This window comes from Oncorhynchus mykiss, chromosome 6 (assembly GCF_013265735.2).
Source record: "Oncorhynchus mykiss isolate Arlee chromosome 6, USDA_OmykA_1.1, whole genome shotgun sequence".
NCBI classification, from domain to species: Eukaryota; Metazoa; Chordata; class Actinopteri; order Salmoniformes; family Salmonidae; genus Oncorhynchus; species Oncorhynchus mykiss.
The window spans coordinates 17887333-17996445 of NC_048570.1; the positions used below are offsets into that span (position 1 = coordinate 17887333).

The 109113-nt window shown below is 44.1% G+C and overlaps 1 protein-coding gene across 2 annotated transcripts; it reads left to right on the top strand.

The window, feature by feature from the left end:
• The first annotated feature begins 27417 nt into the window (after positions 1–27417).
• On the top strand, positions 27418–93657 carry LOC110525363 (protein FAM222A-like). 2 transcript variants are annotated; one of them, XM_036979495.1, is made up of 3 exons: positions 27418–28378; positions 62027–62181; positions 90218–93657. In XM_036979495.1, the coding sequence occupies exons 2-3, from the start codon at positions 62076–62078 to the stop codon at positions 91699–91701; spliced, it is 1590 nt and encodes a 529-aa protein (XP_036835390.1). In that variant the 5' UTR covers positions 27418–28378; positions 62027–62075; the 3' UTR covers positions 91702–93657. The 2 variants fall into 2 exon arrangements, with proteins under 2 accessions (XP_036835390.1, XP_036835391.1); XM_036979496.1 differs by lacking the exon at positions 27418–28378 and adding an exon at positions 72503–72601 and having other exon boundaries at positions 62046–62181.
• The last annotated feature ends 15456 nt before the right edge of the window (positions 93658–109113 follow it).

Sequence of the window (109113 nt, forward strand, 5' to 3'; positions counted from 1 at the left end):
AGGACATTGACATTGTGCATGTATCACAATTCCAGTGGGTCAGAAGTTAACATAAACTAAGTTGACTGTGCCTTTAAACAGCTTGGACAATTCCAGAAATTGATGTAATGGCTTTAGAAGCTTCTGATAGGCTAATTGACATCATTTGAGTCAATTGGAGGTGTACCTGTGGATGTATTTCAAGGCCTACCTTCAAACTCAATGCCTCAAAAGAAATCAGCCAAGACCTCAGAATTTGTTTTTAGACCTCCACAAGTCTGGTTCAGCTTGTACCACGTTCATCTGTAAAAACAATAGTATGCAAGTATAAACACCATGGGACCACGCAGCCGTCATACCGCTCAGGACGGAGACGCATTCTGTCTCCTAGAGATGAACGTACTTTACTGGGAAAAGTGCATATCAATCTCAGAACAACAGCAAAGGACCTTGTGAAGATGCTGGAGGAAGCAGGTACAAAAGTATCTATATCCACAGTAAAACAAGTCCTATATCGACATAACCTGAAAGGCCACTCAGCAAGGAAGAAGCCACTGCTCCAAAACCGCCATAAAATGCCAGACTAGGGTTTGCAACTGCACATAGGGACAAAGAATGTACTTTTTGGAGAAATGTCCTCTGGTCTGATGAAACAAAAATAGAACTGTTTGGCCATAATGACCATTGTTCTGTTTGGAGGAAAGGGGAGGCTTGCAAGCCGAAGAACACCATCCCAACCGTGAATCACGGGGGTGGCAGCATCATGTTGTGGGGGTGCTTTGCTGCAGGAAAAACTGGTGCACTTCACAAAACAGATGGCATCATGAGGGAGGAAAATTGTGTGGATACATTGAAGTAACATCTCAAGACATCAGTCAGGAAGTTAAAGCTTGGTCGCAAATGGGTCTTACAAATGGACAATGACCCCAAGCATGCTTCCAAAGTTGTGGAAAAATTGCTTAAGGACAACAAAGTCAAGGTATTGGAGTGGCCATCATAAAGCCCTGACCTCAATCCTATAGAAAATTTGTGGGCAGAACTGAAAAAGCGTGTGCAGCAAGGAGGTATAACGGTCATCGGTGGAAGAAGGTGAGGACCAATGCGCAGCGTGGTAAGTGTTCATATTTTTTTAAATCAAGTAATTGAACAAAACAAATACAATGACAAACGCTGAACAGACAATAATCACCCACACCACACAGGTGGGAAAAGGCTACCTAAGTATGATTCTCAATCAGAGACAACTAACGACACCTGCCTCTGATTGAGAACCATACCAGGCCAAACACAAAAACACCACATAGAAAAAGGAACATAGACACCCACCCAACTGACGCCCTGACCATACTAAATCAAAGACATAACAAAAGAACTAAGGTCAGAACGTGACAGGAGGCCTACAAAACTGACTCCGTTACACCAGCTCTGTCAGGAGGAATGGGTCAAAATTCACTCAACTTATTGTGGGAAGCTTGTGGAAGGCTACCTGAAACGTTTGACCCAAGTTAAACAATTTAAAGGCAATGCTACCAAATACTAATTGAGAGTATGTAAACTTCTGACCCACTGGGAATGTGATGAAAGACATTATAGCTGAAATGAATCAATCTCTCTACTATTATTCTGACATTTCACATTATTAAAATAAAGTGGTGATCCTAACTGTCCTTAGACAGTGTCACGCCCTGGCCTTAGTTATCTTTGTTTTCTTTATTATTTTGGTTAGGTCAGGGTGTGACATGGGGGATTTATGTGTTTGGCTGGTCTAGGAGTTTTGTATGTTTATGGGGTGTTTCCTAGTCTAGGTGTTTATGTCTATGGTTGCCTAGATTGGTTCTCAATTAGAGGCAGGTGTTTATCGTTGTCTCTGATTGGGAACCATATTTAGGCAGCCATGTTCTTTGGGTATTTTGTGGGTGATTGCCAGTTCACTTTGTTGTTTTGTAAATACCATGGACACTTACCACGCCGCATATTGGTCCGATCCTTGTTTCACCTCTTAAGAGGAGGAACTCTGCCGTGACAGACAGGGAATTTTTACTAGGATTAAATGTCAGGAATTGAGAAACTGAGTTTAAATGTATTTGGCTAAGGTGTATGTAAACTTCCAACTTCAACTGTGTATATAGCCTAAGTTATTGTGTTACTTGTTCCTTTTTAATTTAGCAAATGTTTCTTACTTAACTCTGCATCGTTGCGAAGGGTTTTGGAGGTTAGCATTACACGGTAAAATCTACACGTGTTGTTTTCAGTGCATGTGACAAATCAAATGTTATTTTAGTTGATCCCAGATAACCCATATGGGTATATTCAAATGAGAGCAGGTCCAGGCATACTCTTGCAAATCAGTTACCATCCACGTAGTGCATTGTTACACAAATGAGAAACGTCCATTTAGGGGCAGAGGAGAGGTGCGGACTGTGGACCCACTCAGCACTGGGCTTCCTTTGATGTGTTGACTGCCCCCACGCCTACACAGGAAGACCGGATCCACTGGACCATGAGACTCTCACCTCCATCCTGAGGGGGAAAAAAAGATGGAGAGAAAAAAAGTGATTGTCTCCAGTTGAGAGAGTTGTTTTCTTTAAAAATATATATATATATCCTCAAACCTCTCTCTTCAGTTACCTTTCTTCCCAGTGCCTATAAGCCCTTCTGATCCTTTCCAATAATAATGGCATTGCCAGCCAGTCTCTCTCAAAATGGTTTCAGGACATGCCTAATCCCGTTTAATTACTTAGACACACAGGGCTCAGGATACACTGCTCGGGCGGTGCCCCCCTCTGTAAGCATGGCCCCTGTTTTCAGCCCCCATCCACCTCGCTTCATGAATTATGGATCCCTGGCTGCGAGGCATAGGCGCCATCATTCCGTCTGCTCTGTCATAAGGCTCTGTATAAATATGGTGCCTGTCTGGGGTTCGGGGTGCCCTATTGTGCGTGGTTATAAAAGCTTGTCACTCTCTCGCTCTTCTCTCTTACTCCCTCTGCAGTGGCTCCAAGCGTGGAGGCCACAAATAATCGCATAGGCCTTCTAGCTCCCTGTCCCAGTGTAGCAGCACTCGGCTCGTGCTGGCCAGCATCAAAGCTGACAGCCATCCTAACTAAATGAGAGGGGTAGAAATGAAAGGAAGATGGAAGCTGAAAGCAGGGGAAATAAGCTAAATCAGCCCAGCTTACTGGTGATTCATCAGCACAAATGTTGTTGCTTTTTTCTCTCAGTACGACAACAAAAAATAATAAAAAGTGGCCAGATGACAAAGTTTCCCTTGGTTTCTGTCTGGTAGCAGATTATGTAATGTTAATGTAACGTTGAGGTGACTTCAAACAATCTTTCCCCAGGATGACAGACAGACAGGGATTTATTGGCCATTTCCGGAAAATACCAGACAGTGGCTTTTTGACTGCTTTAATATAGATTCCTGGCATGCATGCCATGGCTCTCTCATGCTATCTCTATGGCCTTTGTTACTACTGTTGATTCCCTCTGGCAGCCAGAAAAGCAGCAGGTCCAGAGGAAAGGAGTGGGCTGGATAAATCATGCTGTCTTCTCTTTATGAGCTCAGCTGAGTGGATCAGACCTCTCCTTTCCAGCTGCTATCAGATGGTCTCACTGCAGACAGGAACCTTTTAGTAGCTTTACGGTGTGTGGATCCAATACCACATGTGCTCCGTCCAGTGAAGTAGGAGAGGATGGTCCTTGTTTAGAACGTTTTTTGTTTTTATTTTTTATTTTTCTCCCCAATTTCGTGAAATCCAATTGGAAGTTACAGACTTGTCCCAGGGTGGCGCAGTGGTCCAAGGTACTGCATCGTAGTTCTAGCTGTGCTAATAGAGATTCTGGGTTCGAGTCCAGGCTCTATCTGGCCGGGAGACCCATGGGGCTGCGCACAGTTTGTCTCTGTGAATGGTTTGTCCAAATCAACTGTAAATTTCGGTGTTCCTCAAGGTTCCGTTTTAGGACCACTATTGTTTTCACTGTATATTTTACCTCTTGGGGATGTCATTCGAAAACATAATGTTAACTTTCACTGCTATGCGGATGACACACAGCTGTACATTTCAATGAAACATGGTGAAGCCCCAAAATTGCCCTCGCTAGAAGCATGTGTTTCAGACATAAGGAAGTGGATGGCTGCAAACTTTCTACTTTTAAACTCAGACAAAACAAAGATGCTTGTTCTAGGTCCCAAGAAACAAAGAGATCTTCTGTTGAATATGACAATTAATCTTAATGGTTGTACAGTCGTCTTTAATAAAACTGTGAAAGACCTCGGCGTTACTCTGGACCCTGATCTCTCTTTTGAAGAACATATCAAGACTATTTCAAGGACAGCTTTTTTCCATCTACGTAACATTGCAAAAATCAGAAACTTTCTGTCCAAAGATGATGCAGAAAAATTAATCCATGCTTTTGTCACTTCTAGGTTAGACTACTGCAATGCTCTACTTTCCGGCTACCCGGATAAAGCACTAAATAAACTTCAGTTAGTGCTAAATACGTCTGCTAGAATCCTGACTAAAACCAAAAAATGTGATCATATTACTCCAGTGCTAGCCTCCCTACACTGGCTTCCTGTCAAGGCAAGGGCTGATTTCAAGGTTTTACTGCTAACCTACAAAGCATTACATGGGCTTGCTCCTACCTATCTCTCTGATTTGGTCCTGCCGTACATACCTACACGTACGCTACGGTCACAAGACGCAGGCCTCCTAATTGTCCCTAGAATTTCTAAGCAAACAGCTGGAGGCAGGGCTTTCTCCTATAGAGCTCCATTTTTATGGAACGGTCTGCCTACCCATGTCAGAGACGCAAACTCGGTCTCAACCTTTAAGTCTTTACTGAAGACTCATCTCTTCAGTGGGTCATATAATTGAGTGTAGTCTGGCCCAGGAGTGGGAAGGTGAACGGAAAGGCTCTGGAGCAACGAACCGCCCTTGCTGTCTCTGCCTGGCCGGTTCCCCTCTTTCCACTGGGATTCTCTGCCTCTAACCCTATTACAGGGGCTGAGTCACTGGCTTTACTGGGGCTCTTTCATACCGTCCCTAGGAGGGATGCGTCACTTGAGTGGGTTGAGTCACCGATGTGATCTTCCTGTCTGGGTTGGCGCCCCCCCTTGGGTTGTGCCGTGGCGGAGATCTTTGTGGGCTATACTCGGCCTTGTCTCAGGATGGTAAGTTGGTGGTTGAAGATATCCCTCTAGTGGTGTGGGGGCTGTGCTTTGGCAAAGTGGGTGGGGTTATATCCTTCCTGTTTGGCCCTGTCCGGGGGTGTCCTCGGATGGGGCCACAGTGTCTCCTGACCCCTCCTGTCTCAGCTTCCAGTATTTATGCTGCAGTAGTTTATGTGTTGGGGGGCTAGGGTCAGTTTGTTATATCTGGAGTACTTCTCCAGTCCTATTCGGTGTCCTGTGTGAATTTAAGTGTGCACTCTCTAATTCTCTCTTTCTCTCTTTCTTTCTCTCTCTCGGAGGACCTGAGCCCTAGGACCATGCCTTAGGACTACCTGACATGATGACTCCTTGCTGTCCCCAGTCCACCTGGCCGTGCTGCTGCTCCAGATTCAACTGTTCTGCCTTATTATTATTATTGGACCATGCTGGTCATTTATGAACATTTGAACATCTTGGCCATGTTCTGTTATAATCTCCACCCGGCGCAGCCAGAAGAGGACTGGCCACCCCACATAGCCTGGTTCCTCTCTAGGTTTCTTCCTAGGTTTTGGCCTTTCTAGGGAGTTTTTCCTAGCCACCGTGCTTCTACACCTGCATTGCTTGCTGTTTGGGGTTTTAGGCTGGGTTTCTGTACAGCACTTTGAGATATCAGCTGATGTACGAAGGGCTATATAAATACATTTGATTTGATTTGAATAGTGTCGTCCGGGTTAGGTGAGGGTTTGGCCGGCAGGGATACCCTTGTCCCATCGCGCACTAGCGACTCCTATGCCGGGCCAGGTGCACTGCACGCTGACACGATTGCTTGGTGTACAGTGTTTCCTTCGACACATTGGTGTGGCTGGCTTCCAGGTTAAGTGGGCATTGTGCTTGGTTGGGTTGTGTTTCGGAGGACGCATGGCTCTCGACCTTCGCCTCTCCCAAGTTCTGTACGGGAGTTGCAGAAATGAGACAAGACTGTAACTACCAATTGGTTACAATGAAAAAGGGGTAAAAAAAATGTTTTAATAAAAAATACTTCTCCCATCACTGCAACTCCCGTACGGACTCAGGAGAGGCGAAGGTTGAAACACGTCCCTGCCAAGCCACATTGCTTCTTGACACACTGCTGGCTTAACCCGGAAGGGAAACACCGAACAACTGGCGATCGAAGTCAGCGTGCATGCGCCCGGCCCGCCACAGGAGTCGCTATAGCGCGATGGCACAAGGACATTCCAGCCGGCCAAACCCTCCCCTAACTCGGACAACGCTGTGCCAATTGTGCTTCGCCTCATGGGTCTCCCGGGCGAGGCCGGCTGTAAAACAGCCTGGGATCAAACCCTTGTCTGTAGTGACGCATCTAGCACTGCGATGCAGAGTCTTAGACCGCTGCACCACTCGGGAGACCACCTTGTTGATTTGAAGAGAAATTAAAAGAACAAAACATATGAAAAAAATCTTCCTACTCACATGTTTCTTAAGGGTTATGCTGCATCTGTATTGTAATTGGCAACATGCTCTAAAGCAATGGTAGTCACTAATATTTCTGAGGAAGCCACTTTTGTGAAACAACCCCAACCTCAAAGTCAAATTGACTCATACATAATATCAAATGGATTCACACCTTATATTTAAGATACTATTAACATGGACCATCAAGCTGTTTAATCATCTATTGTAGGAAACTTCAGGGGTATCAGCAACACATTTCTAACAGTTTAAAATAGTCTTCTGAATCTGGCCTTACTGCCATTAATTTAGTTAAAGATATAGCACAAAGATATTTCAAATCAGGTAATGGCAAATTTCAATCTGAAGGAAGTCCATGCTTTGGAGTGATTGAAATTCATCAGAAATGTATTCGAAAGTTCAGGAAAACATCAGGGATGGTAATGTTCATCAAGCAATCTTCATTTCCCCAGTCATCATGTTCAGATTCATCACTCTCTTCTAACGAGTCCGACAAAGCCTGTATGCGTCGTAGATGGAAACCGACACGTGTTCCTGAGAGGAATGGAACGGAGTCGATAATAGCTCCAACCATTCTAAAGCTGGATCCAAATTCATTGGATAATTTTTTTCAAGGTGCTCTAGAAACCGCTGTTGCCGCTACCTTAGTCCCAGGTGCTTATATCTAAAGGTTACTCATGTAACCACGGTTCTATGAACTAGGAGGCGTTTGCAGAACACATTCAATCAGATTATTGCCGCGAGCTGCCAATTAAGGTGCCGAAAGATGCATGCCTCTCACAAGGCGCACAATGACTATGGCTGTTCTAAAGTAACCCAAGAAAGGGAATTTAATATCGTAATTTGCTCCAACGTCAGACATGAATGCCAATTATTTGTCTGTGTCTCATGTCAATATTTTTAATGTTCCCACGCCCCCCAAAAATAAAAATAAAATATGTTGACTGTTTTCTGCTCTTAGCTCGTCTGCTGCTTTCTGTCAGAGCCCTGAGTGCATTCCCTGGAGCCCGATACAGATGGGGGCTCTGGGCTTGTCTCGTTGCCCTCAGCAGCAGACAGCCATCTCATCTTTATCACTCCAGATTTTGAACTAATCTGTTTCTCCCCCCTCGGCCTCTCTTCATAAATTGTCATAAATCATCTCTGAACTCTGACCACGTTCGCACAGATGTTTTCATAAAGAAACAAGGAAAAGCTACAGACAAAGAACTGTCCAATATCCAGACTAAATTGCAGTTGCGAAACTAAAATGTGTTTGATGTTTTCTTTTTCTTTACCATTTTAATCAGTTATTGTACCACCAACTGTATTTTGCTAGTACTAGTACCCCTGGTTGGGAACCACTGATTTAGTAGACGCTCTTATCAAGAATGACTTACAGTAGTGAGCAGGGGTTGGAATCACTTCAGGGAACAGAACCGAAAACGGGTTGGAACTGGTACTGGGAACAGAACCGAAAACCGGAAAATAACGTTTTTCAAGAAATTGAACATGGAATGAAAGTGATCCATACTGTTCCAGAACAGAACCGTTATTTTTAAAGCATGGGAACCGGTTAATAGCATTCTTTTGTGCTCCAGGCATTTTTTTTGTGCCACAACAAAACGCAACAAAGTACCTATGCAAAGCCATCTGTCACTCAGAAATGTATTCCTGTGTCTGCCTGCAAGTGCAAAATCTTTACCTGTGTGTGTTAAGGCTACCTGGCCCTCCCCCCTCCGAAGCATAGGCCTAGTTATCATGTTACTTGTTGGATTTATTAACTACAAAAAGGTAAGACATGTTTTTAATTCTGGTGACGCTCTGCACACACCAGCTTCTTAGCTATCTCGCTCAAGCTTTTTAGCTAGCTACCTCCAAGGACATTCAAAGTTCCTCCATAGAAGCTGCTCATCCTAGGTATAATTCAGATAATGCATGTCATAACAAGATGCCCAGCGCTTCAAGTCTCCTCCTCAACCATCTCTCGCTCTTTCCCCACCTGCAAAATTTCAGTCGCATCTTGCGCCATAGGCTACACTTGTCTGTCCATCCTGCATGTAAACAACTAGCTTGCCTACTCTGTCTGCACTGATTGATGAAGTCATTTAATGAGCTAAATGTAAAAAAAACTGTTGATTTCACAGGTTAGAAAAGGAACAGAATGGAATGATATAAACCATTACTTTTTGGGGGTTCGAACCAATTCTGAACTTGATTTTGCTGGTCGGAACAGTGGAACGAAACAAAAAAAATAATGGTTCTGAAACTTTTGGGAAGTAATTTTGTTCCAACCCCTGGTAGTGAGTGCATACACTTTAATACTTGTTTTTCTTTTCGTACTTGTCCCCAGTGGGAATCGAACCCACAACCCTGGCATTGCAAGCGCCATGCTCTACACACTGAAGAATACTGGACTGTGTGACTCGTTTTATCTCCCCCATTCCCATATCTGTCTGTAGGTTAGTCACTTTAGTAGTTGTTTTTACTTAGCATTTAATACTCTCTTCAACCAAGTTTTAGTAAGAGCACAGTAAGTCCGAGCCAGGAACAAGGACTTCTTGTCTAAGTCATTGGTTCTCAGAATACCTCGCCTCTCCTTTTAGCTCAGATCCTTCAGCGCTACACTCTTACAGGTTTTACACTTCTCAACATCTAAGCTGGGACTGTGAATAAGTACAGTGAGAATGAAGTGGAAATATATGGAATAAATGGTTGATAATTCAGTGACAAGAACATAAATCAGTAGACTTCAAAGCCTCTCTATGATCTCAGGTCGCAGGGCCTTAATTCATGTTAGTCACAGGACATGCTTAAGCACAATAATCAATTATTCCACCATATCTATTTATATCAAGCTGTAATCCTAACACAGACCATGTTCATTAAAACTAGTCTGATTGCAATGAAGGAGCTTTGAGTAATGGCTGCTTTCATGCCACCCACAGCAAGAGCCCTCTGTCACAGTTGGAGTTCAGCTTGTGGCTTGGTATCCATTGTCGGCCATTATTCTGAGCTAATTGCATTATTTGTTGGTTTGTTTTACTTTTACAACAATAAAACAAATCACGTTTATCTCCGAAACTGATGATTATTATGTAGCAAAACCCAGGTCTAATGGATATAGCCTGCAATAGTAGCTGAAACAATGTCCTCTTTTTTTCAAGTGCTCTTCATTTTAACAAGTATCATCTAAAATGATTTTGTCATGGTAACGTCAAACTCATTACGTTTAATCCACTAATTGCTAACTGGAGACATGGCGTTGGAGACATGGCCAACCCTTCGATTGGATGCAGAGCAGGCCTACTCCTCCCTTCATCGGACAAAGGCCAGAAATACAACACAGAGCACTTAAAAATCAACCTCCAAAACACACACATAAACATACACTCACGCACAAACCCATACCCTTTCTCTTAACAAGGTCCATTGCGCTTCCCCAAAGCATCCAGTACTTTATTAACCAGGGGTGGTTGCCATGGCAGTTAATCACTGCAATCCCCGTCAGCAGTTTTTAGTCAAATGGGCCCTGATGTTTGTTTGTTAATGGAGCAGTAAACAACATCTATTACTTCCTCAGCAGCTCCCTCCCTCCACTCTGCTCTGCCAGCACCTGGACCATTCAACCAGCACATCACGTGACATCAAAAGAAACAAATCTGCTCCATTTAATAATACCAGAAATGCTGTTCCCTTTAAAAATACAAGTCTGTTTTTTCTATCTGTAATAATCTGCCGGATTGTGCTGTTAGAGTGTAGGTTGGAGTGCCATACAAAAGTAGTGCTATTGGCACGTCAAAATGTATGGGGATGGCCAGTTTGGAGCAGCTAGCTGCGGTTAGCACCGACACAACTACACAATCATGGACACTTTATTGTGTGTTCAGACCAAATGCACAGCGACTACTGTGAAAACTCATGTCGGGTGTGAACGAGTACTATGGAGGAGGCGTGTGTGTGTGTATATGTGTGTGTGTCTGTAACTGTGAGTGTGTGTGTCTGTCTGTCTGTCTGTCTGTAACTGTGTGAGTGTGTGTGTGTGTGTGTGTGTGTCTGGGCCCAGAACAAACCAAACCCCTTTGAAGAGTGCACAGCTCAAAGGGCTGGAGAGGCAATCCGAGAACTTCACAGGCACAGGGGAAATTGCCTTGAACCTTGAGGTGTATGAAAGTGCAATTTGTGTCCCATCTGTTCTGCTTCGCTTCCATTAGGCAGGAGGGTGCTCTAAGTCCAGGGAGGACAAAATGCCCATGGTAGGGTCCTCTGGGTACACAAAAGCACTCTTACATTTCATTAGCCAAATATGGTATCGTCTCTCCCCCCCTCCCTATATTATTTGGAGCTTTATATGTTATTATTTCAATTCTGTTTGTAGTTTTCAAGATAAGAGCACAGTGCATTTTTAGGTTGGGGAAATGTTTCAAGAGGTAGGCTCTGTTCCTTTGTGTGTGTGTGTGTCTGAAAGAGGAATTAATGGGGTTGTGGTAAAAAAATAAATATATATTTCCTTACTCAATTGACCACCTACTATATGGGGAGAGGTGAAGAGAGAGAAAAAAGAGAGACAGAGACAGGCACAAGGCCTCTTTTGTGAAGAATCCCTCCGCAACACCAGAAAATCCTGTCTCTCTCTCTCTCACAGGACAGTGCAAAGTGACTGAATTGGCTTCCTTAACTTTGTGCCCTTTCTTCAGATAGATTTGCATGACAGAAGCCAGGAGGGTGTGTTGCCCGGGCAACGGATTGCCTCCATTTGCAGTTGGTTACTAGAGGAGGCTGAGGAGCTGAAGCCCATGGTATGCAGAAGGAGACAGGCCCCGAAAGGCCACATGTTTGTTAGAGCTCAGAGAATAGAAGACAAGCAGGCACAGGTAGGACTCAACCAGTGCCCGAGCACCTGCCCTTTTGCCTTCCTATGAAAAGTGCCCTTGCAGCTCATGGATTGTACAGTTTTTATGATTTACTTTTACATTTTATTTTGAGTCACTTTTCAATGTTTTAATTTGAAATGTAACAAAGTGCATATCAAACTAACTAATTTCATAATCCTCAGAAAATGTCCCCTCCCGCACTTCAGCCCCAAGCATGCACTCGCCTGACTTCTGCATGCAGTGGCCACTGGCTATGGACACCGTGTGGAGAGTTTCAATACTGGTAGGCTACATTTGAGTTGGATCTGTCATATGGGGGGCAGAGAAGGGGGCAATTCCACTGCTTGTTTGTAAGAGGCAGATGTCAGCAGCACCAGAACAAACTAAAATCAAGTAAAAACGTGACAGCTAGCTAGCAGATTCACATCCTCATTCCATTCGCTATGATCAGCTGATAGCTACTATTTTCCCAATGTCAATCATAGTCATCTCTAGACTAGTTACTAGGAGTCACTGGCACTTACTTGGTTACAATGTGTGATGAGTGATTGTGAAGGCATATAAATGTTGACATTTTGGCTACAAAGACAGTTGGCATGGTATGAATTTAGAGTTATGAAAGTCAATTTTATTTTAGGGCGGAGTGGCATTTTGGGGGCTTGAGCACCTGCCTCCTCCAAATCTCTGTGCATGGCCCTGAGGACAAGTGTATGACACTGACAAGAGGACTTTGGACCTTTGGTGACATTTCAAATTAAATTGGGTCCACATCTCTATGGGAACTGCATTTCATGATATACAGTATTTATGTATTTTGGTACAATGTTCCACTAAGAGATAACCAGACCAACAGGCCCACTCAGGTTTAGTACATTAGTGAGTATCTTCTGTCACTATAGATACATTCAATTTAAAATGGAGAAAATGGATATCAAAATGGAGAATCATGTTGCCCCTTGGATGCTCTCATACATAATCCAATCCAATTCCGTTGACTTCAGTGAGCCGCAACCAAAGATTTCCATGCAATGTGATATATTCACCTTCATGCGGTAAATCAACATGTCTGAGCGAATCTAAAAATATATCCTTGAGTCAAACCCATATGTATCTCTCTTTCACCATTATGGCATCGCAACAGAAACACAACTTACCTCTTTCTATGTTCTGTGAGGTGAGACACGCTTTTCCGAAGAACCCAATTAAGAGGAGGTAGGGATCACACGCACTACCTCTGCACCGGGGGAATTAGCGAATCATAATAGCGGCTTTCAGGGAAATGCTCATTTCAACAAATTGATTTCCAGGTGTGAAACCCCGAGCTGCCCCAGGAGGCTGCAACACCTAAATCCCTCTTCACACACATATACCTGCTGCTAATTCAGAGGAAGAGAGAAAATGGATGTGAAATAGAAATAGGGATGCATGCATGGTAAGGAGGGGGAGGCAGAGTGGTAGAGTGTGTGTGTTTGTGTGTGTGTGTGTGTGTGTGTGTGTGTGTGTGTGTGTGTGTGTGTGTGTGTGTGTGTGTGTGTGTGTGGACGATTTAGCACCAAGGTCTACATGGAAGAGAGTGCATACCGGCCCTCTCCTACCAGCTGTGAAACAAATGGCTTCTAAATTGAATAATGCAGTCTGCGGGAGAAAGAAGTGGGATTTGCACACAAAGACTGACTGACAGATGGAGAGAGAGAGGGGAGGCAGCCAACCTCAGAGTTGTGGGGAAGGGAGGGTTGAGGGACAGTCAAATGGCAAGATAGATTAATAGATTGGCAGGGTCTCGCAGAAGACAGGATAATAATTCACCAGGGAAAGAAAGGAGAGATTTTGGGGTCAGAGTTGAGCAGGAGGAGGTGGAATGATACTGAAGATGGAGGTATAGGTAACTGCCAAAATAAAGGAAACACTTGAGTAAATGAGGGATACAAAGTGTATTGAAAGCAAGTGCTTCCCCACAGGTGTAGTTCCTAAGTTAATTAAGCAATTAACATCTCATCATGCTTAGGGTCATGAATAAAATGCCCAGTTGCCCATTATTTTGGCTACCCTGGCTAGACGAGATCTCAGTGACTTTAAAAGAGGAGTCTCAAAGAAGGATAGGGGGTTTAAAGAGTGTGTGTGTGTGTGTGTGTGTGTGTGTGTGTGTGTGTGTGTGTGTGTGTGTGTGTGTGTGTCAGTCACTAGATCTCAACCCAATTGAACACTAATGAGAGATTCTTGAGTGGTGCCTGAGACAGCGTTTTCCACCAAAACACCAAATTATAGAATTTCTCGTGGAAAATGGTGTGCATCCCTCCAAAAGACTTAGACACTTGTAGAATCTATGCCAAGGTGCATTGAAGCTGTTTCGGCGGCTCATGGTGGCCCAACACCCTATTAAGACACTTTATGTTGGCGTTTCCTTTATTTTGGCAGTTACCTGTATGTTTAATTCAGGTAACACTAGTCAAGATCCAGTGCTGAGAAAAATAGATAAAAGAATTGCAGAAAATGTCAATGGGCTAAAAAGATAGAAAAGAAGAGCAGGAAAGGAGAGGGGAAGAGAGGGGAAATTAAGGTACATATGGAGAGCATATGGATACTACACAGAGAAAATAGAGGAGAAAGAAAAGCGAGGGAAAATAACTCTCCTTCTTCTCAGAGACAGATGTCAGTGAAGTTCTAAACTCCAGGGTTGTGTTCATTATGCACCAAATGGAAGAAAAACAGACTGAAAGAGGGAAGGACTATCTGGACTTCCATTTTACATTTTTAAATGTTTTTAGACATTTATACAATGTGTCCTAATGAACATGACCCAGCACACCACACAACAGAGATGAACAGCGTTTTCTAGATGATGTCTCCAAGATAGAGACAGTGGGATATGATGGAATGAAAATTAGCACCTGGCTCTCCATCATTCAAAAAGCTTCTTTGAGTATTTCTTTTTTTAGGGCAACATCAGCTGAATAGCACAAAATAACTCTGGGAGTCAATTATATCCTGTGAAATGGGAAATTGACTATTTAATTGTACAGAGCCCCATCCTGTAACCATTTCTAATTTACTGCTGCTTGTTTCAACTGGGTTCCCCCTTGTGTGGTGATAGCATGTTTCTTTTCTGCTCCGGCTCGTTTGCACTCCACCCCAGGACCCTGATTCTAGCCCCGTTTCTCTGCCCTCATTCGTACTTTAAGTGCTTCGTTTCCCAAAGTCCCACAGTGCTTGTTGGGCCCCTGCCAGTGCTGTTTATTGGGCACCGAATGGAAGAAAGAGGACTGAAACATGGAGGGACAACCTGAGTCCGATAAGAAATGCACATTTTCCTATTGCAAAATATATATATTTTTAAATTCCGTTGTGCACGCTAATGAACACAACCTTGATGTATCTTTGGAAAGTATTTATAGTGGCACAGTCATCTTAGATAATATTCTAAATGTTGTTTAGTTTGTGAGCTTTCCATCAATTTAGCACGGAGCCTCCGCTTGGATAACAAAGGAGCCAGCAGTGTCATTTTAGTCAAATTCTTCCAGCTTCATTCAGCATCATGGAAAAATGTTGAAGAATTGATATAACAATGTCACCAGGGCCTGCAACAATGTCTCCATCATCATCATCATCAATGTTCCGTAATGAAAATGTTTCACACCCAGTGATGATGCTTTAGGAGCACATTTCTCGCAAGCAATGTGATCCAACCTAAACGATAATACATTACTCTGCAGATATTTAGAAGTGTGGTCAGGGAGCCTAACCTTCATAGTTAGTCATTCCATTCTAAACTAGGACAATTTGTGAGGAAGGAGACTGAGGAGAAAGTATTAATTGAACCAAGAGTCAAATGAGACAGTTCAGTGTGTTGATTGGCTTTCCTGGAGAAAGTGTTGGAGTGTTCTAGAGAGAGAGAGAGAGAGAGAGAGAGGTTGTCCCTAATGTGATTAGCTGTCTGCTTGAAATGAAACATGTGCCAATCATGAAACCAGGGACAAAGTAACGCATTGTCCTCCGCATCCCCTGCAGATCTTTCTCTGTTTATGACAGCTTTTGTTCCGCCTATCATCTATAGCCCCGTTTTTTATTTTTTAGAAAAACAGAAGAGAGAGAGTGTAGAAACAAGAGAGTGGTGGGGGTGAGAGGGGGGGTGTAGAAATTAGAGAGTGGTGGGGGTGACAGGAGGAGTGTAGAAAAGAGAGAGTGGTGGAGGTGAGAGGGGGAGTGTAGAAAAGAGAGAGTGGTGGGGGTGAGAGGGGGAGTGTAGAAAAGAGAGAGTGGTGGGGTGAGAGGGGGAGTGTAGAAAAGAGAGAGTGGTGGGGGTGAGAGGGGGAGTGGGTAAAAGGTGGGAGCACTCAAATCCCAATGGCTCCAGGGGGCTGTCAGAACTGATAGAGCACTATCACTTGCCAACGGAGGTGCAACACTGAGGACAGAGCTGAGCGAAGGATGATGGAGCCTGACTGACGGAGATAGAGGAGGGTGGAGGGGCTGAGGGAGGGTGGGAGTCTAAACCTTTTTAACGGTTAATGAACAAATCGAAGCAATACCAAAGACGGTGACAGTTACGTATATCTACAAAAACTCTACAAATCATTGATGAAGTTTTATAAGATAACAATAACACTACTGAATAAAACACCTAGTTAATACAGATACTAACTACTAACAATAATGATAACTGGTAATTAATACTCAATATTCTATTATGCTTATTATATTTATATTACATTTACATTGGGCTTCTATGTTTTATCATATCCCACCATTACTGTGTTATTTTGGGAAGACAGCAAGAGTAACAACAGTAATAGGTGCCCTGTTTTGCCAGGTTTCTGTATGAAGAGGGCCCTCTCACCTGTCACATCCACCCGTGGCATGTAGGTATCAGGGAACAATGGCCTTGTCTTAGAAGAGAGGTTTGAGAGGCTTTCATAATGAACAAACAAGAGGGTTTGGGTATGTTTGTTGGTGACACTGCCAAAAACAGCTGTTGCTTTGGTGATAAAAAAACATTTTGAGGGTTGTTTATTTGGACCCTGAGACCGTTCAGATTCTTACGCGCAAACCACCCAAGACAAGTCCACTCCATCCCTAATTATAAACATTTTAGATGTTGACATAGCTTTCTGAATTGTTTGTTAAAACTACTTTCCCTAATGCCTGTACAGTGTTAGCACATTATGTCTCTAGGTTATGTGTTCAACAATACAGACTATAGAGAAAAGGTTGCATTTAAGGACCTACAGTTGAAGTCGTAAGTTTACATACACCTTAGCCAAATACATTTAAACTCAGTTTCACAATTCCTGACATTTAATCCTAGTAAAAATTCCCTGTCTTAGGTCAGTTACGATCACCACTTTATTTTCAGAATGTGAAACGTTAGAATAATAGTAGAGAGAATTATTTATTTCAGCTTTAATTTCTTTCATCACATTCCCAGTTGGTCAGAAGTTAATATACACTCAATTAGTATTTGGTAGCATTGACCATTAAATTGTTTAACTTGGGTCAAAGGTTTTGGGTAGCCTTCCACAAGCTTCCCACAATAAGTTGGGTGAATTTTGGCCCATTCCTCCTGACAGAGCTGGTGTAACTGAGTAAGGTTTGTAGGCCTCCTTGCTCTCACACGCTTTTTCAATTTTCTACAGGATTGAGGTCAGGGCTTTGTGATGACCTCTCCAATACCTTGACTTTGTTGTTCTTAAGACATTTTGCCACAACTTAGGGTCATTGTCCATTTGGAAGACCCATTTGCGACCAAGCTTTAACTTCCTGACTGATGTCTTGAGATGTTGCTTCAATATATCCACGTAATTTTCCTCCCTCATGATGCCATCTATTTTCTGAAGTGCACCAGTCCCTCCTGCAGCAAAGCACCCCCACAACATGATGCTGCCACCCCCATGCTTCACGGTTGGGATGGTGTTCTTCGGCTTGCAAGCCTCCCCCTTTTTCCTACAAACATAACAATGATCATTATGGCCAAACAGTTCTATTTTTGTGTCATCAGACCAGAGGACATTTCTCCAAAAAGTATGATCTTTGTCCCCATGCGCAGTTGCAAAACGTAGTCTGGCTTTTTTATGGTGGTTTTTGAGCAGTGGCTTCTTCCTTGTTGAGCCTCCTTTCAGGTTATGTCGATTAAGGACTCGTTTTACTGTGGATATAGATACGTTTGTACCTGTTTCCTCCAACATCTTCACAAGGTCCTTTGCTGTTGTTCTGGGATTGATTTGCACTTTTCGCACCAAATTACGTTTATCTCTAGGAGACAGAACGCGTCTCCTTCCTGAGCGGCATGATGGCTGCGTGGTCCCATGGTGTTTATACTTGTGTTCTATTGTTTGTACAGATGAACGTGTTACCTTCAGGTTTTTGGAAATTGCTCCCAAGGATGATCCAGACTTGTGGAGGTCTACAAATGTTTTTCTGAGGTCTTGGCTGATTTCTTTTGATTTTCCCATGATGTCAAGCAAAGAGACACTGAGTTTGAAGGTAGGCCTTGAAATACATCCACAGGTACACCTCCAATTGACTCAAATTAAGTCAATTAGCCTATCAGAAGCTTCTAAAGCCATGACATAATCTTCTGGAATTTTCCAAGCTGTTTAATTAAAGGCACAATCAAGTTAGTGTATATAAACTTCTGATGCACTGGAATTGTGATACAGTGATTTATAAGTGAAATAATCTGTCTGTCAACAATTGTTGGAAACATTTCTTGTGTCATGCACAAAGTAGATGTCCTAACCAACTTGCCAAAACTATAGCTTGTTAACAAGAAATGTGTGGAGTGGTTGAAAAACAAGTTTTAATGACTCCAACCTAAGTGTATGTAAACTTCCGACTTCAACCATGTATATAACCATGTAGGTTACAATGGATGTATCCTTTGCTTTGTATTATTTTTTCTCTCTCTCTGTGTGTTTTTTATTTATTTTTATTTAACTTGGCAAGTCAGTTAAGAACAAATTCTTATTTTCAATGACAGCCTAGGAACAGTGGGTTAATTGCCTTGTTCAGGGGCAGAAGAACAGATTTGTACCTTGTCAGCTTGGGGATTCAATCTTGCAACCTTTCGGTTACTGGCCCAACACTCTAACCACAAGGCTGCCTGCCGCTAGCTAGGTAGGTAGCCTAACCACTAGAATACCTGCTGTTTAAAGCAGTAAACCGTTTTTAGCGCTATAGTACTGTGCATGAAGGAGGTTGACGTTTATTGGGATGAGTCTTGTCCTGGAGGCAGATCTGAGCAACTTCTTCTAGATGGACAAGTTGCACCTTAAAGACTGCAGACTGCTGCCCTATGTTTACATTGCCATTAAACACTGGTCACTTGAATAATGTTTACATACTGTTTTACCCACTTCATCCTCCATTCCAGTCAAGGCTCATCCTATATACAGTGGGGCAAAAAAGTATTTAGTCAGCCACCAATTGTGCAAGTTCTCCCACTCATGACAGACAAAATTAGGAAAAAATTCCAGAAAATCACATTGTAGGATTTTTAATGAATTTATTTGCAAATTATGGTGTAAAATAAGTATTTGGTCACCTACAAACAAGCAAGATTTCTGGCTCTCACAGACCTGTAACTTCTTCTTTAAGAGGCTCCTCTGTCCTCCACTCGTTACCTGTATTAATGGCACCTGTTTGAACTTGTTATCAGTATAAAAGACACCTGTCCACAACCTCAAACAGTCACACTCCAAACTCCACTATGGCCAAGACCAAAGAGCTGTCAAAGAACACCAGAAACAAAATTGTAGACCTGCACCAGGCTGGGAAGACTGAATCTGCAATAGGTAAGCAGCTTGGTTTGAAGAAATCAACTGTGGGAGCAATTATTAAGAAATGGAAGACATACAAGACCACTGATAATCTCCCTCGATCTGGGGCTCCACGCAAGATCTCACCCCGTGGGGTCAAAATGATCACAAGAACGGTGAGCAAAAATCCCAGAACCACACGGGGGGACCTAGTGAATGAGAGCTGGGACCAAAGTAACAAAGCCTACCATCAGTAACACACTACGCCGCCAGGGACTCAAATCCTGCAGTGCCAGACGTGTCCCCCTGCTTAAGCCAGTACATGTCCAGGCCCGTCTGAAGTTTGCTAGAGAGCATTTGGATGATCCAGAAGAAGATTGGGAGAATGTCATATGGTCAGATGAAACCAAAATATAACTTTTTGGTAAAAACTCAACTCGTCGTGTTTGGAGGACAAAGAATGCTGAGTTGCATCCAAAGAACACCATACCTACTGTGAAGCATGGGGGTGGAAACATCATGCTTTGGGGCTGTTTTTCTGCAAAGGGACCAGGACGACTGATCCGTGTAAAGGAAAGAATGAATGGGGCCATGTATCGTGAAAAAACCTCCTTCCATCAGCAAGGGCATTGAAGATGAAATGTGGCTGGGTCTTTCAGCATGACAATGATCCCAAACACACCGCCCGGGCAACGAAGGAGTGGCTTCGTAAGAAGCATTTCAAGGTCCTGGAGTTGTTTAGCCAGTCTCCAGATCTCAACCCCATAGAAAATCTTTGGAGGGAGTTGAAAGTCCGTGTTGCCCAGCAACAGCCCCAAAACATCATTGCTCTAGAGGAGATCTGCATGGAGGAATGGGCCAAAATACCAGCAACAGTGTGTGAAGACTTACAGAAAACGTTTGACCTCTGTCATTGCCAACAAAGGGTATATAACAAAGTATTGAGATAAACTTTTGTTATTGACCAAATACTTATTTTCCACCATAATTTGCAAATAAATTCATTAAAAATCCTACAATGTGATTTTCTGGAATGTTTTTCTTCTAATTTTGTCTGTCATAGTTGAAGTGTACCTATGATGAAAATTACAGGCCTCTCTCATCTTTTTAAGTGGGAGAACTTGCACAATTGGTGGCTGACTAAATACTTTTTTGCCCCACTGTAACTACTGCTGTACAAACTTTTTATATTCATATTTTGTCCATACTGTCTATACACACCATTATATACATATATATTTATATTCCATACTGTGACATTGCTCGTTCTAATTATTATTAATTTAAATGTTTTGGGGATTTGTGTGTATGGTTTTATATTGTTAGGTATTACGGCACTGTTGGAGCTAGAGACATAAGCATCTCGCTGCACCTGCGATAACATGCAAAATATGTGTACACGACCAATCAAATTTGATTTGTATGCAAAGTCAAAATTGGCTATATTGTAAAAATGTATAAACCAAAAGTGTGCTTTTTGCCCTTAATTTAGGGTTAGGGTTAGCAGTATTATTAAGGTTAAGGTCAGATTGTATGACTTTGTGGCTGTGCCAGCTAGTGACCACACTGCAGAGTTGCCTCCAGAATAAGATTCAAAACGAGAAATGCTAACCTGCATATACGACATCCATATGGCTATGCCTTGACAGCGATGAAAGCACAGCTCCTGTTTTATGAGTGTAGAAAGGTTGTATGACATTGTACACCTCAGGCGAGAGGAGTCACACTGTGTGCTACTGATCACAAGTCAAGTCACAGGAAAATCACTTTGGATACCAGACAAAAACATGTCAACAGTGTGCCATTAGTACATCTCAAGCATTTACACAATGCATGCATATATGTATTCATTTATATTCAAGGGAGTTGAAAGACAAATGGATGTAATATCCTGGGACAATTCAACCCACTAGGTCAGTCAAAACCTTAATGAACAATTAAGCAAGACATTTCAAGTTGAATATCACACTGGAATTTAATTATTTTTGAGAAATATGTTACTATTGTGAGCACTGATGATAAAAATAGGCATTTGCATTACTGAAATTACATATTTGGATGTGATCTAATTCTAATGTAAGCCAAATCTATTCAATGTAAATACATGTACACTAACACCGTACCCGACCTGCAATCAAACATCCTGGATACAGCATCACTCATATCATGGCGTGTACTTCCCATCAGTACTTAAGTGTGGTGATCTTGGTTTACAGGGATTCGGTAGTTGATTTTCCCTGATCACCCCTTAGCAATGTCACACATGCATGATCTGGAAACCTAAAAGCATCACTGTTTCCAGAAACTGTTTCCAGTCTTTACAGCTCACAAGTCATCAATAGCGTACCTCATCCAGACAGATCCATCCACACTCTCTTTTTCAATCTGGTACTTTTTGCCATTGCCCCACCCCTGTCTACCTTCCTTACCCTGTCACCCCCACCTCTGTGTCCCCTAACCACTTGACACCTTTTCAGATTCATCCCCTTCAGTTGGCAGACAGCGTGTTTCACCCGGGGGCCACGATGCAGTGATCCCGGCCCAAATCAATGGCAGATAAATCAATGCTATCTCTTTCTTCCATGCCTCTGCCGCAATCGATTTTTTTTGCTGTTACCTTGCTGTTTGTGGAGACTTGAACTTTGTTCAATTAAACCCCAGTTCACTTTGCCCGGGAAGCTAATTGTAACAGGACAAGTTTTGCATTTGAGTAACAGACAGAAATTCTAGCTAGATCTTAGACTAAGAGTATTTATGAGGTTCCCATGAAAAAAAGGAACTGCACAACTTTTAACTGGCCTGGGACGTGATGTCTTTAGGATGTAAGACTTACTCCCACTAATGTTATTGCAAAGTTGATATACAATTTCTGGATCAAAGATAAAGGTTATCTCTTGCAAAAAAAGATCTCTCTTGCAAAATACATTGTATCTCAATGAGACTAATCTGGATCAAACGTTTTCAAATACAATGGGAAACCACAGCCACCTCTCTAGATTTACAGTACCCAATATACTGTAGGCCGGATGGCCACTCAAAAACTAAAAGAGAAAAATTGCTGTAGCAGTACCCAGGCCATTTTTGTTTAATCTCATTTGGGGAGAAAACAACAATTGATAGCCTGGGTTACCAGTGCATTGCATGGGGGAAGTTTTGCGTTGCGTGTGGCACTGCTTTGTTGTGCAATACTTCCAGGTCTCTTGGCAGGAAAATGTTCAATGTGATCTGCTGGGCCTATCATCATGCATTTAGGTCACAGATTCAGGTATCATTAGGAATGATTTCCAGCCGATGCACAAGCTCAGACATAAAATATATATATATATATATATATTTAATATAGCCGCAAAGAAAATGATTCACTGTGATATTGCCCTTGTCTCCTGCATAAATAATTAATTATTGTTATGTTCCCTCATGGTGACTTGGGGGATTGGAACGGCTGAGTGTTTTCACAATGTATTTGTGTCCAATCTTCTCTGTATTGGGTGTATTCTAATCAAAGCAGATAGTAAACATGTTTTGAATATTTGTTGAGATTCAACAGCTCAGTCATCTGCTTATCAACTAATCAAATGACTTGTGTGCGTGCATGCCTCACTCGGGCACAACAGCAGTACCCAGGCCAGTATTTTCAATTAATAAGATATTGCGTTGATTGACTGTAGCGGCGGCTGCTGATTGGCTAAATACCCGGGCGTGAGGTGGTTGAAGTTGTCAACAAAGCAGCATGACAGTAATATGATGCCAAGTTTTACTACCGGTAGTTTCTTTAAGATATATAAAGCGATCTGTGCATTTAAACAACAGCATAAATCCTATTTTACTTTTGCATGTCAAAAACCGAATGACCAGTGCTGCACATGCTGTCACTGTTTTGAACAGATTAGATTATAATATTTAGAACGAGCAGCCAACTCGCGTCACGAACAAACAAGTACACCAGGGAGAACGCAACAAGAATACAGGTGCAATAAGTGAAAACACATTATCTGACTGGGGATAGCTAGCTAACATAACGTCAGAAAGCATGATGTGCTAGCCAGTCAACTTTCATTCTGAAATAACTAACTAAGTTAGTCAGATATTAGTTTAGAAGAACTTGAAATTGGCATGGAGCTAACTAGCTAGCGAGCTACCAGCTAGTTATAGCTTGCTAGCTACTGATCAAAGGTAACTAAACTACACACTACATGGCCAAAAGTATGTGGACACCTTGTTGTCGGACATCTCATTCCAACATCATGGGCATTAACATGGAGTTGGTCTCCCCCTTTGCTGCTATAACAGCCTCCACTCTTCTGGGAAGGCTATCCTCTAGATGTTGGAACATTGCTGCAGGGACTTGCTTCCATTCAGCCACAACAGCATTAATGAGGCCAGGCACTGATATTGGGTGATTGGGCCTGGTTTACAGTCTGCGTTCCAATTCATCCCAAAGGTGTTTGATGGGGTTGAGGTCAGAGCTCTGTGCAGGCCAGTCTGTATGGACTTCACTTTGTGCAGGGGGGCATTGACATGCTGAAACAGGAAAGGGCATTCCCCAAACTATTGCCACAAAGTTAGAAGCACAGAATCATCTAGAATGTCATTGTATGCTTTAGCTTTAAGATTTCCCTTCACTGGAACTAAGGGGCCTAGCCCGAACCATGAAAAACAGCCAATGACCATTATTTCTCCTCCACTCAACTTTACAGTTGGCACTATGCATTGGGGCAGGTGGTGTTCTCCTGGCATTCGACAAACCGAGATTCGTCTGTCGGACTGCCGTATGGTGAAGCGTGATTCATCACTCCAGAGAACTCATGTCCACTGCTCCAGAGTCCAATGGCGACGAGCTTTACACCACTCCAGCCGACGCTTGGCAATGCATATGGTGATCTGAGGCTTGTGTGCGGCTGCTCGGCCATTGAAACCCATTTCATGAAGCTCCCAATGAACAGTTATTTTGCTGATGTTGCTTCCAAAAGCAGTTTGGAACTCGGTAGTGAGTGTTGCAACCGATGACAGAAGATTTTTACGCTCTATGTGCTTCAGCTCTAGCAGGGCAAAAATTGGACTTGTTTGAAAGGTGGCATCCTATGACGGTGCCACGTAGAAAGTCACTGAGCTACTCAGTAAGGTCATTCTACTGCCAAATTGTGTCTATGGAGATTGCATGGTTGTGTGCTCGATTTTGTGCACCTGAAATAGCTGGCTGAAATATGGCTGAAATAGACGGAATTTGAAGGGGTGTCCACATACCTTCATATATATATATATAGTGTAGCTGGTTAATTTGACCAACAAAAATCTACCAAACTATGTCTCAATGTTTCTCAAAATTACTGTAGCTGCCTAATACATGTTATCATGCTTTGTGATACACCCAGTTGTATGCTGTTTAAGTCCACACAACATGTCGCCCTGTGACCTACAGTAGATCCTGATGTACAACATGGGGGGAACAATAAAATTGGCCATGCTTTTTTTTCCTACCAGATCTGCGATGAGAAGGTTCTAGCTAGTGTATCCCGCTGTCCTTCGACTCTTATTGGATGTAGTACAGTTTATCAGGTCCCAGCCTCCCATGACAGTTAGGATTATTTATTTACAAGTCAATTAACATTTGCTTTAGCATCATCTGTACCTGATAGAGCAGATCTAGTCCCACGTGCGAGAGATTCATCACTGGGAGAAAGACTAGAGCAGACCCAGAAGTTGTGACTGAATGGACACACATTTGAGGGCCCCAGGATGGTCCATTTACTTTGTGCAGTTATAATTTATGCTATGAAATCCTACTATTTCATTGGGGAAGTTCCTCCTCATAGCAAATATCTGGCAAAACATTCCAAGCAATGTCTGCACCACCTATGTGCCCATGGAGGCGGAGCTGCTGCTTCTGCTGCTGCTGGCAGTCACTGAGGGGCAAAGTAGTAAGTAACTGAACAGTTTGTTTTGAACAATATATTTTTGAAACAGGAAAATGTACACATTTACCACACTTTTATGAGCATTTATAACATAATTATATAATATATGTTATTTTATTTTTATAAATACATTTTGGGGGGGACCAATCACAAGTGGGGCGCCGCCCCTAGCGCCCGAATGAGCAGGCTGCTGCTGATTGACTTGCTGGATTCAATGGACACAGTTAGTTGGGACAGGATTTTCTCTCACAACCCATCCAGGTACTTCGATAAAGGAAGCAGCATGACAACTGGAGGCTGACTAGAAGGGAGGAACTATCAGAGTGGTTAACTATGGATTCTCAGAGAGTAGGCTATTGTCCAGTCTCAGACGACATAAAATACCACATACCATATGTATCCTCCAGAAACCTGTTACTCTTTAGCCTACTGTGCTTTAAGAGGCTAGCATCAAAGTGAAAGTCATACAGAGTATTTTCAAAGGGAAGAGCTAGGACAGCTAGCAACATAACATGGAGTTGCCAGGAGCAGAAGGATTGGTGAGCGATCAGATAGGGCAGAATTGATGACCTGGCTCAGGATGGATTTCTGGGAGAGCGGGCTGCCAGAGCGAGGTAATACTTTCAGACTCTTATCGGCACTGGCATAAGCTGAGTGCTGCATCACCCACTTCCCAGCGTCAGCTTATTATGAGAGGCCATGATGTGATTGCCTTGTACTACTTTTGTGTGTTCCAGCAGGGTCTGTCTGTGTGTGTTCTGGGCTGGACAGAGTGGACTGGTGCTTGTGGAGATGGCCTCATGTCACTCATTACAAACTCCATGGAGCTCCCAGCAATCAATGTAGAATGCATTTTTTTGCAAGCAGAAAACCAATTACGGATAGTCTAGAAGCTGTTAGGGTCAGGAATAAAAGTTCAAAAAGACAGAGTTAGTTATTTAATGTCCATCTTTGTTGTGGATGATACATGTAATAAGATGTCTTAATTAAAGTATTGTTGAGGTGGGAAAAGTTAACAGTGTTCTTAATTGTGGGCTGGGTTGCTCTGTTCCATGTTGTCAGGCTTTACCTATATGGTGCTGACAGCAACAGGCTCTAGCATTTGTTTGACAAATTGTGAACACCATGAGACAGTGGTGGAAAAAGTACCCAATTGTCATACTTTTGTAAAGTGAAAGTGAAAGTCACCCAGTAAAATACTACTTGAGTAAAAGTCTAAAAGCATTTGCCATTAAATATACTTAAGTATCAAAAGTAAATGTAACTGCTAAAATATACTTCAGGATCAAAAGTAAAAGTAGAAATCATTTCAAATTCCTTATATTAAACAAACCATTATATTGTTTATTTTATTCTATGGATAGCTGGTGGCAGATTCCAACACTCATTTAGAAATGGAGCATGTGTGTTTAGTGAGTCCGCCAGATCAGAGGCAGTAGGGATGACCATGGATGTTCTCTTGATAAGTGCATGAATTGGACCATTTTCATGTCCTGCTAAACGTTCTAAATGTAATGAGTACCTTTGGGTGTCAGGGAAAATGTATGGAGCAAAAAGTACGTTATTTTCTTTAGGAATGTAGTGAAATAAAAGTAAAAGTTGTCAAAAATATAAATTGTAAAGTACAGATATTTAAAAAAATACTTAAAATGTAGGTAGTAGTTAAAACAATTTTACTTAAGTACTTTACACCACTGACTGTGCACTGTAATGCAGCTTGCTAAGGCTTTTATTATAAGGCCTATAATAAAGGCTCATGAGTGGCGCAGTGGTCTAAGGCACTGCATCTCAGTGCAAGAGGCGTCACTACAGTCCCTGGTTTGATTCAAGGCTGGATTTGGAGTCCTATAGGGCGGCGCACAATTGGCCCAGCGTCGTCCGGGTAGGCAGTCATTGTAAACTGGCTTGCTTAGTTAAATAAAGGTTACATTTAAAACATTGGCATATAAAGAAACATAAATCAATGTATTCCGTTTATTTTAGGGTCTATAATATATTATAGGGTCTATAATAAACTGATTGACATGTCTTACTTATAGTACAATGTTCAGTTGAGTCGGCTAGACTGAATCTCTCTGCTTTCTAGGCAACTACTTATTTCACTGACTAGGATAAACCTTTCCGCGATTAAACAATGTGGTTTCAAACTTGACGCTGACAACGTCACCGTGGTAACAATCCTCAATTATCAATGATTGGCTAACCCGTGGGAACGTTTCAATTCCCTCAGTACAATGATTGGTTGGTGGGCGGTTTAAGGAGCGGTTAGAGTCTGCATCGTTCCGGGTTATTGTCAGTTTCGGCAGTTTTGCACAAGGAGAGGATCGCATCCTGAATAGCAGTGAGCTGCCTTAAACATCCAAATATTTATTCGGACATTATCAATATTGCTTGGTATTTAGATCAAAGAGAAGGTCAACGCAAAGGAATGTTTGGAACTGGTTTTGTCACCTCAATTGGAAATTAGTCTATAATCGGGAGGACAGACGTTTTGCGAGAGGCTGTAGACAGACATCGCCGGAGAAAGTGTATGCCAAAGGATTTAATAGCATCTCTTATTTCTCACAACTGCATTTGTTTCAAAGTATTGGAATCTGCACGGTTACTCTGTGCTACAGACAACGTTGAAACATTTTGTTTAGTGGACAAATTCAGATTGATTAGACTAAATAGGTGAACCACTTTGACCTATATGCGTAATTGCTTTGGGGAACAATTCGCATCCATCAATTCTTTTGGATTGAGAATTTCGTTTTGTTACAAATCTTTTTGGAAATATTCACGGGGAAACGAGGAGAAGAAATGACACGATAGCGGATCATTTTACAGGCTAGTTTCGGGGGGCGAAAGGTTGAGTATGAAATGCGTTAGGTGAGAGCACAGTTTAACGGGAGAGACTGACACGCAACACTCCTGAATTTGTCAACCTGTTATTTCCCAGGCTTTGAATTCACGGTCATTCAGCCCAGGAAACGAAACGCATCAGTTACAATAATATTGTTCATTGACGGAAAGAGCAATTCATTTAACCATTGGGTTTTTCAGTTTGGAATCTGATTCACTGTCTGAAAATGTGCATGATACTGAAAGGGGGAGAATAAACTGTATTGCTGTTGATCAACAACGGGTGGTTTTTGGATTTTGGAGAGCGGAATGAAACCTATCTGATTTATCTCTGGACCGCAACGTTCTGAAGCAGACTACTCATCGCCAGCTAACCTGCATGGAATTCTAATCTGCACTACGAAACAATTTATGGTAACTAGCCTATTTTATCTTCAGGTATCAAAACTATAGTCATACATTTATCGCATGCGTAATTTGGGAATTGTGTTGCTGCTAATGGCAGCGGGGTCATTCGGCGAAATGTCTTCATATCCGAATTGATGGATGGAGTGTAAGAAAGCTGGCACATTGCATTAAATTGAAGGATAGTATTGTAGGAAAATAGAATGAGGATGTAAAATGCTGAGTCTACAGTACAGAGATGTTGAAATGACTGGGGTAGGACAGGCTATAAAACCTGTTTTTCATGCGTAGCCTAGGCTAACCTACAATAAAGGACATGTTGTAAAATCGATGTCAGTTACTTAGTGGATTTAGGATCTGCTTTGACGTGTTGTATTTGTTCTTTTCAGGGATAGGGAGCAATTGAGTATATTGTCGGAAGTATTCTACACAAGGAATTATTTTGTGTATGCCCCCATGTGTCATATTATTTTTAATGAGCGGTGGGTGAAGAGTTTCAGCGGCAATTAATTATTTTCACCCCCAAGTATAACTGGTTTAGTTTCTTTAAATAGTTGATGACATTCACTGATGTTGATTAAGGACGCGCTTAGATGTGATCTTCCTCAAATGAACGAGCATCACCAGTGCGTAATTCCTCAGAACTTTTCAGTTGGAGCTCGGTGTCATAGCCTATGTTCTATATAGCCATTAAGTACAGGCTATACCCAAGTACATGCGACACACACAATATCAGGCTACTGTAAACAGCAGGTGCTGACCTGGAAAAAAGTACATATTTTTAATCTGTGTAGGATGTAACATGGGGGACCATCAGGCTACACATGCACCTCTTCAGCGACCAGAAGACACACACACACACAAACACACTGATAAGCAAAGGGGTTTCATTTTTTCCTGTGAAATTCCTGGAGTTTGTGGCTAGTTAACAGGCCTAGATAATCCATGTATTCATAGACCACTATAGGCCAGGCCTCTGCTAAAAGTATCTCTGCATTGTTTCAGTGGCTGGATAGTGGAGTACAGTACAGTGGACTTTACCCTGGTCCCTTACTTGCTCATTGATAATCTTACATGGGACCCCTCTACCTCCAGGGCCAGTAGCCTGGCAGTTTTTATTCAAAACAGAAATAAATCCATACAGGAAATCATTAAAGCAAGGTTTTTGTTGTTAAAACTAAAAGCGGTGCCATCCAAACTCAACTTTATGTTGGGTGAATGCAATAATACTAGCCTATGTTTCATACTCCGTCTTTGATTTAAATGCCTCCCAAAACCATCTAAAAAGCAAAACACATTTTATACCGTTGCCTGAACTTTCAACAAGTATCCTTCTTAATGTGCAAAGAGTTGGTTGAAGGACAGATTTAATTTTGGCTAAGATATTAAAGCGGAAGTAATATACTAAGCAAGCCCAGGCACTATATCAATTTTCACTGAAATACTATTTCAATTTGATTGATTGATAGCATTGGGGTGAATGCTCTGTACTCTTTGCTTATTAAAACTGCAGTCTTGAGTGAATAAGTAAGGTTTGCTCATGAATATCTTCATAATAGCTTCACTTTAATTTCCTGTTCTATGTATTAATATTATTTTAATCCCAAAATGGTTTGATTGTCTTAATGCAGACCCAGAGACAACAATACCGAACTGCGGTGTGTGCAATGCCACTGCAAACATACCTTGGATGATATACACTACTCTTCAATAGTTTTGGGTCACTTAGAAATGTCTTTTTTTTCTGAAAGAAAGGCAACTTTTTTTGTCCATTAAAATAACATCCAATTGAACAGAAATACAGTGTAGACATTATTAATGTTGTAAATTACTATTGTAGCTGGAAACGGTGTATTTTTTTATATTTTTTTATGGAATAACACCAGTCTCAATGTCAACAGTGTAGAGGCGACTCTGGGATGATGGCCTTCTAGGCAGAGTGGCAAAGAAAAAGCCATAACTCAGACTGGGCAATAAAAAGAAAAGATTAAGATGGGCAAAAGAACACAGACACTGGACAGAGGAACTCTGCCTAGAAGTCCAGCATCCTGGAGTCGCCTCTTCACTGTTGACATTGAGACTGGTGTTTTGTGGGTACTATTTAATGAAGCTGCCAGTTGAGGACTTGTGAGGCGTCTGTTTCTCAAAATAGGCATTCTAATGTACTTGTCCTCTTCCTCAGTTGTGCACCGGGGCCTCCCACTCCTCTTTCTATTCCGGTTAGAGCCAGTTTTCTCTGTTCTGTGAAGGGAGTAGTACAAAGCCTTGTATGAGTTTACAGTTTTTGTAAATTTCTCACATGGAATAGCGTTCATTTCTCAGAACAAGAATAGACTGACGAGTTTCAGAAGAAAGTATTTTTTTTCTGGCCATTTTGAGCCTGTAATTGAACCTACAAATACGGATGCTCCAGATACTCAACTAGTCTAAAGAAGGACAGTTTTTTAAAATTGATTCTTTAATCAGATCAACAGAGTTGCAAAATGTGTTTCTAATGATCAATTATCCTTTTAAAATGATAAACTTCGATTAGCTAACACAACGTGCCATAGGAACGAACACAGGTTGCTGATAATGGGCCTCTGGATGCCTATGTAGATATTCCATTAAAAAAATCTGCCTTTTCCAGCTACAATTGTTAATGTTGTAAATTACTATGTCTACACTTTATTTCTGATCAATTTTATGTTCTTTTAATTAACAAAAAATATGATTTTCTTTCAAAAACAAGGACATTTCTAAGTGGCCCCAAACTTTTGAACGGTAGTGTATATATAAAAAATTATCTGCTCTGGTTTATCTTCAATAGATATTAATTTCTAAGCTTACTGTGCCAGCTAGATTATTTGTGATTTGAAAAAATTATATTTACAGAAATGTAATAGCATATTTATTTTCCAAAGAGGCATTTAGTTTATTCTGAATAGGATACATTTTCATTAAATTATAGGTAATGGAAAGCAGGGATCCTATCTTGTGGCTCAGCTTCCACAACCATTGACAATAAAAGTTGCTTCTTTCTTTCCAGGAAACACATTTAGGCAAAACATTTTAGTGACACCTTTTCTCTCAAAGGCATCCAAATAGCATCTCATTTAGATATTGATCTGAGTTCCTGTTACTGTTATTTTGTTATTTCTTTTGCGCTTTGTGTAACTTATTTTTTAACTCACCGTGTACATAATGTTGCTGCTACTGCCTCTTATGCCCGAAAATAACTTCTGGACATCAGAAAAGCGATTACTCACCGCGGACTGGAAGAAACTTTGTCCTTTAAAACCTCTTACAGACACCGAGACGCCAGCGTCTCACCTAGCCAACAGGAAATGGAAATGCGTAGCGCCAAATGCTAATAGTACTCGCTAAAACTCAAACTTTCATTAAATCACACATGCAGGGTACTCAATTAAAGCTACACTCCTTGTGAATCTAGCCAACAAGTCAGATTTTAAAAATGCTTTTCGGCGAAAGCATGAGAAGCTATTATCTGATAGCATGCAACACCCCAAAATACCTGAAGGAGGTGTAAACAAAATAATTAGCGTAGCCGGCGCTACACAAAACGCAGAAATAAAATATAAAACATGCATTACCTTTGACAAGCTTCTTTGTTGGCACTCCAATATGTCCCATAAACATCACAATTGGTTCTTTTTTTCGATTAAATCCGTCCATGTATACCCAAAATGTCAATTTGTAAAGCCCGTCTGATCCAGAAAAAAACAGCTTTCCAAAACGCAACGTCATTTTTTAAAATTCAAAAAGTTGCCTATAAACTTTGCCAAAAACCTTCAAACTACTTTTGTAATCCAACTTTAGGTATTTATAAAAGTTAATAATCGATCAAATTGATCACGGGGCGATCTGTATCCAATAGCTGCAAGTCAACAAAGCATGGACGATTTTCTCTCTTTCATATCCATCCAGCGTGTACCCACTGACAGGAAGTGCCTATTCTTAATTTCACCAAGGATAAACTTCAACCCAATTCCAAGACTGGTGACATCGTGTGGAAGCTGTAGGAACTGTAAACTGGGCGCTATCTATTTTCCCTTGCCATAGACAATACATTGAACTGGCGGAGGGATTTTTTCTTTTTTTGACCAGTTTTTCCTTGGGGTTTCACCTGCTACACACATTCTGTTATAGTCACAGACATGATTTAACCAGTTTTATAGACTTCAGAGTGTTTTCTATCCACACATACTAATCATATGCATATGCTATATTCCTGGCATGAGTAGCAGGACATTGAAATTGTGCACGCTTTTTATCCAAAAGTTGAAAGAATGCGCCCAGATCTTTAAGAGGTTTTTAACGAGTCTGACCAGAAAGATATCCTGCTTTCACTGGAACAGGCCCAGATCCAGGACTTTTGCGTGAAGAAAAGACGCCGGAAAAGGGGTAACCGATTGGGGATCCTTCTGAGAATCCGGAGGTGAGCAAGTAAACTCCCAATGCCTTCCATTCTCCTTGCTAACAAGCAATCTTTAGAAAATAAAATTGAAGACCTACTACTAAGATTTTACTACCAATGGAACATTAAAAACTGTAACATCTTATGTTACACCGTGACGTGGCTGAACGAAGAAACAGACAATATAGAGCTGGCAGGATTTTCCATGCACCGGCAGAACATAGACGCTACCTCTGGTAAGACGAGGGGTGGGGGTGTGTCTTTTGTCAATAACAGCTGGTGCGCAATGTCTAATATTAAAGAAGTCTCGAGGTATTGCTTGCCTGAGGTGGAGTACCTTATGATAAGCTTTAGACCACACTATCTACCAAGAGAGTTCTCATCTGTATTATTCGTAGCCGTCTATTTACCACCACAAAGTGAAGCTGGCACTAAGACCGCTCTCAACCAACTCTATAAGGCCATAAGCAAAGAAGAAAATTCTGGGTGAGAATCGGCGCTCCTAGTGGCCGGAGACTTTAAAGCATGCAAACTTAAATCAGTTTTAACAAATTTATACCAGCATGTCACATGTGCAACCAGGGGGGGAAAAATCCTAGACCACCTTTAATCCACACACAGAGATGCATACAAAGCTCTCCACTACCCTCCATTTGGCAGATCTGAACACAAATCTATCCACCTTATTCCTGCTTACAAGCAGAAACTAAAGCAGGAAGTACAAGTGACTCGTTCAATACGGAAGTGGTCAGATGACGCGGATGCTAAACTACAGGACTGTTTTGCTAGCACAGACTGGAATATGTTCTGGGATTCATCCAATGGCATTGAGGAATACATCACCTCAGTCATCGGTTTCATCAATAAGTGCATTGACGAAGTCGTCCCCACAGTGACTGTACGTACATATCCCAACTAGAAGCCATGAATTACAGGCAACATCCGCATCAAGCTAAAGGCTATAGCTGCTGCTTTCAAGGAGCGGGAGACTAATCTGGATGCTTATAAGAAATCCCGCAATGCCCTCAGACGAACCATCAAACAAGCAAAGCATCAATACACGATTAAGATTTGAATCCTACTACACTGACTCTGGCACTCGTCGGATGTGGCAGGGCATGAAAACTATTATGGACTAAAAAGGGAAACCCAGACGCGAGCTGCCCAGTGACGCAAGGCAAGCAACATGCTTGCTTCGAGGCAAGCAACACTGAAGCATGCACGAGAGCACCAGCTGTTCTGGATGATTGTATGATAATGCTCTCGGTAGCCATTGTGAACGAAACCTTTCAACAGATTAACATTAACAAATCCGCTGGGCCAGGTGGATTACCAGGACGTACTCAAAGCATGCGCGGACCAAGTGTCTATACTGACATTTTCAACCTCTCCCTGATTGAGTCTGTAATTCCTTAATGTTTCAAGCAGACCACCATAGTCCCTGTGCCCAAGGAAGTGAAGGTTAGTGAAGCGACTCCTGTGGCGGGCCGGGCGTAGTGCGCGCTAACCAAGGTTGCCATGTGCACGGTGTAGCCTCCGACACATTGCAAGCAACACCGGGTTGGAGGCGCGCTGTGTTAAGAAGCAGTGCGGCTGGTTGGGTTGTGTATCGGAGGACGCATGACATTCAGCCTTCGTCTCTCCCGAGCCCGTACGGGAGTTGTAGCGATGAGACAAGATAGTAGCTTGGATTGGATACCACGAAATTGGGGAGAAAAAGGGGTAAAAATTCAAAGTCCCCTCCTGTTCACCCACGACTGGCACGACTCCAACCCCATCAAGTTTGCTGACGACACAACAGTGTCGTCAGCCTGATCACCGGCAACGATTAGACGGCCCTGGCAGTGTGGTGCCAGGGCAACAACCTGTCTTCATTGTGAGCTAGACAAAGGAGCTGATCGTGGACTACAGGAAAAGGTGGGCCGAACAGGCCCCCATTAACATCGACGGGGCTGTAGTGGAGTGGGTCGAGAGTTTCAAGTTCTTTGGTGTCCACAGCGAATTATGCGGCTCCTGTGGGGTGCTGGTTTTGTTCTTGTTCTGTTCCTTCCAGACATGATTTCCTTGCCTTTGGCTGTGAGGACGAAGTAGTAATGTGCTGTATCCTAGCAGGCGTTCATCCACTGTAACCCATAGTGATGGCAGGCAGTAGACTTTTCATCAGGCTCTACAAGAGTGGAACTATAACTTAGCCTGGTCCCCTAGCCTAGCTACTACTATAGGTGCGTTAGCCAACTCTTCTGTTGTAATACCTTGTGTGGCATGGCAACAATTTGAAGAGTTGCCTACAGCCCATCCAACATTATGGGACCAGGCTAAGTTAAAGCACTCCATTCCTCCTCAGTGATGGGCTAACCAGTTTTCAAAGTTGTTAATATACAACCCCATCATGCAGAATGGTTCAAATGCAGTTATGCATTTGAGATACAAGATGGAATCTCCAAGAGGACCTTGACCCCATTGAAGATAGTTATGTGAATCCTATAAGGTTTCAGGTTTGCGCAGAGAAGATAAATATAGTGGATGGGGAGGGGCCTTTTTATTTATTTATTTAACCTCTATGGGTGCTCTTGTGCCAAAAGGGGTCCCCTACCCCTCAGTAGTGCATTAAGGCCTTGGATCCCCCCCCCCCTGTGTGTGTGTGTGTGTGTGTGTGATGGCCTCATCAACAATTATGCATGAAGGAAGTTTTGATTTGCAGTGGAGGCTTGGGTGCCATTTGATTCACTATTGTGTGTTTTCCCGTGTTTCTTATTATCTCTAGAACTCTTTATTGCCTCTTGTTTCCCTGCCAGAAGCAGCTAGGGATGGTTTTATCTCGTGCGAGCGTCTGATTAATCTCTCTTCTCCCAATGCTGTTGTACTTTAATCTTGAATGGGCACTATCGGATTCTCCTCGCCTATTGAGGAAGATCAAGCTTTAGTGGAACAAGGAACTGCACATCATCCTAATCTCCTTCTCTGCTGGATTTTGGTTGGCTATCCTCCCTTGGGGCTTTGTACTGTTTCTACAAAAGCAGGAAATACATCAGCAAGATAAAGATGTTTTCTCTTTATGCTTTGGTCATTAATTCTCAGTTGACATTAGCCAGCACTTTACAGCTCTGCTTGTTGGTTCATTACCTGGCTGAAGGAGCTGTCAGCTCGAATTATCAGGGTCAATGATTGACAAAGTTGCAAATAGCCATATGACCTAAATTGGTTGAACTTTTGTCAGCCATTTAAAAAAAAAAAAAGATTATGTAGCTCTGGCTATGGGTGCCCAGTGCCCTTTACATATTGCCAGTTTTACACAGGGGATGGAGGCCCTATGTGAATAACCTAGATCATCCTTAGGGTCTGTGCCGTAGATGGGCTTCAGCTGTATGGATGTGTCGTGGATTAATTTGTTTAAGTAGAATGCAGTCGATTCAGACATAAGCTGCGGACTACAATTTTGCTCATCCAATTCTGTTTATTATGTATCATTGAAAAACAATAGGCATTGTGCATGCTAGCCTGGAGTGTGTGTGACAATGGCTACATTACTTAATGTTGCCAATGGATACTACATATGTGGGTGACACAGCGACTGTTAGCTGTTGTGACAAAAAAATAGTCTGTTACCCTATTCTGATGGTGTTGCTGTAAAGGTAATGACATTTCCACTGACTGGAGAAAACAATGTTGTCTGGTCTGCATGGTAATTGGAGAAAACACCCCTCTTCGTTTCCCCAGCTCAGCGTGAATCCAACACCATTTAATAAAACTCTGTAGATTTTGATCTTTTATTGCCGGGCCTAGCAGCGGCAACACAGAATGGAAAGCCGAGGCGTGCACGGATAAAACTCATTCAATTTTACCTGTTGAATTTTAACCATGCTGGAGACGGATTTGTGAGAGGGCATGTGAGGGGGGAGGGGTGGGGGAGTTGCTATATGGGCAATTAGACTTTGAACCATTTCCACTGCAAATTTTACAAAAACACATTTAATTGAAGTGTGCAGATGCAAAGTTTGGTAACAGAATGACGGTTTGCTGTTTGTTCCACCATTCGGTTGCGTCATTGTAAAATGTTCAGTGGAAATTGTTAAAAGCAGTCCTTGTGCATAGAGTTGTATGGTTTGTTTAACTTTGCAATCCTTGATTTTTGTTTGACATGCATCACTCTGTTACCGTGGAACTACCCATATGTTTCTAGCATAAACTCACTGTTGCCCTGATCTGAGCAGAGGAGTAGACAGGAATTTCCATCATTTTCTCTTGTGTTATTGCTTGTGTCAAGACAGGGTTGGAAATCCTTGTGATATTAGACCCTCAGGCCTCCTGGCGTCTCTATGCCTGCGTCTACTCACGTATAGAAATATTGGCATGAGGACACGTATGGACACACACACACACACACACTCTCCCTCTCTCTCCTAGCGCCTGTTTTATTACCTCCTGCCTGCTGCTGGAATTGCTTTCCTCCCCCGACTAAGCCAGGCAAAGCCGGCTTTATTGTGTTAACCTATTTGTGTGTCGAGAGCGATTGCCGCGTTCTTTATCTCTGTTTGTATTCTGACGGAGAGACTGCAACGAGGGGGCCAGTGGAGCCAGGCGAGCCACCAGAGTTAGACGGATGGCCGGTCACCTCGCTCCACTCCCGAGGATAATGACTAGTTGCTAAGCAATCCCCCCTCCCACCCTGCCTGACTGGCATCCAGAGTAATCACTTTTTATCTCTCAGATGTCATGTATAATTATAAGCCCATCGCCATCCTCGGAAATCTGCCTAATGGGTCTTTTCATTTATTTAGGTGAGTGGATATGGAATTAGAGATTTGGGTGGGGGTTGGAGCTCGATTGGTTTTCTTAGATTACAGAGTGCCGTAACAACCGTGTTCGGTGTGTGTGTTGATCCTTTTCCCCATATATAAGTTCAAACTGCCTGCTGTCGTATATCCGCTGAAGCATTATCTACTTGGTGGTCAGCCATTGATAGAGTTTGACCAGGATTATTCCACTGGCTAAATGTCATTCTCAGTGTGAGAGCTATGCTGGTTATCCTCTCTCTTGCTCTCTCTTCAGAGACCAAATGGGATCAGAGCTCAGGTTTGTAGGCTCTTAGTTTTATTAACATTTTTATTGAGTTGAAGGAATTGTTGACCCTTGGTGGCATAATGAATTGCCTGCTCTGCTTGGCAGAAATGACTGGCACGGCTTCAACCTTTTTTTAACCCAAGATTTTTGCTTTGACGATTGAGCAGGTAAATTCAGTTGTTTCGCTCTTTTGCTACGACAACTCCAGTGTTGCCCTGCAAAGAACCTTGGTGTGACCCTGGACAACACCCTGTCGTTCTCTGCAAACATCAAAGCAGTGACACACTCCTGCAGTTTCATGCTCTACAACCTTCGTAGAGTACGACCCTACCTCACACAGGATGCGTTGCAGGTCCTAATCCAGGCACTTAATCTCCCATCTGGACTGCTGCAACTCACTGATGACTGGGCTTCCCGCTTGTGCCATCAAACCAATGCAATTTATCCAGAATGCTGCAGCCCGCCTGGTGTTCAACCTTCCCAAGTTCTCCCATCTCACCCCGCTCCTCCGCACACTCCACTGGCTTCCAGTCGAAGTTCGCATCCTCTACAAAACCATGGTGCCTTAGTGGTGGAACCAGCTACCCCCTGAAGCTAGGACAGCAGAGTCCCTGGCCAACTTCTGAATGTACCTGAAACCCTACCTCTTCAAAGAGGTATCTTTAAATAATCCCCCCCCCCCCCCCTTTATATTTTTAAATAAAACCACTTTCCTGAACCAACACTTGCGATTTCTCACAACTACTTTATTAAGGAAAAGTGTAAATCAAATTGTATTTGTCACATGCGCTGAATACAACAGGGGTACAGTAAAATGCTTACTTACAAGACCTTAACCAAGCAGTATTAAGAAAATAACAACAACAGAAAAATTAAGAGCTAAAAATAACAAATAATTAAAGAGCAGCAGTAAATAACAATAGTGGGGCTATATACAGGGGGTACCGGATACAGAGTCAATGTGCGAGGGCACCAGTGTCGAGGTAATTGAGGTAATATGTACATGTTGGTAGAGTTATTAAAGTGACTATACATAGATAATAACAGAGAGTAGCAGAGGGGGAGGGGAAATTCATGTTCAGGAGTCTTTATGGCTTGGGGGTAGAAGCTGTTTAGAAGCCTCTTGGACCTTGACTGGCTGTAAAACCTTTTGAGGATCTGAGGACCCATGCCAAATCTTTTTGAGGGCAAATAGGTTTTGTCGTGCCCTCTTCACGACTGTCTTGGTGTGCTTGGACCATGTTAGTTTGTTGGTGATGTGGATGCCATGGATCTTGAAGCTCTCAACTTTCTCCACTACAGTCCCTTCGATGAGAATGGGGGCGTGCTCAGTCCACCTTTTCCTGTAGTCTACAATCTACTCTGTCTTGGTTACATTGAGGGAGAGGTTGTCCTTGCAGCACACGGTCAGGGCTCTGACCAATTCCCTATATGCTGTCTCATCATTGTCGGTGATCAGGCCTACCTCTGTTGTCATCAGCACACTTACTGATGGTGTTGGAGTTGTGCCTGCCGTGTAGTCGTGAGTGAACAGGGAGTACAGGAGGTGACTGAGCACGCATCTCTGAGGGGCCCCCATGTTGAGGATCAGCATAGTGGATGTGTTGTTACATACCCTTACCACCTGGGGGAGGCCTGTCAGAAAGTCCAGGATCCAGTTGCAGAGGGAAGTGTTTAGTCCTAGGGTCCTTAGCTTAGTGATGAGCTATGAGGGCACTATGGTGTTGAATGCTGAGCTGTAGTCAATGAATAGCATTCTCACATATGTGTTCCTTTTGTCCATGTGTGGAGTGCAATAGAGATTGCATCATCTGTGGATCTGTTGGGGCGCTATGCAAATTGGAGTGGGTCTAGGGTTTCTGGAATAATGGTGTTGATGTGAGAAATGACTAGCCTTTCAAGCATTTCATGGCTACTGATGTGAGTGCTATGGGCCCGTAGTCATTTAGGCAGGTTACCTTAGTGTGATTGGGCACAGGGACTATGGTGGTCTGCTTGAAACATGTTGGTATTATGGACTCTGAAAGGGAGAGGTTGAAAATGTCAGTGAAGACACTTGCCAGTTGGTCAGCCCATGCTCAGAGTACATGTCCTGGTAATCCGTCTGGTTGTGGTTGTCCCACCTAGCTATCTGAAGATGAATTCTCTGGATAAGAGCATCTGCTAAATGACTAAAATGTTAATGGGGGGGGGGGGGGGGGGCAACTCATTGGCCATCTCATTGGCCATCTCATCCATCTCTTTCTGGTGTTCGCTCAACTGTGAGCTGCTTCACTCAGTCTCGTTTCAGAGAGACAGAGAGAGACTCAAATCGTTACTACGTCCGTTGCTTGGTTTGACAGCTTCCCCCACCCGGGGAACTTCATACAGACATATGAAACCCCCCTCCCTCCCTCCCCATGTGGTATGGTTCTGTGACTGCTTCTCCGGGAAGGAAGGTCCTGAAAGACCACGGAAGTGTGTCAAGCATGTTCAGCCTACCTGACTACTGTACTGAGTCAGTAGACTTAACTACTGACCATTATAAATAGATTTACTAGAAGGGGGGGGGGGCACCTTAGACCACAGAAATTTGACTGCACCCTCATGAGTACACTCAAATGGCTGACATGGTTTTTCACATATAGTCTGTCACACTATACATTGTCACTGGAATACGCCCACCCAATGAGACTTGAAGAGCTGATTGTTTGGCGACGCCTACTTAGGGAACATCCACTCTGTGCAGCATCAAACAACCAAAATGAAAAATAGAATGGATCTGTGATCCTGTCATTTTGGTTGTCATGCATTGTAAATGAAACATTTTTATTTAAACCAACAAGTAAAAAACTCTTAACGCACCCTTTCAGAAGGGCCAACTACACGTATCATTCTTTATTTGATGGGTGTGAGAGCCCTGTTTTTGACATTGTTAAATTCCTCAAGTGTTGCCTCTGTCTGCAGCTCTTGTTCACATTCCAAGCAGCATCCCTCCTAACAATTCTCAACCTCTGTGTGTCCGTGTGCACATGCGTGTGTGTGTAAACAAAGTCCCAGCGAGTGAGGTGTAATGGCCTGGAACTGACAAGAACCCACTGGGAGATTCTCTCCCTCTCGCCTCCCTCGCTTCCAAGCTCATGGCAGCATGGAGAGAGGGAGAGAGAGAGAGAGTGAGGACGAGGAGGCCCATAAAGCCGTCTGAGTGGGGAGAGCCGAGTGGCAGTCCTGTCTGTCAGCCACAAAGCAGGATCTGAGAGGGAAAGCTTGCATGGGACTTCCTCCTGGGATCAGCCTGGGAGAAAGGGAGGAAAGCAGATGCTCACTGAGCTTTTTTTCTGTCTCTGTCTCTGTTTCTTTCTCTCACCGCATCGCTTGCTTTATCCTCTCTCCCCCTCTCTCATGCTGTCCGTCTTTAGCTTCTTTCATGCTGTTGGTGCAATAGTACATGGAAGAGGAAAATCTTGTACAGATGTTGAATCTTAATTTGAGCCAGTTTGGTACAGCAGGAAAATAATCCGGTGGCAACAGGAATTATTATTTGGATTATAATTAATAGCTAGTTTTGTAGGGGTTGATGTCTGAAATTTCTGTGGGAATTAAAAACTGTAAACCTCAAATACACTAGATCTTTTAAATGTCCTGCATTGCATCAAAGTTCTCCTGCAACAGGGTGATAAAATTAAGATCCTACATCTGTACATATAATAGCACAGGGTTCTTTATGGACTGACTGAGAAGAGCTCAGTTCTATAAGTGACACTGCCATCCACCTTCCTTGACTTGGACTGTTTTTGTTAGGAGCCAGAAGTAGTGGATGTACTATTTTAAAAACGGGCTTTTCAGGCATATAATGCTGGTTGTCTCCCTTTAGACTGACAGCGGCTGCTTAAACTGCAATAGGTTTAAGCAAAGTTTGATGGATACCGTTGACTGGAGCTGAGAGAGAGAATGCCTGGATGTCTCCAATTAAGTGTCACGTAAGGCTCGTCTCCAGTCCCGTTTTCATTTTGTTCTCCATTGACGGTGATGAGGCCGTGCTGCCAATTGTACCAGGGGATTGTGAGGAAGACATTTGGTGATAACGCATCATTGTGCCGATGATTGAGGGGCGAATCCGGCATTACACAGCCATACGGCTGTGTAGTGGTGAAACCTCTCCTCCCTTCCTCCAGCCCCCATTCTCCACAGTCCCCACCGAGCCCGTCGGTGACAAGGAAATAGTCTGCTCCTGACCTATGGTTTTAGCATTCAAATGTCTTCCGTTGATGCCCCACCACTGTGATTGGCAGCTGGACCTGAAAGTACAATCGTGTGGTGGCGAGGGAGGCAGCCAGTTGGTAACCGTGACAATGGTCTCTCGTTGCCTTGTTTTCACACTTTTCCTGCTGTCACAGAAACCCCTCCGATTTCATTTCAACCACAACGACAGCATCCTATTAATCTTTTAAAGAAGAGCAAAGAAGCAGTATTGCTTGCCGAGAACTTAGATGAGCTCATTCAGAGACCACACTGAAAAGGAAAAAGGAGAAGAAACAGGGCTGGGTTAGGTCTCATTTGTGGCAGGAAAATTGAGCCTCCAATGTTAGAAGTCTAATCTTGGTCTGCTGCTGTGGGGGCATGCGGAGTCAAAAGCACACTGGCCCTACCTGATACTCTAGTACGGTCAACATTTTAGGACTCCCTCAGCCACTCTTCTCCTAAATGACTCCAGCAGGTGTCTGTACTCTGATCTGGAAGAAATCCCTGTATTTATAGCTAGTTCCAAGCATATATGGAATTGTCGATCAGTTTTGTTATGGGAGAATATCTTTGGAAATAAACTGCTTTCTGTAGCAGCAGTGTGTTTCAATGTTGCTACAGTATATTCCGACATGGCGGAGCACTGAGCCGTCATGGTGTAGCCATCTCAATGAGACATGCAACAGTAACCAGGCCAACAAGTCACTCTGTGCATAACAGAACAGGGACCTTGTAGAACAGTGCATTTCTTGTAACCTACAATAAACTCTGTGGAGATCACAGCTGGTTCCATGTTGTCTACAACAATCTTATTTTTTTTTATTCTCAGAAGACTGACTTGTGGTTACTAAGGGTTGGGTTTTTGTGTTTAATTGTTTCATGCAATTGGTGTTAATTTTCCTAACAGTGGGAAAACTGTTCTCAGAGTCCCAATTACTGCCTTTGTCAAGGAAAAGCCTTCTTGACACCTTCATTTGTCACGAAAGCCTCTGTGCACTGCTAATAAAGCCCCACTTCATTTAAGCATGGATGGTGTGAAAATATACAGAACAGCAATATACAGCCGCAAGAGTTCAGCTGTTTTATCAGATATGGTGGCTCAAGTATGTGATCATGGTACTTGTCTCCACTCTCCCCCTCCAGGCCAGTTGGGTTGGGTACTGCCTGGTGGTAGTCTCATGGAAACCTGATCAGACCAGGAAAGCTCAGCTCCAATCAGCCTGGCTGAGCTCACTGAGACAGTGTGACACAGTGTGACACTGTTCCGTCATTGCAGAATCCTACAGTACCATAATCACTACTATAAATTAATCTGTGGTGTAAATGTTAACTTGATCTACACAAATATCCATGGTAGATTATTAACAGAATGTAGAGTTGTTACGATGTTGTAATAATTGTTTGGTCCTCTCTTACTGGAAGAACTTGCTGCCTATTGGTTATTTTCATGTATTCCAGAATCTTATGACAGCACACACGCTCGTTCTACTGGCATTGGTAGACTGAAGAGAGGCTATGTGAACACTGAATCTGGACAGCAGTGTTTCTGTTGAACCTTATTTCTGTGCATGCGTGTGTGTATGAATGTATACCTATGTGAGACTGCAAGTGTGTGGTGAGGGGACGTCTTTGTGTTTTTCTGTTTGAAGTCGATAAGGTTCATTACAAACACTGCTGTCCCAGATTGAGTTCTGTGAGCTTCTGCAGCCAGCGTCAAAACACAATGCGTGTTATCCTTTTCCCCTCGACCCGAAAATATTCTCTGTTCTTTCACTTTCAAGGGGTTTGCTATGCATAGCTCAACAGTTGTGTGTGGGCATTTTCCTCCTCCCCTCCCCATTGAGGCAGCACTCTTGTCCTGCCGCCCCATTGTTTCCACTGGGGATGGATCGGGGAGCCCATCCGCCACTCAATAGCCACCCCATCTGTCGGTTGTATGCCTGGGCATCGCAAGCAGGGATTTGAGCCCACATCATGGGGCTCTCTGTCTCTGAAAAGGGCTTTAAGACTGCTGCGGTGGGGTGTTCTCTCCCCGTCTTGTTTCAGGCCGCAACTGACACAGCCGGGTGGGAGTCTGTGTGAAGGATGAGAGGCCTTCATTGTGTCTAGATGAGAGGCCTTCACAGACCCTCCCCCCGAGTGACAGGGTCACCTTGTCCCCCAAACAAACGTGTGTGTGTGTGTGTGTGTTGTGTGAGAGAAGGTCAAGTTGCCTTGGCTGTCTGTACATTTTTCTAGCATCTCCCCCTTTAACATCCCAGCCTATTCAGCTCAGGCTGCCTGGATCAAGCTTTCAAAGGACATCTGAGATGTAAGGGGGAAACACTCCAAACTGATTTGCAGTTCAAACTGGTCTTAGTTAGCATTTAGGCTTACAAAACTGCTGATGCCACTCTAGTCTTTTCACTGCTGATTTGAGGATTTATTAAAATGTACATTTGTTTTGTCTCTTCCATGGGGAGAGGGAGAAAAGAAAAACAGGCTACCACAGAACTAGGTGTCCCTAGGCACCAGCTGCCACCACTGTCAACCTACAAAAACAGCAAAGGCTACTTAGCAGGTTTACAGGTCCTCACCAATCCCCACAGTCACCAACTACTGTGCTGCTCCTCCTTTCAGATAGTTCAAACTAGGGTTAAACGCCACCAACGGCCCTCCCCTCCTCGACACCCCCGCACCAGCTGGTGACAGCTCCACTGCATATCTGAATATATACATATTTTACACCATCGTATTATTAATTGTGCAGCGGGGCCGGTGCTAAGTAGTGTGGTGATAGACTGGTTATTCACAGCTCTATTGGGAATGAGCGCATCATTGAGAGAAACTCCCCTTATCAGATCGTTTGTCATGAGCGATGGACAATTTACACCTAGAGCCTTTTTCTATTTTCACTATGATGTGATGTCACTGCAGTTTCCTACCTCCATCTCTCTCTCTTACCCCCTCGTCTGGGGGTACTCCTCTCTTATTCTCTGGGAGGCTGGCTAGCTTAAATCATCTTAATTGAATTGAAGTTGTGTCGGGTGGAAACTTTGGCGAGCCATGGAGGAAACGGATAAGCCACCTGGTTTGGCCCTGACACTGGGGAAGCTGTGGGCTGCTGTAATAAAAGTGAGGAAGAGGAGGATGAGTGAAAAGGCTGTGTACCTCCTCACAATGCCTGGTCAGGACAGAGTGGAGATCCTGGCTGGGGAAGATGGCCTCCCATTACAGTGAAACAAAGGAGGCTGTTGCATTATTCTGCAGACTTCCTGACGCTGCAGAGAAAGGGAAAGTGAAGGGGGTGTTGGGGCACAGTAGACCAGAGTTAGTGTGTGTACAGACAGTGCTCTGTAGGCTTGGTCTGGATCGTTCCGGACGTCAGTCCTGTACAAACCAGATTTTTATAGCTCGAATTTGGGACCCTGATTCCAATTATGCAAACTATTTTTAAAAATGTAAGCAGGACAGTCTTTTATTTATTTATATATATATATAGATATAATCCTAAAGTAATAGATTCTATAAATAATGCATGAGAGGAGCTTTATAGATGAAACTAGAATGAGTGTCTATCAAAGACTCCAGTGAAGGATTCAGTGAAGGATTCAGAGGATCTGGGCAGGAGGGAGGGGTGCTATTGCCTCATTATTCAAATAGGATGTGATTAGCATAGAGTGAAAGACGATTTATGGTTATTCCAGTATCTGCATTGGCAGTACAGCATTTACTGCTATGCGGCCTATGCAGAAGTCAGGGCATTCATACTCACGCTTTGTAGAGCAGAGCTGTTGTGAAAGAAGTTGTCAAATACATGTGTGTTTATACAGGACGTACCGCCCCCACCTACCATCAACCAATCATGTCAATGCGGACCCATACGCTTTTTTACTAAATTTGGGAGGCGCACGGCGATGCGGTATGGAACATGATTTGGCCATGTTCGGTAGGGAAGAAATGGAAGTAAACAGTCCTAAACAGGGAGGAACTATTTGAACCAATAATTGAGGCAACATTGTGTGGTAGTTCGTTGTGTGTTTGCTGGGTCAAGTGACCATTCAGACTGAAAACAGACCGTATGACTGTTCCCTATGATGAGTCCTGTGGAGGCCACATCCCTGAATTGGGATGTGCAACAGCGATTGTTGATACAGCTTTTGACTGTGTCATAGTTCAGATACCAGAACAGCTACTGAAAGGGATCTTTCTCTCCCTCTCTACACAAAGTTGGAGAAAGTGGATTGAAACCCCCAATGAAAATTGAGCCTACAAATATTATATGGATTTGAAGTTGTGCCTCTGGGGTGAATTCCTAGTTTTTTTTTTTATGTAACAGTTGTATGCGTTTATGGAGTCAATCCAATTGGGCTTAATCGATTATCTCCATGGAAAGGTCAGGAGAAGAGGCGGCCATGTTTGAAGTGCCTTTTCTCATAAAGAAGCGAGCCTGAAATGTGACACCTCCATATGAGTAGGCCAGGCGTTGACGTGCAGATTAGAGGCAGAAAGGGTGGCCCATGGGGTCGATTTAGGCAGATCCATCTCTAAATACATCACATATATCATCAGGGATAGGGAACACGTTTAAGCTGCCTATACTTCGAATTTGCATTTTCAACAGAAAAGCATATTAGCGAGTAGATAAAAAAAAAATATATATATGTATATATATATATATATATATATATATATATATAATTTTTTTTTTTAATTTTTTTTTTTTAAATGTATAAAGGGGACATTTAGAAAAAGCAAATGGGGTCAACAGTTGTGTAGTAGGGGTGGTGCAATGTGTGTGTGTGTGTGTGTGTGGGGGGGGGGGGGGGGGGGGATTACATTTTCAACTTACTGCCGGGGTGTTTTGAGTTAATATTGTTTGAAGTTATGGGTCACTTGGCTTCTTCCTGGGCGGTCTTTATCTAATGTGGAGTGGGTGGTTGTTGTGGTTAGGAGGCAGCAGCATCTGTGCAGTTGAAACAAGGCTCTCTCTAGCTAATCCTCTACCCAGGGATGACTCAGTGGGGTGAAGACAATTGCCAGGCTGCTTTCTCATGCTAATGGTTTCTCCAACTAGATCTTCCAAAGGGAAAAAATAGAACAAAAATGGAGGGAGGGAGGCATGGTGGTGCAGGAACAACCAACCTAACTAAAATAGGTTTTAACTGACTGTGGATGGGTCCCAGTTGTAATGCTTAGGGTCAGGAATCAGGAGTGAGGTTTTGTTTCGGAGAGAGAATAGAGGTTGTCCATAGTATTTATGTGTATGTGACGTCAGACTTAAATGTTCAGAGAGGAGGTCACGCGTCAGACTGCCACTCGCCCTTCCCTTTATCTCCACCCTCCAGCAAGGTGTCAGACTCAGGAGTGGTTTGAAATTGAATTAATATGCCGGAATTTATAGATTTCATTCCCTTGCCATTTCTGCTGGGAGGGAAGAGAGTATTACAGTCTCCATCTGCACTAATTACTGGGTGTTGGCAGCACTACCTGTCTCCAGTGACGGACTAACCTGGGCGCAGAGCTGAAACTCACAGGGCTGCAGCCTGGAGTAGCAGCCACTATTCTGATGGAGAGGTGGCCACAGGAAGAAAGATGTCTCTGGGCTTTTTTTTACGCTGATGTTTTTGATGCGCCGGGAACACCAACTAATTAAACTTCAGGAGCGACATTATTAAAGGGGATGATTTCATCCTAGTTCGTTCTTTCTGTCTCTCCATCTCTCAAAGAAGAAAGAGGCAAACTCTGTTCCAATCTGACATAACCCCCTCTCCCCCAGGAGACACAACTTCTCCAAATCCTTGAAGATAGCCTAATAATCAGTCGTCCCCAGCCATTCTCACTCCACGATTGCTGACCCCAACGGTTCATCTTACTGCACACTCGTTTTCTTCGATTGGGCTTCATTCTCAGTGTTTTGTGAGTCTGAGGGAGACAAGTCTACCAGTCATATTGGTCTCCATATCTCCTGGTTCCATGAGAATAGCTTGGTGGTTTCCGTGCCGTCTGTAGCCAGCAGGTGATTAAGATAAATGTGCATTGGGTCTCCCCTCCCTCACCGTCCAATAGGATTCTCTTGTGGTGCAATTCTCTTGTGGTGAGAAGGAGCATGTTGACAACAGCTGGACTCTTGAGCATTACAGGCTAGAGGGAGGACTGCTGAGATCCCCGGGTTTGAAAAGTGAGTGTGTGTGGAGGATAACACCTGCTAGGTTTCTGACTGTTTTGCTGTGTGCTCATTGCCACATATAGTAGGGACCTGAAATCCAACAAAACAAAAGTTAATTTGTCTGTCATCTGTCAGTTTTATTGAATGCAATCGGAGTCAGTATTTAAACTTTGGACTGTTTTTGATTATCCCGAGAGTGCCTCTGTCAGAGTCATGTGTATCGGTGGCAGGGAAGTCAGGCGCAGGAGAGTCAAACTGAGTGTAAATGGACTCTTTTAATATAAATCCACTTAACATGCTCCAAACACTAAATACGTACATACATAAACGAACATGGGTATGAGGACCCGTCGCGCAACTATATAACATAAAACCACACTTGACATAAAACACTCTGACAAAGACATGAGGGGAAACAGAGGGTTAAATACACAACAGGTAATGAATGGGATTGAAAACAGGTGTGTGGGAAGACAAGACAAAACCAATGGAAAATGGATCAATGATGGCTAGAAGGCCGCCGAGCACCGCCCGAACAAGGAGAGGTAACGACTTCGCAAGACGTGACAGTACCCCCCCCCCCCCCCCCAGATGCCTCAGGGACGACCCGGAGGGCAAGGTGCAGGGCGATCCGGATGGAGACGGTGGAATTCTTTTAACATGGAAGGATCTAACACGTCCTCCACCGGAACCCAGCATCTCTCCTCCAGCCCGTACCCCTCCTAGTCCACGAGGTACTGAAGGCCCCTCACCCGACGTCTCAAATCCAAAATGGATCGAACAGAGTATGCCGGGACCCCCTCGATGTCTAGAGGAGGCGGAGGAACATCATGTACTTTAGCCTCCTGGAGCGGGCCAGCCGCCACCGGCCTGAGGAGAGACACATGGAACGAGGGGTTAATACGATAATTAGTGGGCAGTTGTAATCCATAACATACCTCGTTCACTCTCCTCAGGACTTTAAACGACCCCACAACCGCAAACCCAGCTTCCGGCAGAGCAGGTGGAGGGGCAGGTGGAGGGTCGAGAGCCAGACCCTGTCCCCTGGTGCGAACACCGGGGCCTCACTGCGGCAACGGTCTGCGCCAATTTTCTGGCGCCTTATGGCGTGCTGAAGGTGGAGGTGGGCTGCCTCCCAGGTTTCCTCATCGCGCCGAAACCAATTGTCCACAGCAGGAGCCTTGGTCTGACTCTGATGCCAAGGAGCCAGAACCGGCTGATACTCCTTTTCTATGTGTATTAGGGTAAGGTTAGTGGAGGAGTGACGTAGCGAGTTCTGAGCCATCTCTGCCCAGGGCACGAACTTCGCCCAATCCCCTGCCGGTCCTGGCAATAAGATCGCAGAAACCTAACCACATCCTGGTTAACTCTCTCCACCTGCCCATTACTCTCGGGGTGAAAACCTGAGGTAAAACTAACCGAGATCCCCAGATATTCCATGAACGCCTTCCAGACCCTTGATGTGAACTGAGGACCCCGATCAGACACTATATCCTCAGGCACCCCATAGTGCAGGAAAACGTGTGTAAACAGGGCCTCTGCAGTTTGTAAGGCCGTAGGGAGACCGGGCAAAGGGAGGAGATGACAGGACTTTGAAAACCGATCCACAACGACCAGGATCGTGGTGTAACCCTGTGAAGGTGGAAGATCAGTCAAAAAATCCACCGACAGGTGCGACCACTGCCGTTGAGGAACGGGTAAAGGTTGTAGCTTACCTCTGGTCAGGTGTCTAGGAGCCTTGCACTGGGCGCAAACCGAGCAGGAGGAAACTCCTCTGTGTCATACAGCCGAGACAATGCGTCTGCCTTGACAAAACGAGTGAAAAACATGGCCCACCTTACCTGGCGAGGATTCAGTCTCTTCGCCTGCCAGATGTACTCCAGATTGCGGTGGTCAGTCCAGATGAGAAAAGGGTGTTTAGTCCCCCCTCAAGCCAATGCCTTCAAGGCTTTTGCACGGCTGCAATGCGGTCGCTCTCCATTTCCACACCTGAAGTGTAAATCCGATGCCCTAGGAAGGAGATGGATTGTTGGAAGAACAAGCATTTCTCAGCCTTGACATATAGGTCATGCTCCAACAGGCGACCAAGCACCCTGCGCACCAGGGACACATGCTCGGCGCGTGTAGCGGAGTATATCAGAATATCATCGATATACACCACTACACCCTGCCCGTGAAGGTCCCTGAAGATCTCATCTACAAATGATTGGAAGACTGATGGAGCATTCATCAACCCATATGGCATGACTCATAATGACCTGAGGTGGTGCTAAATGCCGTCTTCCACTCATCACCCTTCCGAATACGCACCAGATTGTACTCACTCCTGAGATCCAATTTTGTGTAGAAGCGTGCCCCTTGCATTGACTCAATAACCATATTTATCAGAGGTATCGGGTAACTATATTTCACCGTGATTTTATTTAGACCTCGATAATCAATGCAAGCCGCCATCCTTCTTTTTCACAAAAAAGAAACTCGAAGAGACGGGTGAAATGGATGGCTGAATGTACCCCTGACGCATGGATTCAGAGACATATGTCTCCATAGCTGTCGTCTCCGCTTGCGACATGGGATACATGTGACTCCTGGGATATGCAGCGTCTACCAGGAGATCTATCTATTGAGTCGCCTTTTTACAGAAGGCGAGAGCCGAATCGGCACAGTCGGGGGGAATGCGCACAGTGGAGACCTGGTCTGGACCCTAAACACCTACCTGAGCACTCTTGCGACCACCCTGTGAGAGCCCTCTGTGGCCAAGAAACAGTGGGGTTATGACAAGCTAACCAGGGTAGGCCTAGCACCACAGAATACGTAGGAGAATCAATAAGGAAAATACTAATCTTCTCCCTGTGACCCCCTGTGCTATCATACACAAAAGTGCGGTGACCTCCCTGATAAACCCTGACCCTAATGATCGACTATCTAAGGCATGAATAGGGAAAGGCATATCCACAGAAACACTAGGGATCCCTAAACTATGAGCTAAATTTGTATTAATGAAATTCCCAGCCGCGCCTGAATCTACTAGCGCCTTATACTGGGAATGCAGGGAAAAATCCAGAAAAGTGACCGAGATAACCATTAGTGCAACAGAGGGCTCTGGATGAGAAGGGTGCCTACTCTCCTGGGGTGATGTCAGAGTGCCCTGCCTGCCTTCTCTATTTCCAGAGGAACCAACTCGGCACCGACCAGCAGTGTGCTCTCTGCGACCATAGATGGTGCTCGAGCGGGAACCCCCTTTGGTCTCCCTGTGCACCATCCCTCCCAATTCCATAGGTTCGGGAGAGAGGGTGCAGGAGGATGGAACAACCAGACCCCAATCTAGACGTCCACGAGTAGCCAGCATGTTGTCCAGCCTGATGGACGTGTCCACCAGCTGGTCAAAGGTGAGGGTGGTGTCCCTACAGGCCAGACGGACGTCCTCGCGTAGACTACAATGGTAATGGTCAATCAGGCCCTGTTGCTCCATCCAGCGCCAGCAGCCAAGGTCCTAAACTCCAGAGCAAACTCCTGTGCACTCCTCGTCTCCTGCCTCAGATGATGGAGGCGCTCACCCGCCACTCTGCCTTCGGGTGGATGGTTGAATACTATCCGGAAATGGCGGGTGAACTCCTCAAAATGGTCCAACGCCGCATCCTCCTCTCTACACAGAGCGCTGGCCCACTCCAGGGCTTTCCCGGTGAGGCATGAGACGAGGGTGCAACTCTTCTCACGGTCCGATGGTACTGGGGAGACCGTGGCCAGATACAAGTTCAGTTTAAGAAGAAAACCCTGGCAGCCGGCAGTATCTCCGTTGTATCCTGTGGGTAGGGATAAATGGATCTTATTAGGTTCAGGAGGGGGAAAAGCGTTCAAGGTAGATCCCGGTTGTGGTGGTGGAGGCGCTTGAGAAACTCCCTGTCTCTCCCAGAGGTCCATATTCTGGACAATGCATCCATGACGGCTCTCAGACAGTCAATCTCTTCCGCTTGTTCCCGGACGCGTTCCTCCATCTCTATGAGCGTAGTGTCTTCTCCTGCTGACTTCATATTTTTATGGTCAGAGGTTCTGTCAGTCATGTGTATAGGTGGCAGGGAAGTCAGGCGCAGGAGAGTCAAACGGAGTGTAAATGGAGTCTTTTAATATAAATCCACTTAACATGCTCCAAACACTAAATACGTACATACAGTGCCTTGCGAAAGTATTCAGCCCCCTTGAACTTTGCGACCTTTTGCCACATTTCAGGCTTCAAACATAAAGATATAAAACTGTATTTTTTTGTGAAGAATCAACAACAAGTGGGAAACAATCATGAAGTGGAACAACATTTATTGGATATTTCAAACTTTTAAAAAAAAAATCAAAAACTGAAAAATTGGGCGTGCAAAATTATTCAGCCCCTTTACTTTCAGTGCAGCAAACTCTCCAGAAGTTCAGTGAGGATCTCCGAATGATCCAATGTTGACCTAAATGACTAATGATGATAAATACTATCCACCTGTGTGTAATCAAGTCTCCGTATAAATGCACCTGCACTGTGATAGTCTCAGAGGTCCGTTAAAAGCGCAGAGAGCATCATGAAGAACAAGGAACACACCAGGCACGTCCGAGATACTGTTGTGAAGAAGTTTAAAGCCGGATTTGGATACAAAAAGATTTCCCAAGCTTTAAACATCCCAAGGAGCACTGTGCAAGCGATAATATTGAAATGGAAGGAGTATCAGACCACTGCAAATCTACCGAGACCTGGCCGTCCCTCTAAACTTTCAGCTCATACAAGGAGAAGACTGATCAGAGATGCAGCCAAGAGGCCCATGATCACTCTGGATGAACTGCAGAGATCTACAGCTGAGGTGGGAGACTCTGTCCATAGGACAACAATCAGTCGTATATTGCACAAATCTGGCCTTTATGGAAGAGTGGCAAGAAGAAAGCCATTTCTTAAAGATATCCATAAAAAGTGTTGTTTAAAGTTTGCCACAAGCCACCTGGGAGACACACCAAACATGTGGAAGAAGGTGCTCTGGTCAGATGAAACCAAAATTGAACTTTTTGGCAACAATGCAAAACGTTATGTTATGTTTGGCGTAAAAGCAACACAGCTCATCACCCTGAACACACCATCCCCACTGTCAAACATGGTGGTGGCAGCATCATGGTTTGGGCCTGCTTTTCTTCAGCAGGGACAGGGAAGATGGTTAAAATTGATGGGAAGATGGATGGATGGAGCCAAATACAGGACCATTCTGGAAGAAAACCAGATGGAGTCTGTAAAAGACCTGAAACTGGGACGGAGATTTGTCTTCCAACAAGACAATGATCCAAAACATAAAGCAAAATCTACAATGGAATGGTTCAAAAATAAACATATCCAGGTGTTAGAATGGCCAAGTCAAAGTCCAGACCTGAATCCAATCGAGAATCTGTGGGAAGAACTGAAAACTGCTGTTCACAAATGCTCTCCATCCAACCTCACTGAGCTCGAGCTGTTTTGCAAGGAGGAATGGGAAAACATTTCAGTTTCTCGATGTGCAAAACTGATAGAGACATACCCCAAGCGACTTACAGCTGTAATCGCAGCAAAAGGTGGCGCTACAAAGTATTAACTTAAGGGGGCTGAATAATTTTGCACGCCCAATTTTTCAGTTTTTGATTTGTTAAAAAAGTTTTAAATATCCAATAAATGTCATTCTACTTCATGATTGTGTCCCACTTGTTGTTGATTCTTCACAAAAAAATACAGTTTTATATCTTTATGTTTGAAGCCTGAAATGTGGCAAAAGGTCGCAAAGTTCAAGGGGGCCGAATACTTTCACAAGGCACTGTACATAAACGACCATGGGTACGAGGACCCGTCGCACACCTATACAACATAAAACAACACTTGACATAAAACACTCTGACAAAGACATGAGGGGAAACAGAGGGTTAAATACACAACAGGTAATGAATGGGATTGAAAACAGGTGTGTGGGAAGACAAGACAAAACCAATGGAAAATGAAAAATGGATCAATGATGGCTAGAAGGCCGGTGACGTCGACCGCCGAGCACCACCCGAACAAGGAGAGGCAACTACTTCGGTAGAAGTCGTGACAGCCTCATCCCTGCGTAACTGAACATTTGATCTATAACTCCCTCCAATCAGAGACCCTGCACTTGTGCTTTGCACCAATGGAAATTGGGGTCACCTTAGTAACACAGATTTGTTCAGATTTAAACATGAAGCCGAGAAGGAAAGGCATCACATTGTTTGTTTTTTAATTATATTCCATTGATTTATTGACCAGCACACACATTTTCAGACGTACATGTTTTCAGATGGGTTGTGTGGGTGCGTGCATGTGACGTGTGTGTGTGTGTGTGTGTGTACGCGGTTGTAAATCTTTGCTCTTTCTGTCGCCCTCTGTTCAGCTGCATTTGATTCCTTCCTAAAAATTTGACGGCTTCTCTTTGATCTGTTGGAGCCAAGCTGAGAAACGACGGCACCAACGAACATTGAACCAAACGGTGAAAGACGACGCTCTGTTTGAATATTCAAATGGGAGCAGTGTGGGTGAGGGGGCAGTATAATAGACCGTTGTGTTGTTGTGTTAATCCATGAATAGATCTAACTGTGACACAATTTCGGAGTGTGACCCTGGGATACTCTGTGGGTTTTTTGAGACCAGGTCTGGAGATGAGACCTTGAGAACAGTATGATAGGGTTTTACTGAAAGAGTTCTGGAACTGATTAAGTCTAGTAAGAGCCCGCTAGGCATAATTTTAAAGTTAGCTTAGCTTTAAACAAAAAATCTATGAAATAACAACAAAGAAACATTAATAACATTTCTAAAATAGATTCAATTTAAGCTGATTTTGGAGTTGTAATTTGGATGTTAAGTCCTACTTCAGAAGTGGCTGTCTTAGCATGTAGTCAGTAAGCGGTGTAGGCTATAGAGCAACCCAGTGACTCACTGACATGTCAAGAGCTGGAGGCATCATTGGGGCCGTAACAGGAAAGTTGCTTCTTTGCGGTGGACCAAAGAGACTAAATGCAGACTTGCTCCTGTTTCCTCTGTCTCTGACAGACTCCACTTTTGCTTTCATTTCCCACTGGCCAACAACAGCACCAATCAGTGTATTTATTTGTCATACATATACTGTAATGCAGGGCTTGTTGCTTGGTCAGAGTTTCATGGTTGACTCATTTGGGTGACCTTTTTTATTGGGCATTAATGACCACTAGCCCTTCACTGATGCAGCATTTGGCTCAGAACTCAATTGCTATGATATGGTTGACATTTGATTAGTCTATGCAGGTGTGTAGATGACCTACTCTCTGCCATTGGACTGACAGCATCTCATGACTGATAAACTGAAGCTGACTGGAATATGGAACCAAAAGGGTACCACTTTATTTTATTTGACAGCCCAGTTTTAGCTGGTACTTAACTTGGCAATAACTAACAAACTGGGCTGTGTGGTGACAATGGATACTTTCTGGTAGGCATACTTACCTCAGAGGTAAGGTTTTCTAATTATTATCGTACAGTATTACCATCAATACTAGTAGTGAAGTTAATGCATCCTGCTGCACCATCCTCCTTACATGTTAAATAATGTGTCACCTTACAAATGGTTTCTGTAGGATTTAGAACACAATGACCTTCTGTTGGTCTAGGAATTGGTTCTGCTGGTGTGTTGGGCTGGGCAGGACTGTTGTGTATAGACTTGTTATAGGGTCTCTTGTTTGTGTAGCTGTGGGGGGTTTGTTAACAATGCTTTATTTAATATCCCTGTCAGCAAATGTCCTCTCAGAATTTGTGTGTGTTTGTACTTGTGCGGTGGTGTGTGTCTGTGATCTGTGGGAGTCTCTCCCTTTTGTGTTTGTCTGTAGCGGTCCTATTGCTCTATCCACGATAGAGTAGTGTGTGTTTTTATTGCTGTGTGTGGAGGAAAGTTAAGGCGGGGGGGGGGGTTTACTGCCAGCCACTCCTAATGGGGCCTTTCATTCTCCCTCCATTCGTGTGGTGGTATGGTGTGAGAGAGAAAGAAAGACAGAGGGGGTTAGGAAGAGAGGAGAGAGAAAGAAGGGAGCTAGGAGATTAGGGGGTAGAGGCAGTGCCTTGTTAAAGGAAAAGAAAGGGCTTTGAGTGTGTCTATTGGATTAACTTGTTTGGACTGATTAACAGGGGAGACACAGCAGCTTGTTAAAAGCACTTCATGGGGCGTCCCACAGTGGGCCTGTGGGTCACCATTCAATTAGGCCCAAGCCCGCCCTGTTCACTAAGCAGGCCCACTACCAGCCAGCCACTAGGCTCCCTGACCAGGCCTGCTATGGTGGATGAGGAGGGGGTTCACCAGGACAGAGTGCATGCACGCGTGCACACACATGCATTGATAGACACAACACACACACTAGTCATACATTTCTATTATGGCTTCCACTTTTGGAGTGTGAGCGGCCCTTTTCTCGGTTTGCTCTCCCCACCTGGATTGGTGTCTATCTAGACAGGGGGAGACATCTCCTGTGATCAATGCTCCACTTTAACAACCTTTAAACTGAGAGAATACCCCCTTTCCATCAGCCCACAGTCTCTTTATTACAGCTTATTCGCTCCTGTGCAGAGATGGATCTTCTGCCCCCCATTCCAAACCCTGTGGCAGTGGAGTTAGCAGATTGGGGCAGGGGCCAATACTCCTGGCTTTGGACTTCTCCTCTCATTGGTGTAATAAAATAACTGTGTGTGGACTTGATTAGTGAATAGGGGGCAGGTGGTGTGTTTCCATTAGCAGTACCTTCAGATGTGGTTAAGACTTGGGGATAGGCGTCCCGTCAACGGGACAGTTGTAAATCATGCAGCGCCTTGTCACGATTGCAGATTTTAGAGAAACAAGAAATGTCGGTACATATAAGTGTCTTATATCGGCTGAAAGCTTAAATTCTTGTTAATATAACTACACCATGCATCCTTACTGTGGATCTGTTAGACAAATTGTTGTAACATAGTGTACCAACTGAAGCTAAATGTGTGCATATGCTGTATGCATAGTCAAAGAAGACCTATATGTGCGCACACAAAGGGGTTTGAAAAAGAGGAGCACTCTTTTCCCCCCGCCAGGTGCCTCTGAAAAGCCCACTAGTGTGCAGTGCCATTTCCACACACACGCACACGCACACGCACACGCACAGGCAGGCCTGGCCCAAACACACAGGCACTTTGAGCTCATTACTGGCCATTCACAGGCTAAAAGCCTCTCTGTGTCCTCTGTGAAGATACTAATTTCACAACAAGCCCTCCCTCACAGCCCATTCGTTAAAGGCTAGTGGTTCAGGGGGATGATGGGGGGGCACAAAGCATAGATAGAGACCAAAGACCATCCTAATGGGGAATGCCTCATCTCCCCCTCCCTGCCTCCCTCCCTCTCCTAAAATGAAAGACAATTGTGTAACTACCCCTCCATTATTCTCCATTTGCTCTTGCCAAATGTATTCCGAGTCATTATCTTGCTCTCAAAGAGACCGCTTTCCCCTTCCATTCCATTTCAAGAACCAATTTTCTCCTATTACTGCCTTAACTTTGAGAGGAGAGGAGGAAGTTGGACTTGTTTGTCACGTCCCCCCCCCCCCCCCCTCCCCTTGTCCGTCCGTTTATCCCCTCCTCTTCACCTATTCTAATCCTAAACAGATGTCTATCAGTGGCAGGAAATACAATTTTACAAAAACCCCAAACAAATGTATGCGCTCACAATGGCCCATCCTTTAACAACCTAAAAACAGATTGTGTCTGCATGGGAGCAAGTTTGAGTTAACCAACAATGCAGTTTTAAGAAAATACTTTTTTGGGGGTAAGATAAGAATAACATAATTAAAGAGCAGCAGTAAATAACGATAGCGGGGCTATATGCAGGGGATATGGTACGGAGTCGATGTGCAGCGTGTCGAGGTAATTGAGGTGATATGTACGTGTAGGTAGAGTTATTATAGTGACTATACATAGATAATAAGAGAGTAGTAGAAGAGGGTGGGGGGGCAATGCAAATAGTCTGGGTAGCCATTTGTTTAGCTGTTCAGGAGTCTTTATGGCTTGGGGGTAGAAGCTGTTTAGAAGCCTCTTGGACCTAGACTTGGTGCTCTGGTACCGCTTGCCATGCGGTAGCAGAGAGAACAGTCTATGACTAGGTTGGCTGGAGTCTTGAACATTTAGGGCCATCCTCTGATACCGCTTGGTATAGAGGTCCTGGATGGCAGGAAGCAGTGATGCAGTACGCACTACCCTCTGTAGTGCCTTGCGGTCAGAGGCCAAGCAGTTGCCATACCAGGCAGTGATGCAACCAGTTAGGATGATCTCGATGGTGCAGCTGTAAAACCTTTTGAAGATCTGAGGACCCATGCCAAATCTTTTCAGTCTCCTGAGGGCAAATAGGTTTTGTTGTGCCCTCTTCACGACTGTGTTGGTGTGCTTGGACATCTGACGAGCTGTTTTAGTATGATTCGATCTTAGTTTTGTATTGACGCTTTGATGGAAGGTATAGCAGGATTTCTTATAAGCTTCTAGGTTAGAGTCCCACTCCTTGAAAGTGGCAGTACGTACGGTCACGGTGGGGACGACGTGGTATCCAATATTTTTTTTAGTAGCTACTATCTTGTCTCATCGCTACAACTCCTGTACGGGCTCGGGAGAGACGGAAGTTGAAAGTCATGCTTCTTAACACAGCGCGCATCCAACCCGGAAGCCAGCCGCACCAATGTGTCGAAGGAAACACGGTGCACCTGGCAACCCTGGTTAGCGCGCACTGTGCCCGGCCCGCCACAGGAGTCGCTGGTGCGCGATGAGACAAGGACATCCCTACCGGCCAAGCCCTCCCTCCCCGGACGACGCTAGGCCAATTGTGCGTCGCCCCACGGAACTCCCGGTCACGGCCGGTTACGACAGAGCCTGGGCGCGAACCCAGAGTCTCTGATGGCACAGCTCTGGACCACGTTTACTCCACACACAGAGACACATACAAAGCTCTGCCTCACCCTTCATGTGGCAAATCTGACCATAATTATATCCTCCTAATTCCTGTTTACAAGCAACATTTGAAGCAGGAAGCACCAGTGACTCGAGAAATAAAATCTGGTCAGATGAAGCAGATGTTAAGATATATGACTGTGTTTTGCTAGCGCAGACTGGAATATGGATTCCTCCAATGGAATTGAGGAGTACACCACATCAGTCATAGGCTTCATCAATAAGTGCATCGAAAGGGGCCTCCCGGGTAGCGCCCTTAACCACTGCGCCACCCGGGAGGCCCCTTTCGATGCACTTATTGATGACGCCTAAGGTCGCAAAGTTCAAGGGGGCCAAATACTTTCGCAAGGCACTGTATGTACTGTTAACTTATTTAACTCACATCAACATCATCGTATTTCAATCTGCCAGGACATGTCCGAATCCGTATCACTAACCAACAGAGATACAGCCTCTTTCACAGTTAAAAGTTGTGTCCGCTTCGGCGCCATTATTTTGAGAAGTGAAGTGAACCCTGTTTCTCTTTTTATGGTTGACAACAGCCACGTGAGTACAACAGGTAAAGTACATTTTGCGATATTGACACAGATATTATTGTTAGAAAAACAAGGCAGTTCGTGGCCGCTTTAGTAATTTAAAGAAAGGCCTTCGATGGCCGCTACGGGTTCTAAAGAGTTACCGCTAGTCATTTACTCATCATTTTAATTAATTTCTTTCATATTACAATTTGAATCTATAACACTAAGTACTGGAGCGAATGTGGCTAAATGTTCATCTAGTGATTCACCGCATTTGACAAGCACGTGAGAAATAATTGTTCAATAATCTGCTGTGCATCACGGCGAGAGACGGCGGCATTGACAGCCCCGGTGAAATATTTGACTGCTCTCTTTGTTTTTATGTAATGAAAACGATACTGATTTATATCCATGCATTGCCATCAGGAGACTCCATCAGCACAGTGTCCCAGACAGAGCAAATAAATAGTTTGAAACATCATAGACAATAATGTTTTAGGTCTGGTTGAGGTTCTGACCTACTGTTTTTACATTGCACGTCTCTTTTTAGTTTACAAACAAAATGTTAGTCTACGTCTAATGAGAAGACACAGTTTGCCTCTTTATGGCCATTAATTCAGCCCACGGTCCTTGTAATCCCTCATTGTGTTGGGTGATGGCGATGTGACTGAATTTAGATCTAATCCAGTGGATGAGGCTGCCCTGCAGGTCTGTGTATGGGCCTTGACGGAGGTGATCTTAGCTGCGTGTGTGTTGTGTTCTGTGTTTCCACACTGATGGTATTTTTGAGAGGCTCTGTTCCTCTAGAGTAGAGCTGGAGATGTTTAGCCTAGGGGGAGATTGATTAATGCTGTCACTGGACCTGATGCACTGCTGGCACTCCCAACCCATTTTCACTCACACGTTTTGCTCTTCTATCCTTGTGGGGAACTAAAATGTATTTCCATTCAAAATCCTATTTTCCCTAACCCCTTACCCTAACTCCTAACCCCTTACCCTAACTCCTAACCCCTTACCCTTACATGGGAAATGTCCCCAAGAGGAAGACTTTTCCTTGTTTTACTATCTTTGTGGGGACTTTAGGATCTTGGTCCCCCAGGCCTTTGCTGACATTCTCCCAGTGTGGTCCTATGTTAACATGCTGCAGGTAGACTGCTCTTTTCTCAGCATTACCGTTTAGCTGTCAATAGATAATGCTGTCACCACGGCACATGCTATGCACTGCTCCGGAAGGAGTGTTACATGTACGTACTGCATGTGTTTTCATAGACAGGAGCCAGGCTCGAGCAGATGTCCTATTTATAAGGTTGGACTCTACTCCTAACCTGTCTGACTCTGCTGCCCCCAGACCAGCGCAGTTGTAGGTGGCATGTCCTGTGTGTGTGTGTGTGTGTGTGTGTGTCGGTGGTGGAGGGGGCTGTTCCGCTTATAGAACGCTCCAAGAGTCTTTAGTGGCCTATGTTTGCATGGCAAGCCGATTTTAAAAGGGAAGGCGGATAGAGAGAGTCCCAGTTGCTAAGCAGGCAGACAGTTGTAGGTGGCATAGAGCCAGTCCCAGTTGCCAAGCAGGCAGACAGTTGTAAGTGGCATAGAGCCAGTCCCAGTTGCTAGGCAGGCAGGCAGTTGTAGGTGGCATAGAGCCAGTCCCAGTCCCAGTTGCTAAGCAGGCAGACAGTTGTAAGTGGCATAGAGCCAGTCCCAGTCCCAGTTGCCAAGCAGGCAGACAGTTGTAAGTGGCATAGAGCCAGTCCCAGTTGCTAGGCAGGCAGGCAGTTGTAGGTGGCATAGAGCCAGTCCCAGTCCCAGTTGCCAAGCAGGCAGACAGTTGTAAGTGGCATAGAGCCAGTCCCAGTTGCTAGGCAGGCAGGCAGTTGTAGGTGGCATAGAGCCAGTCCCAGTCCCAGTTGCTAAGCAGGCAGACAGTTGTAGGTGGCATTAAGCCAGTCCCAGTTGCTAGGCAGGCAGACAGTTGTAGGTGGCATAGAGCCAGTCCCAGTCCCAGTTGCTAGGCAGGCAGACAGTTGTAGGTGGCATAGAGCCAGTCCCAGTCCCAGTTGCTAAGCAGGCAGACAGTTGTAGGTGGCATAGAGCCAGTCCCAGTTGTTAAGCAGGCAGACAGTTGTAGGTGGCATAGAGCTATCCCTGTCCCAGTTGCTAGGCAGGCAGACAGTTGTAGGTGGCATAGAGCCAGTCCCAGTCCGCCACTGAACTTCAGACCTCCATGCCCATTGAGCTTAGCTTCTTCCAAATCCTCCTGCTTTTCTCACATTCTTTGTTCAACCCCCTCTCTCTTTCTCTCTCTCTCCCCCAGGTTGGCCTTGGCAGTCCCCCAGTTGTAGTTGTCCGCCCGCCCCCCCGCCATGCTGGCCTGCCTGCAGAGGAGGCAGAACCCTCCAATCCCATCCTCCCAGCACCCCTTGTGCGCCAGCAAGGCCCTGGAGCCGCCTCAAGCCCTCAGCCGAAAATGTGAGTCCAAGGCAAAGAAGGGTCAGGAGTTTTGTTAGGTTTCCCAATGTATTTGATTTGGTAGAGGGAGACCTTGGGGTTGCTATGTTGTTACTCTTTGTTTATAAAGGGACTGTGTAGCTGTGCTGACTGTGCAGAGTTTAACGTGCCTCCCTGGCCCTCGTGACTGTGTAGCTGTGCTGACTGTGCAGAGTTTAACGTGCCTCCCTGGCCCTCGGTGACTGTGTAGCTGTGCTGACTGTGCAGAGTTTAACGTGCCTCCCTGGCCCTCGTGACTGTGTAGCTGTGCTGACTGTGCAGAGTTTAACGTGCCTCCCTGGCCCTCGGTGACTGTGTAGCTGTGCTGACTGTGCAGAGTTTAACGTGCCTCCCTGGCCCTCGGTGACTGTGTAGGTGTGTTAGTTCTTCTATCCTTGTGGGGTTCTAAAATCCCCAAAATCCCTCTCATAAAATACTGTATATAAAGGGACTGGCCATGGGAAGTTGTTATGGAAATGAATGGGAAAGAAACTAGTTTGGACCAGCTAAGGATTAAAGAAAGCTGCCGTATTCCCCTGGAAGGTGACTTTCTGCCTAATTTCCCTGAAGCCTCGGGATTAGCCCTTTAGTGGAATGAGACTGTCCTGTGTGTGTGTGTGTGTGTGTGTGTCGGTGGTGGAGGGGGCTGTTCCGCTTATAGAACGCTCCAAGAGTCTTTAGTGGCCTATGTTTGCATGGCAAGCCGATTTTAAAAGGGAAGGCGGATAGAGAGAAGGAGTTAACCTAACATTTTCAACCTCTGTTTACAAAAGCTTAAACATGTTACAGTTCCACCTGCTAATAGGCCTAATTGTCAACAACATATCACTAGTAGTAAAATTTTAAAAATTCCACTCGAGAAAAACATACTGTTGGACATCCGAAAGACCCTATTTAACCGCGACTAGTGGGTCTGGCCCACTTATGTACACATCTTCCTGTTGCATCTGTAACCCCTAGACTGTTGCTACTTTGCAGGACTGACACAGGCATACACAGGATCATCGGGTTCAGGCGATTGCCCCGTTTATTATAGTCTGGCAATAAAGCACACAGCGTAGGTGTTCAAGTTCAAATCAGACGATTATGAATTTGCATTCCTCCAGCTCTGTCTGCGCCATAATCATTAATGAAAGGGCAAACATGGCTATAATAACACAATGTGATCGTATAGTTTTACATAGAATAAATATCCCGAGAACCAATTGTTTTTATTTTACAGTAACGTGAACCAAGACTCAAGATGGGAGTACAACAACCAGCTAGCTTCAGAGAAATACATTTTCAACACAGTAAATAAATTACAACATACCTGGCCTGAACTATAGGGACCTCTGCCTCCCAAACTCACGACTGCCCTCCTCAAGCGTCTTAGCCGATTGCGCCACATCAAAAGCTAGCTAGTGAGGTGACACAAGCGCAACACCTCAGCCTGAGGGGTAAGTGTCACACACCCCCATGTAATACACATGATTGGTTCAACTGGCAAAGGGGAATGTGAGGACAAGGTCAGTGTTGCTTTTGTTCAGATCTACGTGTGTGTACGTTTTTCAAGTATGTGCCAAGGTTGAGACCAAAAGGGTGTGTGTCCTGGTTCCATGGGAATGGAACAGGTACTGTATATGGTGGCGTGAGTTCCGGCCAGGTTCCCTAATGAGCTTCCAGAAAGTGAGAGAGACAGAGAAGAAAGAGGGAGGGCTGTGAGAATGAGTCAGAGGGGGGAAATGGAGGGTAAGAGAGAAAAAGAGGGAGGCAATGGCTGTCTTAATCGATTCCCTCTCCCTCCAATTTGAACAGGATTAGCCCACTTCCTCCTCGGGCCTCTTATTGAAGAGCAGCCAGTGGGAGTCAGAGATGGAATCAATAGAGAAAAATAACAGTCTGTCTCTCTCTCTCTACCTCTCTCTACCTGTTAAACCCTTTGATTGAAATATTACCACTGTGGCCATATATAATGAGTGGATCTGAGAAGAATGACCTCCTTTCTGTCCCGCGGAGGTGAGACTGAGTGTTGGATTTCAGCATTGTACTGTACTTTACAGCCACTGGCCCTTCAATGAGAGAGGGGATTGTTCAAAAGGGGTGCGGAGAGGCAGATGTCAGCTTTGGCCAGGGGGATCGTGGGCACACACACTGGGCTCCTTCGTGCAAAGCTAGGTCCCCATCGATTGATCACCCTCTGGCCCAGTTTGAGCTGAGGGAGGAGGAGTGGGGGTTGTGGGGTAAAGTGACCCTGGCTCTTAGTAGCCCGAGTGAGGCCTGTCTCTGCCTACCTGCCTGCCAGACACCACCCCCTCACAGAGAGAAATAGGATGTGAGGGAGATTATTACCTGGAAGTGGCAGGAGAGGTGAGCTGCTCTGCTATTTGCATCTGCTGTCCTTGCAGGAAAGCAGTGGGGGGATGGTGAGGAGGAGGAGGAGGAGGAGGAGGAGGTGGTGGTGGTGGTGGTGGTGGTGGGTGAGGGGGGCAGCGATGCTGAGCAGCTGCACAGTTCATTGATGCGACTCCCATTAAAAATCCCTCATACCCTCAATAAAAAAGGACTTAACTGGCTTCGCCATCAGCGGGAAGAGTTCAGATCGGCTCGCCAGACAATCAATTTCCCCCGAGCGCATAGAGCTTAGCGGGAGAAACGGGAGGCGGAAAGAGAGGGATGTTTCCATTATCACAGTCTGCTCTGCATCTGGGCCAGGAGAGCGAAAGAGATGAAGAGAGGGTGATGAGGGAGAGAAAGAAATGGGAAGCGGGAGAGCGGTATGTAGAGAAGGAAAGAAAGATGGGGAGTGGGAGAGCGATGGGGGAGAACAAGAGAGGGAGACTGGCTTTTTAAAATGCCATTGACTCCCTGCGTTTAAGGGTCCAATACAGCCATTTTTATCTCGATATCAAATGTTTTCTGGGTAACAATTAAGTACCGTACTGTGATTGTTTTCAGTTAAAATGGTTTAAAATAAATAAAAATAGCTTCTTAGCAAAGGGCAATTTCTCAAGAAAAAATGTGTCTAGGACTGTCTGGGTGGGGAGGGAAAACTGAAATGTAGCTGTTATTGGCAGAGGTTTGAACCTCCCATTCTATTAGTGGTCTGACTAATTTACCGCATGGTCACGTCACCATGGAAGGCCAAAACCCCATCCCACCAAAACAGGCAAAAAATGTAATGTGGTCTTTCCAATCAGCTCTTACACCAAAAGGGCATTATCATCATTTTCACAGTATTATTCCAACCTCATAGTGTGTAAATATTTATAAAACACTGAAATATCTAGGTTTTGACTGCACTGGACCTTTAGAAACATCCTATTGGATTAGCCTCACTGGGGTGGCCTTTAGATTTAAAACAAAAATCTCTTCTCTGGCTATCTGGCCGTGGAATTAAGAGTGGGGAGGAATTACTTAAATTATAAATCATAGGCATTTGCTTTCAGCGTTCCCAAATTCCCTGTGTATCGGGCTGCACTATCCGCGCACCAGGACCTGTCATTTTTTATTAAATCTCCCCTTATGGGACATTTGTAGCAACCCCCCTTCCCGTCCTCCCCTCCCCATCACTTCTGCCACTATACGCTGCACTTCGTGAGAAGCAGGGGAGGACACGGCAATGGAGCCAGTGTCTCTCTTCAGGCCATTCTCCCCCAGAGAGAGGGCACCCAGACCAGTCGGGGGAGAGAGAGGGAAGGCCCTGGGCCTGTATGGGGAGAGGGATGCCACTGAACGTAGTTTCCAGTCCCCAGGCACCCAGGCTTATTCCTCTCACCCCTTTGTGGTTGTGGAACCAGCCTCTCTCTAAATAGGGAGGTGTAGACAGAGAAGGGTGTAGCTGAGGGCTAAGAGAGAGGCTGAGGGTCCCAACGAAAGGCCGCTACACACTGTATATGACGCTCTGTTTGAAAGCGTGTGTAGGGCCCTTAAGAGGGCCGGTCAGGAGGGACCACAGCACAGCAGCACTCAGCAGCCATTCATTTGGAGGAGAGGATATAACCTTTTTATAGTCCCAGACAGAGGCTACTGTACTCTCTACAGCAGGTCAACTTCTCATTTCACCTACATAAGAATGTAACAATTTGATGAGAATGTGAGAATTTGATAATGTAACAATTTGATGAGAATGTAACAATTTGACGAGTATGTGAGAAAGTAACAATTTGATGAGAATATAACAATTTGATAAGGATGTGAGAATGTGTTCACTGTCCAGGTCATTTTATTCTCTTATTTCATCATATGGTTTGTTTGACGTTGGCAAGATCAGCAAGAGTGACCGTGACGCTCGTAGCTATCAATATGGCGTGTTTGACAGCCCCGTCAGATTGGGATCTGCACGTCGTGGGTTCTTTCCCCGGTCAGTCCGCTGTAGGTGCTGCCCTTGTTAGACCGCACATGTCACAGACGCTCCTGTGTCTGCCCCGTGATTGGATCAGACCTCGGGCTCTGCCCCCTGATTGGATCAGACTTTCAGCTCAATCTGTGTCGTGCCTCTAGCCAACAGCAGACCCTGATTCTAAACCCCACGTCCAGAAGGCACGCTGATATCATCATCCAGCAGGCCTCGAGAGCCAATCACGGAGGTGCACAGAGGGTTTCTATGGCATCAGTAGAAATAGAATAACTTGAACGGGTCAAAATGAATGGGAATGTCCATTCTGATAATCTATTTCTATGCTGATATCCTAGGTTCACTACGTGCCTGGTATCCATAGACATAGAATGGCTAGAACAGGAAATACGCTGATATTCTATTGGCCCTAGTCAAAAAGTAGTGCAATATATAGGGAATAGTCTGTGTCTGACAAAGAACCCTATCTACCACTCTCTCGCTGGTGTTTGAGCCAGAGGTAAACATGACCGTAGAATTACCTTTCCATATCCAATCGGATACCTCCAGCCTGGGAAAGGGAAAGGTTTTCTATAGAATACTTAAATGTGGCAGCAGAAATGACAACCTTTTCCCTGATTGCCTTTGAGCCCGGAGGGAGAGAGGACTGGAGTGGAAATGTAGAGGAGGAGAGAGAGGGAATAGGCGAGAGAGGGGAGGAGCAGTGTACCCTGGGAGAATCTGCATGCACTTGACCTTTCCCCACTGATTGAACTGCCTCTTCCATCTCCCGTTTGGAATTCCACAGGCTCACTGCACATGGCCGGCCGCCATCATTATTCCATTTATTCCGCGTTGGGGAACAGGGAGAGATGTTAAAGTGGCCTTTCTCAAAGTGAGAGGTGATTGACAGCCAAGTGTTCAATGCCACACCCCCTCAGTACCACTAAGTGTAACAGCCACTCACATAAATAAAACAAATTTTAAAAATCATGATGTAACTTCTTCACCTGCGCTCGATTGAAGCTTGCCTGGCACCATGGAACGAATGGAATAGTTCCAAAAGTGCAAATCGCGATCAAGCACTCAAATATGTTTGAAAGAAAACAACTATTTGAACCTGGGTCTGTGGTTTGGTGGACGGACACAGTCTGGACATACAGTACACGCACCAGCAGCCTGTCTCATGCCCACTGGCACTCAATTGTGCCAGGAGGGTGGCGGGCATCTCAGGGCTGGCACTCAGAAGATAATTTCCGGCAGGCCGCATCCCACAGTGCCATGCCCCTTCGCTCTGCCCTCTGCCGTCTGTTTATGGGGCGCGGCGTTGGGGTGTGGAGTGTTGTTTTTTCATAGGGCAGTGAGGTTCCAGAAAGCAGGCCACTCTAGTTTTGGCCACACTGGGACTTGGTTTGGAAACGTACTGTAGGCTACCCGTTCCCAGCTAGATGGCATTTTGGTATCTCAGGTGCAGGACAGTAACACATTCTATCACTGTGTGCTGGCTGTGACATTCTATTGTCGCTGAGATATGGCAGCCTATCACTGCCAAGGGTAGGACTCTTTCTTCATCAAAATGTGGATAATTAACAATGCTGTAATACTCTTACCTGACTGTATTGTGTGCGTGTGTAAGGGGATTGGACTTCTGAGGTATCATGACTACAGCGGTATACAGTAACTGTGTCAGATGTGAGTGTTCTTGCTGACCCTGGCTGTCACTACTGCTCTGTGGATCCCTAAGGGCTAAAACGAGTCATCCATCCAAACTACACTGCTTTTAAGTGACACAAGGATTTATGTAGAGAGAACACTCAATCTCTCCTTACTCATATATCCAGACCGGTATCCATCCAGATTGGAAGTTTCCTTTCTGACCTGCATTGAGTCATTAAAGGTCTCTCTCACTCGCTGGTGGAGGGCCTTGTTGTCTGTACAGCGTTAAATATTAATTGGGAATCAGTGGAGGACTTGTCTCCTAAATGATAGAACAGAAGGGCCTGGGCTTTTGCCTCAGGCAGCCTGCGGGAGCCTTCTCCCATTTACCTGCAGGCCTTCTCCAGTCTGACAGCCCTGCCCAGAGCCGGCTTTCCCTCCTCTCCCTCTGCTGCCCTGCCTGCCTGACTGCCTGTTATTTTTGTCTCTGTGTGCTCCTACAATCTCCAGTCCTCAGGTCCCGTACTCAAACTCTGGGTTACTTGAGTTTGTGGAGGACGGGTGCTGTGTGTTTTTGTGTGCATTGCCGCCGGATCTGCTCCCCTTGTGTAGGCATTTTTAAGAAATAGTGTAGCACAGTCGCAAATACTATTGAAAGACAGCAGCCAGGACAGAAGAGGTGCCTTGTTGTAATCATAGATGATATAGCTGGTGTGTGTGTGTGTGTGTGGCTTTACACAGAGCCTCCTTTTGTTCCTCTTTTATCAGGGCTATCATCTGGAGAGGTGTGTTGTGATTGAAACTAGTGCCCCAGTGCATGCTTGTGTGTGTGTGAGAGATCAGGGATCATTAGTGTATAAAAAGGTCAACACTACTGTTTTGGAAATGAAAACCAGTCTGGGTTGATGTTGAATGTTGGCTCTGTGTCCCTCGGCACTGGAGCGCAGCTTCAAACAGGGCAATGGGGGCACATTGTGTTGGAGGGGGCTGGGCGGAGTGGGAGAGAAACGGATAGAGACGGGGGAGGGAGAGATCAGGGGGCTGGGGTGACTTTGATGCCACAGGAATGAGTTCACGGGCTCGTGAGCACAGGCCTAATCACACATGACAATATCGGCTGGTGTGCCAGTCGCAACGCATAACAGCCCCCCCACTCGCCGGTGCTGCTGACTCGGGTATTTGCTGATAAAGCTCTGCTTTCTAGATCATGCTGTGTGTACAATGAGGGTGGCCAGGCTCGTCACAGCCATACCGCCATGGTTCTGGGCCTGGTACAGAACCATGCACGGTACCAGGCCCAGGCTCCCCTAGGGTATACTCCATTTTAACCAAAGGACAGGCTGGTGAATAAAGAAAGACTGGCGTGTCTTGGTGTTTGAAAGGAGGTCGGGTCTATGGGCTATGCCGGCGGCGTGAGATTGTAAATTTGTCTAAAAGTTCAATTGGACACCCGTTTTTTGGCATAGCTCTTTTTGTTTGGCCTGTTTTGTTTATCGGGGTCACGTGAATTGTGGGGGTAAACATGTTGCCCCAGATTCAGTGTTTGTTTGGTACACGGGCCTCCTTCCCACAATAGAGCCGTCATGGCTACTGCTGACGTCCTGCATTCCTCCTCCCCAGCCAACACAAAGGGGTACCGGCTCGGCCAGCTCTCTGTTGGTCTCGCTATCTACTCAACCCGGGAGATGGAAGACTAGAATCACTGTTGAATATAGTCAGCTACCTCCTTTTAATAATGTGGGGAGTTTTTTAAACTATTTGGCTGCATGTGAAATTACACCCTCTTCCCTATATAGTGCATTACTTTTGACCAGAGCCCTATTGCACCCTATTCCTTATATAGTGCCGTATTTTTTTACTAGGGCCCATATGGAATAGAGTGCCATTTCAGACACATCTCTGTTTATCCGCTATACAATCTGTCCATGATATATGCTGCACAAACAACACTGAGCTAAGATGACCAACAACAATAAATATTTAGCAAGAAAGCTTCATTTGAATAATTCAGCCATAGGAATTTTGTGGTGGTGACATATGGAAACGGTCTCTCTGGATAACAAAATCACTAATAAGGTACCATTATGACATGACCACCAGCGTTACTAGGACTACTCTGTCTAATAATCCTAATAATGGTAACACTTGAGTATTGTAGCAGTGGTGTCTGCAGGGCTCTGCTCTGGGCTCGGCCCGGGGCTCTGCTCTGGGCTCGGCCCGGGGCTCTGCTCTGGGCTCGGCCCGGGGCTCTGCTCTGGGCTCGGCCCGGGGCTCTGCTCTGGGCTCGGCCCGGGGCTCTGCTAATGCAGCCTGAGCGCAGACAAATGGAAAGTGACACGTGTGTGTGTGTGTAGAATGCTATTTGGTGACGCTTTGACTATAGATAATAAAGTGTTCGCCACAAGGTGATTTCACTCTGCAAGCACCCCAAAAGGAACTCACTTACTCTGGGTGAGAGAGTGTGAGAAATGAGAGGGAGAAAATCCAGGCTAATAAGATGATGCACAGTGCTAGCTACTAGAGGAAGTAAGCTTCAACTGGAGAGGAGTGGTTTGGATAATCTGTTCTAAACAGGATTTTGTGTGTGTGTTAGGCCCTGTGCATAGGGAACTCCTTCAGAATCAATCAATCCTCAATCATTTCCCCTACAGCCCATAAAAGGCATGTTGCTACATCAAACCAACAAATTAGTTGATTGATTAATGTCTGGGTATAGAGATAAATACCAAATAGATAATAAAAACAATGGACGTAACTATATCGCTATATACGTTACAGCCTTATTCTAAAATGGATTACATTTTTAAAATCCTCATTAATCTACACACAATCCCCCATAATGACAAAGTGAAAACAGGTTTTTAGAAATGTTTTCAAATTTATTAAAAATAGAAAACAGAAATACCTTATTTACATTAGTATTCAGACCCTTTGCCATGAGAATCAAAATTGAGCTCAGGTGCATCCTGTTTCCATTGATCATCATTGAGATGTTTCTACAACTTGATTGGAGTCCACCTGTGGTAAATTTAATTGATTGGACATGATTTGGAAAGGTACACATCTGTCTATATAAGGTCCCACAGTTGTCGGTGCATGTCAAAGCAAAACCAAACCATGAGATCCGTAAAGCTCCAAGTCAGGATTGTGTCGAGAAACAGATCTGGGGAAGGGTACCAAAAAATGTCTGCAGCATTGAAGTTCCCCAAGAACACTGGCCATCATTCTTTAAATGGAAGAAGTTTGGAACGACCAAGACTTCCTAGAGCTGGCTGCCCGGCCAAACTGTGCAATCTGTGGAGAACAGCCTTGGGTTCTTGGTCACCTCCCTGACAGATGGTCACTCTGACAGAGCTCCAGAGTTCCTCTGTGAAGATGGGAGAACCTTCCAGAAGGACAAACATCTCTGCAGAACTCCACCTATCAGGCCTTTATGGTAGAGTGGCCAGACGGAAGTCACTCTTCATTAAAAGGCATATGACAGCCAGCTTGGAGTTTGCCAAAAGGCACCTAAAGACTCTCAGACCATGAGAAACAAAATTCTCTGGTCTGATGGAACCAAGACTGAACGCTTTGGCCTGAATGCCAAGCATAATTTAGAGGAAATCTGGCCCCATACCTACGGTAAAGCGTGGTGGCAGCATCATGCTGTGGGGATGTTTTTCAGCGGCAGGGGCCGGGAGACTAGTCAGGATCGAGGGAAAGATGAACAAAGCAAATTAGAGATCCTTGATGAAAACCTGCTCCAGGGTGCTCAGAACCTCAGATTGGGATGAAGGTTCACCTTCCAACAGGACAGTGACCCTAAGCACACAGCCAATACAACATAGGAGTGGCTTCGGGACAAGTCTCTGAATGTCCTTGAGTGGCCGTGCCAGAGCCCGGGCTTGAACCCGATCGATCAAACATCTCCGGAGAGACCTGAAAATATGAATGGGAGAAACTCCCCAAATACAGGTGTGCCAAGCTTGTAGCATCATACTCAAGATGCCTCGAGGCTGTAATCGCTGCCAAAGGTGCTTCAACAAAGTACTGAGTAAAGGGTCTGCATACTTGTGTAAATGTGATATTTCAGTTTTTTTAAAATAGTAATTTGCAAAAATGTCTGAACCTGTTTTTGCTTTCTAATTATGCAGTATTGTATGTAGATTGATGTATGTAGATTTTTTTAAATAATAAGGCTGTAAGGTAGCAAAGTGAAGGGGGTCGAAATATTTAATGAAAGAACTGTATGTATCGATGTTTTAGTAGAAAATAATGCAAAGATGAGGAGAAAATGATCTTGGCTACAGTTGTTGAAGCTAATTTATGACAATGAAGTTGCTCTCGTAGGCAGGCGCCTGAGAAGAGGAGAGGTGATCAGTGCCAGGAGGCTGAAGGAAGGAAGCACAAAGCCAACATTTGCAAGGAAATTATTTGATTGGATTTGAGGTGAGAATGACCTTCTTCTTTGAAATTAAAGATAACAATTACGAGTCATATGAGTTTTTTACAACTTTTTGATGTCTAAATCCATTTTTGACATGGTTCTGTAGTTGGCTGTGATAGATCAGATGTGAGATTGCAGGGCCTAACAGGCCGTCAATGGAACACTCTCATTCCCTTCCCGGGAATATGCCTATATTTCTGTTACTAGTCAAGTAGCCATCAGAGACCGGGCGTTCACAGATGGGGGTGGGGTGAGACTGAATTATTTTCCTGCATGTACTGTTTGTAGGCCTATGCATCATAATCATAATTCAAGATATCTTTGTCATCATGAACTTTCATAAGAATCTGAACAATTATAGCTAGCCTACATACCAAATCTTTAAATCTCATTCAAATATATTTTTTAGATGTCATCTCCAAGCAAGTAATTAACCAAATAATCAGCCATGCAATTCCATACTCATCTTTTAAAACTAACTCTTTTAACCTAAATTGTTTTTATCTTTAAAAATTAAATAGAGAAACTAACAGTACAGATACACTACCGGTCAAAAGTTTTTAGAACACCTACTCATTCAAGGGTTTTTCTTCATTTTTACTATTTTCTACATTGTGGAATAATAGTGAAGACATTAAAACTATGAAATAGCACATATGGAATCATGTAGTAACCCAAAAAGTGTTAAACAAATGAAAATAGGTTTTTATATTTGAGATTCTTCAAATTGCCACCCTTTGCCTTGATGACAGCCTTTCACATTTTCTCAACCAGCTTCACCTGGAACACTTTTTCAACCGTCTTGAAGGAGTTCCCACATATGCTGAGCACTTGTTGGCTGCTTTTCCATCACTCTGCGGTCCGACTCATCCCAAACCATCTCAATTTGGTTAAGGTTGGGGGATTGTGGAGGCCATGTCAACCGATGCAACACCACCTCCATGCTTACGGTGGGAAATACACATCTCCAATTTGGGAGATGTCTGTCTAATGTCCATTGCTCGTGTTTCTTGGCCCATGCAAGTCTCTTCTTCCTAATCATGTTCTTTAGTAGTGGTTTATTTGCAGCAATTTGACTATGAAGGCCTGATTCACAGTCCCTTCTGAACAGTTGATGTTGAGATGTCTGTTACAGTGCCTTGCGAACGTATTCGGCCCCCTTGAACTTTGCGACCTTTTGCCACATTTCAGGCTTCAAACATAAAGATATAAAACTGTATTTTTTTGTGAAGAATCAACAACATGTGGGACACAATCATGAAGTGGAACGACATTTATTGGATATTTCAAACTTTTTTAACAAATCAAAAACTGAAAAATTGGGCGTGCAAAATTATTCAGCCCCTTTACTTTCAGTGCAGCAAACTCTCTCCAGAAGTTCAGTGAGGATCTCTGAATGATCCAATGTTGACCTAAATGACTAATGATGATAAATACAATCCACCTGTGTGTAATCAAGTCTCCGTATAAATGCACCTGCACTGTGATAGTCTCAGAGGTCCGTTAAAAGCGCAGAGAGCATCATGAAGAACAAGGAACACACCAGGCACGTCCGAGATACTGTTGTGAAGAAGTTTAAAGCCGGATTTGGATACAAAAAGATTTCCCAAGCTTTAAACATCCCAAGGAGCACTGTGCAAGCGATTAATATTGAAATGGAAGGAGTATCAGACCACTGCAAATCTACCAAGACCTGGCCGTCCCTCTAAACTTTCAGCTCATACAAGGAGAAGACTGATCAGAGATGCAGCCAAGAGGCCTATGATCACTCTGGATGAACTGCAGAGATCTACAGCTGAGGTGGGAGACTGTCCATAGGACAACAAGCAGTCGTATATTGCACAAATCTGGCCTTTATGGAAGAGTGGCAAGAAGAAAGCCATTTCTTAAAGATATCCATAAAAAGTGTTGTTTAAAGTTTGCCACAAGCCACCTGGGAGACACACCAAACATGTGGAAGAAGGTGCTCTGGTCAGATGAAACCAAAATTGAACTTTTTGGCAACAATGTAAAACGTTATGTTTGGCGTAAAAGCAACACAGCTCATCACCCTGAACACACCATCCCCACTGTCAAACATGGTGGTGGCAGCATCATGGTTTGGGCCTGCTTTTCTTCAGCAGGGACAGGGAAGATGGTTAAAATTGATGGGAAGATGGATGGAGCCAAATACAGGACCATTCTGGAAGAAAACCTGATGGAGTCTGCAAAAGACCTGAGACTGGGACGGAGATTTGTCTTCCAACAAGACAATGATCCAAAACATAAAGCAAAATCTACAATGGAATGGTTCAAAAATAAACATATCCAGGTGTTAGAATGGCCAAGTCAAAGTCCAGACCTGAATCCAATCGAGAATCTGTGGAAAGAACTGAAAACTGCTGTTCACAAATGCTCTCCATCTAACCTCACTGAGCTCGAGCTGTTTTGCAAGGAGGAATGGGAAAGAATTTCAGTCTCTCGATGTGCAAAACTGATAGAGACATACCCCAAGCGACATACCCTTTTGCTGTAATCGCAGCAAAAGGTGGCGCTACAAAGTATTAACTTAAGGGGGCAGAAAAATTTTGCACGCCCAATTTTTCAGTTTTTGATTTGTTAAAAAAGTTTGAAATATCCAATAAATGTCGTTCCACTTCATGATTGTGTCCCACTTGTTGTTGATTCTTCACAAAAAAAATACAGTTTTTTATCTTTATGTTTGAAGCCTGAAATGTAGCAAAAGGTCGCAAAGTTCAAGGGGGCCGAATACTTTCGCAAGGCACTGTACATGTGTAAGCCTCTCACCAGTCTCGAATTTGACTTTCACGATATTAACTTACGTAGAATATCTCAACAGTATGGGATGTTTAGTGAGAAGGACATCTTCAATAAGAATCCCTATTGTAAACTATCTAGGGTGATGACAAATAGGGTATTAACTTCAGATGGAATGATTATAGATTCTTGTTTAAGGATATACTTTCCCATGCATTAAATTAAATTGAAACAGTAAATGACTCCACCAAGGCAACATAAGGTTCAAGATGTGTATTATTACATTTTCAAAGCACCACATCAAAATAAATAAATAATATACCTTAATGATTCGTGCACAACCCATGTCCAAATTGTTTCAAGCTTGCCTCTTGAGTGTAGAGGGCAGTATTTTGATGTTTGGATGAAAAACATACCCAAATGAAACTGCCTATTTCTCAGGCCCAGAATCTAGAATATGCATATAATTGTCAGATTAGGATAGAAAACACTCTAAAGTTTCCAAAACGGTCAAAATATTGTCTGAGTATAACAGAACGGATATTGCAGGTGAAAACCTGAGGAAAATAAAACAAGGAAGTGCTGTTCTCTGTTCCATTGCAAGCCTTACCTCCATTTAAATGGATATCAACCAGATTCATTTCCCTATAGCTTCCACATGGTGTGAACAGTCTTTAGAGATAGTTTCAGGCTTTTATTTTGAAAAATGAGCGAGAAAGATCACATCGCGTCATTGGATGCCTGGGTGCCAGCAGCGTTTTGCATGCGGCAACAGAGTGGAGCAGACATTTTCTCTCTCTCTCCTATTGAAGAAGCTATCGTCCGGTTGAAATATTATTGATTATATAAATTATATAATTGTAAAAACAACCTGCGGATTGATTATAAAGAACGTTTGACATGTTTCTACGAACTTTACAGATACTATTTGGAATTTTCGTCTGCCCCGTCGTGACCGCTCGAGGTTGTGGATTTCTGAACATAATGCGCCAACCAAATGGAGGTATTTTGGATATAAAAATAATCTTTATGGGACAAAAGGAACATTTATTGTGGAACTGGGAGTCTCGTAGGTGCAAACATTCGAAGATCATCAAAGGTAAGCGATTCATTTTATTGCTTTTCTGACTTTCGTGACCAATCTACTTTGCTGCTAGCTGTTTGTAATGTTTTGTCTGCTGAGAGAGATGTCCTTACATAAACGCTTGGTATGCTTTCTCCGAAAAGCTTTTTTGAAATCTGACACACCAGGTGGATTAACAACAAGCTACGCTGTGTTTTGCTATATTGCACTTGTGATTTCATGAAACTTAAATATTTTTTGTATTTGGCACTCTGCAATTCAGGGGATGTTGATGAAAATGATCCTGTTAACGGGATGGGTGCATCAAGAAGTTAACCCCATTGGTGCGTTGGAGCTCAACAAAAATGACAACACACATAAAGTCCAGAAGCACCCCACCGTCGTGGTTACTCACTACTCGTAGATATTCCCTCAGTGAAGTATGGCAGTTCCTTGCAGGTTTCCTCACAAGATCCACAGGAAGCACAGCTATCAATGCAGACAGTACTCTTTAGCAGTAACAGAAATCCCATGGGAACACGAACTCGTTAATCTTTCCCAAGCAATTCTCTCTCGGTGTCACACGATGCTAGGCCAACCTCAAGGCTGTCAAATACCTCCACGATGAGACGGTAGCTTCAGTCTTTACTAAGTCTTTCTTAACAAAATTATAACAACTCTCATAAAATAAAATCGGTATTTCCCTTCAAAACTCTAGGTATGGGTGTTGTTCTATTTTTACATCTTCTTTTAGAATGTTTCTTCACCAACGGTCATAATGTAACGTCCATCCTTTTCTCAACGTCTTTCTCCCTCTTTTTCCCCCAGGCCTCCCGTTAACCAGGTCAACTCCCATTGGCCACAGCCTAACAAGCCAACTTATTGGTCAACTTAAAATTAAAAGCAAACCAACCTATTCACTTATACATTAAATAAATATTTCTTAAAATAAATGCATTAACAACATTACAATTCGGGAGCAATTCAATCACCTTAAATCTAATGGCAAGTAATTATAACAAATAACTCAATACTAGGTTCTAACAAGAATATTACACTTGAACCGTGTGAAGCATTTATTTGGTCTGCAATTTCAGAGGCTGGTAACTCTAATGAACTTATCCTCTGCAGCAGAGAACTCTGAGTCTACCTTTCTTGTGGTGGTCCTCAGAGCTAGTTTCATCATAGCGATTGATGGTTTTTGCAACTGCACTTGAAAAATCTTTCAAAGTTCTTCATATTTTTTGTATTGACTGAACATCATGTCTTAAAGTAATGGTGGACTGTCATTTCTCTTTGCTTATTTAAGCTGTTCTTGCCATAATATGGACTTGGTATTTTACCAAATAGCCCTATCTTTATACTTTCGAGTGGTGCAGCGGTCAAAGGCACTGCATATCAGTGCAAGAGCCATCACTACAGTCCCTGGTTTGAATCCAGACTGTATCACATCTGGCCGTGATTGGGGCGGCACAAAATTGTCCCAGCAGGGTGGGACATCATTGTAAATAATAATTTGTTCTTAATTAACAGACTTGCCTAGTTGAATTAATATAAAAATATATGCACAGTTGAAGTCAGAAGTTTACATACACCTTAGACAAATACATTTAAACTCAGTTTTTCACAATTCCTGACATTTAATCCTAGCAAAAAAAATCCCTATCTTAGGTCAGTTAGGATCATCACTTTATTTTAAGAATGTGAAATGTCAATTTTTTAAATTTAATTTATTTTTTTATTTCACCTTTATTTAACCAGGTAGGCTAGTTGAGAACAAGTTCTCATTTGCAACTGCGACCTGGCCAAGATAAAGCGTAGCAATTCGACACATACAACAACACAGATTTACACATGGAATAAACAAAACATACAGTCAATAATGCAGTAGAACAAAAGAAAACAAAAAATTAGGTAAGTTAAGGAAATAAATAGGCCATGGTGGCGAAGTAATTACAATATAGCAATTAAACACTGGAATGGTAGATCAACAGAAGATGAATGTGCAGGTAGAGATACTGGGGTGCAAAGGAGCAAAATAAATAAATAAATACCAGTATGGGGATGAGGTAGGTAGATAGGCTGTTAACAGATAGGCTAAGTACAGGTGCAGTGATCTGTAAACAGCTCTGACAGCTGGTGCTTAAAGCTAGTGAGGGAGATGTGAGTCTCCAGCTTCAGAGATTTTTGCAATTCGTTCCAGTCATGGGCAGCAGAGAACTGGAAGGAAAGACGACCGAAGGAGGAATTGGCTTTGGGGGTGACCAGTGAGATATAATTTCGGCAGATCATTTTAGAAAGAGAGGGTCCAGATTGTCTAGCCCGGCTGATTTGTAGGGGTCCAGATTTTGCAGCTCTTTCAGAACATCGGCTATCTGGATTTGGGTAAAGGAGAAATGGTGGGGGCTTTGGCGGGTAGCTGTGAAGGGTGCCGGGCAGTTGACCGGGGTAGCCATGTGGAAAGCATGGCCAGCCGTAGAGAAATACTTTTTGAAATTCTCAATTATAGTGAAATTATCGGTGGTGACAATGTTTCCTAGCCTCAGAGCAGTGGGCAGCTGGGAGGAGGTGCTCTTATTCTCCATGGACTTTACAGTGTCCCAGAACTTTTTTGAGTTAGTACTACAGGGTGCAAATTTCTGTTTGAAAAAGCTTGCCTTAGCTTTTCTAACTGCCTGTGTATATTTGTTCCGAACTTCCCTGAAAAGTTGCATATCACGAGGGCTATTCGATGCTAATGCAGGATGCCACAGGATGTTTTTGTGCTGGTCAAGGGCAGACAGGTCTGGCGTGAACCAAGGACTATATCTATTCCTAGTTCAAAATTCTTTCAGAGGGGCATGCTTATTTAAGATGGTGAGGAAGGCACTTTTAAAGAATAGCCAGGCATCATCTACTGACGGGATGAGGTCAATGTCATTCCAGGATACCCCGGCCAGGTCGATTCGAAAGGCCTGCTCGCAGAAGTGTTTCAGGGAGCGTTTGACAGTGATGAGGGGTGGTCGTTTGGTCACAGACCCATTACGGATGCAGGTAATGAGGCAGTGATCGCTGAGATCTTGATTGAAAACAGCAGAGGTGTATTTGGAGGGCGAATTAGTTAGGATGACATCTATGAGGGTGCCCGTGTTTACTGATTTGGGGTTGTACCTGGTAGGTTAATTGATAATTTGTGTGAGATTGAGGGCATCAAGCTTAGTTTGTAGGATGGCCGGGGTGTTAACATGTTCCAGTTTAGGTCACCTAGTAGCACGAGCTCAGAAGATAGATGGGGGGGCAATCAGTTCACATATAGTATCGAGGACACAGCTGGGGGCAGAGGGAGGTCTATAGCAAGTGGCAACAGTGAGAGACTTGTTTCTGGAAAGGTGAATTTTTAGAAGTAGAAGCTCAAATTGTTTGAGTGCAGATCTGGATAGTAAGACAGAACTCTGCAGGCTATCTTTGCAGTAGATTTTAACACCCGCCCCCTTTGGCAGTTCTATCTTGGCGGAAAACATTATAGTTAGCAATGGAGATTTCAGGGTTTTTGGTGGTTTTCCTAAGCCAGGATTCAGACACGGCTAAGACATCTGGGTTGGCAGAGTGTGCTAAAGCAGTGAGTAAAACAAACTTTGGGAGTAGGCTTCTAATGTTAACATGCATGAAACCAAGGCTTTTACGTTTACAGAAGTCAACAAATTAGAGCACCTGGGGGGTGGGAGTGGAGCTAGGCACTGCAGGACCTGGATTAACCTCCACATCACCAGAGGAACAGAGGAGAAGTAGGATAAGGGTACGGCTAAAGACTACAAACTGGCCGTCTAGCACGTTCAGAACAGAGAGTAAAAGGAGCAGGTTTCTGGGCAATAATAGTAGAGAAAATTATTTATTTCAGCTTTCATTTCTTTCATCACATTCCCAGTGAGTCAGAAGTTTACATACACTCAATTAGTATTTGGTAGCATTGCCTTTAAATTGTTTAACTTGGGTCAAACGTTCCAGGTAGCCTTCCACAAGCTTCCCACAATAAGTTGGGTGAATTTTGTCCCATTCCTCCTGACAGAGCTGGTGTAACTGAGTCAGGTTTGTAGGACTCCTTGCTCGCACATTCTTTTTCAGTTCTGCCCACAAATCTTCTATAGGATTGAGGTCAGGGCTTTGTGATGGCCACTCCAATACCTTGACTTTGTTGACCTTAAGCCATTTTGCCACAACTTTGGAAGTATGCTTGGGGTCATTGTCCATTTGGAAGACCCATTTGCGACCAAGCTTCAACTTCCTGACTGATATTCTGAGATGTAGCTTCAATATATCCACACAATTTTCCTGCCTCAGGTTGCCATCTATTTTGTGAAGTGCACCAGTCCCTCCTGCAGCAAAGCACCCCCACAATATGATGCAGCCACCAGAGGACATTTCTCCAAAAAGTACGATCTTTGTCCCCATGTGCAGTTGTAAACCGTAGTCTGGCTTTTTATGGCGGTTTTGGAGCAGTAGCTTCTTCCTCGCTGAGCCGCCTTTCAGGTTATTTTGATATAGGACTCGTTTCAGTGTGGATATAAATACTTTTGTACCTGTTTCCTCCAGCATATTCACAAGGTCCTTTGCTGTTGTCCTGAGATTGATTTGCAATTTTCGCACCAATGTGCGTTCATCTCCAGGAGACCGAACGTGTCTCCGTCCTGAGCGGTATGACGGCTGTGTGGTCCCATGGTGTTTGTACTAGCGTGCTATTGTTTGTACAGATGAACGTGGTATCTTCAGGCGTTTGGAAAATTCTCCCAAGGATGAACCAGACTTGTGAAGGTCTACAATTTTTATTCTGAGGTCTTGGCTGATTTCTTTTGATTCTCCCATGATGTCAAGCAAAGAGGCACTGAGTTTGAAGGAAGGCCTTGAAATACATCCACAGGTACACCTCCAAATGACTCAAATTATGTCAATTAGCCTATCAGAAGCTTCTAAAGCCATGACATAATTTTCTGGAATTTTCCAAGCTGTTTAAAGGCACAGTCAACTTCGGTACGTAAACATCTCGCCCACTGGAATTGTGACAGGGTAAGTGATAAGTGACAGGATAAGTGAAATAATCTGTCTGCAAACAATTGTTGGAAAAATTACTTTTGTCATGCACAAAATAGATGTCCTAACCGACTTGCAAAAACTATAGTTTGTTAACAAGACATTTGTGGAGTGGTTGAAAAACGAGTTCTAATGACTCCAACCTAAGTGTGTGTAAACTTCCGACTTCAAGTGTGTGTGTGTGTGTGTGTGTGTGTGTGTGTGTGTGTGTGTGTGTGTGTGTGTGTGTGTGTGTGTGTGTGTATTTTTTTTATGTATATATTTATTATATATATATTTTATACAGGTTGCAAGATCGAATCCCCGAGCTGACAAGGTAAAAATCCGCTGAACAATGCAGTTAACCCACTGTTCCTAGGCCCTTATTGAAAATAAGAATTTGTTCTTAACTGACTTGCCCAGTTAAATAAATGTAAAATATACATATTTTAAATAACATCCCTACCTTGTCACAACAACTAATTGGCTCAAACATATTAAGAAAGAAAGAAAATCCACAAATTAACTTTTAACAAGGCACACCTGTTAATTGAAATGCATTCCAAGTGACTACTTCATGAGAGAATGCCATGAGTGTGCAAAGCGGTCATCAAGGCAACGGGTGGCTACTTTGAAGAATCTAAATATAGAATGTATTTTGATTTGTTTAACACGTTTTGGGTTACTACATGATTCCATATGTGTTATTTCATAGTGTTGATGTCTTCACTATTATTCTACAATGTAGAAAATAGTAAAAATAAAGAAAAACCCTTGAATGAGTAGGTGTGTTCCAACTTTTGACTGGTACTTTATATATAAAATAATACATATATATTTACAAAAAAAATAGATATCTATATGGGGGATTGGAAGTGATATAGATTGTGGCTTTATTAATGTAATTGTCTATCTGCAATAAAGCTGATCTACCCTAATATATATGAGGGTAGATGGACAATTACATTAATAAAGCCACAATCCAGATAATTGTGTGTGTGTGTGTGTGTAATACTGAACAAAAATATAAATGTAACAATTTCAACAATTTTACTGAGTTACAGTTCATATAAGGAAATCAGTCGATTAACAAAAAAAAATCATTAAGCCCTAATCTATGGATTTCGCATGACTGGGCAGGGGCACAGCCATGGGTTGGCTTGTGAGGTCATAGTCCCACCCACTTGAGAGCCAGGCCCACCCACTGAGGAGCCAGGCCCAGCAAATCAGAACTATTTTTTTCCCCACAAAAGGGCTTCATTACAGACAGAAATACTCCTCAGTTTCAGCAGCTGTCTGGGCTGCTGGTCTCAGATGATCCCGCAGGTGAAGAAGCTAGATGTGGAGGTCCTGGGCTGGCGTGGTTACACTGGGTCTGCGGTTGTGAGGCCAGTTGGAAGTACTGCCAACTTTTCTAAAATGATGTTGGAGGCAACTAATGGTAGAGAAATTAACATTCAATTCTCTGGCAACAGCTCTGGTGAACATTCAGGATCTCAATTGCATGCTCACTTCAAAACTTGAGACATCTTTGGCATTGTGGTGTTTGTAAAAAATGCACATTTAAGAGTGGCCTTATATTTTCCCCAGTACAAGGTGCACCTGTGTAATGATCATGCTGTTTAATCAGCTTTTTGATATGCCACACCTGTCAGGTGGATGGATTATCTTGGCAAATGAGAAATGCTCACTAACAGGGATGTAAACAAATGTGTTTTTCAGAGAAATAAGCTTTTTGTGCATATGGAACATTTTATTTGGAGCTAATGAAACATGGGAACAACACTTTACATGTTGCTTTTATATTTTTGTTCAGTGTAACAATCAACCTTGTGATTAACTGAGATAGATGAGTGTACCTGGGATGTTTTTTTCCTGATGCTGAGCAAAGCAAGCAGCGGGACTCTCATTTCCCCCCCACATGCACTTGAATTCGTTTCCCTGACTGAGGGCATAATCAACATGTCCCCCACCCCCGCCAGGCAACTGTACCCTGTTGATAGCTGGCTCACGCAAGCTCTTCCATTCAGTTTTCTCTCTCTCCATCTCTCTCTCCTCCGGAAGCTCCGGCAGGGGAGCCAGACATTTGATTGACTGGTGGCCGAGTCGGCAGGACAGCTCTTATTATAGTTTTTACCTCTGGCTGGGGGGGGTCTGGCCTACAGCCCCTGCTTTGTGTGCCCAATAGTCAATTAGAGGTGGCGCACCGCCGGGGACGACAGGGATGCAGGGTTAATTGCAGAGGACCTAACAGCTGGCTCTATCAGGGCCCATTGTGCATTGCAGAAGTTGTCACGGCAATCGAGGACCGGCCTGTAATCGTTGACTAATCAGCCATGTGCCAGATGACACCTCCATTAGCACAAGGCAGGTATTGTTTAGCGTGCCGCCTCTGGCTCCTCCCTCCACCCCCTGGCCTGCGCTTCCTTTCACAGCCCTGCTTTTGTCTGGCGTTGGGGGGGGGGGGGGGGGGGGGGGGGGAAATGTCATAGACCCTGATTCAATCTAGCCAAGGACCCAACAATAGGCACGGGTCAAGGGTGTCCCCTCGCAACAATGCTTTTTCAAATCTGTCAATTCCCGAATGGCAATACATTTAAACAAGTAAAACTTTTTCCAAAGTAAGTGATTCGGGCATGAGGGATTGGAAGGCCATTCTAGCCATTAATTATTAACTTGAATAGCTCCATAACAATGAGGTGGAAAGGGCAAAGCGTTGCTTGCTCGCTCCGTGGATGGAGGGAGGACAGATTGAATATGCAGCAGCATGGTGGAAATGGAAAAAAGTAGATTAGGATGGCTTGGCCTAAAAGCATTGTGGTTTATAGGGTGACAGGGCTGAAGCTGGGGCTGCAGCAGCTAATGTCCTCTGTGGCCCTCAATGGTGCTGACAGCTCATGCACATTTAACAGCAGCAACTCGTCTCTGGAGAACAGGTTAACGCCGGTGAACCTGGTGGATGTTGCACTGTGGCTGACCCTGTGTTTTCTTTCATCTTTCTCTCCCTCTCCCTCTACCTACCTACAAATCAGCTCCTGTTGTATTTGCCCCAACTCTCTCGTCCTCACAGCATCTTTTGATTTGGTTAAAGCTAATGCATGTTATGTGTATATCATTCTGTGAAGACATAATTGCAAACAGCCCAACCACCTAGTAGTTCCCCCTCTTTTTTTAAACAAGGACATTTCCTTTGGCTTTGTTGGTGTAGGATAAGAGGGGATAGATGAACGTGTAAAGTAAGCACCACATTGATACTGGCTTGTGCCTGAGAATGAGAAAATACCAGATGCTCTCATTTGATGTGTGACTCGTTGGCTTCTCATAATAACTAGAAATATCCCCAACCTGCTCATGATTTTAGAACGTTTGGAGCGCTAATAAATGGAAGCAAGGAAGGAGAGGATTTCATCCAGTTCTTTCCGGCTTATTCCTGTGAATATTCAATTAAGCCACTAATTAGAATGCCAACCAGTTTTATGCTGCTCTGAATTTGATACTGTACTCTCGCGTCTCTCTCCTTTCCTTCTCCCTCCTTTCCTGCTCCCTCGCTCCCTTGTTCCCTCCCTCTCTCCCTCGCTCCCTCCCTCGCTCCCTCCCTTCTTTGCCTCCAACTCACATAACTCCACGCTCTCCTGCTCACTCCGTCTGCCACTGCTTCTTGTGATCAACACAATTTGACCCCTCACTTAGAAGTGCACCGAATTTAAGTTTTTTTTTTTTTTACAGTCTAATTCCGTTCCCAGTTCTCTTTATTGCTGTATCGTACCCAGTGGACCTCATCATACCCAGTGGACCCCACCCCCCACCCCATCCTTCCCTCCTCCTCCCACCTTGCCTCCTACATCTTTCCCTCCTCCACCCCCACACACAGAAAATGAGTTAATCAGAATTCAGAGTACCGCTGTCTAATTAAAGGAGTGTTAATTGAGTGTTCAGGATTGGGCAACACACACACACACACACACACACACACACACACACACACACAGCTCCCACAAGACGGCACAGGGCACCCCAAGGACGATGCCCTTGGTGAGCTCCATGTCACCAAAACCGATGCAAGAACAGTTACATCCACTTTATCTGCTTTGTGTTATTAAAGGCCCTGTTGAGAAAGGCCCTCTGCTGTTCAGTCCTGTTCTCTTCAATTCCATCTCACCGTGCTGTAGTTTATCCCTAGCTCTGCCATCTCTGTCTGTCTCTGTCTCTGTCTTTGTCTCTCTGTCTCTGTCTCTCTCTGTCTCTCTCTGTCTCTCTGTCTCTCTGTCTCTCTGTCTCTCTCTCTGTCTCTGTCTCGGTCTCTGTTTACAGTAGTGGTACACACAGACACTAGTGGTGTGCTGGTCAGAGATTTTTTTTTGCCGCCTGATTTAAAATATTTCTAATTTCCAACATTTTGGTAGAACATGTCTAATTAGCTAAATGCAGCTTCTCTTCTGTCATTATATTTTGCCCTAGAAGACTAAATAAACCCTTGCTCACCAGAATCATTTAATAAATTGATAGATTGCTTCAATATAGTTGACTTAAGTAAAGTTTTCTGTCTGTTTCTTTCGTTTAGGGCCCGGGGAGTAAATGCAAAAGCAAACATTGGTACCTGAATGGCCTTACTGAAGAGCTCAGTGACTTAACGTGGTACCGTCATAGGATGTCACCTTCTCAACAAAGTTCATCAAATTTCTGCCCTGCTAGACCCCGGTCAACTGTAAGAGCTGTGTTTGTGAAAGGGAAACGCCTAGGAGCAACAACGGCTCAGCCCTGAAGTAGTAGGCAAAACAAGCTCACGAAACAGGAGTGCCGAGTGCTGAAGCGCGTAACACGTAACAATCTGTCCTTGGTTTCAACACTCACTACCGAGTTCCAAACTGCCTCTAGAAGCAACATCAGCACAATAACTGTTTGTCGGGAGCTTCATGAAATGTGTTTCCATGGAGGAGAAACCGCACACAAGCCTAAGATCACCATGCACAATGCCAAGCGTTGGTCCTTTGGGTTGGTTGACCATTCTTGATACACATGGGAAACAATCCATGTCACAATTGTCTGAAGGCTTGAAAATCTTTCTTTAACCTGTCTCCTCTGCTTCCTCCCCTTCATCTACACTGATTTGAAGTTAATTTAGCAAGTAACATCAATAAGGGATTATCACTTTCACCTGGTCAGTCTATGCCATGGAAAGAGCAGGTGGTCTTGTGTAAATTGGATTTTAAGGTATTGTTTTCTCTTATTCAACCTGCCCGTCACCCACCTGCCCTTCATCCACATAATATTTAATGACCCTAAACCCGCCCACCCTGTGGATATAACCATGGGGACTGCGGGCAACCCGTGCATCAATCAATCAAATACATGTATTTTTAAAGCCCTTTTTACATCAGCAGATACACTAACATACACACACATTACCTCTCTTACTCGGGTGCTTGGCACTAATGAGCGATGGCATTTAGAGATGTGCCCGCTCTGACACATGGGCATTGTGTGCTGGGTGGTTAAGGGCAAAGGTCAGCCCGTTAATTGCCTCCCTGCCATCTCCTCACCCTGGCGTAGGAGCCCAGTCCAGCTCTCACCACCACTAGCTGCACCCGGCAATGCCACTTCTCTTCACTTCAGGTAGTTTAATCTTGTGGTATCGGGGTTGGATAGTCATTGAAGTGATGGTTTGGAGAGTGGTAGTCGTAGCATTTTGCTATAAAGCCGTGTTGGTCTTTCCTGTTTTTCTTCTGTTCTGTGACACTGTTTCAGATGTACACGTGAGAGTGCCGGTTGTCGCCTCATGCCTCGTTCTGAAGAAGAGAAAAAAGTTTGTTCTTCCATCCCCAGGGGAAGTAATTAATCCGTACAGGGCTGTCAGGTGTTGAAATGAAGCGAGTGTGAAGCATTTAGTCCAGGAGGCATTGCAGGCTGTCGCCCGCCCAGGCACCTGTTGTCGTCCCTGCCCTACATTTCAGCAGAGAGCAGGATGCTCCAGTGATGGCAAGTGAAACACACAATCACAGCTGGAGCTCGTGCGTGTGTGTGTGTGTGTGTGTGTGTGTGTGTAGGAAACCCCTAGCCCTGGTGGGAGGCAGTAGGGGGAGGATGCTGTGTGTGTGTGTGTGTAGGAAACCCCTAGCCCTGGGGGGAGGCAGTAGGGGGAGGATGCAGTGTGTGGGTGCCTCAGTGTGTTTATCAGCCAGTACCATCTGTACTCTACTGCTCAGCACTGTGATCTACTGCAGCCAGAGCCAATAAGTCCCACAAAGCTGCAGATCTGGCCTGAACACCGCCAGGCAGTGTCCTTTCTCCATGGCCTTAGTTTACTTATCCTGACATACTGCTCCTCCTGGGAGAAGACCGATGAAGAGACCCTGGCCATGCACATCAAACACCACATCAAAGTGTGTTTGTGGGCGTGTGTGCATACGAGCGTGTTTGTGCACAAATGAGGGGGAGAGAGAAACAGAAAAATCGAGAGAACGGGAGAATGATGCAGAGAATTGTGTGTGTGTGTGTGTGTGTCACAAACCCTGCAACAAAGAAATGATTGTAGGCAATTAGAATCAGAAAAAGCACAGACACTAATTTACCACCTCCATACTTCTTCTCCTCCTCATACTTCTTCTCCTCCTCATACTTCTACTCCTCCTCATACTTCTACTCCTCCTCATACTTCTACTCCACCTCCTGCTCCTCATCCTTGTACTCCTCTGCCTTTGTGGGGCTGAGATAGGTTCTACCTGTTGACAAATGACGGGTGAGCCGGGGAGAGATGGATGGAGGGAGTAGTGGGGCGTTTCTCTGTGGCCAGCCTGATCTCATAGACTGAGTCTAGGTTTCTGCAGGAGGGAAAATATACGGCACAGCAGTTAGGTGTGGAAACTCACCAGAAAGGAATGGGAATTATCCACCTTTTTAAAAGAATTTCCTGGCTGTTTCTGGCAGGGTTTTTTAATTGTTTTTTTTCTCATGTGGCAGTAATTAGGAGAAATGATGGGGGTGCGAGGGGCGGCACAGGTCCTTTAAACCATGTGACGATCAAAGATGTTTTTTTATCCTGTGTTGTAAAGAAGATCAGAAAAAAACTGCCACCGTACCATTAGCATGTTTCTTTTCTCTTTAGAGCAAATTAAATAAGTACCTGTGGGAACATCAAAGCATGGTGCCACCACTGCTGTCACCAGGGAGGGTTGGGAGAGTTGTGTCCCAGTCCTGCTACCCACTAATCTGGATGCCTATGGTCCTTTATGCACAAGTCCAGATTCGGACATGTACAGTGTCCTTATCAGGAAACTCAAACTTGATGTTAGTCATACACCTGCAACTTAATATTAAGGTGTTCTTAATGTTTTGTAGACTGTGTATGACAGTTCCATCCCATTGTGATCAGTTAATTTACAGCCATAAACATGGGATTGTGTGTTTTTTTAAATCCAGTCTTAATAAGTCTAATTTAGGACCAATTGTGATGCTGGAGTCTGATGTATCTGTCATTGACTATTGAAGGTTGTGATATATAGGCCTAATATATCTGTCATTGACTATTGAAGGTTGTGATATATAGGCCTAATATATCTGTCTTGAACCATCAATGTTTTACTTCGACATACAGCATTTAATCCTCTTGTAGTCGGAGCAAAGGGAACGGCTTAAAAAGCATCTTCCATTTTGGCATTAAATTCACAGACATGAATACTATGCCCTCCCCCTGCTTTTTAACTCACACTTTATTTCCTTTATGATATGGATCTTGTCGATTGAATCATTTTCACAGTTGAAGGCCCATTGCATTGTAGAAATTAACTCTACATGGTATCAGTAATTGGAGCGGCGAAATTAGAGTTGTGACTGCTTAGCTATGGAGTCTCTTTAACATGACTTTGTGATAGGAAATGAAATGGAGTAAGTCCCGCTCACACATCCCCTACCCTCAACTCCTCAGGTTGCCATAACATTCGTTGACTGGTTCTTTGGCTTCTCATTTTGGTGCTTTTTTTGTTAGGTTTTGCAGAAAAATGACATTTTTGAAGAGGTTACAAGTCATTGGTGGCAGTTGATTTATCGTTGGTCAATTTAGTTATATTCCCTGATGCCACTTTTTGTCGGACGTAGTTAATTAGCCATGAAATTGTCTGAATAATGTTGTTTGAATCCAATATCGCCATGGTACCCCACCCCCCAACACTGACATTTTTTATTTTTTTGTATGGACATTTTGCTGCCTGCCACCTCTACTCACGTCGGTTAAACTCTTCCTACTTGAGTAAAGGCCAATCAAAGTGTTTTGTGTGAGCGGACTCCAACATTGTGGCATTTAATTTGGGGGGTTGGAATGGCTGCAGGTACTCCAGATAGCATAGCCCCACTACAACCACCAGTTTCAGTTGTGCATGACCCATGAGCTTGGTTATGAAAGTGTAATTCTGGTACCAGGCAGAATATCTATCTAGTGTTACACCCATAGAGATGCGTACGTATATGACTATATTAAGGTGTTCGAATCCAATCTGTGGTTACTCCCCTATACTACAACTTAGATCTAAACGTTACATTAAAATATATTTTTAAAATTCTGAACCATTGTAGTTATACTTGTGGTCACGTATTAGTTTGATGTTCCCTGGGGTGACGTATTAGTTTGATGTGACATATTAATTTGATGTTCCCTGGGGTGACATATTAGTTTGATGTTCCCTGGGGTGAAGTATTACTTGGTCACATGTTGGTTAGCTCTGTCCCTTGTTCTCACTCCAGTGTCTCTCTCTTTGTTTTGCAGGTGAGCTGGTGGTTCCCATGCATTCTCACCGCTACCCAAGTGTGGCTGAGCTGGATGCCTACGCCCAGAAGATGCAGAGCAGCCCGCTGTCCATCAAGATCTTCCCCACCAACATCAGGGTCCCCCAGCACAAGCACCTTAACCGGACTGTGAATGGCTTCGACACCACAGGTAGCCAGCGCTATAGCCCCTACCCACACCTCCACACCGGCGGCTACACAGGCCTCCTGGCCATTGTCAATGCCTCCTCATCCTCCTCCTTCGGCCCCACTAAGGGCATCATCAAGAACTCGGAAGGCAGACGGACTAAGCTCTCCCCAGCCCAAATAGCTGTGGCCCCGTACCCGCCCCCTAGCAGTAGCACTTTAGCCAATGGCCACGGCCAGATGGTGTACCACACGGGGTCCTCGAAGCCCCCTGAAGCACTTGCCCTATCCCGCTCGGTGCCCCCTAACGTCACTGTGGCCGGCTCTATGATCCCCGTGACAGGGGGGCGAGGCCTGGCCCAGCCCCTCTCCCAGTCCAATCTTCCCTCCATCCAGAGCATCATCTATCAGATAAACCAACACTGCCAGGCCCAGGCTCTGCAGCAGGTGTGCCAGGGGGCCACCTCCTCCACCGCACCTTCCACCAACCCCAGCCCCTCCAAGAAGGGTGCGGGGGGTGTCATGGGCATCTCCTCTGGCTCCTCGGGGGGTGGCTATGTGGGCAGCATTGCGCCCCAGCCTAACATGGTGTACACAGGAGCGGGGCTGCCGCTGGCGGCCCACAGTGGCGAGGCCATGAAGGCCGGGGTGTACTCGGACAGTATGGACTACATCCTGTGGCAGAAACAACAGCAACAACAGGCTGTGCTTCGCATGTACAGTGGGGGCAGCGGGGGAGGAGGGGCCATCAGTAAGTCCCCTGAAAGCTGTGGTGCCCCGGGGGGAGGGGGGATTATGGCCAAGGCCCAGGTGTTGTCGTCATCGTCCTCTTCCTCCTCCAGACCCTACCACCTGACGGGGGGCGTTGGCAGTGGGGGGTGCCTGGACAAGGTCAGCTCCTCCCCTCTGAACTGCATGGGGATGCATGGCAACTTCTCTGTGGGCCAATACTTTGCCCCGCCCTGGAACAGCGTGCTGGTCACCCCTGACAGTGACTGTTACAACCCCCACCAGGAGCTCCTGAGGACCACCACAGGAGGACCAGCTACGGGGGGCCACAGGGAGATGGGCTACCACCACCACCCCCACCACCATCACCACTACCCCGCCATGGACAGCGGGAGTGGGGGAGGCCTGTGCTGCAGCCTGCCCAGTAAGAGCCAGCTGTGCAACACATCGGTGCTGAGCAGCAGCCTGCAGTCTCTGGAGTACCTGGTCAACGACATCCACCCGCCCTGCATTAAAGAGCAGATGTTGGGCAAAGGCTACGAGACTGTGTCGGTGCCACGGCTGTTGGACCACCAGCATGCCCACATCCGCCTCCCAGTTTACAGATAGAACGGGGATGAGAGCGCGAGTGCCAGAGCTCAAGAATTAATGAATGAAGCGAAATCTGGATTAAAGGTGAGGGACAGAAGATCTTGATTACCTGGGGATGTACAAGTCTGTTGAGACTGGCACTGCTTGAAGCAGGGAGGGGGCTCCAGGGAGGGAAGCGATGGCGTTAGACTGGATCCTGTGTTGGATGACAGGCTGGGGGGGGGGGGGGGGGGTAAATAACCACTCAGCCCAGAGTGGTTATTTATCAGTGGGGGAGAAAAGGGATTTCAATGGTTTTGGTTTTTAGAAGATTCTCCTGATGTCCCGTGGTTGAGTTTGCCAACTGGAATTTGGGGCAGTTTTTTTTTTTTGTTTTGTTTTGTTGTTGAGTTGACTAAACCTTTTCCTGAGAATCATAGCTTGATATGAAGTGCATACAGCCACCTCTGTTCCCCCATCCAAATAGAACGCCAGTGGGGTGCTGTAGTCACATAGAAGGACCCAAAGGGCCAAGGTGTAGGGCTGCTTTCTAAACTCCAAAAGAATACGCACACACATACATTTGCTTACACAAGCACGCACGCACGCACACAAGCACACACACACAGACCTATATGCATACACACACATACACAAACAGATCACAATATACTAAGAAGAAAAATAAAAACATGGAATCAATACTTTGGTATGATGTGCAAGAATCACAATATTGACTGAAAAATATATTACAATATTAGTAATTATTGTTATAATTGATACTATAAATTGCACTGCTTGGAGTTTAAAAACATTTAACTTTGGAGTTTGGAATTGGGTAGTTTGGATATGATATGTTGAAGAAACTTGAAACTACTTTTGTTGTTTTCTATATTTGTGGGTATATTATATGCATTGGCTGCTATGGGGAAAAGTGTCTCAATGCTTTTATTGTTTCATTTGGGGTTTATTGGTTTATTTAGTTATTCCTCCTCAAACTGACAGGCAGTTTCTGATGTTCTAGTGTAAGGCATAGTGGCTGGCCAGAGTGCTCTCTTCTCTAACCAACACTGGAATCTACAGTATATCTTCAAAATAAAAAATGTTGCAAAGAAAAGATGAGAAAAATGTCACTATTGAAGATTGAGAGGTCGTCAACTATGACCTCTTGTGTGTATTTGTTTATTTTTGTCCCCTAGACCCCCCCCCCCCCCCCCCCCCCCTAACAAAGAAACCCCCGGTTTAGGAATCTGAAAATGAGGCTGAATCAGCTTTTTCATATGAGAGGGCTTTTTACTTAATTCCGCTATAATGCTATTCCTCTCTTGCCTAACTTTTATAAGTAAGTATGGTAGAAGTGGGATATCCCTTTCACTTTTGGGCCCTATCATATAGAAGGAGTGTGAGCCGGGACCAAAGGGGAGTCTGTCCAGGGTACACCGATGTGCCCCATACCCCGAAGAACAAAGTGAAACAATCATGCCCTGTCCTCTCAGGTGATGTGAGATGAGACAAGGTTCACTGCTTTTTCCTAGTACGTTTCAGCCCATGGTTGAGATGAGTTGAGCCCGGGTCATTCATTGACTTTAGGATTCAGAACATTTAAATATTTATGATGTCTGAGTTTCCCTTGAATGTGCTGCACTTAAATTACTGAGATGTCTAATGCCTTTTGGGACTCGAGTGAACCCGAGAAAAAAGACAAATTGGATCAGTGCAGCAGTGAAGCAGTCCTCTGGTCCTAAATTAGCATTTCCTTTGTCAGTCAAATTTCACTGGTAAATTGAATTTATTAACTGGAGAGAGAGCTGGGCTTTGTCACAAGGAAATGCTGGCAACAGTGGAGATATATAAAGTGCAATTATTATGACTGTATTAACGTTTCTCTGAGCTTACACCAAAAAATGTAAACTACAGTTGTGAATACATTCCCAATGTTCCCCGATCCCCATCCTTTTCTGTTTTCAGGTGTAAAATAAATCTCATTTGAGAATATATTCAGAAGCCAAATCTTGGCTGTGAGAATTGTCATTATTTTTCTACTGTCCTAAAAAAAAAATTAGAAAAGGATCTCAAGTCAAATATCCATGATTCTGGAGATGATCGTGTTTTTGGCGAGTCATGGTGTGGCTATATCTAAGGTTTGTGTGTGTGAAATGTGTGTTAAAAAGGCTTCATAAATGCTTTTGAGGTCATTACAGAACCCAAACTAACCTTTGCATTGCTCTTTTAAATTTGCCACGTGTTCAAATGGCCTAGTATGAGTTGCATCCATTGTTCACATACAATGAAAAATAACAATTATCAACCTACAGTCGTTGTATCTTCGAATTTGAAGATATTCCAACACTGTATCCCTAGATTTACTAGAGCCACAAAAAGGAGACAACTAACGGCATCCGCAAACATAATTTACGTTTTCCCCTCAACCCGCTTTTTAATCAGAATCATGAGTCTTAATGAATATGCTAATAATGTTTGTGGAAGTCCTTGGAATGCTGACAAAGCAAAGCTCTTAGACCAAAGAGTACCTGGACTTGCACTAGTAGTTTAAGTTAGCATCAAAGGCCCAATGCAGCAGTTTTTATCTCAATATCAAATCATTTCGGGGTAACAATATAATTACCTTACTGTGATTGTTTCTTTTTGAGCATTTTAATTGAAAACAAACATTTCTCAAGCAGGAAGAACTGAACTAAAAGTTTTCAGTTAGAACTGAAAATGTGCTGTTATTGGCAGAGCGGTTTAGAACGCGCTCTTATTGGTGTATTAACTAATTTACCACATGGTGATGTCACCAGGCAGGCCAAAACTCCATCCCACCAAAATAGGCTGAAATTTCAGGCATTATTTTCAAACAGCTCTTACACTAAAAGGGCATTTATAATTTTCACAATTTTACAGTATTATTCCAACATCGTTTGGAAATGTACAGTGCCTTGCGAAAGTATTCGGCCCCCTTGAACTTTGCGACCTTTTGCCACATTTCAGGCTTCAAACATAAAGCTATAAAACTGTATTTTTTTGTGAAGAATCAACAACAAGTGGGACACAATCATGAAGTGGAACGACATTTATTGGATATTTCAAACTTTTTTAACAAATCAAAAACTAAAAAATTGGGCGTGCAAAATTATTCAGCCCCTTTACTTTCAGTGCAGCAAACTCTCTCCAGAAGTTCAGTGAGGATCTCTGAATGATCCAATGTTGACCTAAATGACTAATGATGATAAATACAATCCACCTGTGTGTAATCAAGTCTCCGTATAAATGCACCTGCACTGTGATAGTCTCAGAGGTCCGTTAAAAGCGCAGAGAGCATCATGAAGAACAAGGAACACACCAGGCAGGTCCGAGATACTGTTGTGAAGAAGTTTAAAGCCGGATTTGGATACAAAAATATTTCCCAAGCTTTAAACATCCCAAGGAGCACTGTGCAAGCGATAATATTGAAATGGAAGGAGTATCAGACCACTGCAAATCTACCAAGACCTGGCCGTCCCTCTAAACTTTCAGCTCATACAAGGAGAAGACTGATCAGAGATGCAGCCAAGAGGCCCATGATCACTCTGGATGAACTGCAGAGATCTACAGCTGAGGTGGGAGACTCTGTCCATAGGACAACAATCAGTCGTATATTGCACAAATCTGGCCTTTATGGAAGAGTGGCAAGAAGAAAGCCATTTCTTAAAGATATCCATAAAAACTGTAGTTTAAAGTTTGCCACAAGCCACCTGGGAGACACACCAAACATGTGGAAGAAGGTGCTCTGGTCAGATGAAACCAAAATTGAACTTTTTGGCAACAATGCAAAATGTTATGTTTGGCGTAAAAGCAACACAGCTGAACACACCATCCCCACTGTCAAACATGGTGGTGGCAGCATCATGGTTTGGGCCTGCTTTTCTTCAGCAGGGACAGGGAAGATGGTTAAAATTGATGGGAAGATGGATGGAGCCAAATACAGGACCATTCTGGAAGAAAACCTGATGGAGTCTGCAAAAGACCTGAGACTGGGACGGAGATTTGTCTTCCAACAAGACAATGATCCAAAACATAAAGCAAAATCTACAATGGAATGGTTCAAAAATAAACATATCCAGGTGTTAGAATGGCCAAGTCAAAGTCCAGACCTGAATCCAATTGAGAATCTGTGGAAAGAACTGAAAACTGCTGTTCACAAATGCTCTCCATCCAACCTCACTGAGCTCGAGCTGTTTTGCAAGGAGGAATGGGAAAAAATGTCAGTCTCTCGATGTGCAAAACTGATAGAGACATACCCCAAGCGACTTACAGCTGTAATCGCAGCAAAAGGTGGCGCTACAAAGTATTAACTTTTGCACGCCCAATTTTTCAGTTTTTGATTTGTTAAAAAAGTTTGAAATATCCAATAAATGTCGTTCCACTTAATGATTGTGTCCCACTTGTTGTTGATTCTTCACAAAAAAATACAGTTTTATATCTTTATGTTTGAAGCCTGAAATGTGGCAAAAGGTCGCAAAGTTCAAGGGGGCCGAATACTTTCGCAAGGCACTGTATATAAAACACAGGCAAATCATGTTTTTGACTGCACTGGGCCTTTTAACATTCCATAGTAAAATATTTTCATGTTGTTTCAACAGCTTAGTACCCCCACCACAGTTCTGTTTCTGGCATCGTTTTATTCAGTCTTGTCGAAATATTTTGACAGATTTACAGAAGATGCATCAGATCCCAAATCCCCTTCCCTTTGGCTTCTGCACCCATGCATTAAACCATGTCACATGATGTTGGAGGAGGGCTAGTGAGACTTCAGGCAGTGTGTGGAGCAGTTAGTGTCAGCGTTTTCCCACAAGGAAACGTTAGTGGTGATGGGCCTCCCATCTAATGAGAGTATTGGATAACGCCTGGGTGACGAACTGTGGGAGTGGGATGAATTTGCCCACAGGATTGTAATGCACTATATCCTGTTTTTCAGAGAGCAAGGGGATTTTCTTGAGGGACAGAAGAATCGATAAAACCCTTTAACTATATTGTACTATATCCCTTATCCCATCAGGTATTTCTTCTCATGTTTTAATTTTTTTAGAAAATGACAAAATACCATAAAATCTACATTTTTTTCCTTATTAGAAAATTGAAACAATATTTTAGAAATAAACATCTGAACTGTGATCTCACGTCCTCTGCCCTTCGACTTCACTGTGGCAGACACTCAAGCTGACCACATGAGCCCCTGGGGACTTGGCATGCTGACGGATTGTCTTTCTTCTTTTGGGTCGTATCTGTCAGATCGTTGTCACCACAAAAGGAATGTCTCGGAGCACCCTTCCAGACGGGTATCTCTTCATGCAGGGCATGTCATCTTCTGTCTGTCCCTTTTGGGAGGTTATTGTTGTGCGTTGAAACGCAGATTGTCAATGTGCTTTTGAAACAGTGGATGTGCAGGACTTTACTCCTCAGCTCTCTTCCTCTCTCCTGACTCCACACAGACTTAAATTGAGGCTTATATTATTTTATAGCCACATTTAAAGCTCTGCACTCCACAATGGGCACTATCCTCTCAAATTCTAGTACTGTAGACAGTTGATTTATTATGTAATGTCCATTTGCAACACTGCTTTTCAGAGTTGTACTTGTCATTATCTGAGGATAGAGAATAATACTGTGTTTGAGTTAAACTATTCCATAAAGAAAGTCTCATCGTTCCATTCCATCTATAACAATCGGAACCATTGACCCCTGGTCAATAAAGGCGATTGTTTTAGATTGTTAGCATTCAGTAATACTATTACAATGTATCTCGCGTGCTTCATTGGATGGGATAGGAGGCTTTATTTTGTGGTCACACAGCCTCAAAACCCTCTGTCCCAGACTCTGGATAAAGGGGGGTTACTGTTGATGTAATATACCTTACCCTCTGTCTACTTGGGACAATGGATGCTCAGCCTATATCAGGATAATGGAATTACATTTTCAATAAGACTTGTGGGCGTCCATCCATGGGTCCATCCGTGCAGGACCTCTCTCAGCTGCAGAGGCAGAGTGGCATATGGCATGTCATTATGGAAGCCCTCCCTCCCTCGCCCTCATCCAGGGCCAACAGAGTTCACCAGTGCTTAAACAAACCCAATGTTAGGAGGACTGAAGGGATGGGGCAGTATAAGGGGGGTGGGAGTCACTGAAACACAGCCAATCTCAGAGGGCCTTCCTCTTCTACAACACCCTGGGCTCCGAGGCAGCGAAGGCTCTTTTGAAAGATGGCCTACTGTTTTTGATGATTGGGGGGGATTTGTTTTCTGTTGGATTATGCATGGATGTGGCTGTATGTGCCCAGGTCCTAGCTGGCTGTGGGGCCCTGCCTGCTCTCTGTGACAGATCTCACAAACAGAGAGAGATGGAGAGGCAGTGGGGGTCAGAACAAGCCCTGAAGCATTTAGTAATCAGGATAATTGCCACGTTGCGGCTGCTGCTGGTTTCAGCCTCCCAGCTGGTGACTGTTCTCCCATATTCACATAGGCTATGCTTGAGAAACAGTAGTGTGTGCCTCTGGGAGTGTTATGATGCACACTGGTTACTCACATCAAACCCTTCTGCCAATCTATCAAGATCTCTGGCCAGGATTCCAACAAATCCCACTACACCAATATCACACGGTCTTTTCACTGGTAAATTTCACTGGTAAATGCTGCAGATGTCGGCTGAAGCATAAAATGACCTTAATTAGTCAAGTGCAGTGGGATGTCGGTGCAGTTTGTTTGAATCCCGGTCTAGCACAGTCTTCAATGAGGGGTATTGAATGGTTTCCATTTGTATGAAGCACAAATGTATGTTCTTGTTTATCACCTGCCAGTTGTTCCTGGAAGGGCAGAGGTCAGTGGATATATAACAACCGTCTACTCTTTTACTACAGAGAGAATGACCTCCACAACCTTTTTGCTATCTAACTGTAGCCAATGGATATGGAGAAAAGTTAATATCACAGAATGTCTATTGATGCATTCCTCCAGTGCTCTGCATCTCAGGTATCTGAAAGACACAGTGACACTGGCAGAGGGAAGATACTAAGTGTGCGGCCAATGGGGGAGAGGTGAAGAGGGATAGACTGTGATAGACAGGCTGTTAAGATCTCTCAGTAAACTACCCCAGCCCCCACCCCCGCCCCCTGGCTTCAAGTCCATGGGGTCTTTTCACCTTGTGTACATGCCTGTGGCCATAGAACTACTGCAGATATGAACAGGGGACAGGGGCAGATCAATGAAGGTCAACACTCCACTCCTTACCAGAGAGCTAGCTGAGACATATCCCCTGGCTACCCCATTGGGCCCCTGTGGTCCCCTATCTCAGGGACCTATCCTCCTCCACCTCTCCGCTACCAACTGGAACATCAGATCAACAAAATCTTCGCCGTTTGGCTCTGTTTAATGCAAAGCAACGTTTCTATTGATAATTCAGTTTTTCTTGAGGAGGCTTGTTTAGGTGACATAAGAGCCTTACAAAAGTTGCATGATATCTATATTGGGGATTGAATCGCCCACAGCAGAGTGCTTACAGTTATCCCTCATGGGCACTGGTGACACAGTTGACAGATTGGCATGTGAATATTCAGTTTGAATGAACAGTACTGTTGTTTCTAGCATTCTCTCTCTTTATGTCATCAAAAAGCAATAAAAGCATTGGAAAATAAACCTATAGCACAGATCCAAGATCAGATCAGTAGAATCAGAGGCACCGCTTAGAAGCCCTTCTCTGCCAAAGGAGTGCAGCTGGGCACAATTTTCAGGCACCTACGAAGTAGAATTTTTCTTCAATGTTACAACTGTATGTAACAACAAATTAATTCTAGAAGGGCCCCCAAATCTCTCATCTATTTCATGGGGTGGCTATATTTCTGTATCCAATCTAAAAAGTCTGAGGAATTTTTGTTTGTTTGTTCTAATTGTATCTATTCATTGTTCGTGTGGCACTTTGTGTGGTTCCTGTAGACAAACAGGACAGATTCTACAATGATCTCCAATGCTGCCAAAGTCTGAGGGTGCCACAACCTTGAGAAAATCATATCCAGTGCATTCGGGAAATGTTCAGTCCACTTGCTCACTAACAGGGATGTAAACCAATTTGTACACAAAATTTAAGAGAAATAAGCTTTTTGCTCATGAAACATGGAACCAACATTTTACGTTTGCTTTTATCTTTTTGCTCAGTGTATTTGAATCTTGGATTTTGAATAAAAGGTTCTGAATTCTAAAAATAAAAAAGCTGTAAAATCCTTTAGCCTTGGAATGTTCAACTTTTGAATGTGCCTACAGCAAAGCATCCCTGTGATTGCTTAGCCCCCTCTATCCCAGCCCACATTTACAATCTCCCCCCATTCGCCCCTACAGCCCCCCTCACCACCTCTATCTTATCCAATCTGCTGAGACTGCCGCTGTGTGCCCCCTCATTCACAATTCCACCCCTCATCCAGCCCAGGTACCATAGTGGATCATTCTAATATTACTGTTCCCTGCTTTTTTGTCAATCTCAGGACTGAATTTCTTTATGTTGATGTAGATGGTTAATTTATTCTGTCCTCTGTTCTGTAATATTGTTTGACATTAAGTAAATAAAATGGATGATGGCTTCTATGTCCACGGCTTTGGTTGTTTTTCCTCTCACAGTGGGTAGAAGGCTATGTTATGATAATATGATTTCACTGCAAAGTAGGCCTACTCACTTGAAAGTATAAAATACACACATGCTCTCTCTCTCTCTCTCTCTCTCTGTCCCTCTGTCTCTCAGTTTCCCTCTGTCTCCCTCCACCTCTTGTGTAAAGGTCTCCCCCATCAGATCCTCCTCAAGGGTGGGCAACATACGGATCCGTCCCCCAATCCAATTCAATCTGGCCCGCAAATTGCCTTTTGATTAACAAATTATTCTGGTAAGAAATCTACGCAGAAATGTTGGCCCTCAAGACAAAATTCTTGCCCACCCCTGTCCTAACTGATTATGGTAACCAAGGTAAGTCCATTAGTGGTGGGAGGCTGAAACTCCATGAACCACACCATGATCGCATACTGTAGTCTGCTGCCCTCTGCAATACACTGTGGCCTTTTCACCTGATAGGTGTAGTTGCAGACTGAGGCAGGCAGGATTTGGGTGAGGTAGGATTTGGGTGACTTTGGTACTATCTACTGCTTCTCTCTCATCTATAGTTTGACCATTACTGTTGCATATTTAACCTTGGTGCCCCACGTTAGGAGAAAAGCAGTGGTGTAACGTACTTAAGTAAAAATGCTTTAAAGTTCTACTTGAGTCATCCAAAAGTACTCGTTAAATTTGGAATGTTTGTCAGGATAGGAAAATGGTCCAATTCACTCACTTATCAAGACAACATCCCTGGTCATCCCTACTGCCTCTGATCTGGCGGATTCACTAAACACACCTGCTTTGTTTGTAAATGATGTCTGAGCGTTGGCGCGTGCCCCTGGCTATCCAAAAAATAAATACAAATAAAATGATGCTGTCTGGTTTGCTTAATATAAGTAATAAAAATGTATTTATACTTTTACTTTTGTACATAGGTATATTTGAGCAATTACATTTAGTTTTGATACTTAAGTATGTTTAAAACCAAATACTTTTAGGCTTTTACTCAAGTAGTATTTCACTGGGTGACTTTCACTTCAGTAATTTTCTATGAATGAATCTTTACTTTTACTCAAGTATGACAATTGGGTACTTTTTCCACCACTGGAGAAAAGTCCTGCAGTGGTTTGAGGGGGAAGCAAGAAAGTATGAGCTGTATGTAGTAGTGTGGTGTTTACAAAGGGAGGACAAAACATGAAGTGGGGAGGGGTACCTTTTTGATTGTGCAATGGGATAACATTCTTTCCTATATGGAGATTTAAAGGGAGGGGGAACCACATTTTTTTTTATTTAATTTTTTTATTTCACCTTTATTTAACCAGGTAGGCAAGTTGAGAACAAGTTCTCATTTACAATTGCGACCTGGCCAAGATAAAGCAAAGCAGTTCGACACATACAACGACACAGAGTTACACATGGAGTAAAACAAACATACAGTCAATAATACAGTATAAACAAGTCTATATACGATGTGAGCAAATGAGGTGAGATAAGGGAGGTAAAGGCAAAAAGGCCATGGTGGCAAAGTAAATAGAAATAGTAGAAATAAAAATAATGGGGTGCAAAGGAGCAAAATAAATAAATAAATTAAATACAGTAGGGAAAGAGGTAGTTGTTTGGGCTAAATTATAGGTGGGCTATGTACAGGTGCAGTAATCTGTGAGCTGTTCTGACAGTTGGTGCTTAAAGCTAGTGAGGGAGATAAGTGTTTCCAGTTTCAGAGATTTGTGTAGTTCGTTCCAGTCATTGGCAGCAGAGAACTGGAAGGAGAGGCGGCCAAAGAAATAATTGGTTTTGGGGGTGACTAGAGAGATATACCTGCTGGAGCGTGTGCTACAGGTGGAAGATGCAATGGTGACCAGCGAGCTGAGTTAAGGAGGGACTTTACCTAGCAGGGTCTTGTAGATGACATGGAGCCAGTGGGTTTGGCGACGAGTATGAAGCGAGGGCCAGCCAACGAGAGCGTACAGGTCGCAATGGTGGGTAGTATATGGGGCTTTGGTGACAAAACGGATTGCACTGTGATAGACTGCATCCAATTTGTTGAGTAGGGTATTGGAGGCTATTTTGTAAATGACATCGCCAAAGTCGAGGATTGGTAGCATGGTCAGTTTTACAAGGGTATGTTTGGCAGCATGAGTGAAGGATGCTTTGTTGTGAAATAGGAAGCCAATTCTAGATTTAACTTTGGATTGGAGATGTTTGATATGGGTCTGGAAGGAGAGTTTACAGTCTAACCAGACACCTAAGTATTTGTAGTTGTCCACGTATTCTAAGTCAGAGCCGTCCAGAGTAGTAATGTTGGACAGGCGGGTAGGTACAGGTAGCGATCGGTTGAAGAGCATGCATTTAGTTTTACTGGTATTTAAGAGCAATTGGAGGCCACGGAAGGAGAGTTGTATGGCATTGAAGCTTGCCTGGAGGGTTGTTAACACAGTGTCCAAAGAAGGGCCAGAAGTATACAGAATGGTGTTGTCTGCGTAGAGGTGGATCAGAGACTCACCAGCAGCAAGAGCGACCTCATTGATGTATACAGAGAAGAGAGTCGGTCCAAGAATTGAACCCTGTGGCACCCCCATAGAGACTGCCAGAGGTCCGGACAGCAGACCCTCCGATTTGACACACTGAACTCTATCAGAGAAGTAGCTGGTAAACCAGGCGAGGCAATCATTTGAGAAACCAAGGCTGTCGAGTCTGCCGATGAGGATGTAGTGATTGACAGAGTCGAAAGCCTTGGCCAGATCACATGACCTGGGGACGTCTAAAGATGGGCTTAGATAAAGAGAGGGCGAGATAAAACAAGCTTTGGATTAAACTCTTTTTTACACTCAATTTAGCAAGCTAGCCAAAAGGAGGTGTCCTATAGCAGCTGATTATACAGTGCATGATCGGGAAGGGAGGGGGTAGCAGAGGTTTCTCCAAACAAGGAATAACCCTGATTAGTTAGAGGTCAACTGAAAGCCATTGACCTCTCTCTCCCCTCACCTCCTCTCACAGTCGCTTGCTCTCGCTCATACTATAAAGTAGCTTCCAGTAGACAAAGTGAAATGTATGTGTATTCCCTCTTGTACTTGTTCCTGGGCTTTGAGTTGGACAGAATTCTACACGTGTGTTTTTTACCTCTGGCTGTCAGGTGATAACTTGATCCAATCAAAGAATGGTATTTAATCAGAGTGACCATGTTATAAGTTCCCTTTCTTCTTCATTTGTTGGTGTGTACTGTATGTGAGAGCGTTTACAACAGTAGGCCTATAGGGTATGAGAGCGTTAAGCACATTTGGAAACACATCTACACCACAAAGTAGGGCCAGGATTCAATTCAAGATGCGTTATAGAGCAGCGCATTATACAGTAATACAGTCATACAGTCCAACTTCATTGGAGTCCACCTGTTGTAAATTGAATTGTTTGGACATGATGTGGAAAGGCACACACCCATTTATATATTCAGTCCCACAGTTGACAGTGCATGTCAGAGCAAAAACCAAGCCATGAGGTCGAAGGAATTATCCGTAGAGCTCAGAGACAGGATTGTGTCGAGGCACAGATCCAGGGAAGGGTACAAACACATTTCTGAAACATTGAAGATCCCCACGAACACAGTGGCCTCCATCATTCTTAAATGGAAGAAGTTTGGAACCACCAAGACTCTTCCTAGGGATGGTCGCCCGGCCAAACTGAGAAATCGGGAGAGAAGGGCCTTGGTCAGAGAGGTGACCAAGAACCTGATGGTCACCCACAGAGCTCTAGAGTTCCTCTGTGGAGATGGGAGAACCTTACAAAAGGACAACCATCTCTCCACCTATCAGGCCTTTATGGTAGAGTGGCCAGACGGAAGTCATTCTTCATTAAAAGGCATATGACAGCCCACTTGGAGTTTGCCAAAAGGCACCTAAAGACTCTCAGACCATGAGAAACAAGATTCTCTGGTCTGATGAAACCAAGATTGAACTATTTGGCCTGAATGTCAAGCATCATTTAGAGGAAATCTGGCCCCATCCCTACGGTGCAGCATGGTGGTGGCAGCATCATGCTGTGGGGATGTTTTTCAGCAGCAGGGACTGGGAGACTAGTCAGGATCAAGGGAAAGATGAACGGAGCAAAGTACACAGAGATCCTTGATAAAAACCTGCTCTAGGTTCACCTTCCAACAGGACAACGACCCTAAGCACACAGCCAAGACAACGCACGAGTGGCTTCGGGACAAGTCTCTGAATGTCCTTGAGTGGCCCAGCCAGAGCACGGACTTGAACCCTATCGAACATCTCTAGGGAGACCTGAAAATAGTTGCGCATCAATGCTCTCCATCGAACCTGACAGAGCTTGAGAGCATCTGCAGAGAAGAATGGGAGAAACTCCCCAAATACAGATGTGCAAAGCTTGTAGCGTCATACCCAAGAAGACTCAATGCTGTAAGCGCTGCCAAAGGTGCTTCAACAAAGTACTGAGTAAAGGGTCTGAATACTTATGTTTTTATATTTTAAATAAATTAGCAAATATTTCCAAAAACCTGCTTTTGCCATTATGGGGTATTGTATGTAGATTGATAACTGTAATCTAACAAAAAGTGGAAAAAGTTAAGGGGTCTGAATACTTTCCAAAGGCACCGGGTTTGGCCGGGGTAGGCCGCCATTGTAAATAAGAATATGTTCTTAACTGACTTGCCTAGTTAAATAAAGGTTAAATTAAAAAACTTTAAAACATTTTAAATATGCCTTTTAGCAGATGCTTTCATTCAAAGCAATTTACAGTCATGTGTGGATTCATTTTGAGTACAGGTAGTCCTGGGAATTAAACCCACTATCTTGGCGTTGCAAGCGACATTCTCTACCAGCTGAGCTACCAACTCAGCTATAAGTTACGCTTGAGCCGACATGTGTAGCGTTTACCGTGAATGAGATATCAGCAAACTTTGAGGAAAATGCCTTTAAAAAGGCTCATTGTTTGGCTGTCCAGTGCACTGCTATTTAAATGCGCCTTGGATTGAATCCTGGCTTCAAACTACAAGCACCCCAGTTAAATGTTTAATGACACTGGCACCTCCAACTCTGAAAGTTGAGCTGTCGTTGTTTTTCTCCCTTCCATCCTCCCCACCACCACTCCATTCCACTCCACCCACCTAAACCCTGTGATAAGCTCCCAGGCTGATGAGGCAGGCACAGGCAGCCGTCTCCAGCAGAGCATGTGGAGCTGGGAGACTCACTGCACACTGATTTCATGCACGCTCACTCACACAGAAAAGAGGGGATCTGTGGAGCAGAAATGCTTCTCTTATTAGCAAAACTCATCCACCTGCACGCTACATTGAGTCCCTGGCAATTTCACAAGAAATCAAGAGGACAATCGCCCATAGCATGAGCCAATGGGCTGCTGTAGCTCTGCCGTCACTGTACCATCAACCTGCTATTTTGACACTCTGAATCATCCCAAGTTTGCTCCTTCTCAGATTCTAGACGAAAGGTCATCTCATCAGCCACATTCCCCCATGATACCTGGGGCCAGTTGTGGAAAAAGTACCATCAAGTGTCATACTTGAGTACAAGTAAAGATACCTTAATAGAAAATGACTCAAGTAAAAGTGAAAGTCACCCAGTAAAATACTACTTGAGTAAAAGTCTAAAAGTATTTGGTTTTAAATATACTTAAGTATCAAAAGTAAAAGTATAAATCATTTCAAAATCCTTGTATTAAGCAAACCAGACTGCATAATTATTCTTTTTTTTTTATGATGTATAGCCAGAGGCATGCTCCAACACTCAGACATAATTTACAAACAAAGCATGTGTTTAGTAAGTCTGCCAGATCAGAGGCTGTAGGGATGACCAGGGATATTCTCTTGATAAGTGTGTGAATTAGGCAATTTTCCTGTCCTGCTAAGTATTCAAAATGTAATGAGTTTTTTTGGGTGTCAGGGAAATGTATAGGAATGTAGTGAAGTAAAAGTCACAGTTGTCAAAAATATAAATAATAAAGTAAAGTACGGATACCCCAAAAAATACTTAGGTAGTACTTTCAAGTATTTTTACTGAAGTACTTTACACCACTGCCTGGGGCCCAATTTATTAGGCACTAAATGGAAGAAAACCGACTGAAACAGGGAGGGCCTATCTGAACTTGTCCAATAACAAACGCTCAGTTTGTTTTCCGTTGCAAAGCCTTTTGCCACAGTGAGCCCTAATGAATCCGGCGCACAATTGGCCTAGCGTCGTTCGGGTTACAGTTTGACCGGTGTAGGCCGTCATTGTAAATAAGAATTTGTTCTTAACTGGCTTGGCTAGTTAAATAAAAGGTAAAAAAAAAATACAGCCTTGGTCGTTGTTCCTAACTCTCCCAGTGGATATATTCATTTAGAAATGTCTGACATGGGCGATGTATTTCACAGGTGCATATGAAAAGCCTTTCAGGGAATTACTTCAAAGGAAAGAATAATTACGTTTGGAAAAATAATTTGTCTAAGGGACAATGAGTGATCCTGAAATAAACAGGTCAGCAACGGATCTGCTTTCTGGACTCTACCATCTCTCTATCTACCTTTAAAGACAGATGCTCCGGTACTTTGGCGACTAGCAAGTATTTTTTAAACATCCCAATTTGAGCTGGATGTGTCAATGTGTAGTTCATGTATGCATAATCTATGAGCAGAATAACTGTTTTACCTCAATTAGCCACTAAAATCCCTAGTTTGAAAGCGACTGTGGTCTGGAAGCTGTCCCGCACAATTTTCCATACATGTACCTCGTCATGAGCCAGCCCCCTAGCAATTCGAGTTCCAGCCAATGAGCTTCAGCCCTTTGCCATTTGAGTGACAGCTAGAAAGATGCACAGCGAGAGAGAGCAATGATGTGGTGCACATATCTGCACATTTGTGACCTAGTACGCAATTTCCGGGGACTACTTTTGGCTCATGGGTGCTATTTTCAGAACCGCTGGCTACCTAGTATACAAAAGTACCAGAGAATGTCTTGGTGTGCACACATTACTGTATTTATATGTGGGATATTGTTTTTCAACAGGAAAAGTTCCAAAATAGCTGGGGTGTGTCTTTAAATGGCTGTGAGGGATGGGGTAAATATCAAGTTAGCCATGGTTCATTTCATTAATGAAAGAATTACAGTTTTCCTTTCTTCCTCATTCTGGTCCAATGATGATGAGCATATGTGGATAGAGTTAGAGCTGAGTTGATGCCTTTAAAGCATCAACACCATTATCCCAGAAACCCTAGACCCACTCCAATTTGCATACCGCCCAAACAGATTCACAGATGATGCAATCTCTATTGCAATCCACACTGCCCTTCCCCACCTGGACAAAAGGAACATTTATGTGAGAATGCTATTCATTAACTACAGCTCAGCGTTCAACACCATAGTCCCCTCATAGCTCATCACTAAGCTAAGGATCCTGGGACTAAACACCTCCCTCTGCAACTGGATCCTGGACTTCCTGACGGGCCGCCCCAGGTGGTGAGGGTAGGTAGCAACACATCTGCCACACTGATCCTCAACACTGGAGCTCCCCAAGGGTGTGTGCTCAGTCCCCTCCTGTACTCCCTATTCAACCACGACTGCATGGCCAGGCACGACTCCAACACCCTCATTAAGTTTGTAGACGACACAACAGTGGTAGGCCTGATCACCGACAACGACGAGACAGCCTATAGGGAGGAGGTCAGAGACCTGGCCGGGTGGTGCCAGAATAACAACCTATCCCTCAATGTAACCAAGACTAAAGGAGATTATTGTGGACTACAGGAAAAGGAGGACCGAGCACGCCCCCATTCTTATCGACGGGGCTGTAGTGGAGCAGGTTGAGAACTTCAAGTTCCTTGGTGTCCACATCAACAACAAACTAGAATGGTCCAAACACACCAAGGCAGTCGTGAAGAGGGCATGACAAAGCCTATTCCCCCTCAGAAAACTAAAAAGATTTGGCATGGGTCCTCAGATCCTCAAAAGGTTCTACAGCTGCAACATCGAGAGCATCACTGCCTGGTACGGCAATTGCTCGGCCTCTGACCGCAAGGCACTACAGATGGCAGTGCGTACGGCCCAGTACATCACTGGGGCTAAGCTACCTGACATCCAGGACCTCTACACCAGGCGGTGTCAGAGGAAGGCCCTAAAAATTGTCAAAGACCCCAGCCACCCCAGTCATCGACTGCTCTCACTACTACTGCATGGCAAGCGGTACTGGAGTGCCAAGTCTAGGACAAAAAAAGCTTCTCAACAGTTTTTACCCCCAAGCCATAAGACTCCTGAACAGGTAATCAAATGGCTACCCGGACTATTTGCATTGTGTGCCCCCCCAACCCCTCTTTTTACGCTGCTGCTACTCTCTGTTTATCATATGTGCAGTCACTTTAACTATACAGTCATGTATATACTACCTCAATCAGCCCGACTAACCAGTGTCTGTATGTAGCCTCGCTACTTTTATAGCCTCGCTACTGTATATAGCCTGCCTTTTTACTGTTGTTTTATTTCTTTACTTACCTATTGTTCATTTAATACCTTTTTGCACTATTGGTTAGAGCCTGTAAGTAAGCATTTCACTGTAAGGTCTACCTACACCTGTTGTATTCAGCACACGTGACAAATAAACTTTGCTTTGATTCGAGTGTCTTTAATAATGATACAAAAAAATGGCGCAATTTTGACTGATATTCATTATTGAAAAAGTAATGAATGATCCAATGGGCTGGGCAGGACACTTGATCTGAGTTGGATGCTGTCAATATCATAATGTACACAAACCAAAATACAAGAAAAGCAGCAGTGAGTGAGAAAGGCAAGCATGAGTGGAGTGCTGAGCAAGACTGAAGCCCATATAATATAATCAAAGATG

What these genes read in the sequence shown, in the direction of transcription:
- LOC110525363 (XM_036979495.1), top strand. Translation starts at nt 62,076, where the DNA reads ATGCTGGCCTGCCTGCAGAGGAGGCAGAACCCTCCAATCCCATCCTCC. An exon ending in TCAAGCCCTCAGCCGAAAAT is followed by an intron (nt 62,182 to 90,217) that starts GTGAGTCCAAGG and finishes TTTGTTTTGCAG; the next exon opens with GTGAGCTGGTGGTTCCCATG.